Source organism: Equus caballus, chromosome 8 (assembly GCF_041296265.1).
Source record: "Equus caballus isolate H_3958 breed thoroughbred chromosome 8, TB-T2T, whole genome shotgun sequence".
In the NCBI taxonomy this organism is placed as follows: domain Eukaryota; kingdom Metazoa; phylum Chordata; class Mammalia; order Perissodactyla; family Equidae; genus Equus; species Equus caballus.
Window position 1 is genome coordinate 22,107,947 of NC_091691.1, and position 121,896 is coordinate 22,229,842.

General features: G+C 43.8%; 1 protein-coding gene across 2 annotated transcripts; it reads right to left on the reverse strand.

The window, feature by feature from the left end:
* Positions 1-34,551: 34,551 nt before the first annotated feature.
* Positions 34,552-121,174, reverse strand: PTPN11 (protein tyrosine phosphatase non-receptor type 11). Of its 2 annotated transcripts, none has more exons than XM_023647128.2 (16): positions 120,919-121,174; positions 97,254-97,376; positions 90,673-90,867; positions 88,268-88,460; positions 85,018-85,134; positions 84,230-84,343; positions 66,878-66,974; positions 64,437-64,516; positions 64,173-64,331; positions 59,506-59,637; positions 55,256-55,410; positions 54,296-54,363; positions 53,634-53,785; positions 41,700-41,812; positions 39,288-39,389; positions 34,552-38,558 (listed from the first exon to the last, which is right to left on the reverse strand). In XM_023647128.2, exons 1-15 carry the CDS (start codon positions 120,930-120,932, stop codon positions 39,320-39,322), a joined length of 1,782 nt encoding a protein of 593 aa, XP_023502896.1. In that variant the 5' UTR covers positions 120,933-121,174; the 3' UTR covers positions 34,552-38,558; positions 39,288-39,319. The 2 variants fall into 2 exon arrangements, with proteins under 2 accessions (XP_023502896.1, XP_070131565.1); XM_070275464.1 differs by having other exon boundaries at positions 55,256-55,421; positions 59,505-59,637.
* Positions 121,175-121,896: the final 722 nt, after the last annotated feature.

Below are 121,896 nucleotides of genomic sequence, written 5' to 3' on the forward strand. Positions count from 1 at the left end.
GGCACAGAGTAGGCGCTCAATTATTATTACTCTCTGCTTGCATTCAGCAAGACCCCCATCCCCAAAGCTGAAATGCAACAGAGCATCTTTCCGGTGCGGAAACCATCTCATTCTCTTCTTCTTTAAGGCAAGTGATGGAAACCAGAGGATTGGGGCCAGTTGTGGCCTGTAGAATATGTTCTGTTTGGTTTAATCCATGTTTTAGAAAAAATGTGAATTAATTGCCAACACTTAAAAGCTGAGGGATCACATAAATATGGGGATTTTTCATAACTGTGAAAAATAGAAAGTTTAGGCCACACTGAGCCCGCTTCCCTGGAGGCAGGAGCTCGCAGCTGTGGGGCCTTTAATCAGGTGTTTCCTCTGATTGCCCAGTTCCCACTAGGCTCGCTTTGCTCATTTGCAAGGTCGTCTCGGCCCCTGGAGACCTTTCCTGGGGCCTGATGCTGAGTTTTCTCCAGTGTCCCCAAGAAGTAGCTGTCATAATTCCCATTTTACAGATAAAGAAATTGAGGCTCAGAAAAGTCTAGTAAACTTTCCAAGGTCACACAGCTTATAAATAGCAAAACTGAAATTCGAACCCAGTGTTCATGCCCAAGGGCCTCCTCACCGTCAGAGAAAGCATAAAGAGGAAAAAGTGGTTTACAGCAAACCATCTTTTTGAAAGGAGCATTTTTATTAATAGCACACTTTGAATGCCAATTTGTTGGGATTATTTAACAAGAATTTAAATTTTCAGCTTCATGTAAATCGGCAGTGCCCTCTCCCACACTCACTCCACCTCCTGGTTTTTCTCATTTCAGCACTCTGAAAAATTCTAAAGGTTTAACGGAAACCAAAAATGTTCCTTATTTCATCCATCCCTGGTTACTGGCAACCATAGGTGTTCTTTCCTTTCCGCTTCTTCTTTTTTAGCTTCTTTATTTATATTTTACTCTCTGTAGTTTGTAAATTCCCTCTTACCAGCTGCTTGCAAAATCAAAATGTCTTCACTGTCAAGTTCCCAGTGAGGGCTGTGCAATGTTTTGGCTCAATAAACACACATATAACAAGAAATTTGTGCTGTGCCCCTACACACCTATATATACACACTCCCACTCCTGATAGGGTCTCCGTGTCTCTCCAGGTCTCATTGTCCCCAAATGTATTTATAGATCTTAAACTCGAACACCAAAATCACTAACGGTTTTTTAAATAAGCATAATTGTACCTTTCACATGAAAGTTTTAAAAGAGTTTGGTTGCAACCATGAACTGTAAAAATGATCCTACATTATTGTCAATTTATTAGTTGTCAATTAATTGACAACTAATTCAAAAGAATTTTATACACGGTGGAGACAACCCCTCACTCCAAAAACGAGACACATATCCAGCCAGATGCAGCCAGTTTATGACTTCTGTTGTCGACTGTTAGGGCGCCCCTGAAGGTGCGTCCACCCCTTTGAGGTCAGTGGGAAAGCTCTCCTCTGATGCTTTTCCCTCTTTCTTGGGCCCCTGGATCCCTTTGATCGTCTCCAGGTTGACGGTGTGGTTGTCAATCATTCTGCTCCATCCAATGGTTCTGCAGGGTGGGATGGGTGGGTGGGCAGGGGAAGACGGAGGGGAGTCAGAGACTACAGATTGGAGGGAGGAGAAGGGAGTAAGAGGTCTTCTCTGTGGTCTCACTTCAGGCTCGAGCATTTTAAAGTGTTACTCAAAGTGTGGTCCGGAGACCAGCAGCATCACGTTACCCGGGAGCTTGTTGGAAATCCGGAATCTCGGACCCCATCCGGCCCTACTGAATCCGACACTGGGCCGGGGCTTGCAGGAGTCTGTGCTTTAACAAGGCCTCCCGTGATTCTCATGGGCACTCAAGTCTGAGGTTTTGTGCTGAAGTAACCTCTGTCTCTTTCTCCACCTTAAGTTACGTTACCAAAGGCCCCCCTCTGTTACCCAGCCAGACCCCAGAGAGCAAGGGAGGCTCAGAACCCATCCGCCACACTGAGAATCTCCAATGACTTTGTCCCTTGTCTATGGAATATATAATCCTACAATTCAATAATGAGCAAATAACCCAATTAAAATGTGGGCAGAAAATTTGAACAGACAGTTCACAAAGAAAGGTATGTAAATGGACGATAAGCACATGAGAAGGTGTTCAACAGCATTAGTCATTAGGGAAATGCAAATTAAAACCTCAGTGACATTCCCCGACACACCCACCAGAATGGGCAAGACTCCTGAGACTGACGATATGGGATGTTTGTGTGGGTGTGAAGCAATAGGAGCTTCCACGCATTGCTGGTGGGGATGCAAAACGGTACAACAACTTGGGGAAAGAATCTGGCAATTTCTTATAAAGCTCAACATACACTTATATGACCCAGCAGTTCCACCGCTAGGCATTTACCCAAGAGAAATGAAAATGTGTCCACGCAAAGACTTACACACAGCGGCTTTACTCATGGCAGCCGAGCACTGGAAGCACTCCAAACAGTTCTCAACATGTGCGTAAATAAATTGTGGTATATCCATATAACGGAATACTATTTAGCAACAAAAAGGGAACTGCTGATACATGCACCCACACGCATGAGTATCAAAAGCATGATGTTGAGCAAACAAAGCCAGAGAGAAAATATTACATATTGTATGATTCCATTTACAAGGAATTCTGGGGATCCGTGGAGATAGAAAGCAGGCAGTCAGTGGGCATCTGAGTGAGGGGCTGGTGATCAATGGCAAAGGGATTTGGGGAAGGTTCCCGGGGTGATGGATAACCTTCACTGGAGTCGTGGCTACACAGCTGTATACACCTGTCAAAACTCATCACACTGTCCACTTAGTATGGGTGGATGTGGCAGGAAACCACACCTCCATAAGTTGATTATTTTTGGCATTATTGCACGTAAATGACACTTCGATAAGGATGACTGTTTTTAAGTGCTCATCCTGCTCCAGCGGTGCTGAGGAGGCCATCACTCACACCAAATGGACAGAGGCCTCCCTGGGCCTCTGTGCTCTCTTAGCGCTGAGCCTGCCGTCTCCGCTCTCGCTGCCGTTGGGAATGGACAGTCCAGCGGTGCAGAGGTTTTTCCCACATCGAATAACTTCAAATGCCAGGAATTGGGAAGCGAGCGTCTTCAGCTTAGCGGAATCAGCGAGCACTGCTCACTCTGCCCCTGAAACAGCCCGACAGCCCTGGGGTGGGGACGCTGTAGGGAACACAGGAGCCACCCTCGGTGCTGTCTGGAGACTCCCACCAGGCACCTGCAGGCGCCGGGCTCCAGCCTCTAACGCTGCTTTTCTCACTGGAGTCGGGATCATCAGGGCCACATTCCGTGGTTCCTGAGCGTTTTGGAGAGGGAAGAAAGGCACAGGCTTGAGGGGGTGCTGACATGCCAGCAAGTCACATCCGTTTCTGACCGCGAAGCAGAGCTGCCACGCCTCGCAACTCTAGGAGGTGACATTCATGTAGAATGAATAAGTAAATTCAGCATGCAGACGGCACCCCCGGACCCGGGCACCGTGCAGCCTCAGTTCCACTGAGCCGGAACTAGGCACCGGCTGCAAAGGTCTCTGACCTCAGCTAGAATAAAACCCCATGACGGATCATTTTTCTGTTTACAGGAACTTTTTTTTAGCTAAAATTCACATAGCGTAAAATTAACCATTTGAAAGTGTTCAATTCAGTGCCATTTAGCACATTCATCACCACCATCTAGTTCCCAAACGCTGTCACCACCCCAAAGGGAGACCTGTGCCCATTAAGCATGCACTCCCCATCCCCTCCCCCCAGCCCCTGGCCCCCACTGACCTACTTCCTGTTTTTGTGAATTTGCTGTTCTGGACATTTCATATAAGTGGGATCACACAGTAGTGGTCTTTTGAGTCTGGCTTCTTTCGCTTCGTATAATGTTTTCAAGATTCATCCTTGTTGTAGCACAAACCAGTATTTCATTCCTTTTTGTGGCTGAATAATATTCCATCGCATGGACACATATCACACTTTCTTGACCCGTCCATAAGCTGACGGGCGATGGGCTGTTACAGGCCCTGGGACAGCCGTATTTCGGTCCTGGGAGGTGAGGGGACTGTGAGGTCCTCGGAGGACAAGTCCACGCCTCCTGCATTCTTCACGCTTCCCTGCTGCCTGAGTCAGTGGGCTGTTCCAACAGAACATCGTAAACCAGCAGCTTCAACAACAAACACTTGTTTCTCACGGTTCTGGAGGCTGGGTGGCTGCCGTCAGGGTGCAGCGCGGTCAAGTTCTCGTGAGGAGTCTCCTCCTGGTTACGTCTTCACACGGCCTTTCCTTGGTGCGTACACACACACGCACACACACAGATATCTTTTGCCTCTTCCTCTTTTTACAAGGCCACCAATCCCATCATGAGGGCCCCCCCGCAGGACCTAATCTAACCCACTCACCTCCCAAAGCCCCACCTCCCAATACCGTCACATTAGGGATTAGGGTTTGAACATATGAACTGGGGGGGACACACATTCAACCCACAGCATCTGCCTCTGACCCGCTCTGCCACACTACTCCTGCCTCCAGCCAGTTCCGAGGGACGCGGGATACACTCTCTAATACCGAAGGAAAGAAGGGTGGAGAGAAGGAAAGGAGGGCATTCATTGGACAAATAATAAAGATATTGTAAGGCTGCTGTTGTTTATTCAACAAATATTTAGTGGGTACTTATCACGTGGCAGGTCAGGTGAATGCTGGAGTAGTGGGCAAAGCTTCCTTCTATAATATTTCTTACTTTTTTCCCTCCTTCAACTTTTTTTTTTTTTTAAAGATTTTATTTTTTCCTTTTTCTCCCCAAAGCCACCCGGTACATAGTTGTATATTCTTCGTTGTGGGTCCTTCTAGTTGTGGCATGTGGGACGCTGCCTCAGCGTGGTTTGATGAGCAGTGCCATGTCCGCACCCAGGATTCGAACGAACGAAACACTGGGCCGCCTGCAGCGGAGCGCGCGAACTTAACCACTCCGCCACGGGGCCAGCCCCCTCCCTCCTTCAACTTTTAATTGTTTATTTTCACAGTTCCCCTCTCTCCCTCCACCCCCCAAGTGACGTGGCTTCTTCTCTCCCATCTCACACTTTCCTTCCATCCTTTTCCCTGATTGAGCCATTTACCTTCCCAGCCAATAAGGTTTGTGTGTTTTTTTTTTAAAGACACTTCACAAAAGAAGATATATAAGTGGCCAATAAGCCTATGAAAAGATGCTCAACATCGTTAATCATCAGTGAAATGCAAATTCAGACCACAATGAGATACCACGACACTCCCACTGGCAAGGCTAAAATTAATAAGGCTGACAACATCAAGCGTTGACAAGGATATGGAGCAATTGGAACTTTCCTGTGTTGCTGGTGGGAATGCAAAATGGTACAATAACTTTGGAAGACAGTTTGTAGCCCCTTTTAAGGATAAAGATACACTTACCATATGACTCAGCAATTCCACTCCTAGACATTTACCCAAAAGCCCGAAAGTGCTGGGTTTGGATCCAGACCCTTTCACTTTCCAAATGTGTGACCTTGAGCACATGATTCAGCCACTCTGAATGTCAGCTTGCTCATCTGTGAAGTGGGGATAATAATAACACTTCATTCATTCATTTAATGAACGTGTGTTGAGCGCCTCTGGGAACCGGGCTCTGAGCAAACGGCAGTGAGTGAGACAGACGTGCTTATCCTCAAGGAGACGCGAACCTGGAAGGAATGCAGGCATTAAACAAATAAGCAGACATAAACAGATCATCACAAATGGTGATCCACGCGGGGAAGGCAAAGGACAGGGAGCTGGCAGAGGGGATGACAAGGGGTGCTGAACTCAGATTGCAGGGTGAGAGAAGTCTCTTCTGGGGAAATGGCCCATAGATGCAACCAGGAGGACAGAAGAGCCCGTGGGGAGGCCCCGCGGCCACAGCGTCTCAGTGTGAGGAGGAGGCAGGAGACCAGAGCACTGGAGGACCGCAGGACGCTCGACGTCCCTGATGGGGCCCCACTACACCTGCGCTGTAGGCCAGATGAGGGGCGGGGATGTTATCTTAAACGCAGTGGCGCGTGTCCTAATTTGGGTTCCCCTGAGCAGATGTTGGTTTGTAAACTGAGCCCCGGATGGAAAGCCAGGAGAGACTGAAGAAAGAGGCAGACCACTCCAGACTGTACGTGGCAGGTTTAATAAGCAAGGGAACTTACATCCGAGGCTTGTCTTGGGGGGCCGCAAGCCGAGGAGACCGCCACCCCGCCCGCCAGAGTCTTAACACTTTATCTAGAAGCCTTTACAGGGCCCCTCGAGGATGCCGTCCAGATGGTCTCAGCCACACATCGCTCTCTCCAGGCTGCGTCCTTGGAAATGGCTCCCACCGTGGGAACAGTGGGCAGAATGTGCATCCCGAGGGCAGGGACCGGGACGAGGAGCCTCCGATTGCTCAGCTCCAGCTCACTGGTCCACCAGAGGTCACGTCCTCTCAATTACCTCCTCCAACGCTCCACCCCTCGTGACACGCCCCCGTGTCTGCGATGTGCCCTGAGCGGTCAGCAAGGGGTTTTATTCATTTGGAGGTGGCTCATTTGGTGCCTGTCTGGCTGCCGTGGAGGCAGATACCACAGCAGCAAGAGAGGCACATGAGAGAGAAAACAGATGAAGATATTTCCAAAATAAGTTACAATTTTTTTCACCAAAAGCCCCCTGATTTGAACCACTGATTTACTGAGTCCTCTAAGCTCAGGACGGATACTCTGGCTGTTTACTGGTGTCCTCATGTGATTTAACAAAGATGCTACATTAGCAAACTCACCAGGTCTGAATACACAACACAGTGTGGATAACGACACAGGCGCCTCCTTGCAAGGCGGTAATAGTGTTCAAGGTCATCTTATGGCGGAAGACAGCTTTTCTCATTAGAGACATCGTGGTGTTCAGGAAGCACAGGCTTTGTTGGCTGTCATTTAAGCCTCGCCGGGTGAATTTTAAGGGGTTCCGTGTGTGCTATAATGTACTCCAGGCCCACGGAGAGGACAAAGAGGGTTCAGTCACGTACACCGTCCAGATGCTCTCAACAGCACCTTGCTCTCTCAAGCTGTGTCCTTGAAAACGGTTCCCACTGTGGGAATGAGATGAGGCGCTTCTGATTGCCCAGGTCCAGTTCGGGGGTCAACCAGTGGTCACATCCTCGTGATGACCTCGTCCAACAGCAGACCCTGAGACAAAGATGTGAGAGCAAATCATCTATTTGGGGAGTGACCTCAGGAAGCACTGTAGAGGAGACGGGAAGGCCAAGGAAGAAAGCAAATAGAGATTGCATCGTTAAATAGATTACCATTGGGGCAAGAGGGCCCAAGTCCCCACTCAACCTAATTCTAAAGAAGGGGTGAGGGATCCGGGGTATTTATCCACCAGCTGTCACAGTCATTGGTTGAGGGAGCCTCCAGCAGGAGGGAGGGGCGCCGACGCCTGGCACTTCTAGCCTCCCTGTAAATGGCCAGAGCAGGCCCTCAGGCTAAGTGTCTTAGGTGCTGCTGTTGGAAGCCATCAGGTCCACGTGCCCAGAAATGGTGGGTGCCGAGGGGATATGAGCAGGGCACCCACCACATCTGCTCCGGGAGTCCCTGAAGGATTTTAAGCAGAGTGGTTTTCAAAGCCACTCTTGTCTTCGGGTGGAGAACAGACTGCAGGGAACAGAAGCGGAAGCTCAGAGCCTGCTGGCAGTGGTTCAGGCCCCAGACGGTCACAGTTGGGACCAGGAGGGTGGCAGTCGGGGTGGAGAGAAGTGGGAGGGCTTGAGATATATCTGGAAGTAGGAAGTGCAGGGCTTGGCAATGGATGGGATGTGGGGATCGAGGAGAGAAGGCTGTCAGGGATAGCACCAAAGTTTCTGGCTTTATGAATGAAGATGGTGTTCCCGGAGAGGGAATTGGAGAAGAGGGTGTTTATTTATGATTGTGGAATTCGATGAAATTCAATAAGCTCTTGTAGGAGGCTGCTCCTAACGACGTCAAAGCCTGCTGGGGCCCGTGACTAATGACAAGTTTGAAACATTTAATCTCTGGCAAATAATCCACAATAGAAACAAACCTCATCACTCACCTTGGCAGGTTACTGGAACTCCATGTGGCAGCCAAACCCAATTCTGGAGGCAAGTTCCAGAAATTACCTTTGGTCGTGCTACTCCAGGGGGCAAACCCTTTCCCTGACTTGCAGCAATGGCGGCAGAAGCTGAGCACCAGAGCGAGGTGGTCATTTTCAGCTGGCAAAGTGCTTTTAACTCAGTATTTTTAAGTGGCTCAGAGTTTTCCGCTTAACACATGGCCCAAAACTAAAAATAGAAGAGCGAATGTTTGGGATTTGTTCCAGAAGATTTGAATCAGTCACTCATGTTTCAACAAACATTATCATCTAATGTTTTCGAGGCAAGTGGTCCAAAGAGAGGAGCTTTCTCAAGGAGCTAAATCACATGAGCAGAATGAAATGGGTCACGACCAAGAAAGGAACTGTACTGAGGGGGCAGGACAGGGGTGGTTATGTCCCCAAGCGGCTCTCCGGGGAATACTGGCCATGGGATGACGTGGTTGACTCAGAGATGGAGAATTACCTGGACAGGAGTGCAAACTGGTACAACCATTTCAGAAAACCGTTTAGCGCTATCTATTAGAACTACGCATACAGATACCCTCTAATCCAGCAATTCCATGGGGAGGCACTTTCCAAAGAGAAATGCATCCATTTCTTCACTAAAAGACGTGTGCTGGAATGCTCAGGGTGGTCCCACTCATAGCAGCAAAAAGTCACAACAAAACAGCCAAACTGGAAACAACCCCGATGCCCACCAGCAGTAGAAAGGGTGAATAAATTGTGATGTATTTACACAAGAGAGTATTGCGCGCTGTACAGCAATGTGAGTAAATCATGGACGCTTCCCGCACAGTCACGATTCTAATAATAATCCTCTGCATTTGGACATACTGTTAAATAATTCCTTCCTTCGGGTAATGCTGAGTAGTCACTCCTGGAACCCACGCTGCTCTGGGTCCTGGAGATACAGACAGTAAACAAGCCCATCCAAACTCTTGCTTTCATGACGCTTGCATTCTAGTGGGGGAACAGACAGCAAACGTGCAGTACACCAGAAATCGCTGAACAGGTTTTAGTTTGGGTTTTAGCTTTTTAATGGAATTAAATAACTTAACGACCAAGATTGAACTAAATGAACATTATGCTTTCAACCTGGAGTTGATGGACCTTGAACAGACATCCAGGGACTAACAAATCTCCTAGAAGTGTATGCAAAATGTTGTATGTCTGGGATTTTCCTGGGGAGATGGTCCAAGGCATTCTCAGATTCTAAAAAATGTCATAGACGCAAAAGGAGTCCAGAATCTCAGAGTCTCTCCAGTCTTGCTTAAGGTGCGTACAACCAGAGTGCCCATGACCACGGGGACCGTCTGTGCTTGGCTCGACTTGCTTAGCGTTATTCCTCTGAACCGGTAGACGTACAGCCTTGCCCTACGTGTCATTTGTAAGGACTACGAAAGACTACGGCGTGTCACACTCTGATGGCTTCGCATAACCACTCCCTTCACGTCAGGCACGGGTTGTTTCTCGGCTCTTTCCATTCCTTGCAGCCTGCTGCGAATACCTCTGCACAGACCGACGTTCCTTCTAAAGGGTTTTCTCGGAGTGTTTTTGAAAACTGCAAGAAGTGGGTCAAATGGTAGCAATGGTTTAAGACTTCTGGATTGCTCCTGACCACATTTTCAATGCAGCAACACTGGCTGTTAAAAATCAGCTACAGGATGTGACAAAAGGGATCGTTTTAGCTTTACTTCAGCATCGATCTTCCTCTCACCCCCACCCGTAACAACAGTCACCTATCCTCGATAAAACAGGAGAGTAAAACACACTTATCCCAGTAATGGAAAAATACCTATTTTCTGGGGAGATGTTTCACGCTTCTCTGCCCTTGGAAGTCCCTCGCAAATTTTTTCCTATCCTTCACCATAACCAGTGTCAGTTTCCGGGTAAACAGGCAAGATGGGGGGAGGGGGCTGGGGGGGAGGGAAGGGTGGAATGTTGCCATGGTAACAAAGGATTCCAGTGATGAGGATTCGTGGAGATTGTTGCTAAATTCTGAGAGGTTTTAAATGCTTTCTTGAAAATACATAACCACTGTGCAGCTGCTGAGGCTGTTATGAGGGGAAGAGAGGAGCGGGCAGTTTGTGCCTTCCTGCATCCGTGCTCGGCGTGGTTCAGCAGGAAGAAGATAAGGTGGTTTAAGGACAGACAGGCTCCCTGTGTGATGCTCTTTAGCAGCCAGTAAGGACTGCTGTCCCTCTAACGCAGCTCTCGCTCCTCTGGGCCCCATTTGTACGTCGATCACCTACTCTGCGGGGTAACACTTGAGATAAACTCAGGCAGAAACCAGGCCCCACCTGTTCCTTCTCTGGGCCCCCTGCCCCCACCACTGCCTGGGAATAGAAACACACAGAGCTCTGAGCAGAACTGAGAGTTCCCAAGGGGCGAACCTCGTTGGAAGCTTAAAATAGGTGCTGGGGATTGCAAAGCAGAGACTGTTTCTTTTTTCACCCCCAAATCTGCGTGGAATATGAGTTGGAGAAATGGAACTAGAACCCAGGTCTTTTAATTCCTAATCCAGAATTCACTTGTCCTCCTTTTGTATCAGGATGAACTTTGACTACAAACAGCAAAGACCCCACATAACAGGAACTTTTCACGAGATGGAAGCTTATGTCTCTTTTACAAAAAAAATCCAGAGGTTCCTTCCATCTTGTTGCTCTATGATATATAGACTCCATTTGCATGATTACCTCATTATCCACTGTGGCTGCCTAATTCTAGCCATCACATCCAAATTCCAACCAACAGGAAAGAGGAAGAGATGAAGAAATAAAAGCAAAGAGGCCAAACAGCTGTCTTTTAAGGAAGTTTCCTGGAAGCTGCTATCGGATGCTTCCCCTTAGACATCTACAGGGGCCTCACCTAGGTGCAAAGGTGAGTTGCTGTCTTATCCATCACAATGGCATAGTAACATTGTTTTGTTGGCCTCGTATTAATTTTCATTTACTCTTTATTTTGGTAAGTAATAAGATTTCGATTTACACTTGTGATGTGTTTTCCTTTTAAATAAATGTCTTTACACTTTTCAAAGTGAATTGATTTCAGGCAAAAAACAGTAACTAAACAATAGTCCAGGTGGTACGTGGATGCGTTAAAAGCGCCACTGAAGCAGGGGACACACAGGTCTAGTGGGAAATACAACCGCTGAAGCTGCAAGAGGCCTGCGTTCTAATCCCAGTTCTGCCACTGATTTGCTGTGTGGCCTCAGACAAGTCCCTTCACCTCTCTGGGCCTCTATTTCCTTACATGGAAAATCAAGAAAACTGGACTCCATGGTTGCTAAGATCCTTGCTCTGAATGACAGGAATTCTGGGGTCTACAGCGGACCCCAGATAGAACTCCCGAGGACCCCAGACATCACTCCTCTAGCAATAGCAGCTTTGCATTTGAGAGTGCATAAAGCAGCAAACTCTTAGTTTAGCAATAAAGATTAATCTGTATTCAGAGCATTGCAAATAAATAAAGACTTTAAGCCAGTGGAGAGCCATCTCCCAAACATGCAAAATTAGACTTCATTATTTCTAAAACAATACGTCTCTTAATTTGCAAATGAGCAGAACGGAATGCTAAGCAGGGTCTCATTTTGGATGCTAACTATTTCGCTTTTTCAATTGAAGATTTCCATACTCTCTCTTCACACTTCCCCCCCACCGTTTATTAATAACTCTGCCTTTTCCTGGGGTTTAAATTATCCCGAAATACTAAACTCGGTGTGCGGAGCAGATGCCGACTTTTGTTTTACAGGAGCCGTTTGTCCTATTAGAACCCAAAACAAAGATCTATTTCCCATTTTCTCGAGAAATGCCAGGGATGGTCTGCGTTGCACTCTGGACTTCCAGCCGGGGGGACACAGACATACTGCCCCTCGGACGCGTGAACACCTGAGTGCCCGGGCATATCAAGAAATGCACGCAAAAACCACCATGAGAGACTACTTTATACCCATACGCTGGAGAAAATGGAAACATCTGACTAGAGCAAGTGTTGTCAGGGATGTGGAATTCTTTTCTTTTCTTCTTTTTTTTTTCTTGAGGAAGATTAGCCCTGAGCTAACATCTGCTGCCAATCCTCCTCTTTTTGCTGAGGAAGACTGGCCCTGAGCTAACATCCGTGCCCATCTTCCTCTACTTTATACGTGGGATGCCTACCACAGCATGGCTTGCCACGTGGTGCCATGTCCACACCCAGGATCCGAACTGGCAAACCCAAGAATCCCAGGCCACCGAAGCAGGACTTGCGCACTCAACCACTGCGCCACTGGGCTGGCCCCACGGACATGGAATTCTTATAGACAAGGAGCCAGTCCGGGAAGGTAGTATGTGTGGTAGACAGAACAATAGCTTTGGAGTCATTCATTCAACAAATATTTACTGAGTACCTACTATGTGCCAGGCACTGTTCTCGATGCCGGGGATGCAGCAGAGAGCATGACAGACAAAAGGTCTTGCCTTCGTGTTGCTGACATCCTGGTGGGGAAGGGGGAAGAACACAAAATAACTAAGTAGCAGAGTATGTTAGATAATGAGAAGTGCCAGGAAGGAAAACAGAAAGCAGGAAGAATCAGGGGTGGTGGGGTAGTGGGAAAGGATTGCAATTTTTAGAAAGGTTGTCAGAAGAAGATCGATGAGGTGACTTCAAGCAAAGACTTGAAACAAAGCCGATGTGGATATTTGAGGAAGTGTATTCTAGGCAGAGGGAACAGCCAGTGCAAAGGCCCTGGGGTAGGAGCATGCTTGGTGTGATAAAGAAAGAGCAAGGAGGCGCATGTGACAGAAGTGCAGTGAGCAAGAGGACAAATAGCAGGAGACGAGGACAAAAAGGGACTACATGGGGCTTGTAAGCCAGGGTGCGGATTTTGGCTTTTGCTGTGATAAGGTGGGAGCCACAGAAGAGTCTGAAGCAGGGGAGGGACTTAGCATCCCTGGGGCTCCTGGGTTAACAGACTCTGGGGGGAGGACATAACCAGGGAGACCAGGGAGGAGGCCACGGCGACAGTCCAGGAGAGACCTCGTAGTGGTTGGAGCAAGGAATAGCAGTGGGGAGGGGAAAAGTGGGCAGGTTCTGGGTACATTTTTAAAGGAGAAGCAACAGATTCTGCAGAGTCCAGATAGAGCTGAGTTCAAATCCCGGCTCCTCCCCTTTCCTAGGCATATCACTTACCCTCTCCGAGCCTCAGTTTCCCCATCTGTAAAATGGGATAATCATTCCCAGTCGGGCTGGTGAGGAGTCAGCGGGCGGGGCGCGGTAAACCGAAGCTGTCATTGTTATCATCTGCTCCAGCCAGAGTCCACCTCCTCGTGACGCTGCTGACCTCCCCGGAGAGCCTAGGGGAGGCCCCCGGGGTGTCACAAAGCCGTGTTCTGATGTGAATAAGGGAAATGGGCCTGACCAGAGTGGACCCTGAGATGCTGCTGTCGCCAGCAGCATAGAACCGTGATGGGGCAAAGGCCCCGGAGGGCGCTGACCCGCGTGTGACCCGTCCTCAGCCAATGGCCGGGAGAGCCCCCTCCGTCCATCCTCCGCTCTCCCCCTGCCTCTGCCGGTCTCCTCTCCCTCCGTTAACGTTGACAGTAGCCTGTCATGCCGAAGGAGAAGGCTCGGGCTGCTCTGAGGGCCTCTCCGCTCACTGAGTGAGGATGTGGCAGAAACCAGATCATCACGCGCCGCCTTGCCCGCTGGCTTTCAGCGGGGGACCCAAAGCACTTTTCCGACATTGATGGGACCCCCGAGGCTCCCGGCAGCTGAGCAGCGTGGGGAGGTCACAGACAGAGCGGGGACACGGCTGCCGGTTCTCTCTTTCAGCTGCCCTGACAGCTCTCTGGGAGGAATAGGAGCTAATTCAGAGGAATGTCTAGCCCGGTTCTGAATGGACCATTGAATGTGCCCTTTGGGTCACTTCTTTAAAAAATGGTAAAATTCAACACAGAGAAACAAACCAGAAAACCTTAAAATGTTTGTGGAAGAAATCTTACATAATTCACACTGATTACCAACAATCAGCTTATCTACTTCTGCAGTAATGAAGCTGGAAATCAGCATAATGTCTTTAAGTCAATCAACAAACATTCTCTGTCATTTCACATCACTCAGACATGTGTTTTCTGACCTATTTAAAGGAACATCCCATTGCCCCCACCACCACCTCCATCATTCTTTGTTCCTTTACCCTATTTTGTCTATTACTATATGGAATTATGAATTATGATTATTTATCTATTTTTTTATCAACTATTTTCTCCCCCACCTGAAGATAAACCTCACGTCTGCCTATTTGTTGCTCTGCCTCAGCACCGAGCGAAGCCTGGCACACAGTAGGCCCTCAACAAATATTGAATGAGTGAATGAAGTCTCTCCCTCTGGGGATTTGGAATGCAAAGGCCTCAAATTAGCTTCTGTTTAGAGCAGCCCCTGGCCAAATCTGGTTTGCAAATGGGATTTATTGGGCCCGCACTGTGCTTTAAAAGCTTTTTTCAATTAGTTGCCCATATCTTTAAGTCTTGAAATTTCATATTTTCAAAACCTGGATCACCCGCTGCTCTTCAAAGTTCAGAGCCCCTGGCAGGACGAGCCCCTGGCAGGACCAGCCCCCGCCCCCCCCCCCGCCCCCCGCTGCGCAGCCACAATGACGGGCCGGGTCGCAGCTCCCGCCTTTGACAGGGGTCTGCTCGCTCTTCTCTGCCCCACGTGCCACCACCCCCATTTGCTTCCCAACACTGAGAGCATCTCTGCCATCACGCCTAGGTTATGGTCTGTACCCATGCGTGTCGCTTGCCCCTCCACACTCTGCTTGACACCCTGGGGGCTGAGCCTGTGGACGGCACAGGCTCCGCGTCCCCTGGATTTGGGCTGGGTCTGACCAAGGGGAGGTGCCAGCAGGAGGTCAGAGGGCAGAGAGTGTGCTGTTGGGTTTGATTTACTGGCTCCCTCCCTGTGGGGTCGCTAAGGGCTGACCGTAGCCCTCCCCTGAAGACCACGACTCCTGCCCACGGCGCTCGCCGCACCGCCCGCTGCTGCCGGGTCCCAGGACCGCGCCCTGCCCACTCCTCCGGCCTCGCAGTGGTTGAGCTCTGCTATTACTAAGTCCGTTTCCTGACGGGCCCCTGACCGATGCGCCCTGAGGATATGCGAGGCGGACCGAGAAGGCCATTGCTCCCGCTGACATCACCCGCCTCACCCCTGAAGATTCTGAGTTTGAGATCCCCATGCAGTATCTCCCTTGGGTCCTTGAACTAGAAAAGGATATAAAGCCATTGTGGTGTTAGGCGCGTGGGAAAGCAGAGACAGACGGAGACAGAGAGGAGAGCAGGCTGCCCGGGTCCTCCGCAGCTTCCCGGTCCCGCTCCTGACCCTGGAGAGCACTGGCCGTACTTCCGCCCTTGGGCCTGGGAGCCAGCACTACAGATGCCACCACCTGTGCCTGAGCTGGAGGGAGCGGGTTTCTCTTTCTTTCTACCCAAAGATGCGTCACCGCAGAGGAGCCTGTGAAGACCCAGGTGGGCTGGACATTGGTCATCTTCTCACTACCCGGCATCCACTCCCCTTCTGATTTGGGGAGTTACCTCGCCCCTTAACATCCAATCGAGGGAGCTGCCAATTTAGATGTCGTCCCACCCGCCCTGGGGACCGCTCTGTAGAGGCCCTGCCACTCCCTCTGGCCATCCGCCTCCCCAGGTGAAGAGTTTGTGAGGCCAGGGGGACGTGCCCACCCAGAGTCCGTGCCCCTCCCTCTGGACCTCATCCCAGGAACCCTGGCCTCCTGCTTCCAGGGCTGCCTGGGCCTCTCTCTCAGTCGTCCCTCCAAGCGTGAACCATGCCACCGCTGTGGCCATCCTGAGGCCTGAGGGGTGGCCAAGGGGCAGCCGTTTGTTGGGGGATAGAAAAGAGCTTGGACACATGGGCTGGGGATCTGCCCGAGGCCCCTGCGGGGTGTGACAGAGCCGACGGTTAGAAGCGAAGGATGGGTGGGCCCAGGGCCAAGGGCCCTCCCCGACTTCCCACATTCTGGCCCAGAACTCTGAGGAACCCAAGATTCTCAACTCAAACCTGGTCTTCCAGATCCTTCTTCAGGTTGATGTGCCAAGGTAGGAAGATAGCTCATATTTTATTTATTTGCTTGATTGATTATTTTCAAATATGTAAACAAATGGTATACAGGCTTTCCTTGGCACTCTAGTCTTGGGGGCTACAATTGTCCAGGGTGGGCCTGCAAGGTGCGCCCATCACCCCAAGCCAATAAGTGGGCATGGAACCCAAGCTGGGCCCATTGGACGCCCCTCCCCACAGCCTGCCTGCTGAGCCTTCCGGTACACGCCTTTGACTAAACTGAGCCTGAGTTGTTTCTGTTGCTTACAAACAAAGAACCCTGGCGGACACACCAGGTCTGCCCAACCCAGGTCCACTGTTGCTTCCGTTAGAAAAGGAGCTAAATACACGCCAGGCCCGCATCCACGGAAGACACAGAAGGCACAGAGAGGGAGAAGACGAGGATAGGAGGCATCCTCAGGTACATCTCACAAGAGGTACGCAGATTCTGAGCTGGACCCAAAGATTCCTGACGCACCCGCCTCCATCCCCTGAGACCCAACTCTTAGCCCCCATTGTCCATCCCCAATTCCCCCCGCCCCAGCTGACTCAGGGCAGATCGTGCGTTGAGATCCACTGAGTCGCATAAAGCTTGTGCCTTCGGTTCCAGCCTCTACCCTCAAATGTATCAAACAAAACAAAACAAAATTTTTTTTATTTTCGCTAGAGATCGTCAAAACCTCCGCACTTGATTCTCGGTCTTTTGTAAATATTTCTGTCTCATCCCCTAAAAGTGATCTCACTGAATGGATGAAGAATAATCTGGAGAGGGGACTGAGAAAAATCTACACCATTTAATTCAAATTATGCGACCATCATCCTCTCAGCTGGATGAACTAGCTCCAGCTGGGGCTGACCCCTCTTCGTGGGCGAGGGGCAGGAGGGAGGGAGGTGATGAGGACGCTCAGAAGAGCAGCCGGAGGGGAGGTCCTTGGGCCTGGGGGAGGGGGGTCCTTGCACACTGCACACAGTTTGCTTGTGCACCACCCGCTCGCTTAAAATATGCAAAAATCTGAGTCATTCCCCTGGCAAATCACAGGAAACGAACTCCTCAGATGTTGGGGCTGTAGATGAAGGATACTTGGAGAGACAGCTCCAAATATTCTGAGATTCTGGGGAGGATGCAATTCTCTCCCAGCCGGTGTCTTGAAAAGATGAGACAACCTGGAAAAAGTTCGCTTTCACGGTAAACAGGGAAAGGACAGAAGGTTTAATGCCACGGAAACCAGCTCTTCTCCCTGCTCTCTGACTGGCTGCTTCCTTCTCATGCTCCAGGTTTCGTCCTAAATGTCCCCTCCTCAGAGGACACCGCCCCTCCGACCTCCTAAAACAGATGCCTCCCATGCCTTCAGTATTCTCTATCATTGCTAGACACACACGCCTCCTCTCCCCCACCCCTGCCATTTTTTCCTTCACAAGATGCAATTATATGCTTATTTGTGTCTTTACTCGTTTTTTCATCCGTCTCCCCCACCAGGTCATAAACTCCAACAAGTCTGGGACCATGTCTTTTTTTGTTCACATCCAAATTTCCAGCACGTAGCATGTGCCCGAGTCATCGTAAACAGGCAATAAATAATGAATTAACCAGCTCGTTAATGATCAATGAATTGGTGGGGCACTCTGCAGTTTCCAAAACACTTTTAAAATTCTCTTGAAACTCTCAACAAAGCTATGAGATAAGCCACGCAGATATTAATTATTCCCATTTTGCAGATTGACACCTGAGGCCCAGATTTGCCTACGTGAACTTGAGCAGAGGGAGGACTCAGATCTTCTGGCCGACTCAGAATCCGGGGCCCCTTCTGCCTCGGTCCCTGACCTTCACCTCATTAATTCAAGTTCCACTGAAATCTAGTAAATCTTTTTTCAGATGAGTATTTATAAATAAGATTGGAAATGTTTTATGGAATGAAGTGTTTTCAAAGGCCTTCAAGCACTTAGAAGCATGCATTCATTCATTCATTCATTCATTCAGGATTTGATGGGGCCGACCCAGTGGCGCAGCAGTTAAGTGAGCACTTTCCGCTTCTCAGCGGCCCGGGGTTCGCTGGTTCGGATCCCAGGTGTGGACATGGCACCGCTTGACAAGCCATGCTGTGGTTGGTGTCCCACATATAAAGTAGAGGAAGATGGGCATGGATGTTAGCTCAGGGCCAGTCCTCCTCAGCAAAAAGAGGAGGATTGGCAGTAGTTAGCTCAGGGCTAATGTTCCTCAAAAAAAAAAAAAAAAAGAGAGAGATTTGACTGATGCTCCCCTCTGTGCCAGGCACCCTTCCCAGGGATCTGAACCTGAACAAACTGCCTCAGTGATCCTGATGTGCAGCTGCCATGGGAACCAGTGATCTGATCCCACCCCTTTGTTTTGCAGATCAGGAACCTGAGGCCCAAACAGGTACAGTCACTTGTCCAAGGAGGAGAAGGAGCCTCTGTGCCCAGACCATATTGACAATCATGCTGTGTGTCCTTGAGCAAGCCACTTGCCCTCTCTGAGCCTTGATGAGAGTGAGTTACAGTGAGTCCTACCTTACAGAGGCCAGACATAATACAGAGCAAAATCAGATAGCTTTGTTTCCTGACAATGTCTCAGATTGTATTGTCTTGTCGCTGTCACACTTCGTTTGCTCATTAAACCTTCAGGAAGAGCATTATTTCCACAAAGAAAAATCTTCATTCTTCATCTGCTTCTAAGACAAGCCCTCTCAATGTTCCTTTTGTCTTCCTCTTTGGAAGGGCATTAGGAAAAAGAAATATTGCACTTTCCTCTTAACTCTGCTGGAACAGCAGGTGTGCGCTGACGCATGGCGGCTGTGGCCTCCATCTCCGTGTTTCAGAGGCAGTAGGGAGCCGTCTAGAAGGAGTCAGGGGTCAGGGTGTTTCCTTCCCGCCCCCTCCTGCTCTGACCACCACTGGGGACCTCCTGGCCTCTCAGAGCTCCCACCCGCAGCAGCCCCTCGTCCACAGCGCCGCCTGTCACGGGTCCCCCCACGCCATGCCCTCCCTTCGCCCCCGGCTGGTAGCGGCCTCTCACAGTGCTAGCCCCTCGGTGCCTCCAGAGACCCTTTATTGCCGCACCCGCATCATTAGAAACAGCCCTTTTGTCAAACCCTCCTCAACTACCCGAAGCGTGCCTTCTCTTTCCTGCTGGAGCCCCAGCTGCTACACTCAGCGCTCCATAAATACGGGTGAAAGGAATAAATGAATGAGGAAAATGAGTAGATGAGTGGATGAAGCTGGTAATATGCGAGGTGACGGGTGGGTTCACGAACTGAATTGCGGCATCATTTCACAATGGACATCTGTGTCCAATCAGCACGGTGGACCCCTTAAATACACACCATTTTTATTTGTCAGTTATCCCTCAATAAAGCTGGGGGGACCAAGTGGACGGCTGAGCGGATAGGGAAGAGAAAGAGAGCATTCGGGCCGGGATTCGGGTTAAGGTGAGGGTGAGGCCGAGAGTTAGGGCGGTTTGCGAGCGGAGGGAGGTGGGCTGACAGAGCGAGGAGAGTCCCCATGGCTGTCTCTGGCGCTGCGGGAAGACGCCTCCCTCGGGCTCCGCCACCCCAGGGGACCAGAGGGGACAGGACTGTGCAGGAGGCCCATTAATCACTTTGGCAGAAGGTCCACCAGCATGCCCCGCGCTGATCCCGCAGACAGTACATTAAACACCTGCCAGAGGATGGCCCTTCTCCAGGCGGCCGGTCCCTCGACCAAAGGGTGTCAGACCTCAACCTCCGTCAAGGTCAGGTTGACGGGGTCCAGCACACCCTGCGCCCTTTGAAGAAGTTACTGGACTCTGGGGCTGTGAAAGAAAGGCACTTGCCGTTTTAGACAGGCAGTTTTGTAAGCTGCCAGTGCTGTGGCTCAGAATATACTCAGGAGCCCCACCCGGCTTCTTCCCGTGCCTAACGCAGGCGTTTTTGCATTGACAGAACTCTAGATTTCTAGAATGGCCAGTGTTTCCCAAGTTTCAGTTAGCCAAAACCATGGTCACTGTTTGCCCATATCCCTGTCATGCATCCTTTATTATTTGTTTAATGTTTTTCTTTAAAGTGACTCTCACCCCGGCCCCCCCCTCCTTTTTTTCTGAAACACATTTGAAAAGGAAACATTGTCTCATGCATCAGCAAAGTAGACTGATGAAGGGCACCGGCTCTGGAAGCAGACTTCCTGGGTTCAAATCCCACCTCTGGTATCTACTAGCTGTGTGACCTTGGACAAGTGCTTTAACCTCTCTGTGATTTGATTTTCTCATCTATAAAGCAGAAATAATAATAACATCTTATCTCTTAGAGACGAATGTAAAACCTTTAGAAAAGTGCCTGAGGGGCCCGCCCAGTGGCGTAGTGGTTAAGTTTACGTGCTCCTCTTCCGAAGCCCAGGGTTCGCAGGTTTGGATCCTGGGCGCAGACCTAGCACCGCTTGTCAAGCCATGCCGTGGTGGTGTCACACATGAAACAAAGGAAGATTGACATAGGTGTTAGCTCAGGGCCAATCTTCCTCACCAAAAAAAAAAAAGAAAGAAAGTGCCTGGAATTAGTCAGCACTATGGTGGTGGTGGCTGTTGTTATAAATGGAAAACTAGTCATTACTGGCTACCTAGAGAGAAGGTCAAGAGAAAACATAAAGACAAAATAAAAAACAATGTTATGGAATTTTCTTGGTTAGAAAGAGAGATTAGCAGATGCGATGTATTAAAGGCATCAAAGATGAATTACTCTTCACAGGGTAATCAGAGAGGCTGACAGAGCACTGACCAGGGAAGAATGTTCCAGCCAGCTGATTCAAGGGATCTAAGGGTCCACCCTGGTGTCATCTAACACCGACGTTTGTGCCATACGCTGTACTGCACTCCCTCCAGTTACAGGGGCAACTGGAAGCCCAGAAGATGGAAGAGGCTGCCCAAGGACACAGCGAATTATCACAGGGCCATTCTCAGCCCAGCAGGAGAGTCTTGGACATAGGGACCCCGGAACCTCTCCTAGACCGAGCAGCCCAGACCCCCAGTCCAGCTCTCTTCAACGGGCTCATCTCTTTAGGGACCCGACATGAAAAGCCCTGAAAGGCAAAGGAACGCTTTTACAGAATTCCATAAAAGCGCGAGCAGCAGTCAATGGCCATTCCACAAAATGATTTGCAGAAGCCTCGAATATGTTCGTCTTCTCCCAACTGCCTTTGTAAAAACGACGGCCATAAAAGTAAAGGCTCCGCCGGCCCTCCCCGGGTCATGAACACGGGCACATTGCAATCAGTGCTGTCGTTAGCCTCAGGGAACTTGATTTTTTTTTTTTGCCACTAAAAATGCCTGCGATGTTTTCCTTTGGTTTTCAAAATTAATTCAAATATGCAGTTCTCAAGACAAAGGAAAAGTAACAAATGAGAAGTAAAAATGCCAGGCTGGGGGGAGCAAAACCGGGCGATAGGGTTTGTCGCTGTGGGAGGGTGGCCAATTATTTTTCCTCTTTTCAGGGGCTGGATTCCTCATCTGAAAAAATAGGGAATTGAAACTAGTGGTCTCTAAGCACCTGCCACCTGCGCCTTCTACACACACATACACACACGCACACACACACGCACACTCACACACACGCACAAGCTCCAACGGGTCAGACCACCGGCTCCTCCCTCCCACCGAGCTCCCCTACGGAATTCTCAGTTGCAGGGAGACCATCCTCCCAGTAACCCAGGCTCCAGACTTGAGGCCTCCGAGCTCCCATCTCCTCCATCCTGCACATCCAAGTGTCGTGCCAAATCCTGCTGGCTCTCATTGTGTGATTTCTTTTATTTATACAACGCTTGTTGTAGTCCAGAAAAATGGGCTGGGACGCCCCGAGCATTAACTCCTTACAACAGTCAGTAATGCGCATCTTTTATTTTGCTGCCCAGCACCCACTCCCCTTCTTCTGATGACAGCATCCTGTTTGGTTTTGGGGAACCCCCCTCTCCCCACTCTCAGTCCATGAGGCTTGGGAAAGGTCAACACACACCTCCTTTCAAGGGGTAGTCGCACGACCCAGACTTGACCCATGTGTGTATTCCATCCTCCTGGCCGTGAGGATTCACACATGTGACCTGTGGTGATCCAGTTAAAACCAATCTCATAATTTTCATGAGAACTTTCAGGAAAGAGGTACTCTCTTTTCATAGGAGTTGCTGAGGGAGTAGCAACTCCTGGAGATATTGGCAGCCATCTTGCCACCATGAGGAAAGAAACAGACTAAATAAAGCCAACATTGAGCCAAAAGATAAATTCCTAGTAACTTTATTGGAACTTCTGGATCCAGCCATACCTGAAATTGGACCAGTCTCTAGTGAGCATACAGCACAAGTACTTACCTTAGAGGAGAAGGAGAGAAGAATGTCTCAGGTAGGAGAACAGCGAAGCATATGCAAAAGCCTAAGGCAGAAGCATTTTTGTGAAACAGAAAGAAAGCCATCTGTGGCTGGGGTTCAGAGGCCAGTGACAGGCAAGAGTGGAAGAAAATGAGGTCTGAGAGAAAGGTGAGGGCCGGACCATCCAGGGTGGGCCAGAATAAGTATTTAGATATTAATTCTCGGGACAATAGGCAAAGTTTCAAGAAGGAGAGGGTTATTAATCTGACTTGAATTTTGAAAAGTTCCCGGGGGCTGCTTTAAGGAGAGCGGCCTGGGGTAAGGAAGCAAGAAGGGCACATGCTGGAGGCACCATGAGGGGACTATCGGAATCATCAGGTGAGAGAAACGGTGGCCCAGAACACAGTGCACGTGTCCAAACTGCAGCCCTTGGAGGACCGTATAGAGTGGGGGAGGCTGGCCACGTCCTCTATCTTTGTAGCCACACGACGTGGAAACTAATGCAGCTGGCAAGGCAACATGTGCCGCGCCCCAGCAGCCCAGCCGAATCACTGAATCATGGAGAGTTAACACAACCCATGAATCTACAGTTGCTGAGCGCGAACACTGCTTTGCATACATGCAGCCACAAAGCAAGGGGCCATGAGCTCTTTCCCTGGTTGACTTCAGTCACCCTTAAGCCTCTAAGAACCCGGAAGCTGGCCAAACTGTCTGCCAGACAGGACGCCATGTATCAGTCTGTCTTCTTCTGTTAATACTTGTCAATGATTTCTTCTCCTGAATATTTCCTTTGAGTTAAAAAATGGCAGATATTGGGCCAGCCCAGTGGCGTAGTGGTTAAGTTCACACATTCCACTTTGGCAGCCCAGGGTTCATGGGTTTGGATCCCCAGCACAGACCTACGCACCGCTCATCCAGCCATGCTGTGGTGGCGTCCCACATACAAAATAGTGGAGGACTGGCACAGATATTAGCTCAGTGACAACCTTCCTCACCAAAAAAAAAAAAGCAGATGTTAATCATGAAGGGAAAAGATTCCTTTACAGGAGAGAGAAATCAGACAATATCACCTTAACCATGCGATCAAGGTTAACATCATCAATAATGGGACAAACGACACCTCGTGCCCCCTGATGGGATTTACTGAGAAGGACACAACATCACCCACATAGTGTTTTTGCCCAAAATGTTTCACCTGAATCTGAGCACAAGAAGCAATCAAATCCAAATCAATGGACTTTGTGCAAAACAAGCAGCCTGTGCTTTTCAAATGATGCCATGAAAGACGAAAAGAGGCAAAGGAACTGTTCTAGATTCCAGGAGACTGAACAAAAAGGACTGCTACACGCCATGCATGATCGCTGATTGGATCCTGGTTCAAAAAAAAAGCAGCTGTAAGAGAAAGACATTTTGGGGACAGTTGAGGAAATTAAAATATCAACCGTATGTTAGACAACAGTGTTACATCAATGTTAAATTTCCTAAGTCGGAACATTGTCTTGTGGTTATTAAAAGGATGACCATGTTTTTAGGATTTGTGCACTGCCGTATTGAAGGGTAAATGTCATGGTGTCTGCACCTGGATCTTAGGAAAAATAATGACAGATAGATAGATGATAGATGGATAATAGATAATTAGATAGATAGATAGATGGTCTAAACGTGGCAGCATGTCAAAAATGGCTCCATCAGGGTGACCATTATGAGAGTGTTCATTCTACTAATCCACTATTCTTGCAATTTTTTTGCAGGCTTGAAATCTTTCAAATTAAAAGTTGTGGGAAAAAATCAGCAATTGCTCAATACTCACACACACAGTGGTCGATGTCCTGCTGTTGCTGTGGCGAAGAATCATCTCCCTGGTGGGAAACATCGGGACACACATGCATCCTGGTTTGCCTGGGACAGACGTCATTATTGATAGTGCCCCCTAAAAAATGCTCACCCTAATTACGTCTAGGGCAGTTGTCTAAAGTGGAGAGAAAGCATCGCCATTACCTGACATCTGAGAAGTCAGGTTACATTCAGTCATTCATTCATCAAACATGCACTGAGCACTGGATGCTGTGCCAGAAGCTGAGTATATGACGCTGAGCAAAGTCAACAAGGTCCCTGCCCTCGTAGAAGTGACAGTCTAAAACGACGCTTGGCCAACTATAGCCTGCGGGCCAGATCCAGCCCAATGCCTCTTTTTTTAATAACTCATGAACTAGGACAAATTTTATATTTTTTAATGGTTGAAAAAAACCAAAAGGAAAATGAAATTTTATGAAGTGTGAAACTTCAGTGAAATTCAAACATTAGTGTCCATCAATAAAGTTTTATTGGCACACTGGCCCACTTATTCATTGACGCTGTTGCACTCCAACAGCAGAGCTGAGCAGTCACGGAAGAGATGGTGTGGCCCACAAAGCATAAAATATTTACCATCTGGCCCCTCAGAAAAGGTTTGCCGACTGGAGGTCAAAAGCTGTGTTTTCAGTGTAGTTCCCAGGGTGACTAAGAGATGAAATAAGATAATGCAAGTTTAACAGTACAGTACCTGGCACTTAGAAGTGCTCAGTCAATGTGTGTTGGATAACTGCCTCAATTTACCCTTCTGTAAAATGAAGAGAAGAACAGCACCTACCTGGCACAGTGGTTGAGTGGCTGTAGTAAGAGAATGCTCGTCCAGCACTTGGTGCTGCATATAGTAATTGCTCAATAAACTAACTACTAGCTGTTATCCAAGCTGACTTCAGCAGCACGCTTTCTCTTTATGTGACAAGGTCATTGTCACATTCAGTATCTTAATCTTTTTAATGTTTCATCCTGAAATATTGCAAATGTTCAGAAGAATATATGGAACATATAATCTTATAATTATATAACAATCTCGTAATAATAAACATGTTATAAAATGTTATAAAATCCAAAAACTATATGGAATGTATAATCTTATAATGCAAACACGTCATCTCATATAATAAGATATAAAAATTAATAACATGAAAAGACAGAGCTAAAAGAGGCACTTTTGAAGCCGTTGGAACCCCACTTGCCCCCTCTGGCCTCATTCATCCTCCTCCCTTCTTTTTGCTAAACCAACAACGATCCAGAAAGCGGAGCTGGTCATTTCCACATTTTCCCTTATAGTTTTACTACAAATGATTTTCTCTCCAAACATTGTATTATTTGTTTTTTGTATGTTGTGCAACATGCGAAATAAGCGGTCTGGTTCTGTTCATCTTCCACAATTTGCTTGTCCCTTTGTTCGAACGATTCATCCACCGTCTCCCTTCCTCTGCTGTATCGCCCATCAGTGTACACGAAACACCACGATTCGTTCCATCCACTCTTCTGCGCAGGGGCATTTGGCGTCGGGAGGGGGGTTTCCGTTATTCTGCCCCTACAAACAAGTGGACGTTCTTGTGTCTGTCTATTAGCTCATTTAATCCTCACGGCCACATGCGCAGTATATCATGATTGTCAGCCTCATTCTTCAGTGAGTAAACTGAGGCTCCGAGAGCTTAAGTTATTCACCAAAGTCACACAGGGAGAGTCACGACCGGGTCTTTAAGCTCAGCTTCCCTCGTTCTCAGATCTTTCAAATCACCCCTTCTCAGTTGAATCAATTTCCCACTTAACCAAAGCAGAGGAAATGACCAACCTATTCTGTTCCCCAGACTCTAAGCCATTAGCAGATACAAACCTGTTTGCACTCCCCAAGTGCGTTTGAACTAAGTTTTGCGTCCCATGCCAAGGAGGGAGGCTAGCTGAGGATTTCCAATACTCATTGATGCTTATGAAAGTAAAAGGTTTTTCAAACACATGGACAAGAAGAACAGGTTACCAGGAGGAAGGGGGCTGGGGGATGGGCACAGGGGATGAAGGGGGGCACTTCTATGATGACGGACAAGAAATAATGTACAACTGAAATTTCACAATGTTGTAAACATTTATGACCTCGATTAAAAAAAAAATCTAAAAGGTTTTTGCTCAACAATTACCTTTGGAAGAGCTGTGTAAACTCTTATGCAATCCATGGATTTTGTTCACTGATCCTCCGTGCTATGCCATCAATGGTGCAGTCACGTACACAGGAGCAGGCCGTGTCAAGGGCCTGCAAGACACATTCTCAAGCCCCATAGGAAGATCATAGATGTTTACAGAGCACCTACTATGTGCCAGGGCATCCACCGCCATTAAACTTCTCAACATCCTTTCACATCAATAGGTACCGTTACCTCCATTTTCCTAAAGAGGGATCTGAGGATCGAAGGCCTTAACTGACTTGTCCAAGGCCACACAGCCAGGAAGTGCAGAACCAGGAAACAAGTCCAAGCCGGTAGGGTTCCAAGACCCTGGTTTTCCCACTAAATCAACATGCCTAGAACAGAAATGCTCCATCTCTGCCTGGAGCCTAAAACTCAAATGTAATTAACACCTTAAACCAAAACATTTATTCTAATCCACCCTTAGCAGAAACCTGATGGTTTATCCCTAAATCTAAAGATAGGAACTATATGGTTCCAAGCGAAGATTTCAGTCCATTTTCAAATGTGGGCAAGGTATCAAGCACAGTACATCAGTTCACAATCGGGCTCTGCTAGGGGAGCCTTTGTGTGGCCGGAAGCCCAGGCATTCTCTCTGGCCACAACTCAGACTTTCCTTAGACATGTTTCTGAAGCCTTTGTATAAAGTAACACTTGGAGGAGTCAGCCCTTTAGAAAGAAGGAAATTGATTTTAGTATGGGAAAAAAAATAATGGTAATATGCAACCAACATGTATGAATGAAGACCAAAAACACCACTTCTTACACGTCTAGAAATCTATCAAGACCCAGACATCTGTCACCTCCTGAACAGACTTTAAATTTAGAGTTTGCTTCCTTTACATTTTTTTCCCCTTCTCCTCTCATAGTTGGATGGATTTAACATATGCTTGGGATTTCAGGCTGGGCTTTGGTGGGTGTTATGTCGAATAGCTGAAGCTGTTTTCAAGAACTCGTGTGATGACACTCGCCTTGTTCTGTGAGATCCGGTCTTTGGATTTGTCTTACTCTTCATGGCTCCTCTTGTGATGTCAAGCGGTCCTCAAATCTGTGTCTGCAGACATAAACTGACCCAAGCATGGGTATAATTTCCAACGACCTTTACCTCCACGTGGAAATCTACCAGTGCAGCCCAGCTCAAATGACAGATGTGCCTACGCTTGCCCCAGTGATCTGGTAAAAAATGCAGATTCTGATTCAGTGAGGCTGACGTGGGACCTGAGACGCCGTATTTTCAATAGTCCCAGGTGATGCTGATGGTGCTGGTTGGCTCTGGTGGGCTTGTTCTTCTCCATTTACCCCCGTCCCCACCCCAGCTCCAGTCTCTGCCCTAGAGTCTGCAGCACCTGGACACCCTGGCCCTCTGGCTTGCAGATGGGTTAGGCCAATGGGAGGTCGGGTCAATGGATGGGCCAATGGGAGGTCAGGTCAATGGATGGTCCAATGGCAGGTTGGGTCAATGGATGGGCCAATGGGAGGTTGGGTCAATGGATGGGCCAACGGGAGGTTGGGTCAATGGATGGGCCAACGGGAGGTTGGGTCAATGGATGGGCCAACGGGAAGTTGGGTCAATGGATGGGCCAATGGGAGGCAGCAGCAGGAGATGACAGGGCGAGAGAAGAGAGTGGTCAGGGTACTTCTTCCTTCCCTGCTGAGCCCTTCTGTGCCTGCAGCTTCCTATTGGGAGCTTCTCCTCCACAGCTCCAGGCCTCACCAGGTCCCAGGGATATTGTCCCCAATCCCTGCATCTTTGAGACCTAAGGGTGCTGTGGCAGGCAGAATAATGGGCACCCAAATATATCCAGATCCTAAGCCCTGCACCCTATGAACACGGTTCTTTACACGGCAAAGGGGACTTAGGAGATGCGATTAAGTTGAGGATCTTGAGAGGCAGAGATTGTCCTGGATTGTCTGGGTGGACCCAATATAACCATCAGGGTCCTTATCAGTGAAACAGGGAGTCAGGAATGTCAGAGTTAGAGTGACTTGACCAGCCACTGTTGGCTTTGAAGATAGAGGAAGGGGCCCCAAGGCAAAGAATGTGGGAAGCCTCTAGAAAGTAGAAAAGGCAAGGGAATGGATTCTGCTCTAGAGCCTGCAGAAGAAATGCAGGCTTGCTGACACCTTGACGTTAGCCGGGTGACCCCTTTTCGGATTTCTCCCTCTAGAGCTGTAAGAGGATGATGCTGTGTTCTTCTAAGCCCCTATGTTTGTGTTAATTTGTTACGGCAGCCACAGGAGACTGGGACAGATGCTAACGTGCCTCCTACGGATGCAGGTGGCTGGTGCGTCACCATCTCCCACTGCCTCCCTTCACCCTGTTGACACTTTCCCGAATGTTCCCGTCTCTAAATTCTATCAGTTCAATCCTCGTGACCTCTCTGCAATGGTACCAGTCACTTCCCTATTCACTCACCCATTCATCCACTCCACAAGCGTTCACGGAGCACCTACTCTGCGCCAGCCACCATTCTAGGCCCGGGGACACAGCAAAAAACCAAGACGACGTCCCTGTCCTCTTGGAGCTGACAGTTGAGTGAAGACAGACAATCGACTGACAAATAAAAAGAACTAGATAATTTCAGATGGCGACGTGTGCCATGAAGAACACAAGACAGGGTGACGGAACGGACAGTGACTTGAGAGGTGTCCATTCTGCTTAGGGTGGTCCAGAAGGGTATCTTTGGGAAGGTGACGTTTGAGCTGAAACACGAATGACAAGAAGTCAGCCATGTGCGGATCTAGAGGCAGAGCATGTCAAGAAAGAGGATCAGCGTGTGCAAATGTCCGGCTGCAGGACTCAGCTTGGCACGTTTGAGGACTAGAAAGGGGCCAGCGTGGCTGAGGCCCAGATCTTAAATGGGCTGGTACGCCCTTCCCCTAGCACTGGGAGTGACTGCTCACAGCTCACAGCTGCCCCCAGGGGATCAGGGTGAAGCTGCCTCCACCCGAGACCATGTCCGTCTGTCTACCCATCCGTTTGTCCGTCCATCCATGCTTAGCTTCCCCCCTGCCCTCTCCTGCTTCCCTCACTCCCCTTCTCCCCAGGGCTTTCCTTCTGCAAATCCCTTGCACAGCAGTCCCTGTGGCCGGCTCCACTTCTGGAGAACCTGACCTAAGATAGACGGGGAAGGTCTCCCTGTAATCTTATCATTTAAACAAAACATTTTTATTGAAAAGATTTTCTTTTTTTTGGCTCAGGAACAGGAGGGCTAGGGGGCTGAGGAGTGATAGCTAAAGGGTTTAAAGAAACAAAGTTTCTTTTGGAGATGATGAAAATGTTCTAAAATTGACTGTGGGCATGGCTGTACACACCTGTGAATATGCTAGAAGCCACTGAACGGCATACTTTAACTTAATGAATAGAATACAGTGTGAGTTATAGCTCAATAAAGCTGTTTTTAAAAAATAGCTATCCATCTTTCTTCCAAAACAAAACACACAAAAGGCCAACCTCTTTGGTCATGGCCCCAGTTTGCCTTTCTAGTCTCATCCCCCATTCCTGGCTTCAGGCACCCTCTGCTCCAGCCAAGTTGAACTCCCCACCCTCTCAATCCCCCAAGCCATGTGCTTTTCTGCCTGTGGTTTTGCCTGCCTGCCCACGTCTCCAGGAACGCTCCCCTGCACCCCCCTGCTCCCCGCTCCCCACTCCCAGCCAGTGTGAAGTTCCCCCTCAGGGGTCCGTCTCCCAGGATTCCTCAGGGGTCAGTGTGGTGAAAAGGAGCAGGCGTGGACTTTGGAGTCAGACAGACCCAGCTGGGCTCAAATCCTAGCTCCCTGACTTCCTAGGTGAGTGGGACCTCAGATAAGTCAGTTAATGTCCTGGAGCCTCAGTTTACTCATGTGTAAAATGGAGATCAGCTGTTCACTCGATGACAGATCAACAGCTGCCCAGGCACCACGCTAGGCACTGGGCACACGGCGGGGAGCAAAACAGACAGGGAGAGTCCCTGCCTTGCAGGTTGAGAAATAATCTGTATAAACCCTCAGACAGCGTTTGACACGTGAACTGTCATTTAGTAAAGGAGGGGCATTGTCATCATTTCCTTCTACTCTTAGTGTTGTCCAGGCCTCATCCATAGCTGTTTCATCTTCCCTCTTATATTCAGCCTGTGTGTGTCTCCTTTTCCTAAATGGGCCATCAAGTCCTTTAGGAAGAGATTAAGACAGATATCTGCTTCGTACTCCCCACAGCACCTAGCCCAATGCCGGTTTATCGTACTCATTAAAGAGTGGTTGAATGGATGCACGCACACATGCACAGTTTGGCACTTGTGAATCTGAAAGAAAACATGCAGTAATTCTCAGCTCACTAGCCAGGATAATTAGACTGGTATCACGTGGTGGCTGGAACAGGGCTTCAGCATCCTGGGAGTGCTGAGAATATGGTTCCCAGGCCATTCTCCTCGTCCCCACTGAGAATTACAATCACAGCAAGACCAAAGCCACCACTCACGGACAGGCGTATCTACAGGCACCTAAAGAGAAACATTTTATAGCACTCGATCCCGGGGACAATAATTCCAGTCAGGTCAGTCAGTCATAGAGAATTAAATATCTTTATTCCTAAACTCAAAAGAAGACGGTTCCAAAACTCAATAGAAAAAAATCTCAAGCGACATAAAGAGTTCACAGAGGAGCCAGCCCCGTGGCCGAGTGGTTAAGTTCGCACGCTCCGCTTCGGCAGCCCAGGGTTTTGCCGGTTCAGATCCTGGGCGTGGACATGTCACCACTCGTCAGGCCATGCTGAGGCGGAATCCCACATGCCACAACTAGAGGGACCCACAGCTAAGATATACAACTATGTACTGGGGGGATTTGGGGAGAAAAAGCAGAAAAAATAAAAGATTGGCAACAGTTGTTAGCTCACGTGTCAATCTGACCAAAAAAAAAAAAAAAGAGTTCACAGAAAGGCACATACAAAGCATTCGAAAAGATGCCTGGCCTCACTTTTAAGAGAAATGCAATGTAGTTACCTTGAGCTATCATTTTTCACCTATCAGGCTGACAGGGGTGCAGGTTGGACAACATAATCTGATAAAGGTATGGGGACACGGGCTGGTAGGGATATAACCAGAGTCAGTCTCACTGGGGGACAATTCGGCATCACCTATCCAAGTCACCAAAGCAACCACTTGGAAGCAGCACTTTTCCCATGGGACATGTGTTCACAGATGCCTGTCGTCCTTGAGGTGGAATGGGAAACACTGCTCACGGGAGAGACACTTTCCACTGCATGCTGCCTAGAATCTTTTACATTTTCTTCTAGGTGAATGTGTCACCTATTCAAAAAATACACAAAATTTTAAAATTCATTAGAGCTTTAAGCCTAACGGGGAAAAACTGTGAGAAAAAGACAAATGGGTTAATGAGTACAGAGTCCCAGCTGCGGCGATGAAACAGTTCTGGAGAGGGAGGGTGGGGAGGTTGCACCATAACATGCATGTGCTCAGGCCACTCACTGTACACTTACAAGTGGTTAAAATGGTCACTTTTGTGTTGTGTGTATTTCACCACAATAAAAAAAATTAAAAACAAAACAAAGACAAGCACGCAAGACTGACTCATGAGGCCACATTCAAATACTATCTCTCGGTAGCTACACTCAGCTGAGCTGCTCTAACTCAGGAGCCCACCCAGCCTGAACTCTCTAGGGTATTCATTCATCCTGAATGAGGATCATTTATCTTTCTTAATAAAGGAAATCTATTAATTGTAAAACTAAATTGCAATTTAACTTTACAAGTTTATATGAAAACACTTACAACGGAGGGAAAAAAATCCTTTGCCCTACTACATGAACTGGATTTTTCCCTTGAAAAATGTGGGGTTGGCAATGATTACATTCAGAATGAAATGGCTCATTCCAAACCATAATGTACACTTAAATTATACTAGGAAGTCCTAGCAACACTGGCCTACATTATCCAAAACAGTGAATTTAGTCAACGTATTTCATCAAAAAGAAACTCTAGCCTTGACTGAACCCACAAGAAAATGAAAGGAAAGTTCCTTTCTGTCTCTCTAGACACACACGCACACAGACACAAGTTCCTGACTGGTCAAGAAAAAGCTCAAGTGACCCCCACTGCTGAATTCTAACCCCGCTATAATTCACTCTTCTATGTAACCATCAATTTCAGTTGACATGCTTATTACTGTCTGCTCCAATCAAATTCTAACTTTCTCTATGCACAGCTGCCTCCCCGCCTCCACTGGGCTCCTTGATGGCAGGACCTGTCTTATTCATCCATTCCCCAGGGCCTGGACCCTAGGGGGGATTTAGTCTTTGCTGAAGGGAAGAGAATTCGAACCCCAACCAGTGCTTTCCAGTCCAGGATAAGGACAGCCTCACCAGGTGGACATGATTTCAAGTCCAAGCAGCAGACGCAATTCCTCTGTCCAGAAACTGCCCACAGGTTTGCCATATGGTATTGCTTTCTTATAACACATATGTTCGTAGCTATATTTTATATCATGATGGTTTTGGGGATTTAAATCGTCTGACCTCAAAGGGCATATTTATCAGTTGCTATTGATATTGCCAATCTCTATTTCTGGCTCGTTATCATTCTGCAAATTCAGTGTTTGGAAGCTTAGCTAGATCCCAGAGGGGAGAAACAGCACATGCAATAAACCCACTCACTTGAGGTCACAGTTCCTTTTCTACTGCTCCTCAGAGCCCAAGCGGACGGGGGATGCGCAGCACACGTGCTCTGTGATCCAGTAAGGAGTAGGCGCTTTCCTCCGTGGCTTCTCATTTACAAGATGACCAAACTGAACAAACCCTTAGCTCTCTGTCCACAATCAATTTGTTATGGGGATTCTTTCTTTGTCTTTAATCTATGTGCTTTCCTGTTTTTCTAATGAGTGGGAAATACAGAACCAGGAGGTTCTTTCATGGCATGTCAAAGACAGCATGTCACCACTGTCCTCACACACACAACCCAGGGTCTCCGGGAGGATTACGGGGAAGGAGGCATCTTCAGGCCAACTGTGCACACAGCACCCCTTCCAAAACCCCACAGGGTCCCCCCACCGCACCGTGACATGAAGGCCCCGTGGAGTCCTCCAGCCGCAGGAGGTTCTGCTTCCTTCCGGCAGACACCCTCAGCCCCTCTTCCCAGCTCCCAGCCCATTCGGAAGTGGCAGTCTCCTCTCGGCATGCTGCCTCTCCAGTAGTGCTCATCCCGAGCGTAATTAACTGCCTTCCGACTTGTACAAGGCCTAGCCCCCCGTTAGAACGTCACTCCCGTGACGATGCCACCATGTCTGTTTCAGTCACTGCTTAGCCCCAGTGTCCAGCACAGGCGCTGTGCCTGGCATTTCGGAGGTGCGCGATTGTTTCTGAATGGATGCACGAGTGGGATGACCAACTAGACCAGCTGAATCTGATCACAGGCATTAAGTAACTCGGTTGAGCCTGAGAGGAGGACAACAGCACTTTACCGGGTAAATAAGTAATACAAATCATTCCTTACATTTACAGCAGAGAATAACTCCCTGTTTGGTTATTTCTGCCAAGGTTAATGCAGTGTGGTCAGAAGCAAATGGCCTTGTCTGTATGTGGCCTAAAGCTCTCCAAAGGGAGGAGCTGACGCCCCACAGCACATAATTTACTTCTCCCACAAGCCTTCTTTATCATATCTTTACTTCATACCCTCACCCAATACTACTTACATTCAGCTCTCCATTTCCTAACCATTTCCTGTAGATTTTACAAGATACACTTTTTATTCGTTACGTACTCCTAAGTTCTTCCAAACAGGATTCCCTTTCTGTCTTTCAAAGCAATTCAGAATAGGCACTCAATAAATGCCTGAGGAACTGACTCATTTCTCCTGGATCCCACGTAACCTTCTAGATGAGAGCTGCTAAATGTCAGTATTTTCCAGTCTAAGAGGTTGAGTGACATATGCTCCCAGTGTTTCCTGGACATTTCTGATGAAGCAAACGACCAATACCGTAATATAAGAAAATGGTTTTATTCCTAATTTTTAGTTCCCATACAGTTTACAAATACACTTTTACTCTGATAATATGGCTTTGCAACTAGCAAAGCAGTTGAACTAACACCCATAAATACAGGTGGGGAGACAATTAACATCCACTAATGTTTCTCTACATAAACTATCCTTTTAATGTCATTTTTTTAAAACAATTGCAAATAGACTACATAATATACGTGGGCAAAAAGGCAATTAAGTGAATCTCTTGAAACACTAAATGTATAATAAACAGTGTATATTATCAACATTTACATGATTCACATCAAAATGATGACATCCTAAAACGTATTCCTTTTAAAGGATAGATTTATCAATAAAATATTACATATCTTTTAATACTCTGGTACAATACTTCATATACTGCAGGAAAATTAAATGTAGGTCTAGTCGTCAGCTTAATAAAGGATCCTTTTCCATTAGCTTTTATTAATAAAAGAATCACAATTAGGTCATAAATAAACAGGCAAATTATTAATTACATGATTTGAGGTTTAGGATGAAAACTTGTAAAAATTAGTTTGATATACAGCAAAGTTATACAACACATGAAAACCAACTGTTTACTATTTTTGCCTTGTGTGAACTGCCCATAGTGAAAAAGAACAAACTTTTTAATGATGGAAGAAGATACAATAAACTATATTTTGGAACTTATTTTTCAATAGGAAGAGGGAAAAAGATTTCAACAAAATTCAGGGCTAGTACAGATCCTAATAAAGGCATCTTGAAACCAGGGAGGCAATGTGCTTGTTACATAAAACTTTATTCCCCCGACAACACACAGAAAACAAAAAGCGGGCTGGGCTCGTACTTCTGTCTACAGCCCAAGTTTCCCTTACGGATTAATGAGCTACAAACACTTCACAGCTGCAGACCTTTCCACATTCCCCCGAACTAGAGATAACCCAGGACATTATATTAGTTCTTAAAAACCCCAGGAAGATAACCCCTAAAGATAATCTTGACGATCTTCTTGGCTCTTCCAAAGCAACCGGGCTCCGTGAAGAATGCACAGACACCAAGAAAGTCGTAAACACATCTTCTCACCCTCATTTAGCCACGTGTGAAAAGTCACTGATTTCAGTGGGGGAGATTACCATGACTTGCAGGAGGGCCACACACTGGAGAGGAGGTGTCTTTTTGTTTTTTTTTTTAAAAAAGCTATTAAGACTCTGAAATTTGGCTTTTTTAAAAAACCCCAATACCATGTGCCAGATAATTTCTTCATCCCAAATATAAAATCCTATGCCTATAATTTTAAAATACTCAGCCAGCTATGGGATATTGTGCAAATTTAATGTCTACCAGCAACCAGAAGCAGACTGCAGACGTGCCTCTACACATCCCATCTTCCAGGTAACCTGATCCAACCATCACCGACTGCTCCGGCCCTGGGCCCCCGACTTCCTCAGAAACCAGCTCTTGGGAACTTCCATTTCCACTGCTTTCTTAAACTCGCACCTCGAGCTCCCCGCATCTTCACAGCCCCACTGCCTGACTCCATCCCGTGTTGACTCATCTCATCTGAGAACCTGCGATCACCTTTTACCAAACACACCACAAACCTCAGCAACCTAGGGACTACTGCGATCCTGTCTTGCATCAGCCAACCTGACTGCTGACTTCGTGGAGGGAAACCTAAATGAAATCATTGTCCTGGAACAAAGCTGGCCAAGAGCAGGTGTTCCCACTCCAAGGGCAAAACCACTGCTCCTAAGCTGCAGGCGGAGCCGCCAATGCAGCAGACACCTCTACACAATCAGACCCGAGTGTGCTGGTGAAAGACCCCGCCCCCGAAGGCCAGGGTCAAGACATTACCATGAAATCAAGGCAAAACGGAGGACCATTCAATGTGACGATGCGATAAAATAAAAAGCAGGATTCCACGTCCTTGTCGCAAATACTGAACTGGGGCCTCCTTCTTTACAGGCGTGACAAGAAGACAGTGGTCACTTACATTCCTCTTGGGAGGCGACTGCCTGCAGGCCGCTCCCGTGTTCTGAAGCAACTAAGTTCAATGGACACGGGGGCGGGGGATCGCTGCAGTTGCCTGTGAAGTCACCTCGGGGGTTCAAGGGAGGTAAGGACCTCAGGGAGAAACTTCCCCCAGGGCTGACGCAGGCCTTCCGTTCAGGAGCAGAAGCAAGAAGAATCCAAGTCAGGAGACCAGGACTTAAGGGCAAAGCTGCCGCAGCGTTCTCCCATCTTCACGAAGTCAGGCAATGATCCCTCAGGTCAGACGCTCTCGCTGAACGACGACTCACACTCAGGCCAGAGAGGGACGTCTGTGGAAAAGGCACTTCAGGCATGACGCTAGCAAATCTTACTGCTTGGTTAAAACCGAAATGAGCTCCTGTTAACTCCCTCTGACGAGCGGCCTCATGAGCACTGCGCCTTCCCCTGCCGCCTGACTGACTGTGGGTGAGGCCAGACTGACAGCAGGGGCACGAAGAAGGCACCGCACCCACCTCCCTCTGCGGGTGCTGTGGTGATGGGGTGGTCCTGCTTCCGGATGCTCTGCCCCCTAAACACAGCCGGCCTCATGAGACCAGGTGTCCCACGTGATGGTTCAGAAAATACACTCAGAGCACGCAGAACTGGTGCAGGAAGCTTCCTGAAGGCCCTGTTTCTCGGTCTGACTTTCAGCTTACAGAGCTATCACAAGCAGCTTCCAAGGTCACTAGCAGCTTCTACTTTTGCTAACTGCAGCTGTTTTCCATGGCACTGGTTCTGACAGTCTGTTATGCTGGGGGCCCCGATGAACCACATGTCTACCTCACACCCTCATGTAGTGCCCTCTTCCTGAATCGGGCCTGGGTCTGTGACTCGCTTTAATCAAGAGAGGCCAGGAGGAGCAATGCTGTGAGAGCTCTGGGTTTAACTCTTAAGAAGGCCTGGCCACTACTGCTTTACACCCTTGGGAGCTCTGAGCTGCCATGTAAGCAGTCCAGCTACCCTGCTGGCGAGGCCACGTGGAAAGATAACACAGAGAAGGAGACACCTGGGGACTGCATGCAGACAGACAGGCCCAGCTATCCCACATCTTCAGCCAACCTGCCGCCCACATGAATGACACCAGCAGGATGAGCAGAGGAACAGCTCAGCCGAGCCCAGGCCAGATTGAAGAACAGTGAGAGAAAAAGTTGTTGTTCTAAGCCACTAAGTTTTGGTGTGGTTTGTCCACAACAACTGATAACCAAAACACTGGTTATCCATGGATGCGTTTTTTTCCTAAATACAAGACAATTACTCAAATGAAAAGAAAACATGGCAAACGTTTTCCCACCACAACCTTCTCAGTCAACAGGCGGAACAGGAATTGGTCATCTGCTAAGAAGAAAACACACCTTTTATCCTAAGTTCCCATGACTTTTTTCCCATGGTTTTTCAACCGCAAAGCACAGGTAGACAGTCAACTTCTGACGGTCTGGGGCACTGGCTTAATTATTATTTAGCCAAAAAAAGAGGCCATCAAAATGCATTACCCACTACTGGATAGACGATGATAAATGAAACCGTCCTCACTTCTACAGGATGTTGTCACTGAATTTCCCCTCAATCATTTTTCTTCTTACAAGTGCCCTATCATCCTCCACAAAGAGGAAAAAAAGTAAATCTGTTAAGGTTATAGAAAGAAAAAAAAAATGCCAATAACTGGAATTTGTATCACCACCATCTGCAAAATATAGAGCACAATTTAACTGCTTCCTCACTTTAAAATAAACTTCTATAAAATCTAACATTGTCTACATTGTAGAGATGATTTCTTCTTATCTGAGGAAATGAACAACTGGCAATCAGGTATCACTGAGTTAGAACACAGTGGTCTTTAAATGGTTTCAAATTTTGTTTATCAAAAGGTAGTCTGACCACAACGCAAGCCTTCCAAGTTCAGATTCATTCTTCACATAAACTTTCTTGCATCTGTTCTTGATCTTTTTAGGGAGAGGGTGAAAGTCCACATCTGGGGGAGAAATAAGTTAGAATTCTTTAGAAGCATACATCTAAAAGTTTGGCAAGGCATTCACCCATTTTAAAGTAGATTTAGAGCTTTTAAATATACTACCCATTGAAATGGGAATTTCAACATGAAACGTTGAAACTGTGAGTTTCTGACATCTTTTAAACACACATCACACACTTGGGTCACCTCTAAAAAGGTGGGTGACGGGGAGGAGACGCACAAGGGAGATAAACCGCCAAGAAGAGAGCTGGAGGGGTGTAGAGCTGAGCCAGGCGGAGGCTGGGGGGGGCCAGCGCCCTGACCCACAGCCAGTCAGAGGCCAGCCGGGGTGAGAACTCGGGCATCCTGACTCCAGCCATCCAGTGCTGGGTCCCCATGCTCCCAAGACCCCTAGAGATCTTCTCCCCGCACAGCCTGGTTAACCAACTCCAACAAAACTTGCAAGAACAGAGAAATCTGCTCTCCATCACCAACACCAACCATGTCTCTACAGTGAGTGCTAGCCTTGGCCCTCACAGAACTAATTCTGCACGTAGCTGTAATGCTTAATGAACTCCACAATAAATCCAGCTTGGAAAAAGAAATACAAAGACAGCAAAAGGGAGGCTGGTCTGTAAAACCCAATTACGGTACACTTCGCTAAAACTCTCACAAATTATTTGCTCAAAAATGCCACAAGTGACACAGACATGCAGACAGTGAACTGCTACAGCGCTTCCCCTTAGATACCTATTTCTGTGCTCAAGTCTTGCTGGTTCTTCTCATCTGAAACTTTTTTGCTGCTGCATCAGCCCCACATTTTCATAGACTCTAGCACTATCTTCTCTCATTCTGAAAAGAAAAGAAAAAAGAAGGCATTAGCAAAAATGCAGACCCTGCTGTTTAAGCTTCTGTGATATTTACGAGGCACATACTACATCCTTTGGGGACCAGATATGGTGCAGACACAGTTCCTGTCTCCAGGAGCTGGCATTCTAGAAAGGGATATAAGACATAAACGTACAGCAATAGAATTGTGAAGTTAAAAGTGCAATGAGAGGGCTGGCCCCATGGCCAAGTGATTAAGTTCGCGCTCCACTTCAGTGGCCCAGGGTTTCCCCAGTTCAGATCTTGGGCGCGGACATGGCACCGCTCATCAGGCCATGCTGAGGCGGCGTCCCACATAGCACAACCAGAAGGACCTACAACTAGAATACACAACTGTGTACTGGGGGGCTTTGGGGAGAAGAAGAAAAAGAAAAAGATTGGGAACAGATGTTAGCTCAGGTGCCAATCTTTAAAAAAAAAAAAAAAAAAGTGAAATGAGAGCCTCGAGTCCCTGTGCTCTCTGGGTTTGAAGGGAAGAGGGTTGTTTTCCAGGCAGGCAGAGCAAGGGAGGCCTGTACGATGAGGCATTTGAGTTAGACCTGGAAGGAGGTGGGACACGTGCGTGTAGAAAGGAACAGTATCCATTTCAAGCAGAGAGATGCGAATGGGCACGAGCTCCAAGAAGGGTGAGTGGAGGAGCAGCCAGGCAGGGACGATGGTGCATTTAGCCCGATGAGGCCACATGAAGGGGAACAGAGAACATGTAGGGAGTTCTGGGCCCCAGGGTGGAGGGCCCATGCGTTGGAGCCCAGGCGCTGTTCTACTGAGCAGGGAGTGGAGATGAGAGCAGTCCAAGAGGACAAGGAGTCCAGCAGCTGTGGGCGCCAGCCTGAGAGGGCCAGCTGAAGCAAAGAGAAGGAGCTCGGGATCCGGGGAGTCCTGGGTCTGCACTCTACAAAGTGGACAACAGGAACGGAGAGGCCGAGAACCTGTCAGTCACAGGCAGGCCACTGGGAATAAGGGAGTCGTCAGAGCCGATCCTGCTGTGCCAACATGTGGGGAAAGCTTTCTGGCAAGGACTCAGAGCCCTGATGTGCTGGTTCCACTGCAAATCACTGCAGATAGCAATTTAAAATAGCAACTTTCCCCATCAGTTCGCTGGGAGAGGAAAAAAGCAGGCAGAAGGAAGAGGCAACTTGGTGGGGGAACACTTCACTACATAATTTCATTTCCACGTTCAATAGAAAGCAAATGAAAACAGAAGACAAATATACCACCTAAAACGTTTATAGGCAGGACAACGGTGAGCAGGGGTTTAAAAGTCATCAGAAGCAAACAAAGATAAGACTCTTAGGGGAAAATAAAAAGTAAATGTTATACTATAGACTGAGTTTAGAATATATAGGAAAATAGAACTGCCATTCACGTGATCAATTTATCAAATGTTTTCCTATCACATTTTAGTTTAAACAAGAAGTTGGCAAAGTTTTCCTGTAAAGGACCAGAGGGTAAATAATTTAGTCTCTGCAGGCTATACACAGCTTCTGTTGTATCTATCATTCTTTGTGGGTTTTTTAATAACCCTTTGAAAACTATTTATGAGCTGTATAAAAACAGGCCATTCCAGGATGTGGCCTGGGGGTTATAGTTTCCTGACTCCTGCTTTAAACACCCAAAGTAGCTTTTTGTTGACTGTGGAAAATCAGCACATCATGATTATGTTGACACACTAACGGTCAATGTATTTACTTTTACTTAGCAAGAGTCTTTTTTTTTTGCTGAGGAAGATTGGCCCTGAACTAATAACACTTGTTGCCCATCTTCCTCTTTTTGCTTGAGAAAGATTGCCACTGGGCTAATATTCCTGCCAATCTTCCTCTATTTCGTATGTGGGAAGCCGCCACAGCACAGCTCGATGAGTGGTGTGTAGGTCTGTGCCCAGGATCCAAACCTGTGAACCACAGGCCAGCAAAGCCGAGCATACAAACTTAACCACTATGCCACCGGGCCAGCCCCAACAGAGTCTTAACACATCAAAGGGGTGTTACCTACCTCTGCAACAACTCCCATCCCATCAAAAGAACAATTCGATTCTTCTTAGAGAACCACCACTTGACATACTTATAATCCCACATAATCCCAGCTGGTGGAGCACTCAGCCTTCAGTTTAGGTAAATTAAAATTGAGTTTAGAGAGCCACTGAGACACTTACTAACCGGTTGGGCAACAATAATGTACATCAATGAAAGGTGTGCACTGCAAAAACTTGTTGTTTTTTAAGCTTTTCTATAGGACTATATTCAGGTAAAAGGAATTTCGTTCATTACTACTTACTCTGCACAGGACGGTGTTGGGGTACAAGGCGGGAGGGGACTTTGATCTCCACTTGTCTGGTCCGTTAGGGAATACTTAATATTTGTATATTCATGCCCTTTCCGCTTGCTTTTCTGAAAGGTGAAGATTGCATATATGAGGAACTGTGACTTTTTAAAGGACTAAAGCAGCAAAAAAAAAGCATTTCATGAAAAAAAAAAAAGAAACAAAGAGACAGACGGACTGGACCTGAATAATGACATGTTGACCAAATGTTAGCGAATTCAGCTCCTCAACGTAAATACCCCACACGGATGAAAGGTGCTTCTGAACCACACACTTCGACAGCACAGAGAGGCATGCCTTCAAGACCACCGGATTAAACCAAGCGAACCCACTTCTGAGCTAAGAGAGAATTCACACTTTCTTTGTCACATTAGCATCTAATCATCTCATGGTTCACTTGCAACACATTTAATGATTTTCAGGTGAACAGCTGGGAAAGGAGGTCCAGAAATAAACTCACTCCAAGTAAAAACGGCACACGGGTACAAAAGACGGCAGCAGTCTTCTCAGAAAGAATAACACACTTGATCATATCTTCCCTGCCGCCACCCGCACCCCAGAAAAGACCCCAGCACCTTTAAAACTTTATGTTTGGCTCTAAGGATACTCTGAAAAAAAAGTGGTAAAGAAAACCAGTAGAATACAATCACATCTCAGACGCAGAGTGAACTCCATTTGGTAGGACTCCTAGTTACATGATTCATCGCTTTTTACTCCTAAATTCACAACTAATTCTGAAAATCTAATCCATCAGGTTATCAACATTATACAATGTTGGCTTCATTATAGGATTATTCAAGAAACAGCACATATTAGAAAGGGTATCCATATCAAGTACTGATGCAGACGTGGGGAAATTTCTCTCACTGCTGCTCAGAAAGCGGTGCCATCACTTTCGTGCACAATTAGTCAGGACTGGCAGAACTAACTACTTAGTATCTAGTAATAATGAAAAAGCATACACCCTACCACCTTGAACATTTACTTCTTGAGAAATGCATGCACATAAGCCTAAAAGAGCCATATAAGGATGTCCAGTGACATGCTCTTCTTAATAGTGTCCACCAAGAGAACACATGCATGTGACATATTCATATCATGAAATAATGCCACAGAGAAGAGAAATGATAAAAAGTGTGTGTGTGTGTGTGTGTGAAAACAGATTTCATAAACAATGTTAAGTGGAAAAACACAAACTGCAGAACAATAAAATAGTATGATACCATCTGGCTTAACATTCTAAACATATCATAATGTTATATATTGTGTATAGATACCTGCATTTGTATTTTAAACTATAAAGAGACTGCAAGGCTAGCGATTGTCTTGGGGTTCCAAGGGTGGAGAAGGAGGGGGGCACCTGGGGGTGAGGATCAAAGGGAACCACAGCTGGACCTGTTACATTTGATTACTTTTCTAAGAGAAAAAAGACTTGAAAGAAATGTGACAAAATGAAACAGTCAATTACAGGTGTGGTACTGTATCTTTTAAATTTTTAAAAAATACAATGTAAAGCATAAAAGAAATTTAAATCCACCAATGAAGGTTTTTTTTCCTTTCCTTATTCAAAGCGCACCAAAAACAACAGCTAATAAAAAGTGGAAAATCTTGGGGCTTGGGGGGTACACAAAAGGGACAAAGAGGCACATATGTATGGTGAGGGATAAAAATTAGACTACTGGGGGTGAGCACGATGAAGTGTATTCAGGAACTGATAAACAATAATGTACACCCAAAATTAAACTTTTTTTATTTAAAAAAAAAATGTGAGAGATCAAGACTATTCAGACTAAGATGGCTTAGGATTCAAATTCAAATTAGAAAAATCCTGCAAGCCCAAGCATCAGTCTCTGGTCTCTGAGCATCACCCTCCTGATGCGCCTTGGGGAGCCCTAGAGGAGCTGGGCTCAGGGCTCCTCAGGCCAGGCCCACGCACTGGCCAGTACACAACCAAGATGAGTCGTCTTACGTGTGGAACATTTACTGTCTTATCCAATATAATTTCTAACAAGATGAGCCTGACACATACTCAGTGATATGTGTATGTTGATGGGCTGCCTGGTAACTGGACACAAATGATACATGCTCCTAATAAATGACTGTAATGATCATTATTATTTAACATAATAAAAAAAAAGTGGAAAATCTTATTATACATAAAACAAGGGAACGCTACCACTCCCATCTACTGTGAGAGCTGGACCAAAATAAGAAGGAAGCTAAGACTGACACATATCCACTCAGACTGCAGTGGGAAAAAGTAACCCCTGAACGTCCCTGTCACAGAAGAGAAAGGCCTGGCAGCATGGGTGAGCCACAGCAGACCCAGGAGAAGAGGGAAAGCCTGGAGAGGGCAGTTCAGCCCAGCGGAGAGGCCCACCTTCTGCAGGACCCTTTCTGCCGTCCACTGGCCCCCTCTCAGCCGTGGCAGACTGGAGGTGAGGCAGGAGTAGCAGGGAGCATTATTAACGCTCTGACCACACAGGGTCTGCCAGGAGTCATAAGGACCCCTTGAACACCAAAACAGGAATGTGCTCCTGGGGCACAGGTGATAAGGCATCTGAGACGACAAACCCAAATCAAAGCTGTGGACCACCTCAGCCACCTCACCTCCCCTCACTATCGACCCATTCAATAATGGAAGGGCCAGCACAGGGCCTCTATGAAGACGCGGGACACGGGAAGGTACCAAAAGGAGAGAGAGCGCAACAAGCAAAAGGCAGACGGAAAACACACATCACAAAAGAAACTAAACAAAGAAAGAGGAGGAGATAAGGACAAATAGTCCACATGAATATCCTAGACATGAGTTTTCTCAAGAAAGAGCTCAAGTAAGATATTACGAGACAAGAGAGAAGATGAAAAACAAGCTGGCAAAGCCCGGGAAAGAAATAGAAGAAAGAGCAATATTAGAAATTCAAATCAATTAAAGACAGCAAAAATAAAATAAGTGAAAACACAGAAAGGGACATTGCAGACAGGTTAGAGGAAAACATACTACAAAAATCCATTAATAAAATACATAAATGGAGAAAGCAAATAGGAGATTTGATAAACATAGTGGAATTCCTAAAGACAGGAACAAATAGAACGGAAAAAATATTCCAAGACCTAGTACAAGAAAACATCCCTGAAATTTAAAATGAAAAAAATTGAAATCTGCGTTTTAAAAGGGCACATAACATAGGAAAAAACTCACAATCAATCTCCCAGACATTAACAATAAAAAAAGATCTCCAGGCAGAAAACATCAGTCACATATAAGGGGAGATAACTGAACTGACTTCAGACTTCAACACAGCCACGTAATTCTGAAAAATCCTGTGGGGAAAAAAGACGACCCAAGAATCTTATACCCTGCTAAGTTATCCTTTAGACACAAAAGCAATGTTCAGACGTTTTCAAGCATGCAGAAACTTAGAATACAATATCTGTTTTTTAAACCACTAGATAATGAAATCTAGCCAACAGAGACAAATCAAAATCGAAATAAAGAATTCAGAGAAATAGAAACCATGATAAAAGGACCAAGACAATGATTTAAATGCAGCACTAACACTAAATTACTGTAGCAATTGTAGATATAAATGCTATAAATCATGTCAAAAATCAGGAGGTAAAAGAAAAATGTGCTAATTCTGTTTCACAGATGAAGTTAGATATCAATTATTATAACAATAAAAACAGTTAACATTTTCTAAGCAATCAGTTTGTGCCAGGCACTACTGAACCTAGCATCTCATTTTAATCCTCATAACCTTTTGAAATAGATACTATTATTAACCTTATTTTAGAGATGAGGAAGTGTGCAATTTCTGCATCATGTCATTAAAACAGAGGTTGACAAACTAATGACCTGTGTAACAAATCCTATCCAAGGCCTTTGTTTGGTTTGGGGTTTTTTGTTTTGTTTTGTTTTGTTTTGTTTTTTTGGTGAGAAAGATTGGCCCTGAGCTAATATCCGTTGCCAATTTTCCTCTTTTTGCTTGAAGAAGATTGTCCCTGAGCTAACCACTGTGGCAATCTTCCTCTATTTTGTATGTAGAATGCTGCCACACCATGGCTTGATGAGCAGTGTGTAGGTCCATACCCGGGATCTGAACCTGCAAATCCCGGGCCACCAAAGTGGAGCACACACACTTAACCACTACGTGCCACCAGGCCAGCCCCCGCCCAAGGCCTTTTTATAAGGCTTGTGAGACAAGAATAGTTATCTATCTTACAAATTTAACAGTTTTTAAAGGGTTGTTAAAAAAAAAGGGAAAAAAGGAATATGCAACAGATACCTTATGTGACCTGCAAAGCCTAAAAGACTCACTATCTGACCCTTTCCGGAAAAAGTGTGACTCCCACATTAACAGGCAGCTGTCCGCCCTCCACTTCCCCATGCTGTCTGCACCCATGCGCAAAAGGAAACATCCTAAGGGACGGGAGAACGACTGGAAAGAGTGCACCTGGACGCCCGGACGACCCCACGGGGCTGAGCTGTCCTGCACCCCCAGGTCCCCAAACCGCCTGCCAACGCCGACTTCTCTGCAAAGAGGAACAAGCTTCTATATCTTGGTTAGGCCACTATTATTTATTTAGCCTCTGTTAAGGCAGCCACATCAATTTATTAACCCATAAAGCAGTTGTTACAGAACCTATCGTCTAGGGAAGAAGTTGCAAACATAAATCCAAGGAGAGAATGTTTTGTTTAGTCTCTATAGTATTTTCATTTTTTGAACAACGACTTTTAAAAATCTAAAGGCTTTGTGAATAATGACCTCTGAATAGCAGCCACAGATTTTTAGTACTGAAATACTGACTTATTTAAGAAACAACTTTTAAAAAGATACAATATAACAAAAATACTAAATGGAAGAATTGGCAGAGAACATTACTTACTTTAAAACTCATTCTAAAGTTTTTAAAACCTAACTCCTTTTTTAAAATAAATATTAAAAATAAATAAAAGCTGAAGTATAAACTTGCTTTCTACTCAACATTTTTTTTTAAATTGTGGTAAAACAACATACAGCATGAGGTACAGCCTGTTAAAATTTGAAGTATACAGGACAATACTGTTAACTACATGCTATTGTTGAATAGATCTCTAGAACTTTTCATCTTGTATGACTGAAACTATACCCACTGAACACCAACTCTCCATTTCTCCCTCCCTAATAAATACTTTCTTGAAAAGGAAAATCAGTATTTCTACATAAAATGATTACAAAAGAATTTTCTAATGAGGAATAATTAATACAAACGGAACAGGAATTATTTCAATGAGTCAAAGTAGCTCAAGGATAAGCATGCAAATGCTGCAGCTTATTAGCTTATTCGGGAAGAACAAGAAATAAAACTGATTCACAAATCAGCTAAGTTTGTTTCTCAGCACTGCGACAGCCCGGGCTGTCTTACAGATCAAAAGACTTCTCAAGGGATGGGGACCATTTTGTTTTGTTCTGTTGTCAGGGTGTAGAGGAAAATTTGTTTCAGAGGCCTGAAAAGCGATCTGAAATTGATCTATCCTCCACCCGAATTCAATGACATAACATAGTTACTAAGCCTTTTGCAATGTTTATAATAAATCTTACGGCCTTTCCAACTGACACACAGCCAAGGTTGAGAGGAGGGACCAACCACGAGGCTCTCAAGTCATCTAGTATTAAATAGCTTTCCAAGTGAAGTAACTCCAGTTACATTCTTAAGCCTTAAATTACGAAAGAGCCCAAAATCCAACAGCAGAAGAGAGGGTAAAATGAAAACGCTCTCGTCTAGGTTATGGAGCAACAAGATTAGTTGTCCAGTGTGCTCTGGGTTCAAATGTCAGGATTACAAACACCTTGACTCCTTGCACATGTAATCACGAAATCTCACTGGCACTCCTTCTCTCCGTGCTCACTATCAGCCTTGCTCACCCTGTCTGAACCATCATCACTGTCACCTACACTGGTCCCCCTGCAGCTGCTCAAGCCAGGAGCTCACCCATTCTTCCCCCTCAAGCCCGGACCCTCTTTTTATGTTCCTCTCCTGCTGCAAAATCCTCAGTGCTTTCCCCTGTCCCTTAATATGTCCTGCAAGCCCCGTCCCCTCAAAATCTGGTCTCTGCTTACTTTCCCAATCCCATCCATCACCCCCCACGCTCCCCGCCTCCAATACTGACTTATTTCCATTTCAGGAACATGACTACTTGCATTCCCAGTGTCCAGCACAGTTCCTGGCACATAGCACAACCTACTTTAATTAATGCAGGAATGAATAAACAAATGAAAACATGTGAAAAAGCCTTTTTATTGAACCAAGGAGATTAAGAAAGATACATGAAGAATCACAAGTCTAGAGAAGGAAACAAAATAGGGGCTTGGCTTCAGGTTAACTCAAACTTTCCATCCAGTGAAACTTAAATTCCATGAGGCAACAGCCACGTCTATCTTGTTCTTATCTCCTCAGCATTTAATCAGTGTCTGGAACACAAAAGGCACCCCGATAGTTCTTAAAGGAATACTACTAAACAAAGTGATTAATAAAATGAATGGTAAGTGCCACAGCAGGCCCGTTTAAGTCTTGCTGGCTACAACTTAAATTCAGCCTGCAGAAACACAGCCTCTTACGCTTCCATTATGGCTCAGCTGTGATTACAGCATTTTTAAAGGTAACTTCTGTCCTACAGCAGGATTCACTCAGAGAGAACAGTGCCCAAGTCCCTACACTGCAGCTTAAAGGACGCTTCTCATGGGATGTGGAATTACTTCCTTCAACGAAGAGTTGTCTACTCAGTAAATTCGATTCTAACAGGGGTACTGCTTAGCAGTTCTGGAACTACTTTACACACATGCCAGGGCTGCGCAAATGAGTACACACACTGCAGCTCCTGGGAGCCAGGCTTCCCCCAGGGAGAGAAGCTGCAAATAAGCAAAGGGAAGGTTGGGATGAACGTGCAGTCCTGAATGAGAACTGGAGCCATCAATATGAACGCAGGGTTAGCTTAATCTACATACAAACAGACACAGAAGCAGTTATAGTAGTATGTGTATCCATGGAGTCATGTACAGACGTATATTTCCTAGCTCTGTCTGCTGAGACCACCTAGAAGCAGTGACACCCAGCAGCAAGGAGCACACCCAACACCCAGAACTTGGTTTCTAAATACCAGTCTTTAGGGGCCAGCCCCATGGCCTGGCCGAGTGGTTAAGTCTGCGTGCTCTGCTTTGGCGGCCCAGGGTTTCGTCAGTTTGGATCCTGGGTGCAGACTTAGCACCGCTCATCAGGCCATGCTGAGGTGGCGTCCACACAGCACAACCAGAGGGCCCTACAGCTAGAATATACAACTATGTACTGGGGGTCTTTGGGGAGAAGAAAAAAATGAATAAATAAATAAATACCAGTCTTTAATAAACAGAACCAAGGCTCCATAGAAAAATGGCTGATTCTAGGGCTGCCACAGGGAAAATATAAGATGAACCTCGAGCACCTTATAGTGCCAGAAAGTCAGGAAGTGCACAGAAACGAAAGCACGGGGACAAGTCAAAGGGACACAGGAGCCAACCAGAAAAAGCTCCCAATGGCCAAGGCTGCAACAATTTAAGCAACAAAATAAATAGCATAGTCTGGACTATAACTCAAAGCACAAAATAAATATACATGAGTCCACACTGATATAAAGAAATAATTGGATAAAGAAATAAACAGAGAGAAGGGACAAGTCCTCCTTACAAAAGAATTCTAAATGAGTTACGTAAATACCACCCAATCCAGGAGACGGAGCTTAACGCCCCTTCCCTTGGGTACGGTCTGCACTAAATGACCTGCTTCCAAAGAACAGAGTAAGAAAAGGGAAAAAGAATCATTACACAGTGAGGGACAGCTGGCCGACACCACCTAAACCAAGTGATGAAGGCTAACATCACCAGGCCATGTTGTCATCAGGGACCCTCAAGCGATGAGAAGGACACTTCACGATTCACCTCTGGGTATTCTTCCCAAAACCCGTTACCCCAGTCTAATCGTGAGAAATCATCAGACAAACCCAAATCGAGGAGCATTCTACAAGCTGTCAGGCTAGTACTGTTCAAAAGCGTCAAGGTCAGGAAAAACAAGAATACAAAACCAGCACAGATCAGAGGAGACACGGGATAAACTCAACGTGGGATCCTGGTCTGGATCCTAGGAGAGAAAAAGGCTGTTAGTGGAAAAACTGGGGAAATCCAAACTCCAGAACTTAGCTAATAGCAATGCATTGGTGTTAACTTTTTAGTTTTGATAATTTAAGCAACAAAATAAATACCAGTGATGGATTATAACCCATTCTGACATAAATAACTTTTCAGTTAAACAAACAAGGGACAAGGGAAAGCTCCTCCTTAGAGTGGGCTTCCAACTAATAAGTGGAAAGAAAGGATGGAAACAGAAAATCACCATTGGGCAAATTATCACTAATAATTTTTCCAGGCAAGAATCGTGAACGAAAGTATAACTAGTCGGCAAAAAGTATGATGAAAAACTGGTTATTTATAGAGTCTCAAGTCTCTACCTACAAGATATTAATTAAAAAGGGAAAAACAGTAACTTTAAAGTGGAGAAATCTGACAGACAACACCTTAAATCAAGTGACCAAAGTTAACACCGCCAGTAATGAAATCAACCAACAGAGGACGCTCCTGATGTGATGTAAGGAGGACACAAGGCCACTTCCGTGACAGTCCTGTCCAAAATACACGACCTCACCTAACCAAGAGAAAACCCCAGACAAATCCAAATTGAGGGGCATTCTACCAAATAACTGGCCAGGACTCTTAAAAAATGTCAAGGTCGTGAGAAACTGTTCTAGATTAAAGGAGCCTAAAGATACATGACAACTAAATGCACCACGGGACCCCGGACCGCTCAAAGGCTATCAGAGGAGGATGAACTGGCAAACTCGAATATGATCTGTAGATTGGAAAATAGTATTACACCAATGTTAATTTCTTGATTTTGATAATTTTACTATAGTTATGTAAGAGAACGTCCCTATTTCTAGGAAATAGACATCAGAGTATTTAGACACAAAGGGACATAAATGTTTGCAACTCACAGACATTTCATTAAAAAAAAATTATACATATATATGTGAGGAGAGAGAGAGAGAATATGAATAAATGATAAAGTAAGTGTGTTAAAATGTTAACAGGCAGGGGCCGGCCCGGTGGCACAGCGGTTAAGTTCACACGTTCTGCTTCGGTGGCTGGGGTTTGCCAGTTTGGATCCCAGGTGCAGACATGGCCACTGCTTGTCAAACCATGCTGGAGAAGGCGTCCCACATATAAAGTAGAGGAAGATGGGCACGGATGTTAGCTCAGAGCCAGTCTTCCTCAGCAAAAAGAGGAGGACTGGCAGCAGATGTTAGCTCAGGGCTAATCTTCCTCAAAATAAAATAAAATAAAATAAATAAAAGTCTTTCACTTATTTAAAAAAAAATGTTAACAGTCAGGAAAGCTGGGTAAAGTGAATACTATATACCGTTTTTTGCAAAAAAAAAAAAAAATTTTAATACTGTAAATGGAAGTTAACAAAGAAATCTACTTCCAAGTAAATGGCAGAATGTGAGAGGAACCATTTATAAAAAACTTCAGATTTTCTCTGTCTTGCTTCCTTTGCATTTTCCCCTAGATGTCCACGTCTGTTTTTGCCTCTCCTCTGTCCCAGCACTGTCTGGATTTCTCCACGCCCTTCCCCACTGTTCTCCACCCATGACTATCATTTTCTTTTTTTCATTTATCCCTCCAGCAAATTCTTTCACCCCCGAAAGTCCTTAACTCTTCATAATTTTGGCAATAACTACATTTCAAAATAACCAATTATCCCGAATGAGTTTTGTTCTTTTACTTAATTTAAAAATCAGGTGGGTTTAATGTTCTGTTTTGTTTTGTTTCCCTCCCCAAAGCCCCAGCACACAGCTGTACATCCTAGTTGTAAACCCTTCTGATTCTTCTGCGTGAGCCACCCCGGCAGCGTGGCTACTGACAGAGGAGTGGTGTGGTTCTGCACCCGGGAACCGAACCCAGGCCGCCAAAGCAGAGTGTGCCGAACTTTAACCACTAGGCCATCAGGGCTAGCTCGGGTTTAACGTTTTTAAGTCTGCCACTTAGAACTTCTACTAAACAAAAGTACTTTTAACTTTACCACGAAATCAGGTAGCAAGTTCCTATACTGAATCAAACAGTACAATGCAGAAAACTACTTATTACAGGATCCCATTTTTAAAAATGAATAATCTAAGCCTAGACATTTTTTTTAAATACAAAGGCTGATATACTAAATAGTAGTTAATGTGCTTAGGACAGTGTTGGTACATATTGGCACCCAAAAAGTATTGACTGACTGAGTGAATGAATGAATGCATGCATGCAAGCACTCTTAGGGTGGGACTACCAGGGAAATTCAGTTTCTATGTTCTATATATTATAATACTTAAATTATTAAAGAACATGTTTCATTTCTGTCCACCACCCCTCACCGACCAAAAAAAAGGCAGCAATAAAGATTTTTTTTAAACTGTTCCTAAATCCAAATTGTAACTCCAGATTTAGGGTTAGAGAGACCTATATGGTAATGAGAAAATCTGAAGTGCTATAAAAACTGGTAAGAGAAGTCCATAAATTCTCTAAAACAAGAATAAAAATCAAAGCTTCTGAATGAAATAAAGAGAGCTTTTTCTCCAGCTTTTCTGAGCAGAACTATATTACGTGCTTCAAGATATTCCTGAATATTTTCCAATTTATACCAACTGTGCTGCATTCTCTTCGTAGTTATTAGAAGTCCCACTCTTTGGGCAAATTTATGCTTTAACTATTCCTGGCCCAAATCAAGTGTAACTGGAAGACAAGTACAAAATAGCCTATAGTGACCATCTAAATATTTCACAGCACTTACAGTAACCAAAGTCAGATTTAAGGCACTAAAGTTCACAGCCAGTAACTTGTTAGTTCTTTGACCTCACATTTCACAGACATGTGCACGTTTCACATACATATACAGGCACTGTTTCTGAAGATGTTTTTGCACAACGAAACAACCTAGTGAGTGTTTGTGTGCACTGAGAACCTACTAAACTAATTAACAAGTGTCTTACTTTGGCTCACCAAGCTTTGATAACACGGCTGCTGTTCCGCTAGGTAACAAATCTTTCAATCAGGGGGCAGGTCCCACTTTGAGAAGAGCTTAGCTCCCATTTTGAGAAGCTGAGTTCTCTGGAAGGCAGTCAACAGGGGAAAGCAGGCAAATATCTCTGATGTTTAGACGCCACCCTGTCTGCAGCACAGCAATGGGGCTAGGGTGGGGGTGGGGAGGGAGCTAAGCAGAGCTCCCCAAAAGAGCAGTCGCCTCCTTTCCCTGGTCTCAGCACACTCCTAATTAACTCCGCTTTGTGTCTGTTATGAATAGCTTCAAATGGAAAGGCTCCAACTCCACATTCTTCTTCATTATGCACGGCTTATTAAAATTGAAATTTCACTGTTTCCAACTCGACCAAATTGGTGGTTCAAAGCGCTGTGTGCTATGAGGAGTGAAGCATTCATTTAAGAGATGGAATCAAGATAAATATGGCCTGGATTAAAACTGGAACAGGCTGGAAACTTCAAGGCTTTGAGTTCTAAGCTTGCCACATGAGCCTGGGAAAATCCTAACCCTTCCAGGCGGCAGTTCCCCAATCTGTCAGGACAGACGACAGCATGGTGCCCCACTCTTCTGAAAAACCAGGGTTGTGAAGTAGGGAGAGTTTCCAGAGAAGCCCTTCCTGGTTGTTTCCATTCCCAAACAAGGACAGTCGCCTATGGGAGCCTGTCCTCCTGCTCACAAGGAGAGCGCATTCAAGCTGCTTAGAAAAACAACGAAAATCCGCACGCCAGCCCTGCAGACTGGTACCTGCTCTTCTTCAATCCTGCGCTGTAGTGTTTCGATATAATGCTGGACGGCCATGTAGATGAATCGGTACTGTGCTTCTGTCTGGACCATCCCTGACCTCTGAGACCGCACCATCTGAATGGTTTTGGGCACGTCAATGTCGCAGTCAACACCTACAAAGCAAGCATCACAAAGCATCAGGGGAAACTGGAGGGCCGGAGTGAAGTGGTTTAATGCACCACATTTAGCAGACTCAGACAAAGCAAATTTAGTCTTCAGGGTTCTAACCGAACATGTTTCAAGGGCTACAGCACAGGCCATCTGATCACTACCAATGGTCAGAGATGACATGAGAAAGTGCTGGAGATGAGGATTCCCTCCCTTTCCAGCAGCACCACCCCATACCGCCAGTAAGGATCAGGTGGCTGGCTAGAGACCACCACTGCATACTCAACAGAAGACCACAGCGGTGGGATCCACAGCGCCTAGGCTTCCTTCGATGCCAAAAGCTCCGATAGCATCACTTCTGTTCTCTGGCGAACATACCGAAGTTGAAGCCTTCGGCCCAGATTTTTGTGAACATTTTTTAACATTCAAATTCTTCCCCGGGCTATTTTCACTAGCACTTTCCTTCCATAAACTAAAAACAGGAACTGTAGCTTCTTGCCCTCCAGATGACCTACCTTTCTCTCTGATGATGTCAATAAGGATATCTATCACAATGAACGTCCCTGTCCGGCCAATTCCAGCACTGCGGGCAGGACAGAAAGCAAGCACAACGGGGTCATTCATGAGGATTTAAACTCAAAACCAAGCTATTGATATTAACAGAAACAACATCTGCTCTTGGGAATAGTTGTAGGATCGTCTATTTATATTTGAAAACAGATCAGCAAAGAGCACAGGGCTTTCGACTCAGCCCATCCTGTGATGGGAGCCCAGCTTCTCCAGGACAGCGTGCCTAAAGCAGCTGCCTTCGCCTCTGACCCCAGTTTCCTCATCTGTGAAATGGGGATAACAGTGCATACCTCACAGGATTGCTGTGAGGATCAAATGTGCATCCTGTATGAAAAACACTGAGCTCTGAGGCTGGCACAGAGCAAGTGCTCAGTAAACGGCAGCTTTTAAAAAACCGAACAAATGGTATACGAATGAGATTTAGGAAAGCAACTTTTCCCAAGTATAACCATGAAGCCCAAAGCTTGGGCACGAGCAGCCTGCAAACTGTGGTGTGGAGGCCACGGGCATGGCTTCCAGAGGGCTAGATGGGAAACAGTCTGAATCTTTCGAAGCAAACAAGTGTATTGTCAGGGAAAAAAAATGTATCTTATTTCCATGGTAGAAGAGAACAGAATCACAATCAAAGAGATAAATCCTAGATTACTAAACTAAAAAGAAAACCAAGCAAAAGTGACTAAGGACTCCTTGAGAATGAGGACCGTGGTCACCACCCATGGCCAGCCACCCCCAGTACCTGGCTGTCCTGGAAGGTCTAGGAGAAACATACTTTGGGGCTAAAGTGTCCCTTAATGCAGTTTATCAGGCCTCAAATAGAGATGCAATTTTTCCCACAGTTAAAGAGCTGGGGTGGGTAGTTAAAACAAGCCCCGAGTGCTCGTAGATGGGGACGGGGGGCTGGTCACCTGCAGTGAACCACCACAGGCCCAGCGTCCATGATGCTCTCCTGCTTATGGTGGACCTCCTCCAGGAAGTCCAGCACGCCCCCAGGGTCACTGGGCACTCCATGGTCTGGCCAGGTCCGAAAGTGGTATTGCCAGACCGTTCTCTCCGTATTCCCCTGGAGTAGAGCCAAGAAAAACCAGAAAAGAATTAAATAAATCAAGGGGTTGAGGAACTGCCTGGTTCCCATCTTTCCCAGACCCCACGTGAGCCGATGGGGCTGGCCGGCACAGAACCTCCTCCCGCCCCATTTACAGGTCCTCTTCTGAGTCTCTCAGCTCTCTTCTGCTTTTGCGTCTGGCTGAGCAAGCCGGGAGGCAGCTCTTGCCTCTGTTAGAAGAATGAAGATGTCTGGCTTCTTCAGGAAACAGCAGCCTGAATCACCTCTCTGAAGCAGCAGCAGCAGGCAATGTCCCTGCTCCTCCTCATCCGTGAGTAGCTCAACTCAGGAGGCGACTGGGGCCTCTGGGACTCGGGGCGCTCCTCCCACCAGATGGGAGAACAGGGAATCCCTCAAGACACTTGCTCCTTTGTTTTTTTACACCCAGCCCTCCTCCCCGCCCCTAACACACACACTTTTATTATCATATCATGATATTTTTAACTCCTCTTTACTGCAAAGTAGATACGAAGACAGGCTTTGCAATTAGATGACTGGATTTAGGCCCAAATTCCAGCATTCACACTCACTGTGGCCCCTGGACATCTCTAAGTCTCAATTTTTTCCTTTGCAAATGGGAAAAATCTTCACTCTCTCACAATACCACTGTGAGGATTAAACAAGACCAATCAGACACACGGCTACTGCTCAGCAGAGTGATAGACTCGGCACACCAACGCTCTTCTGAGGAGAGCCGTCACTCACAAAGGTCAACGATGGTACCAAGACCACACAAGGCCAAAAAGTATGGCGTTCTGGGTCTACGCAGATTAGGTCTTTGTAGCAATGCTGCATCTTCTTCCTATACACAGTATCCAGAGACAATCCAAGTTAAGTGACATTTTTAAAGCGGATTTAAAAATAAGAGAGAGAGAAACTAGACCAGTGTCTACCATCAGTGACTTTCAGGACATCCAAGGAATGTGAAGCACGATTAAGATCTTTTCTTGAGTTACGTGCATTTAATTTTCTGACATCATAAAAAAGAGCTTTCTTGGTGTTACTGGCGAGCTACATATCAGGGCCTACAGAGGCCACAGCAAGGACAGCAGGGAGTGAGAGAAACTCAGCTTCCCCGCGCATCCACGCTCCTCCTCCTCAGGAAAGGTCACTGAGGTCTCTGCCTGAGCCCTCCTTCCTGGGCAGTTAAGAGGCTTCAGTGAGGCCATGCGACAGCACTTCAGAGAAAATGTAACAGGTTACGCAAAAAGTAGATAATACATGACCAGCAATTCTGGAGAAATGATCAGTCCCGTGTGAGCATCTGCATCCAGGGGTGCAAAACACAAAGCAAACACACCAACGGTCCCTGTACCTGCCACTCAAAGGCCTCTGATAACAAGAAGATGGATGGCTTGCCACTAGAACTGAAGAAAACCCACCCGCTTCTCAGAAAGCCCCGATAGCGAGAAGATGGCTAGTTTACCACTAAAACTAAAGAAAAACTTCTCTGAAATCTTTGTCCAACGTCCTCTAAATCTCTCTCCCACTTCCGCTTGACGGCTACATTTTTCCAGCTCCTCTCACAGTCTCTGCCATTGATTGGACCTCCACTCTCTCCCCATCAGGAGACCTGCATCCCCACTGACATCAGAAGTTCCAACACCTCACCCTGGACCACGACCGCCCAGGTTTCCACTCGCGTTAGTCCCCGACCTCCTCACGGAGCTCACCAGACCACGGAGCCTCCCTCCACTCTCCACCCGCCTCCTCCTGCTCTTGCTGCCCCCTTAACCAGCTCGGATTCCACGTACCATCCTGACAACTGCCCTCCATTCACCACCCACCAGGCAAAGCTGCAAGCCTGGACAAACCCAACCACCCACTTTCTGTTTTTAACCTGAGGAACAGCGTCCTCAAGAAAAATCACACAACCACGTGATCGATGTTACTAAATGTTTATGTTCACCACCTCAACAGAGGACTCAGCACTGCCTAGATATTTACTGCATTTCTTGCTTTCTCTACAAAATTATTGCATGCTATTCCCACTTTCCTCAAATATTTCATCTCTTCTTTTTTTTTTGAAAGGTTTAATTTTTTTCCTTTTTCTCCCCAAAGCCCCCGGTACGTAGTTGTATATTCTTCGTTGTGGGTCCTTCTAGTTGTGGCAATGTGGGATGCTGCCTCAGTGTGGTTTGATGAGCGGTGCCATGTCCGCGCCCAGGATTCGAACCAACAAAACAGTGGGTCGCCTGTAGCGGAGCGCGCTAACTTAACCACCTGGCCACGGGGCTGGCCCCTATTTCATCTCTACTTATTTTCTTCCAAAATCAGCTGATGCCTGTCTCAGGCATCACGGAGAATATACAGAAAATCCATTTCAGCTCCTCCACCTGCATCTGCAGCCACCTTCTCCTCTTTCCCTCCATCACCACAGAAGAACAATCCCACCATCGATCAAAACCAATCCATCCCCGATGCTCTAGATCCCATCTCCCCTTTTCACGCAACCTCCATTCCTGCCTCCGTGGCATCTTCGCTTCTCAAAGGCATCTCAAACTTTACAAGTCTAGGAGGTTGGTTCTTCATCCTCCCTTCCTCCTCAAATCCATTGCAATCCACCCCACTGTTCAAGCTAGAAAACTGGCGGTCGTTCTTAATGCTGCCCTCGCCTCTCGTTCTTGCCATCATCAAATCCCTTCATGTCTACCTCCACAGTTATCTCCAGTTGGTCCCTTTCTGTCCATCACCCCTGTCACTACCCTGGCATCTTGTACCTAGACAGTCCAAGCCCTACCATCTTGTATATCTTCTCCTAGCTTTCCTGACCTCTGCCACAGGAGTGCTGTCCACTCAGACTCAAATCCTAAGATGTTTTTGAATCCTCCTCCTCCTCTAACAGCCAAACTATCCCCACAGCCTGCCGACTTCACCCTAACTGCTGGAGTCTCTGGGATCCGTGGAGAGGAGGCCATCAGACCTCGACCACTGCGGAGGCCTTCCAGCCACTAGGATCACCCCATCCCCAGTCCTCCCTGCCAGGGCTATCAGACACTTCCAGGCACACAGCTCTGCGCACATGTTCACTTGGCACAAGAACCATCACAGGGTCCATGACAACTAACGAATAAAGTTCGCATTTCTTAACATGATGGTCAAAACCTCTCTCAACCCAAGTTTGTTCCCTTGATTCCCCACTTGCCTTTATCCCCCATAAATCCCACTCGCCTACACTTTGCAATTTAGCACTGTGACCACAATGACACCTCCATCTGCAAGGCCCTTCCTCCACCATGTTCTCCCACGGAATCCTCAACCTTAAAGACTCTGTCTCTTCTGGGACCATCTCCCCGATGCCCGAGCTGGAAGGAAGCGTAGCCTCTGCAGTACCACGGCACCTCAGCCGGGTGTTACAGCCCAGGCCTGCTCTGGAGCACCGCCATTGTATAAATGGCTTCTCACTGCTACATGACTGTAATTCCTCGAGGGTTAAGGCTGTTTCATTCATCTTTGTTTCCCCAAAAGACCTTGAATAAGTAAGCCCCTCTAACCATGAAATTAAAACGAATCCAAATCTAATCCTGCTTTGTAAAGTTAGTCACTCCAGGGAGAAACCTGAACCACACGCAATTAAGATCTGATGCCATGGACTTTGACCAGGACCTCAGGGCCTTTGCACTTGCTGTTCCCTTTGCTTGAGATACTCGTCTTTGGATGTCTGGCTCCTCCATCTTCAGGTGTCAGATCAAGTGATGCTCCCTCCAAGAGGCTCTCTCAGTTTACTCCATCTCAAGTACTCAGTTTCTCTCTAATACACCATCCTATAGCCTGCACAGACTGAGCACAATCGGAAAGCTTGGTTGGTTCTTTACTTTTTAACCTTTCCATCTCCTGAGGCTCTGTGAGGGCAGGGCCCGTGCCTGTCTTGTTTTCAATGTACCAGTAGTGCCTCAACTGTACCTGGCTCACAGAAGGCACCCAATAAACAGACATTGAATCAGAGAGTGAATAAACGCATGAATGGATGCAAGCATGAGTAACTGCACGACTCTGGATCACTGCATACGACAGACAATTACCAAAGTCTCTAAAATACGACAATATACTTACTTGTCCAACCTTTGAGAGTTTAAGTTCTCTTAACGTGTAGTCATGAGCGGCACTCTCTTTGACGTTCCTAACACGCATGACCCCATATTCTTTTAGAGCATACTCGTCAGGCCAGTATTTGACACATTTACTCTGGAAGGGATCAGAGAAAAGACAGTTAATCTCTGAGAACTCTGAATTAAAGCCTAAACCAGCAGAAAATAAACATTCAAGCCTTGCTTAATGACTACTAACATGGAAAATGGCGTGTCTACCATCTACCTGTTTCCCTTTCAAAGAAAAGGACACACGAGTTCAAGTAAGAAAAGGAGGCGCTTGGCAAGCCAGGGAGAAGGGGGCAGACAAAGCCTTTGCAGGGTTGTCTGACCTAAGACACATGTCAAAGGAGAGTCAGTGTTTGTTTATCTCTAAAGAACCAAAGATGCAAAGACAGAAGGACTAACCAGTTTGAGGGTGCTGTCTAGCAACCAGAGTTTTGGATTCTAGAGATCTGCCAGTCACTCTGCGGAAGGCAAGCAAGGACTCTGGAGGTGGATGGGCTGCCCAACGAGCCAGACTGTCTGGTTCATTTCCGCACCAGCGTAGGAGGACTCTGTGCCTTATCTAACCCGAGTGTGAACAACTCCAGTAGAGAAAGGCAGCCGAGGGGGTTTTGAACCAGCTGCTTTTTCTATATCCAGATCCATTTGATACCTACTACACACGTCACCTTCGCTTAACTGGGTGTCTGGGAACGCCAAGCCTGCAAGAGCTGCTGGCTTCAGAGCAGGCAGATTAAAAATATGGCACCAGAACATCATTCTTGCTGCCAAAGAGGAAGATATTTCACTCAATGAGCGACGAGTCTGTATATCTTTGGTGATGTGTCCTGGGCAGAGAATGTGTTCTGTTTTTTTCTGGGAGCAGTCACCCACACCACTCACTTTCCACAACCACTAAGACACAAATACCAGCAAGAGAAATTTACCCTGTATATTAGAAAGACAGAGAAATTCAGTCTTAAAGCTAGAAATAGGAGAGCAGCCGCAGACATCCACATAGTCAATGACTAATTGATAGAAAAAAAAAAACACAACAAGAGGAAAGTTCAACAGAGGGATTAATGGATGGTGCAACTTTTTTGCCTGGCGTAGTTTATGTGGTTTTTTATTTATTATTACTGTGAATTCAGCTTTTCCCTCCAGCATTTTGTAGATCCAAATCTCTCTTAGACAGATTTGACACAATTTTTTTTTTTTTTTTTTAAAGATTTTATTTTTTTCCTTTCTCTCCCCAAAGCCCCCCGGTACATAGTTGTGTATTCTTCGTTGTGGGTTCTTCTAGTTGTGGCATGTGGGACGCTGCCTCAGCGTGGTCTGATGAGCAGTGCCATGTCCGCGCCCAGGATTCGAACTAACGAAGCACTGGGCCGCCTGCAGCGGAGCACGCGAACTTAACCACTCGGCCACGGGGCCAGCCCCTTGACACAATTTTTTTATCCCCAAATAAACACTTTCGATACTAATTGTACTCAATGCTGTTCTTGGCCAATCAGTTCTCAGGACTGCCAGTTGCTCAAAAGAACTCAACAGAGAACAAAAATCAAATCACCATTCTGAAAACATTCCAGCTGACTTCAAACATCTGCAAAGCACTGCGGCCCTCCTCCCAGTTTTCCAAACTCTGATGTAAACCTTGGAAACAAATTCTAAAATGTGAGAGCTAATACTCGAGCATTTAAAGCAAAGCCAGGAATCAAAGAGAATCCAGAGTCTGGTTTTTCTATTTTGTGCACTGGAGGGATCCCGAGAGAGCAGGTTATCAGAAAGGCCTGCGAAGGGAACGGAAGCCCGTCATGTCACCCTGCCCCCGCAGAGTGCAGAGGAAGAACGAGAAGCAGGCACAGACTGGGAGGAGGACGTGAGGAGCGGGACACAGTGATTTGGCCCAATGTCTGCCTGTTCTAGGAGCTTCCAGCAGCTCTTCTGAAAGGGACCAACACTGATTCTCTGAAGTGACAGAAGCACTCTCTCTTCACAGCCCCCAAGTCCTTTGAGAACAGGTGGCCTCCTACAACTACAATCAGGAAACAGGCAGGACAGAGGGCTCAGTTTTCCTTTCCGTACTTAGGGCAAGTGACACTCACTTGACGCAGAAACTACGAAGACGTTTAAACTTGTATATTAATTCAAAAACATCTAACGTTCCTGCAGGCAGCTGCAGGAGGAAGCCTTTGTTTTCACAATGACCAGATCTGGCCTCAAAGGTGTTCAGAGGACAACAACTAGTAGTGCAATAAGAAAAATCTTATAAAATCACACTGCCCCCACAACTGATATGAAAATTATATTAGGAGGGCTAAAATCCAAAATCACCCATCTGTCTTAGGTTTAACTTATAGGTGCAACTGCTACATTCTATGCAAATTTTATATAAACCAATTAAAGTGTATCTAAAAGAGAACTTATCTAGAACACAAACAAAAACACAGAACTTTTCCATATTAAAAAACCCACATGGATGAGCTCACATGGGATAACACACAGAGTTGTCACTCAATGAGATGTGCCTGCTTCTCTGTAGGTATCAGACATTACACTTCCAAAAACCTGTAGTGTCTGTCGTGAAGGGTATGGGGAGATGGGTGCCAGGCACATGCTGCTGGGGGGAATGGAGACTGGGACAGCCACTCTGGAGGGCAGTTTGGCAGAAGTTATTAAAACAACAACATGCACACCTTGTGACCTAGCAGCCCTTCTGATACCTAACCTAGAGGAACATCTGCCACATGCACATAAAAGCAAGAATAAGATTACTCACTTCAGCTCGGTTTGCAAGAAAAAAACTGAAACACTTGAATGTCCATCAAGGGCATAATGGTTAAACAAATTATAGAACATCCAATACCATGCAATTATTAAAAAGAAAGGGATGGGGGCTGGCCCCATGGCCGAGTGGTTAAGTTCGCATGGTCCGCTGCAGGCGGCACAGTGTTTCGTTGGTTCGAATCCTGGGCGCGGACACGGCACTGCTCGTCAAACCACGCTGAGGCAGCGTCCCACATGCCACAACTGGAAGGACCCACAACGAAAAATATACAACTATGTACTGGGGGGCTTTGGAGAGAAAAAGGAAAAAATAAAATCTTTAAAAAAAAAAAAACAAAAATGGATGGGATAGCCAATATGTACTAATAGAAGAAGTTAGAACATATATTGGTGGAGGGGATGGCCCAAGATGCACAATGAAGTTATTGTATGAAAGCACTTTTCATAGAGTATTTTTCAGAAAATAGTACTATATACTTCTATAAGTACATACACATGTGTCAATACATGTACATATGTAAATGTAGGCATGTAAAGCCTGTAACGCCTCTAATGAACATATGTAAATGCCAAGAAGACAGTGTAGAAAAAGACACATCAAACTGATAACAGGGTTTTTACACTGGAGGAGGGGACTAAAATGGGTGGGATGCAGGTGGCAAAGGCAACGTTAACCTTAACTATAATGTGTTTGAATATTTATATGAACATATGGTTTGGATAATTCAAATTAATTTAATTTTTGAAAGTCATGATAAGTATAGTTTATATGACAACTAAAATCACCGTTTATTAGTACTCTAAGCACCGAGAGTACTAGACAGGCCTCCTGACACAATCTTTTTGACCTCTGCTTCTGGATACAGTGGAGTAACAGGACTGGATTTCCCCTCCCACTTTAAACAACTCAAAAACCAGAAAAAATGAAACAACGTATACAATAGAATTAGTAACAAGGACATTAAAATAGTTATTAAGACTATATTCCATATGTTCACAAAAGGTATAGGAAATGATGCACATGTTAAAAGGAAAGGCATCAGGGGCTGGCCCCGTAGCCAAGTGGTTAAGTTCGCGCACTCCGCTGCAGGCGGCCCAGTGTTTCGTTGGTTCGAATCCTGGGCGCGGACATGGCACTGCTCATCAAACCACGCTGAGGCAGCATCCCACATGCCACAACTAGAAGGACCCACAACGAAGAATATACAACTATGTACTGGGGGGCTTCGGGGAGAAAAAGGAAAAATAAAATCTTTAAAAAAAAAAAAAAAGGAAAGGCATCAAAGATATTTAAAAGATCCAAATGTTATAAATAAGAAGATCCAAAATCTTATGAAAGATTCAAATAAAATGCCTAGAGGTGAAAAAGACAACGTGTGCTGTGGAAAATACACTGGATAGGATGAACAGCAGATTACACACTGCAGAAGAAAACATTAACTTAGAGACACATAGCAGAAAAAAAAAAGCTATCCTAAATGAAACACAGGGTAAAAAAAGACTGAAACGATGAAGAAAGCCTCAGTGAACTGTACGACAACTTTAAGCAGCCTAACACACGTGTAATCGGCGTCCCAGGCCAGGGGGTGGTGGGGATACATATTTGAAGAAATAATAAACATTATCCAAATTTGAAGAAAACTATAAATCCACAAATCCAAGAAGCTCAATGAACCCCACACAGAAGAAACAGAGAGAAAACTACACCCAGGCACATCATAACTAAATTTCTTCTACTCCCTTTTTTCCAGAGGGTCTCTTAGTGTACACTTAATTTGTCTATTCAATTCTTAATTAATATGGTCAACCTGACGCGTCCAATACTTTAACAATATTGCATCAGAAACATATGTAATATACCTTTCCTCGCTCCACTTCTTTCGTTGTCATGACAATCACTCGGGAATTCTCTTGAAACACCATCCGCCAAAAGTCATTCACCGTATTTTGCAGACAGCCTTGTGTGGCAATATAACTCTTTTTGGGCTTTGAATTGTTGCACTTGGTTTCAAACTCAGGCTAGAAATTTAGGAAGAACATCCTTGAAACATTCAAGACACAAGGAAGGATTTAAAACAGGCTAGCAATGTACGATCAGACAACACTGTGAAAAGCAAAACTCACCATGATAATATTTGCATTGATGTAATCCGAAACAGGCTCGTTGGGATCACCATCATGCAGGACAACCCTGGTATGATCAACTGGAAGGAAAAAAAGACAGATCAGTCACAAAGTGCTCAGACCTCTTCAGGACAAATCAGTTCAAATCAGTTAATCCTCAACCTAGTCCAAGTTTTGTTCATCAGTGATAAGACCACATGAAAAATCAAATACTAAGCAAGCACAACAATAATCTGAACACCACGTGATGCCTCAGAATGCTTTTTAAGAAGAATAACATAGCAATGTCAATTTCCTGGTTTTAATAATGTACCATGGATATAAAGGATATTATCATGGGTGAAGCTGGGTAAAGGGGAGATGGGAACCCTATATATATTTTTGTGACTTCTTGTGAGTCTAAAATTATTTCAAAACAAAAAGTTTTTTAGAAAAAGGAAGAGTAAAGTACAGATAAATGACATGATGTCTGAGATTTGCTTTAAAACAATACAGGGAGAGGGGAGAAGTGGATCAAAATATAGATGAATCAAGATTGGGCATGAGGTGACAATCGTCAGAGCCGGGTGACGGGTATGCACAGGTTCTTTACACTACTCTGTCCACTTCTGAATATACTTGAAACTTCCCATAACAAAAAGGGTTTCTTCAAATGAAGCAGAATGAAATACAGTATCTAAAAGATTCTTATAGTATCAACTGACCAAATTCTATACAAAAGTATATTATTGGTGTAAAACTCTGAGTGCTCTACCTAAACAATATATTTTACAATGGGAATTAGTCATATAGTTGTATGCCTTAATAGAACAATGTTCTTTTTGCCTCAGACTTCTCATCTTTAAAGAAATAAGATGTTAATTGGAGAAAACATCTCATTGGGAGCTTTAAGGAAGGAAAAGGCAATAATATTCTATTTAGATACTGCGTACTATTGTTCCCTTCATCTTTTCCCACATCCCTACATCCTACTAACGAGTACCACTAGACCTCCTGAGCAGAAATGAAAACTTACACGTAGAAAGAATGAGGCTTTCCCAAGGTCATTAGGACCATGCTGTGGCTCAAACTCATTCTCTTCAAATTCCTCATTGCCTTTTCTCAGGATTATAAATGCCTCCACTTTCTCCCATCCTCATCTACACACATTACAAATACCCACAGAGATGTGGTACCCATATATTCCATGCATGTGTACATATGTATCCAGAAAGAGAAAGAGGATGCTTGACACTCACACACACACACAGATGGGTTCACGATATCTGACAGAACGGCTCTGACCTGATGAGACAGTAGAGCAATGCTCTCCAAATCTGACCATGTGTCCCAATAAACTTTAATAATCAGGTTTTTGAACACTGAAATACACGCACATATATATACAAACAAGCCTTGTTTTTAAGTTGGGTAAATTCATCATGGACGCACTGCCATTAACCTGTACATCAGGTTTAAATTTTTCTTTTCCCTTTTTTCTTTAGATACAGCACATAAATAAAGAGAAATTCTAACTGTTCTGTCCCTTCCCCCAGTGGATTGCCTTGCATAGCCCACGCTGAAGACCCCTGCATGAGAGCATGGTGCCAAGAGCAGTGACTCTGGGGACTCCAGTGCCAGCTGGCCCACGTACTCCCACTTGCGACACTGCTAATATGTCTATAAAATAGGGATAATAAGAACACTTGCTTCGTGTGCATGGGCTATGGATTAAGTGAGCTGTGGATGCGAAGAGACTGGCACAGAGTCAGCCCTCAGGAGAGATGAGCTACGACAACCGTTTAGCGCCATTTCAGGGGCCCTCGTGCAAGGCCTACAGCCTTCTGGGCCTCTTTTTCCTCCGGTTCAACTTGGGCTCTCCCTGGCAGCATCTGGATGTTAAAGAGGTGCAGCTTTATGAATAGCACAAGATCCACGTCTGAGCAAAGTGCAGGTATGTACCCACATCTCCAGTATCTCGAGCTCAGGGCATCAGGGGGCAGAACAGTTGGAAGAGCCCTCAGGAGGAGCTTGTCTGTTCCCCAGATGAGGAAACAGAGTCCCAGAAAGGAGGCAGGGCTTCCCAAGACCCTTGGGATGGGTACTGTAGCACAGGACACAAGCCTGGGACCCCTGAGGCTCATGGTATGGCCTGATCCTGGGAGACGGCAAGCTGTGAGATTATCACGCTTAGGCAGACAAAATAAATTAACAGAAGGAAACAACCAGACTCAAAACCTTCTAGTGGCAATTTTACTCACTAATCAGCATTATAGGAACTCGGTGAACGAGGCCATCCGTCCCCTCCACAGTTGATTATGTTGCAGACTCCTCAACATTAAAAGAGGCTAAGGCCTCGATCTGCTGAGAAGGCACACGGCCCCCAGGACAAGTTACAGGGACCCTGGCAATCAAAGTCTCCACAAGCGATCACTACTGAGCTTCCGAATATCAATACTTACAGGGCAGGATGTTTTTATATCTGTTTTTGTTTTTATTTTCTTGCCTCTGACCCTCTTTTCGGCTGTAGAGAAGTTTGCACTCCTGCTGTTGTAGTGTCTAGAGAGAAACAAAAGTAAATCTCATCATGCGTCAAAAGCTTTCAAAAAAAACCCTGGCTAAACATTTCTGCTTTAAGGAATTTATCCTAGCAAATGTTCAGAGTCGACAGCTACAAAAATGCTCATCTTAATATTGTATCAACAGTGGCAAAAACATTGGAAACAACATAAATTTCCAACAAGAAAGGGCTGCCTAAATAACACTATCGTTCATTCATACAAAAGAATGTTCTGCGGCCATTTGCAAAGATGTTCTTGGAGAAGACCTAACGCCTTGGAAAGAGGATCAGAGTAAGTGTGAGGTGAAAAGAAGGTCAAACTTCCCAAGGGCGTGTCGGCATTAAGTCACATGTCTGCATCTGCCTACGTACAAAGAAATGGTGGAAGGACAGACACCAAAAAGTCATGTGGAGTTTTTTTTCAGGGTAGTAGGATTATGAAGGCCCTTTCTTCGCTCGCTCTCTTTTTTTAACCTAAATTTTCTACAATGAACAAATATAAGAAGACAAATCTTTTAAAATAACAATTATTAAGAATGAAAGCCAGGGGGCTGGCCCCGTGGCCGAGTGGTTAAGTTCGCGCACTCTGCCCTCGGTGGCCCAGGGTTTCACCAGTTAGGATCCTGGGCGCGGACATGGCACCACTCATCAGGCCACGTTGAGGCAGTGTCCCACATGCCACAACTAAAAATACACAACTATGTACTGGGGGGAGTGGGGGAGAAAAAGCGGTGGTGGGGGGAAGATTGGCAATAGTTGTTAGCTCAGGTGCCAATCTTTAAAAAAAAAAAAAAAAAGAATGAAAGCCAATGAGCATTGGTGGAGTATACCAAATAATAGATGTGATCTGTGTTCTTGAGGAGTTCATGAGCTGCCTACTTATACCCCTGTTTAATCCAGAGCAAGCCACACGTCAGTTCTCAAATTTGGATGCTGGAGGATAGCAGAGTGGTTTGGGTATCACTGGATCGTGGGCATGCAAGCTTCGTTAGCATGGCGTTAGAGTCCTCCCATGCCAGGAACTCACGTTACTGCTCTAGGCAGCCAGTCTGCGTCTACGCAGACACCCACTGCCCTGTGCTCTCCGCAGCCAGAGTGAGGAAGACATGCTCGAGCTAATGTGAGCGGTCAGGAAGGACACGTCTGCAGGGAAAGGAGGGTGGGAACGTGATCAGGGCATGAGGAGACTAAGCCAGGGAGCCCCAGCGGGGCCAGCCCCAACAGAACAGGGGACATGGGGAAGTGGAGCAAATGACCAGCTACGGAACAGGCAGGAAGCTGGACAAGCCGGGCTGAAGTATTTCCAAGGGGTAAGATCCATTTTCAAAATTACAAACAGTGCCTCTTCAAGGGACCATTAGTTTCAAACAATCTAATTTGTAATGGGAAATCACACATGGGCAAATTAAGAAAGGCAGACTAGAAAGAACCCTTGAAGATTCCTACAAGGAGCGACGGGCGCTATTTCCTAACCCAGCAGCCCTGTTACAGTTCCATTTCACTTGTCTGAATTTCACAGACAGGCATGAAAGTCACGAGTTTAAACTGGATTTGACCCTCAGTTTCAAAATGCAATATTCGTCCTTGACACACAGCTCATAAGCAAAGTGTTTAGCTAGCCGAAACCTGGATAGAAATAAAGTACGATGTCCGTAGAACTCTGACAATGAAATGGGCATTCCGATTTTTTAAGTGAGCTCAGATTAAGTAATTGAAGCCATTAGCCTTCTCCGAGCCGGCATTTTCTTTGAACTCTGAGCCAGTCTCACCGAGCAATATTGCTGTCTTCGGAAGAAGGTTCAATCTTGATTTTCAGACAGTAAGATGAGGTTGAAAAAGAAGTTCAAACACTATGAACTGAACAACTACTTAGAAATCAACCAACTGAGGAGCAACAACATCAACAAAAGCTACTATGGGGCGGGGGGCGGCTAGGAAATAATTAGCTGCTTGATTCAAAACAAACCTGACAGCAAAGCACTCGAGTGTTCACTTACGAAACAAACTTCGTGGGTGCTTCACTCGTGGGGGGTGCACGGCCAGAGCAATCTCTATAAAATTTAGGCAAATTTCATCCAGCCTCTCCCTGTTGAACTACCTTCAATTTCTCCCTCTCCCTTCAAGATCAAGTCCAAGCTTTTCAGAACAACCCATGGGGCCTTCTCAGCTCTGAGCTAACGGAGGCCTGCCTCTAACCTCGGCTTCCACTTTGCCAAGTTACTAGCCTGTCTGCCTCAGTTTCCTCAAGTGTAAAGTGGGGATAATCCTAATTTATCTACCCACCCCATAGGGCTGGCATAGAGTTCAATGAGATACATGTAAAGTGCAAAAATGTACCTGGAATACAAGGAAGCATGGAAGAAGATGCTAGCTATTGCTATTAAATTACTATGGTTACATGAGCTACATACCCAGCTACACCATATGTGGTCTGCAGAAACACAGACCCTCAGGTCCTGCCCCAGATCTACTCAACCAAAATCTGCACTTCAACAATATTTCCCAGCGATCAAATACACATCCAAGGGGCCGGCCCCGTGGCCAAGTAGTTAAGTTGGCGCACTCCACTTCGGTGGCCCAGGGTTTCGCCAGTTTAGATCCTGGGCGCGGACATGGCACTGCTCATCAAGCCATGCTGAGGCAGCATCCCACATGCCATAACTAGAAAGGACTCACAACTAAAAATATACAACTATGTACCGGGGGCTTTGGGGAGAAAAAGGAAAAAACAAAATCCTTAAAAAAAAAAATGCACATCCAAGTTTGAGACACAATGTCTATACTCCAGCCATACTAAAATACACATAAGGGTCTTGAACTCACCATATTTCTTCAGGCTTTCATGCTCTTGTGCATGCTATCCCCTCTGCCTAGAATTCCCTTTTTCTCCCTCAAGAGCCTATGAATAGTTATGTTTTATTTATTCCTTGAGACCCACTTCAAATACTTCCTCCTCTGGGAAGCTTTCCTGACCCACTCAGCAATGCAGAGCACGACCTCCCCGTGCCACACAACACTTAGTGCACTGTCTGCAGTACCTCCCTCTACGAGCACGCTTGTGGCACTGAATCCCAGCTATGTCTTTCCAATCTGACTCCTCTACCAGACAGCAGGGACTGCCCTGCTATGCCTGCAACCAGCACAGCATGATGCACACAGAGGGCACTCAAAGTGTGTTTGCCGAACAGACAAATGAAGTGGGTGGGGTGGCACAGACAAACCACAGACTGTCACCGGTGATGGCCTGGGCACCACAGGCCCCACATTTAGCATCCCTTTCTGATACTGTTGATGCGAACTTCAACATAAAGGAAAATCACTGTAGGCAAAATACAAGAACAGCACGTCACAATCTTTAATCATTTGAAAGGCATCTTCAAGATGCTTTGCCAGCTCAGCACACCACCTGTTGTATGAGTTGCTTTCTATATTAACTTCCTCTTTTTCTCCTTCACAAAATGTATTTCAAAAGGAAACTTCATATTACGAGCACAGATGAAAACCAATATCACTTGCCATATATAGAACATAACCAGAAAAAGGAATATAATAAAAATGAAATACTATCAAATTCTACCAAGATACTGTAGCATGCCTGAGGCTTTGTAAGAGAGGGGACACAGGCAGGTGTTGCAGGCAGATGTTAAAGACATACTGGAACTATACTGAGACTTCCTCCTAAGCCTCGTCAAAGAATTGGCTAAGGGTTACAAAGAGAAACCTTGTTAACCAACCCTACTGTGTAATAATTTTGTAATATACACATGTATAAAATTAACACGCTGTACACCTTAATTATGCTATATGCCAATTATATCTCAATAAAGCTAAAAAAAGGTTAAAAAAATACTGTAATAGGGTACCATCAAAAAATCATCTCACACCTGAACAAACACTTAGCCAGACTAAATTCAGAGTTCCAGGCCAGGGAAATCCTCCTCAATACCCATGGCATGTTGGCTGAACCAGATATCTACTCAGGTCAGCCAGAGGCTTCTCTCATCCTGCATTAGATTTCCAATCACCTCTTCTACGTGCATTTGGGGTTTGAACAGCACAGAAGTCAAGACAGGCCTTTGGGCCCTCACGTCTTCCACAAAGGACAGGCCCAGAGCCCCTGCATCTCCCAGGCACAGTTGAGTGCTAACTGCCAGTGGCTGGCAGCTGTCACGGATTAATAATGACTAACAGTGTGTCTCTCCCGCAGCTCCTTCCTCAGTGCCCATTAGCCCACTCTCCTCTGTGCCTGCGGCCCAAGCTGTCTAAACACATTTCTTTTCCCACGGTGGAAGGCTGCCACACATCTAGAGGGAGACTGAAAATGAAAAGAACTCAGAAGTTATGACTTGCCACGCTCTGCCCGAAAGGCTCCCCACTGCACCTGAGATAACCAGCTACCACCCGCTAGGGGAACTTCCTCCCCAGAACCAGACTGAGGCCTGCAAGAGGCAGGAGGATATCCAACCAGCCCTGCCCCCAGGAGGCATCTCTCCTCTCTGCAGAGAAGCACCACAATTTCTCATTCCGTCCTCTTTCCTGCAAACTCTGCGGTGTTAACAGGCGCCAGAGGCAGGTGAAAGCCCCACTTCCTGACGCCACACTGCACAGCCGGCGTCACCACTTCTCTGCGCAGGTTCTGGGCAGCTCGTTCTGAGCGAGGCCACAGCACCACCCAGGCGGGAAGGGGCAGCTGGAGACTCTCATCACCAGAGAAAGTCCCAGCTGATCGAGAGCACTTACAAAGCACGTTATAAGGGACAGAACCAACCCAAGCCCTGGTTCCCTTCCAGGGGCTTGCTGTAAGCCAACTCACCTCCTTCCTCCAAAAGATGGAGTATAAGTAGACAAATGAATTTACAAGGCCTGGTCCCTCGAGGAGAGCAGGCTCTAACACATGAAACAGCAGCAAATGTACAAGATAAATCTATAATTAAGTGTGTAATTAATTACTTGGTGTGGAATTTAGGGAGTGAGATCTATGAAAACTAACTGAAGCAGGTTTCTGGGAGGAGCTGACGCTTGAAGCAGGTGAAGGGTTTACAAGGTCCGAGTAAGAAAGGAAGGCATCCCGGCAAGTTAGGGAACGTAAGCAAAGGTGGCTCAGAGGCCAGAGTTAGTGGGAGGGTGAAGGAGTCTGGCCGCCAAGTCTGGAAGCTGCGTGCTGGAAAGTGGTGGGAATGAGGTTAGATGGGGAGAGTTAGAAAAACGATGGAGGTCCTTAAGAACTGGACAGAAGAATCTTCAAGAGCTGGATGAAAAGATGCACAGCATGGTAGGCTTGGAGTCAGAAGTCCCCAGAAGTTCAAATCACAGCCAACTATTTGCCAGTCATATCCCTGGGGACAACTTTCTCACTTCTTCTGGGCTTTAGTTTCCATGTCTCCAAAATGAAAATGTTATGTCTCTAGTAGGAAATAGGGAGCCACTGAAGGTTTCTGAGCAGAGGAGTGACAGGAGAAATGTTGAGAGCAAATTAGCAAGAAGGGTGAACGGATGGTCAGAGGCAGAGAGTTAAATGAGCAGCTCATGTCTTCTGGGGTGACGAGAGACTGCACCCCCAGCACTGGTGACACTCCAGTCTCTGCCGCTGCCCAGAGAGTGGTCACGGGCAGGTGCTTTGATCTCTCAGAACATCCAGGGGTAACTACCTACCTCTCAAGATCTGGGGACACAACAAGATGACTTTCCTCACCCAACATGCAGCACCGAGTCGACAATAAATGTTAGTTTCCTTCCTTCCTCTAAGACCAGAAAGACATTAGGAAAGAAAAATCAACAGGGCTTGGTGAATGACAAGGTATGGGACAAAGAGGAGAACGATGAGGGAAGGGCTGCTCTGAGGACTCCAGCCTACAGGGCCAAAGAATAAACAGGACGACCACCAGAGACAGAGAAGTGCAGCGGATATCCGGTCTGAAGAGGAAAGTAAGAGGTCCTGTGGTGGTTGCTCCAGTGTAAAGAGATACGACAGCCGAGGAGAAACGTGGAAGGACAATTCAAAAGGCAAAACCAGAGCTCAGGGCAACACACACTTAGGGGTAATCCGACTAGGATGAGAACAGATGTGCTCCCCAAGGAAGAGGAAATTTAAAGCAAGAGGAGCGGAGGGCCCAGACCACATCTTGGAGAACCACCAGAGCTGGGTGGTCAGGAGAAGAAAAGGCAACGAACAGCAAGAGAGGCCCAAGGAAGGGGAGAAGCAATAACCCAGGCGCATGCGGCCGCAGGTCAGAGAAACCAAGGAAACGGTGGGGTGAGGAGCTGGGCAGCTGTCTCAAGAGCAGCACAGGGAAGAAAGAGACTGGAGAAAAGACTATTTGTGTTACAATAAGAAAGCCACTGGTGCCTCCTGAAAGCGTTATTTCAGAGTATGGGGGGAGGTCACATGCCAAGGTTAAAGAAGGAAGGAGCTAAGTAGACATGCAGGCCGCAGCACAGGCCCGCTCAATAAAGCAGACAGAACAAGGGCAGACGCAGAAAGCAGCAAGGTCGTTTAAAGGCAGAGGAGAAAGGTGAAGCAGAGATGTTAAAACACTTCAGTTCTTAAATTCTCTGTAAAGATGTCAAGCAGCTCCAGCAAATGAAAACAACTCTGAAGGAGGGGAGGGGAAAAGAATGAGAAAGACAGACAGCGATGCTGAAAGAGAAATAGTGCAAAGGAGACAAAGGCATTTCTAAGAATGGAGCCTGTGGAACAAAAGCTGTGAGCACTGCAATGCTCTGCCCACGGGAAGGCAGCAGCCCTTCCAGTAAGCTCCTGGGAGCCCGGCCTAGATGCAAAGTCCTGCTTACAGCTCACGCCCGCCATCCTCGAACATTTTTTAGCACAAGGCTGGAGCCCTGGTTGGGGGCTGTTGTCAACGTGGCAGGACTTAGTCACCAAGGGGAAGATTTCCAACAGAGATCACCAGCAAAAATTATTATTCAAGACACAGCTTTGGGGCGCAGTTAAAGTCTTGTTTCCGTAAAACCTAACCATCTCAAAGTAGAATTTATAGCTCCCCTGAGCAGGATATAATCACTCCAAAGAAATCAAACTGGACTGTGGGTTTGAAGACAGGCACTAGCTTCTCCTGGAGACACAGTGGTTGGCAGAGCTGCTGGCGGAATTCAGGAGAGCTGTGTAGCTGTCAGTGAGGTGACTGCAATGCCCATGCAAGCTGAAAACAGCTTCAGACCACAACAGAGAGGAGAGGCTTGCGTAATGGAAGGAGGCTGGGTTTAAAAAGAAAATCAAATTATTAAGGAAAGCAAGCTTTCAGGCACTGGAAAAAATAACCCCAGTTAATAAGGTGGCATGTGGGGTTGGTGTGTGTGTGTAATGTGTGTGTGTGTTGTGGTTTGTTTGTTTTTTAATCAGAAACAGAAAGTTCAAAACTAAAATCCTTCTGAAATTCATCACTGCAAGCCTGAATTAGATCCTCTTGGGCAAGTGTGTACAGGGATCTCAAAGACTAAAATACACATTCACCAAGCCTCAAACAGGGGCTCCAAATGAAAAGTGTATGAGAATAAAGAGGAATAGCTCAAAGCAAACATTCCTCCATAATTTTTAAGCATCAGAAAGCTGTTCTCTGTTGAATATATGCAAAGGGTCTGAATTCAATGCAACCCTCTCTTGTTACTGAAAACAGCTCAGATTCAACACTTAACACAAATGCCTATTTTGTGCCTAGTGTGTGCCAGGCTCTCTGCCAGATACTGGGGATACAGTGAACAAAACGGACACCTGTCCTTGCGGGGTTCATGGACCAGTGTGAGTTATTTTCTCAGGTGATGCACACACAGCAGACGTATTTAAAACAGCAGGATCAAAATGTCTCTCTCTATCTGTTCACATCAGTTTCATTTGAGCAAAACCTCTCTTTATTCCAACAGACCTAGTAAGGTTATTTGCTTCTATGGATTCAGAGTATAAGAGACAAACATTAAACCAATAACCACACAAATTATTCATGAATTCCAAGGACCTAAAAGGAAAGGATTCACTGCTATGTGCACACACAACAGGAAGAACCAGTCTCGGCATGGGGACGGGAGGGAAGGAAGGTTGCCCTGAGAAAGCAACCCTGAGGCTGGGAACTGAAGAGTGAGGAGAGGTGAGTAAAGGGAAGCGAGGAAGGAAGAGCATTCTAGTACGTTCCCACCCGTGGCATCACAGAATTAGCTGAAGAAGCAGATTCCCATTAGATGTCTAACAGGCAGTCCAAACTTTAAAATGTTCAACATGAAAGCTGATCACCTGCCCCAAACCCATTCCTGCCAGTCTTCCCCATCTAAACAAACAGTAACGCCATCCTACCGATTGCTCAAGCCAAAAACTTTCACCTTCTCCTTCCCTCAGCTCTATGTTATCACACAATCTGTCAACTCTACCTTCAAAGACTGACAATTCTACCCACAAAATATTTTGAAAACCCAACCACCTCCACTGCTGCGGCCCTGGTCCAAGACGTGAGCATTTCTTTGCTCAGATTACTGCAACTTGCCTCCTTGCTGGCGTCCCTTCTTCTGTCTTCCCCCTTACAGACTGTCCTCCAGGCAGAGGTCAGAGCAATCATGTCACTCCTGTGCTTAAAACTCTCTACAGATTTTCCATCTTCCTCCAAGTAAGAGCCAACGGCCGTACACTGACCCACAACGCCCTGCCTGATCTGACTCCTCCACCATCGCTCCACCTCCATTTCCCTCTGGCCCACTCTCCACCAGTACTGTTGGCTGACCATGAAACGCACCAAGTGTGTTCCCACTTCAGGGCCTTTGCACTTGCTCTTCCCTTTGCCTGGAATGTTCCTCCTGAGATTATCTGCATGGCTTGCTCCCTTATTTCCTTCAGGTTTCCATTCAAAAGCCACCTTGTCCAAGAGACCTATGTAAAATGGTAATGCCCCCATCAGCACACGCTTTTTACCTTAACCTACTTTATTTTCTCCACAGCACGTGTCCGCATCTCACGTAGTGAATATTCACCTGTTTCTCTGCATACTGTCTGTCTCTCCCAATTGACTATAGGCTCCATGAGGATAAAGACTTTGATTTGTTTCTGCTACATCCCCAGAACCTAGAACAGAGCCCAGCGTAGAGTCTGTGCTTAATAAGTATCTGCTGAATGAATGAATCACTGCTGCCACCAGCATCTACTGCTCATGGCAGATATTTTGGGGGTATACCAACTCCCTACAATCCTCATCTGTGAGAACTATTTATCCGCAATCAGAGTAGTTCGTGCAGACATATTTGTTCTATGTGATCGTGTCCTTGGGCCAGAGATAGATGGCATCTGAGCCAATGGGAATCTCTGAGATTTCGGTACAAAGACTGAAAGTTGCTGGTTTCACTATCCAAGAGAGGCTAGAAGTAAGGCTTGTAAGTCAAGAAGTAGAGAAATCTGCTGAAGGAAAAGAAGGATAAAGCAGGTGTGTGGGGAGCCAGGGATACAGGATACAGAGAGGGCAGCAAGATGGAGGAGGAGGATGAAGGAAAAGAGTGGGGGCCGAAGGACTGTCAGAAACAAGATTTTCATCCTCCACTCGGGTCCTGCCGTCAGAGGCAGTGCCCAGGCTCAGCCCACAGTGCCCCTGGCAGCTCAGGCCTAGAGGACTCAAAGGGAGGAACAGGCATGGAGAGAAGGCGAATCCCTGTCAACGCAGCCATGCAACATGCATCTCGCTGCAATGCACAGGGCTGGCTCAGGTTTCAGGTAACCTGTGCATCGATCGCAGGCACCAAATAACAGGATCATAACCGGCCTTTCATTTGTTTAGCGTCGGTCTCATTCAAGAAGAACTTTACATTGTTTCAACAAATCTAGAAATATTATTCTCCTCTTTATATTCAAGAACAGAAAAATGCAGGAGACACAAGATGCTTACACAGATCAGTAATGGGCAATCTCTAGCAAAGATCAAAGACTTGGGTTTGCAATGTCTTCATCATACAATATATCCTAGAAGAAAATCATCAACCTGAATTTATTTCAGGAGCAAAAAACCAAAGAGCTTCACAAGAGACTTCGTATTTTAAGATGTGTCAAAAGCAAAAGTAATTTATAAGTGTCTTCTGGGGAAACATGCCTGCAAAGACACGTAGAGTTTTACAGACAACCAGAAGTTGGGCACACAGACCAACAAAACATAGTTGTCAGAGTTACATTACCAATGGCACTGCAATTTAGAGCTCCAGTTCATTTTAAAGACCATCAGAGCACACTGTAAGAGGAAACTGATCCCAAATTTATCACCTTCCAGGAAGCAACTAAGGTACAGTCAAGACGATAATAATGCCCTGCTGCTGCGGATCAAACTTCAGTTTCAGAGGATTTAGATTATAATGAGTATCTGCATCCATGTACCTAATTTATTCCTTTAATGGTCTGTTCTGTTCTCAGCCCTATTCCCCCGGCCCCAACCTTAAAGGGCAAGTTTTTAAAATGACTGGATTTGAGAAGCAGGCACATAAGAGACCTAGAAAGCAGGCAGCAGCCATTCAGCTCTAGCTTCAGTTTAAATGGAAGGTCAATGCCCTGACTTAGGGCATGACAATTTCTCAGCCTGACCTCTACAAAGAACTCGTAGGGCGCAGATGTGATCTTGTTTTCTCCATTTCCCCTGAAAGCCAACTCAAATTTTCCCCCCTTTAAGTTGTTAATAATGCATAAAAGATGACCTGAATTTGAGACGGCTCAGAGTAAAACCACCAGGCCAGCGTTTAGACTCGACCCTCTTTTTCCACGGCCAGAAAGTCGGGCTAGGAGCACCTTCTAAGCTCACTTCTTGACCTCACCGATGGGATACTGAAAACATCCCTCCCGCAACAGGCTCTTTGGAAGGTCTGACTGTGTTTCCCTCAGCACTGCCCTAAGTGAACCGAGTTAAAGAGGCCACCACAGCACCAGAGTCCCACTTCACTGCTATCATTTTTTTTAAAGTTCACAGTCACTTTAAAGGAAAAGTGGTCTATACAAATGATTCCCTCAGCTACCATTTTAAAAGGAAGTGTGACATTAAAATGGGGCCAGATTACAAAATAGCTCACTATCTATCTTTACCAAAATGGTTTGACATCTTTCAATTTTAATTAAAAGCAGTATTTTGCAAACTTTAAATACACTAACCAGAATCATGTGCAATATATAATAAAAATTAAAGATGAATACCAACCATCATTTTTTTAACATGGAACATGAGAAAAATGTTAATATTAACAACAGTAAAAATAGAAAAAGATGCGTGCACAAGGCCATTCATTGTATCCTCTGTAATAGATTTGGAAACTACCCAAATGCCCATCAATAGGTTGAATAAACTATGGTACTTCCACACAATGGAGTACTATGCAGTAAAAAGCAATGAAGACTGGCTCTAGATACTGCTATGGAATGATCTCCAGGATAATGAAAAAAGCGAAGCTGGAAAAAAGTGTGTAAAGTTATGCTACTATTTATCCATGAAAGAATGGAATATGAAAATACAGACATATATTTGCTTACACTTTTTAAAATGTAACGATAAACTACAACTTTTTAAAAAATGGCTACAAATATAGGGAGGAAAAGAACAGAAATAGAAAGTAGACTTCTTTGAATATACTTTTTAGATTTGACTTTGGACTCAAAGGCAATAGTTTACGTAATTATAAATAAAATTTTATAGAAATTTCTAAAATCCAAACATAAAATGAAACAAATAACCTAATTGTATACCCACTTAGTGTATAACCACAGAGAGAAGAACTATTACAAATGAGTACAGTAGCAGAATTATTATTAATCTGAGACTGTTTTGTGTGCAATGTGGGATAAGGCAAACAAGTAATCACATTATGGCTTCAAGAAGTGGGATTTCTGGCACAGGAGAAAGGAGATACAGGGATAAGATGGATGATGCTAGTAAAAACCCTGAAGTCCTGAATTTTAATTGGAAGTATCATTTGAACTCATAATTTATTTTATTTCAAAACAATTTTTTCTAGCTGCAACTAGTGAGAAGGCAATAAGCAACCTAGCAGCAATGAGCACTTCTGGCTCCCAGACTAGAGTCTCTAAGTACCACTTCCCACAAAAGGAAGGAAGAGAAGGAAGGAAGAAAGGAAGGAAAACGAGACAGAGAGAGGGAAGCTAATTCACTCCTGGGGTAAATGACTGATTCCAGTTCTGACATGGGAAATGTATTATCCTGTAACAACTTATCACACCAGAAAGTAGGAAATTGGCAAAAACTACTAGAGTTGTATAAGACGGATTAGAAGTCAACTTGCAGAGGCTCCCAACGACCAAAGCTAAAATATCTGAGGAATAAAAATGATAACAAATGCCATAGATAGAAGCACATCAAATGTGCTAAAAATCCATGAGTATATATTGATACAAAAAAAAAAAAAAAAAACTGGGGAAAATGCTATTTTGAAATCTGCTTAGTAAAAAGGAAAGAATCAAGCATTTATCCTGCCTTGGTGATAAAAAGCTTATTTTCATAGAAATATTCCATCTAATAAAGGAAGAAGGAATGATAAATTAGAATATCACGATCTTAATACCTCTTATGAATTAATGGATTAAGACAATAATTATCAGTGGCACCTAAGAAAATAAAAAGAGAAACAACAACACATAAGTACCTCCTGACACACACAGCAAACTCCAGATCATAAGTAACTTTCAAGACAAAGCAGCTGCTTTCTCCAATACCAAAAACAAAAACAGAGAGGGTGCTGCGGTCTCAATGTTTGCATCCCTTCAAAATTCCTATGTTGAAATCCTAAGGCCCAATGTGATGGTATTAGAAGATGGGGCCTTTGGGAGGTGATCCGGTCATAAGGGTGGAGCACTCATAAATGGGATTAGTACCCTAGAAGAGACCTCAGAGAGCTCCCTCACCCCTTCTACCAAGCAAGGACACAAGGAGAAGTCTGGGACCCTCATCTGACCATGCTGGCACCCCAATCTCAGAATTCCAGCCTCCAGAACCATAAGAAATAAATTTCTATTGTTTATAAGCTACCCAGTCTGGTATTTCCAGCAGCTAGAATGAACTAAGACAGACGGAGAGGGAGAAGGAAAGAGAGAGGATAGAAGAGGAGGCAAAATATTAAGAGAAATTTAAGATTTCTTTTTTTTTAAAGACTGGCACCTGAGCTAACAACTGTTGCCAATCTTTTTTTTTTTTTGCTTCTCCCCAAAGGCCCCCAGGACATAGTTGTATATTTTAGTTGTGGGTCCTTCTAGTTGTGGCGTGTGGGACACCGCCTCAGCACCGTCTGACGAGAGGTGCCATATCAGCACCCAGGATCCGAACCGGCGAAACCCTGGGCCACCGAAGCAGAGCGCAGGAACTTAACCACTAAGCCACAGGGCTGGCACCAGAAATTTAAGATTTTTAAAAGAGGAATACATATGGCTACAGTGATCAAAACAGCATGGTACTGGTACAAAAACAGGTCCACAGATCAATGGAACAGAATTGAAAGCCCAGAGATAAAACCACACATCTATGGACAGCTAATCTTCGACAAAGGAGCAGAGGGCCTACAATGGAGAAAAGAAAGTCTCTTCAACAAATGGTGCTGGGAAAACTGGACAGCCACATGCAAAAGATTGAAAATTGACCAGTCTTTTTCACCACTCACCAAAATAAACTCAAAATGGATCAAAGACCTAAAGATTAGGCCTGAGACAATAAGTCTTTTGGAACAGAATATAGGCAGTACACTCTTTGACATCAGTTTCAAAAGAATCTTTTCGGACACTGTAACTCCTCAGTTGAGGGAAACAATAGAAAGAATAAACAAATGGGACTTCATCAGACTAAAGAGCTTCTTCAAGGCAAGGGAAAACAGGATTGAAACAAAAAAACAGCTCACTAATTGGGAAAAAATATTCACAAGCCACTTATCCGACAAAGGGTTAATCTCCATAATATACAAAGAACTCACACGGCTTAACAGCAAAAAAACAAACAACCCGATCAAAAAATGGGCAGAGGACATGAACAGACATTTCTCAAAAGAAGATATGAATATGGCCAATAGACACATGAAAAGATGTTCATCATCGCTAATCATCAGGGAAATGCAAATCAAAACTACACTAAGATATCACCTTACACCCGTTAGATTGGCAAAAACATCCAAAACCAAGAGTGACAAATGTTGGAGAGGTTGTGGAGAAAAAGGAACCCTCATACACTGTTGGTGGGAATGCAAACTGGTACAACCACTATGGAAAACAGTATGGAGATTTCTCAAAAAGTTAAAAATAGAAATACCCTATGACCCAGCCATCCCATTACTGGGTATCTATCCTAAGATACCTGATATCAGAAATCTCAAGAGTCCGTTGCACCCCTATGTTCATCGCAGCATTATTTACAATAGCCAAGACGTGGAACCAGCCTACATGCCCAGAAACTGATGATTGGATAAAGAAGATGTGGTATATATACACAATGGAATACTACTCAGCCATAAAAAAAGACAAAATTGGCCCATTCACAACAACGTGGATGGACCTCGAGGGTATTATGTTAAGCGAAATAAGCCAGTCAGACAAAGACGAACTCTATATGACTCCACTCATAGGTGGAATTTAGTATATTGATATGGAGATCTGATCGGTGGTTACCAGGGAAAAGGGGGGGTGGGGGGAGGGCACAGAGGGGGAAGTGGTGTACCCACAACATGACTAACAAAAATGTACAACTGAAATCTCACAAGGTTGTAATCTATCATAACATTAATAAAAAAAAAAAAAAAAAAGAGGAATACATATGGAGCTTATCTGAATAACGATACAACAAACGATTTTTTTAAATTATAAGACAACTGCTAGGGGCTGGCCCCGTGGCCGAGCAATTAAGTTCACGCGCTCCACTTTGGCAGCCCGGGGTTTCACCGGTTCGGATCCTGGACGCAGACATGGCACCGCTCATCAAACAAGGCTGAGGCAGTGTCCCACATGCCACAACTAGAGGGACCCACAACTAAAAATACACAACTATGTACCGGGGGCTTTGGGGAGAAAAAGGAAAAATAAAATCTTTAAGAAAAACAAAAAGAAAACTGCCATAATCTGAACAATGACTGGATATTTAATGAATTTTTATCTTTTTTTTAGATGTGGTAGTAGTATTTTGGTTAATTTTTTAAGGATTCTATAAATATTTAAATATTTATGAATAAAATAATATGATGTCTGGGGCAACTGATGAAACTGATACTAGTACATGGGAGTTCTTTATACAAATCTATTTCATATACATTCAAAATTTTTTCATAATCAAATAAAAAAAGCACTTCTCAATTCAAACAAACTGCAAATATGTGTGTGTGTGGATTTGGCAATTAGGAAAATGTGAACAGTGACTGATAGGCGTTAATATTAAAGAATTATTGTTAATTTTAGGTGTGATAATGATATTTTGGTTATAATTTTTTAAAATGAAATAGTTACAAATGAAATGACATCTGGATTTGCTTCAAGATAAGCCAGGCCTGGGGGAGTGAGTGAGACGTAGTTAAAGAAGACTGGCCAGGGTCAGCCCCAGTAGCCTAGTGGTTAAGTTCAACGCACTCCGCTTTGGCAGCCCAGGTTTGGTTCCCAGGTGTGGACCCACCCACTCCTCTGTCAGTGGCCATGCTGTGGCGGTGGCTCACATTTAAAAAAAAAACAAAAAACAGAAAGATTGGCAGGAGATGTTAGCTCAGGGCAAATCTTTCTCAGCAAAAAAAAAAAAAAAAAAAAAGACTGACAGTGTATCAACAATTGTTAATGCTGGGTGATAGGCATACTGCTATGATTATATTATTATCTCAGCCTTTGTACACATCTGAAATTTTGCATAATAAAAAGCTTTCAAAACAGTTTTTCATACAAATTTTGATGTAAGCTTTCTAAAACTTCTGTACTTATCCATCTCACCTCAGGAGGCTTTCTGAAGATTAAATGAAATTAAGTGAATGTAATTAAATGAACGTTGAAATGCTGCCTCATACTATCTAGGCCAGCAGGACAGAATGAAGAGAACAGTGAGCTTGAAATTTAAAAATTCTGACTCATTATGTTTATCACCACTTTTTTGTTGATGCTTTTCATCACTGTCTTCCCCCCCTCTACTAGAAGCTCCTTAAAGAGAGAAACCCTGTCTATCTTGCTCACCGTGCTTAGGGACTAAATGCCTGGTGTGAAAGAATAAACCTGAGTTCAAGTTCCTGCTCAGCAGTGCTGAGCTAGGACTGTGACTGCTCCATCTGTACCCAATGCCACATTCATTCATTCATTCATTCACTCCACAAAAATCTGTAAATTCTAAAGTCCTATAAAAAGTATGGGATAATCACTCCCATAAACAGAGTAATAATAATAAAATGACACGGGGGGAGGAGGGAGGGCAAAAGGGGTGATTAGGCTCACATGTGAGGGGACGGACTATAATTAGTTTTCGGGTGGTGAACATGATGTAATTACACAGAATTCAAAATATATTATGATGTATATCCAAAAATAAACAAATAAATGAAAAAATAAATAAATTTTTAAAAATAATAAAAAAATTAAAAATAAAAATAAAATGACACAAACATTAGCTAAATGTAAATACTAATTCAACCAATATTTATGGAGTTTCTGCAGTGTACCAGGCACTGTGCCACATCCTAGGGATACCTACAAAGGTAAATATGGCACAATCTTTGTTTTTGAGGAAGTTTTCCCTCAAACGGATGAAAAGAGAGAGAACGAATCACCCTATGAATTGGTAAGTGACATACCAGAGTGCAGCAGGAACACAGCACATTGTCACTGGAGACATTCTCCTACCCAGTTGGTTTCAGGAAAGAAATCAGTTCACTTAACTTCCCAAAGTTATAAATTTCATGCCCTAAATTAAAACCACAATGAGATATTTCTCTTTCACTTACTCACTGCAATGGGGTTATAGATTCTTTCTAAAGACCCCAGCCAATACTGGAAATCTTCCAAAGGAATTAGATGCTTTTGTTTTTCTGGGCTTTTGCCAGCAGTCCAAACCAAGAGTCAAATGGAACTATTGGCTCACCCATTTACTGTTAACTGCCAACTCCCTGCTCCCAGAACACAACGCCCTTCTATTTCAAAGAAGCCCCTCAGCTACTTGTTCCACGTCAATCAACGGCCGGATTGAGAAAGGACGTGGATTCAAGTCTTTCAGTCCAATTCCGAGCACAAGGCCAGCTTCTCTTCCATTAAAAATAGGATTTAGTAAAAATTATTTTAGTAACTCACCTCAAATTCTTCCCAAAAGCCTTGTTTGACTTTATCTGTGGTCTCAGCCAATTTGCTCAGTTCTCGAACCCGGCTTTCTATTTCCGCAGCATTGATACGAGTTGTGTTGAGGGGCTAATCAAGTCCAGCAGTTGGTGTGAAACAAAGAAAGTATTACAGAAAAAAGTGTCAATGCAAAAAAAAAACTAAAAGACTTCTACGCTGGTATTCATAAAGGCAAGGACAGGAAGGCCACAGGACACGGCAATGCATAATAAAGTTTGCAAACACAGTTTCACTTTCTTTTCTATTCTGTCAGAAAATATATCTTTCTTCAATCTCCACACATACTTTACTCTGCTGATATGAATTCGAAGCTGTTTTTCTTTATAAATAGACCACAACATTATTTGGAGAGGTGACATAATTTGCCACCAAGTAATAATAAGAGCAAACTTCGAAATAGCAGTAACTCCAAAGTGAGTAAGAGTGATCACCTAAACGTAACCCCAGGTGGATCGACAGTGAAAACTTGCTTTAAAAACCCAATAAGGCCTTTCAGAGATACATATGGAGATAATCATGGAAATGATGTGATTTCTGGAATTGTTCCCAAACAGCACAGCAGGAGGGCAGTGAGTGGAGTAATAAATTAAACAAGATTTGATGAGCTGATCATACCTGAAGCTGGGTGATGGGTACATGGAGGTTCATGATACTCTTCTACTTCCGTATATTTGGAATATTCTATATTAGGATTTTTATTAACTCTGTAAGGAGACGGAGCTTTAGCTTTCCAATATGCTCACCTGCTTGAGTTGTAATACTGTGCCCAATGTTTCTACCATGGGATTCTTCTTGTAATGCTCCACGAGATCTGTCAAAGAGTCAAACCGTTCTCCTCCACCAACATCATATTTCAGTTCCTTTCAAAACAAAAAAAAATATGTTCATGATCTTTATGTTAAATTACTGTTTTTCCCAACTGAAGTACAATGACTAACTCTCCCTCAGTGATGGAAAGATCAAACAGCCGTAGGAGCGCAAAGGAAGGAAGCAACAAGGATGATGAAAATGGAGAGGCTGCCACAATGTGAAAGAGTTCACTGTGAGGTGTGAGCAGCTCTAAATAAGTATCCAACATTAACTGGGCCACAAAAAAGTTTCTCCTTCATAAGTTAAATAAATAGTTAAAAAAATTAAAAACAGTATTCTTGACTTGTTACTTATACACCAAGCTAAGTGACTATACATAAAGCTGCTGAATAGAAGGTAAATGACTATTTCTTTCTGAAAGACAACAAACCCCAAGGCTGGTGAGGCAGCACTGAAGCCCAACATACACGCCTTTACTTTCACCTTCTAATGAGAATTTAAAAGAGAAATCATAGACAGAGACCAGGAAATTTTCCCTGACAGGAGATCAGAATAGGCTATTTAAGGAAAACAACAGGAAAATAGTTAAACTTAGAAAATAGAAAACCTTAGAAATTATATATGAAGATATTTGGGTAATATCTTTTATTTAAAAATAAAACTGAAATAAGCCATTTCAGAATGGCAGAGTAAGGACCTCTCTGAAAATCTGCTCTTCCATAAAAGTAACAAGAAAACTGGCAAAAACTGTCATTAACTTTTTCAGACTTCTGAAAATTAACCAAGAACTTCCAACAGTCCAAGGAGCATTTATTCAAGAAAAATGATTGAATCTTGATAAGAAGAACAAACTGGCCTTTTAACTTGCCTTATTCCCACCCACCCCTCCCTAGCTTCTAGGTAGCCTTGAAAACCAACAGCCTCGTAACCACAGTAGCTGTGAAAACAAGCAAGCTAGCACAACTAGAGGGCACAGAATGGATCTGGAGCCCTCTCAAGAGACCTATCCTGAGAGAAGTATCACTATCTCGCCTGTTTAGCAGCTCCTTGGAAAAGCCCTGTTCTCAGAGCTTGTCCTTATTTGACTGACCCAGAGCTCACTTGGCCCTGTCTTCAGGGGATCTGCTAGAAACAGTCAGAAGCAACTGTTTAATATCATGGCTGCCGAAGGCAGCAACGACAGTTAGGGCAAATAAGAGACTGACCAAAAGCTTAAAAGGAAAATATAAGCAATATCCATAGGGGGCTCTGAAAACCTCCAACTATTCTTTTTTTTTTTAAGGAAGATTAGCCCTGAGCTTACTACTGCAAATCCTCCTCTTTTTGCTGAGGAAGACTGGCCCTGAGCTAACATACATGCCCATCTTCCTCTACTTTATACATGGGACACCTACCACAGCATGGCTTTTGCCAAGCAGCACCATGTCCACACCCAGGATTCGAACCAGTGAACCCCAGGCCACCGAGAAGCGGAACATGTGAACTTAACCGCTGCACCACTGTGCCAGCCCCCCAACTATTCTTGAGACTCTAGAAGACCATTTGTATGTGCAGGGCTGTGTGAAGTCCAGGAAAGATCCAAGAAGGCCCTAATCTTCACCTCTAGCTGACCCTGAGGTTCTGTGCAAGCAGGAAGTGAAGGCTAAGGCAGAGTTTTAAGCTGCCAGAGTGCTGAAGGCTTGCACCAACACACACACACACAGAGTTCCCCAGGCAAAGGCTGGGAGACCTAACGGTTCAAGGCATTTAAGGAAACCTCTATCCAATCATTAACTGACCACTAAGCTAACCAAGAAAACTTCAATAGGCATATATGACAAAGAATATAGGAAAGTCACAAAACACACAAAGCAACTATAAAAAGTAGCAACAACAACCCCAGGGAAAGGAAGGTATCTGATTTCCAGAGTCACAACATTATATTATTTAAAAGGTCTGGTTTCCAACAAAAATTATGAGACATGCAAAGAAACAGGAAAGTAAGGCCCATACATGAGAGGGGGCAGGGAGCACTCAACAGAAACTTTCCTGGAGAAAGCCCAGACACAGACTTTAAATCAGCTAGTATAAATATATTCAAAAAATTAAAGGAAACTATACTTTACAAATGAAAACATGAGCATGATATCTCATCAAACGGAGAATCTCACAAAACTTGTACACAAATGTTCATAGCAGCATTATCCACAGTAGCCAAAATGCCCATCAAATTTTTAATGGATAAACAAAATGTGGTATACCCAGATCATGGAATATTTGGTGATAAAAAGAGTTTACTGATCACTTGCTATAATATAGATAAACTTTGCAAACAGAATGCTAAGTAACAGAAGCGAGACACAAAAGGCCACATATTACATGATTCCATCTACATGAAACATCCAAAATAGGCAAACCCATAGAAACAAAAAGCAGATTAGTGGTTACTAAGAGCTGAGGAGAGGGGGAAAAACAGGGAGTGACTGGTAATGGACATAGGGTTTCTTTTTGGGGTGATGAAAATGTTCTGGAATTAGATAGTGTTGGTGGTTGCATAATTTGTGAATATACTAAAAACCACTAAATTGTCCACTGTTAGGGTGGACTGTATGGCGTGTGAATTATATTTCAATAAAGCTTTTTTTTTTTTAATTTTATTTTTTTATTTTAATTAAAAAACAGAAGCAATAAGTGAATAGACAGTTACTATTCAGGAAATTATGTCAAAACAAAGTCTGATATAGTTGACCAAGGATCAACCACCTTGGTCCAGTCCACATTAAAACAAGAAACAGTGAGACCAATCCTCCCAGCCCTAATGCAGGAACTCTGTGACATGAAGGCAAATGCAGTCACAGGCTAGACTGTGATAACCCGAAGGAGGAGCTGAGGCTGTCCCTCCAGAAACTGAGACCGAGGCTGACTCCAGCCGCAATCAAGCACAAACAGATTAGATCCTGCAGGGCAGAAGGTGGTGCACCAAGGCACGACTTGATCTGCCAGATACAGACTGGAAACAAATAATTCAATGAAGTTCTGAAATGATGAAACAATTATCATAAACAATGTACTCAACGCGCAGAAGCCCTTGACTAAATGAGCAAAGAAAATCTGACTTTGGAAGTAATGGGGTGTATCTTCTCCTGGCGGAAAAATCACCAAAGACAACATTCTGCCAGACCCGTTGTTCACCTGGGGCTTTACCTGACAGCGGATCATGACGTGGGTCACTTTAGACTTGCCGTCATTGCTCTCTCCTTTGTCATCACCAGTTCGGACAGAGAGAACAAAATCTCCAGGGTGGCTCTGGCTCTCTCGCACAAGAAAGCTGCCGTGTTTTCCTTTCTCCGTTAATAATTTCTCTGCTTCTTTCCCAGACAGGTGTCCATGAAACCACCTAAATTTTTTAAAATGAAAATGAATTGAGTTCTGCCATGGGTTCACAACATTCTTTCACCAAACTACTATATTTAGTCAGCTCTCCTGAACACAACTAAAAACAGACACGTTCCTCCAAGAGACTGATCAACCCCATGGAAGATAGAATCTGCAACCCAAAGAGGCAAGAAAAATGATAAAGATGTCAAGAATGACCATTAAACTGGGGCCAGCCTGGTGGCACAGTGGTTACATTCACACCTTCCACTTCAGCGGCCCAAGGTTCACCAGTTCAGATCCCAGGTGCAGACCTGTGCATCACTTATCAAGCCATGCTGTGGCAGGCATCCCACATATAAAGTAGAGGAAGATGGGCATGGATGTTAGCTCAGGGCCAGTCTTCCTCAGCAAAAAAGAGGAGGATTGGTGGCAGACGTTAGCTCAGGGCTAACCTTCCTCAAAAAAAACAATGACCATTAAACTTCTTAAATGAGCCCAGTCATTTGGAGACAAATGTCCTCAATCTTTCCTATTTTCTTTTACATTTTCCATCTTTTAAAAATGAAATTTGTCATTTCTCCATTGCTCAAGCCTAATAGGACCAACTATTTAAGTGCAACCTAATGAAGTTACACTAGAAAGTCATGGTAGAAACAGAGAATCATTTGAATGTTTGCCTTTGCTTTGGCATGTGAACACTGCATAGAAAAGGATCTTCATTATAAATAAATTCAAGCATTCCAAATTTTTCCATATTTCCAACCTATACTTCAATAGTCTACAGGTTTGCTGTCAACATCTTTGGACTGTATACTGGGTTATCATTTCAAACTTTAATGCACAAAACCTTGGAGTATGGATGAGGGATTTTGCTAAAACTGAATTCCCATGCCTTACAACCAGAGATACCAAGAAACTGTCTGAACAGGACCCAGCAATCTGCATTTTTAACCAGCATGCCAGAGTCCTGACAAAGGCCATCCAAGGACAGACTTTGAGACAACACTGCTCTAAGTTATCATAGAAAACATCCTAACATAGTCATATTAATAATGTGGCTTCTTCCCTCAGGATTGTGGGAAGAAAGCCAGTACTACCATGGCAGATAACACTAATGCCTCATCACTAAAAGAATATACCTTGAGTTATTTTTCATCCACCCTCAAACAAACAGAGTAAAATTTAGAAATAAACTGGACAGGGGCCAGGCCCATGGCCCTGTGCTTAAGTTTGCGCGGTCGGCATCGGTGGCGCAGGGTTTCGCCAGTTCAAATCCCAGACACAGACATGGCACCACTCATCAGGTGATGCTGAGGCAGCGTCCCACATAGCACAACCAGAAGGACCTACAATTAAAATATACAACTATGCACTGGGGGGCTTTGGGGAGAAGAAGAAGAATAGAAAGAAAAAGAAAAAAGATTGGCAACAGATGTTAGCTCAGGTGCCAATCTTCAAAAAATAAAGAAAGAAACTGCACAGAGTTGGCTGACAGCCTTTTGCTTGAAGCTACAGTGGTGGCTGGAGAAACAAATTATTAGCATATAATAGCATTGACATAAAGGTGCAAGGTGAAGAAAGCTACCTGAAGATACAAAATATACCACCCTAATTAAGAGACCCTGAGTTTACACTGAGTCAGAGAGGAGACCAGGAATGCAGAAAACCAATAAAATCAATATAAATAAATCAAGCCCCAGCTTTCATCAGCTTAGTGCCAACACGGGCGAAGGATCGCTGAAATAATGCAATTCCCCCTAAGCATGGGCATTCTCACACCTTTGTGGATAGAACACAGTAGAACTGATAAAAATCTGACCCTCTGAGTGCTCTGCTTTTCCACTTCTGAGCTTAAACTGACATCTGTTGGTGACATTGCTGAATAACTGGTCAGGAGCTACTACAGAGAACTGCTGCTGCGTTAGTGTCTCCTCTGTCATTTGTTTCCCTCTCACAACTCTCAGACTGTCAGCTGAAGTGCAATCATCCTAAAATCACTGCATGTACCCAGCATATACAGGAATAGTCTGCGACTCCCGTAGCATGAGTGTGAGCAACACTGAAGCTCTGCAAGAAAAGAGCACTCCGAGAAGAATCTGGTTCTATTATTCTTACTTTAGCAAAACTTTAAAGATTACAGCTGGAGAAACAGATACAAGCGAAACTCCCATAATGCATGCACACAGCACCTAGGGCACGGGAGACTCTGCAGTTACTGAAACATCACTGACCTTTCAGAGGTAGGATCTGCGCAGTTCAGAGGATATTTGAGCTCAATAACGTCTCCATTCTTCTCCTTTAATTGCCCATGATGTTCCATGTAATACTGGACCAACTCAGCCAAAGTGGCAAACTTCTCCCCTCCATACAAGTCATAGTAATCCCCAGTGTTCTGAATCTTGATGTGCGTGACCGCTCCATTTCTTCTAAAATAGTCCATTAGAAAGGGGGGAAACAAATAAAGAGCTGTACCAGTAAAAATGGACTTCATATTCAATATCACATTTCACCTAAACATTGAAACCAACCTGAAGAACGAGTTTACACTTGTCCTATAACAAACGCAACGAGCGAAGTAAGCACACTCAACAATTTCAATACAAAGGGCTCTGTTTATTAGTTTCTTGTCCTTGTACAACTTTTGCTTTGAAAGTGTGACCTGTCAAATTGCAAATGTTAACAATATTTCTCTCATCATTAAGTAATCAAAACACAAAGTTAAACATACATCTACCTTATACTCCAATAAATCCACTTCTAAGTATTTTGCCCAAAAGAAATGAAACTATGGCTACCAAAAAGACTCGTACAACAATATTTATTGCAGCCTTATTTGTAATAGAAAAAAATTGAAAACTCAAATATTTATCACCAACATAGACGAACAAATAGCTGCATACTCATACAATAGAAGAGCACACAGCAATAAAAAAAAGAACTGCTGATACATACAAGAACATGGATGAATCTCGAAAACATTATGTCGAGAAAGAAGCCAGACACAAAAGAATATATACTGTATACCTCGTTTATATGAAACTGTACAACAAGCAACACTAGTCTACTGGGACAGAAATGAGAACAGGAGTTGCCTCATAGAGGGAGGGAGATTAGAAAGGGGCACAAAAGAACTTTCTAGGGTGATAGAAACACTATATTTTGACTGGGGGGTTGGTTACAGGAATAAATACATTTGTCAAAACTCATCTCACTGTACACTTAAGACATCGCATATAATTCTTTCTTAAAAATCATTTTAAAGACACATATCATTGACAGATTTTCCAGCATGAGATGGCTAATATGTTATCCAACTGAGTTGACATAACACAGGCCAAAACTTGGTATTTTCGTTAGCCTAGGCAGTCTATGATTTCCGTTTGGTTTTCTGAACTACTAAATATATCTCAGGGATACTCTTTATCACCTTTGGGGACATAAGGACTCTGGCAACCCCAAAATGGTAACCACTGGCCTATATTTATTTTCAGTCTGACCCTGTAGCATTATTGATGAAGTCTCTGGAAAATGTAAACACATTTCTGCTGAAGAAAAAGGAAAATAGTAGCAAAGGAAAATACAAAAAACCGTCCCATAATGTTACTGACGGTATCTTCTTCTAATTTTTGGTGACAAGCTTTTTCAGTAGGTAAAAAAGGCACTTCCAGTCACTCTCCCCCAGCTACACCTGACTCTATTTTAACAGCAGAACTTTCTATTTCTAGCCTTTACTTAATGACATAACACAAAGATAGATATTTTAGGTATGGACTAGATTAACATACAGCAACATGGATGAATCTCAAAAACGTGATATTGCATAAGAAAAGCACAATGCAGAATGATATGCCTAGCATGTACCATTTATGAAAAGTTAAGAACACACATGTAATACTATATATGTTATTCATGACACAGACATATATACACATATATAGATATTACATTTTATTACAGTATTATTTACATATTATATTCTTTATTGCATTATAAATATATATACTTTTTTTAATGAACTAGAGAGAAATATAGCAAACTCATGACAGTAGCTGCCTCTGGGGCAAAGGGAAGAGCAGGATCGAGGGTGGTGAATAAAGGGAAATTTTGCTTTAGTTTATATCATATTTTGAAGAAAAAAATGACTGGCAGTAAATACAACATGGGTGACTGCACATAATTTTTTTGTATTTTTCTGTATTCTCAAAATTAAAAAGGAGGCTCTTCCTTGACTAACTAAATATAAGGCAACATCATCATCAATTTGTCAGCATGGGCATAGAACAAAAAGGTTAGATTGCCTGCAGAGAACCAGGACAATAAACTCATCATGCGTGCATCATGCACATGCACACACATACGCACACACAGAGGCACACACGCACATACATAACAGTGTCTATAACATATATATAAGTACATATAAGGAAACATACAAAGTGATACTTGGCAGTGTTGCAGAGTTGATAAAAACATTGGTTCTAAGACAGATCACAAAAAAGAGATATGAATGGCCTTTAAACTTACTAAAAGATGCTCAGCTTCACTCATAAGAGAAATGAAAATTAAAATTCACTGAGATACCATTTCTCAACTATCAGGTTGGCGAGAACGGAAAGCTTGACAGCACTCAAGTGGCGAAGCTGTGGAAAGAGAGGCACCCTCACACACTGGTGGTGGGATTGCCAAATGATACAATCCTTGCAGAGGAGACCTGGGAAAAACTCTACTGTCTATGCATTTATCTCTGCCCCAGTTATCTCACTCCCAGGAATTCACCCTGCAGACAGACCTCCAAAAGCACAAAACATATGCAAAATGTTATCATATTCTCTACAGCATTATACAGCATTGTAAAATACTGACAACAACTAAATTCCATCTGTAAGGAACTGTAGAAAGTTACATGCTATACAGCTGACTAAAAAGATGAGAAAGATCACTAAAAGATTTCTGTACGTGAAAAAAGTAAATTACAAAGAAATATATTTAGTATTCTACTTCATGTGCAAAAAGAAACACAGAGGGATAAACTAGAAATGAATGGAAATGGTTACCCACAGGGATGGATGGAAATAGGGTACAAGGAGGGATAAGAATGAGATTTCTCAGAATAAAGCTTTTTATATAGTGTGATTTTAAAATCTTAATGTTTTACGTATTCAAAAAATAAAATTAAATCAACAAGGATCAAACAAGATGAATACATTAAAAAATGAATACAAATAGAAAAAAAAGAACCTAACTTTGCAGTCAGTTCATAACTACACAGAAAATTAATTCCAGTACCGATTATACACCCTTAGTGGGATATATTGTAAGAACAAAAAGACACCAAAGAAATCATGAACTTCACTTAACGGGTTTGTAATTAGAAATGACAGTGGTATAGTAATTCTGGAACTATTTTGTATTACAGGATTGGCCAAATGAGGTCATATACTGATGTTGCTGGGAACCAAGCTTCTCCCTACAGACTGGAAATACAAACACGGAATGGGAAAAGGCAAGAAAGGTGGGTTGAACTGGAACTATCAGTAAGAACATTGGTTTTAAACACACAAATATTTATTCCCAGCTCTGTCTACCATAAGGGCCTAGAAGCAATAAATACACCTAGCATCTAAGTCATGGTTTCTAAATACCATTCCCCACAAAAGAATCAAGGCTCCTGAGAGAAATGAGTGATTCCAGGCGTGGAGAAAAATCTATAAAAGTGGCCTGAAACATCTCATAGGGCCAGAAAGCAAGGATGTATTCAAAGATTGCTGGAGAAATGTCAACAAGATAGAGGAGCCATACTGGCCAAATCTGGGGCAACTTGAACATCAAAAAGAATAACGACACCAATAAATTACAATGCATTAGATTGAAAAAAAGGACCCACGAATCCACAGCGATACTCAAAAATAAAAAGGGAAGGGGGGGTTGGAGCATCCTTTATAGAAGAATGCCAACGAATAAATGTAGAAGAAATAACAGAATTAGAAAAAAAGTAATTTTTCAATTGCCAATATAATAATTTCTTCAGACAAAATTCATCAACGTATGCTAAAATATTAAATGAAAATGCGCTGGAGAAAAAGATATTCACCGATTCACAAACTATCATCTCACTGATCACTTATTAACTATAAAAGGAAAAAGGCACTTTTATGACAGAAAAATCTGGTAAGCACCTTAACCGAGTGATTAAACTGAATATCACCAAAAGATGGGCAAACAGATATTATGTCCTTCCTAACAGGAAATAATGGGCTGGATCTAACAACATCTCTGTGGTATCCTTGCCAAAAATGTTTACTCTGAATCTAAAAATGAGGAAAACACAGAGCCGGCCCAGTGGCATAGGGGTTAAGTTCATGCGATCCACTTCGGTGGTCCAGGGCATGTGGGTTCCAATCCCAGGCACAGACCTATGCACCACTCATCAAGCCATCCTGTGGCTGCATCCCACACACAAAACAGAGGAAGAATGGCACATACGTTAGCTCAGGGACAATCTTCCTCAAGCAAAAAGAGGAAGATTGGCAAGAGACGTTAGCTCAGGGCCAATCTTCCTGACCAAAAAAAAAAAAAAGAGGAAACCATCAGCAAATCCAGATTGGAGGACAACCTATGAAATAACTGGCCTAAATATCAATACTAAAAAGCCCAAACAGGAAAAAAAGGCAGGAGAGGAAGCTGTTCCAGAATAAAGGAGTCTAGAAACATAAAAATTAAATGCAATGAATGACCCTTGAGTAGGTCCTGAATCTAGTCCGGGGGTTTGGGGTTTTCAACTACTTCAAAGCTATTATTAAAATAATGAGGGAGAGCCTGGCCCCGTGACCGAGTGGTTAAGTTTGTACGCTGTACCTCGGTGGCCCAGGGTTCCGCCGGTTCAGATCCTGGGCATGGACGTGGCACCACTCATCAGGCCACGCTGAGGTGGCATCCCACATGCTACAACTAGAAGGACCACAACTAAAAAAATATGCAACTACATACTGGGGGGATTTGGGGAGAAAAAGCAGAAAAAATAAAATAAAATAATGAGGGACTTGAATATGGATGGTATATTAGATAATATTATTGAATCAATGTTAAAATTTATTGTATGTAATGATATTGCAGTTATACAGGAGAATGTCCTCGTTTATGGGACACACACACTGAAGTATTTAGACATAAAAAATAAATGTCCTCATATCTGCAACTTATTTTCAAAAGGTTCAGAGGAAAAAAAGTATATACATACACAAACACACACTCAGAAAGAGCAAATACGGCAAAATGTTCACAGGTGAAGGGAATGTAAATGCTCACCATATTCATCTTTCAACTTTTCTATGGGTCTGAAAGGTCTCAAAATAAAAAGCGGAGGAAAAAGAAAAAGAAACCCACGAGTTCTGTAGTCCTGGCTCTGCCAATTACTAGCTCTGAGACCGGCTTACTAACTTAACCTCTGTGCCTCAGCCTACTCACCCGTAAAATGAAGATCACAGCGGTGTTTATTCACAGCTGTTGGGAAAATTAAATAAAATGATACGTGTCGAGTGCTTAGCACAATGGCCTGGTGTGCACGTCAAGTCCTCAGTGACGTCTGCTATCATCATCATCACCATCATCGTACCGTTGTTGTTATATAACCTCCAGCCAAACTCTCGCAGCGCAAATGTCACACACCTTTAGGTCAGAAGTCTGTGCGGAGATGAGCCCTGACGACCCATACGGGCTTCCACCCACCGCTTGTGCTAAAACGGAAATAAAAGCCAACGACAGTGGCTCCTCGAGAAACTAACGCCAAAAAGGGATTTCCCAAGTCCCAAAGGAATGCTAAATAAACCCTCAAGAACACATTTTATTTACTTCTTTATTTAAAAGTAATAATAATAAAAGCAAATTCATAAAGCAGTTCAGTTCTAGCTCCTGGAATGATCTAGAGGATGGAGAACAGGAATGGAAGAGAAAGTCAGTTACTAGAAAAACTCTCTCCCATCTGCCCGAAGAGACACGTAACAGGCTGTTGGGACATACTGTTCAAAAAAATTTAGAACAAACTAAAAATGTCCAACAACAGGAGACTAGATCAAAGGCAGTATGCTCACACCGTTCAAACATTACATAGCCATGAAAATTAACAATTAGATCTACATGTGCCAGCATAGAAGTCAAAAATTTTAAAGGTAGCTGCAGAAATAATATCTATATTATAAAGCCATTTATGCAAATTTTAAAAACACATAAAACAACTTTATCTTGCCCATGCATAGTACAAATGCAGTACAAGTATAAAAATATGTTCAGGAAGGATACATGCCAACCTCTTGATGGTGGTTTCCTCTGGGGAAAGAGGGAGGGGAATGGGACTGCCAGGGGAACAAACGGGACCACAACTGCCTTAGTGACATTTTATTTCTTGAAAAAGAAAAGTGATCTGAAGAAACTCTTCAAGTATTTTTCTCATTAAGAAATCAACAGAAGGGAGAGGAGAAACGCAGGGAACCAGGTCAGGACGAGTGGAGCCAGGAGCAAGCAGCAGATGGCTTAGGCACTTGTTAAGCCCTCATAATCTGCTCCAACTCACCCCTGGGGGGCTCTCAGAAGAGGAGAAGCGCCCACCGCCACGCCCCTCAGCTGAATTCCCAGGCTCCCGCTCTCACGCCCTGAACCCCGAAAGCAGGCTTGAATCCTTTCTGATCTGTGGGCCAGGCCTCACCACAGGGCAGAAGGCCAGCCTTCAAACTCTCGACGAGAAGAGCAAGCCGTCCAATGTGGTTTCACCCTTTCCTACCTGCAAAACACTTGCAGGATTCTCTCACTTCCAACTTACCTAACGGAAAGTGTGAAGTCTCCAGGGTTACTCTTACTGGGCCTTGCCAAAAAACTGCCATCAACTCCTCTTGTCAACAGTAGGTTTTCTGCCTCCACGCCAGTAATGTTCGGGTGAAACCATCTTGAGAGAGAGGGAGCAATGAAAAACAAATGATTGTTAGCACCACTTTCCATACCATCATAGCTAAAATGCCCATGAGTGACTAGTAAAAATACAAATCCAGACCTCCCCTGCCCTTCCCCCTCTTCTCCTTGGTCACCTCCCGCTCCGTGCCTTCCTCTTGGGGAGGGTCTGGGATCCTGCTAGCACAATAGGTGGGGCTCGCGGCACAGGTGGTGGGACTGGGGCTGGCGGTATGGATATTAAACCAGTGCACTTGGTGGGGTCAGGCCCAAAAAGAGAGCCCACATGGTTAGGAGATCGAGCACGCGGAGTGGGACTGAGCAAATAAGTAGGTAAGTAAATAAATAAGTAGGCCACTTAATAAATAAGTGATCACCCTGAGGACAATGGGAGCCAGGTTTCCCACTGGTGGAGAGGGAGGTACAAACATGGAGAGGGAAAAGCCAGAATCAATCCTGGGGTGTCAGACTGAAATTGGAGGTATCCATGCAAACTCTAGATTTTAATATGCACACGGACATAGACATATAGAGAAATAAATGCGGATGTATGTTTCTGTGTATGTGTGTGTAAGTATACATGCACACACACATTCACATTTGCTCACTCTCTCTTCTGAAACAGCCTGGAAGCAATGACACCCCAGGAGCAGTCAGCATACCCATCACCCATCTTGGTTTCTAAATACTGTTCTCCAAAAAAAGGAACTGAGCTCCTTGGACAAACAGTCGATTCCAGGGCGGGGGCAGTAAGAGCAAGATGAGCTTGGAACATCTTACTGTGCCACAGTACGAAAGAGCGCTAATGAGGGCATGTCACAAGGATCCAGGAGCCAGCTTGAAGGCCTCTTACTGGCCAAATTAGGGACAATTTGTACCTCAAAATAAACAGTGATAGTAATGGATTATAACCCATTGAATAAAATAGGAAATCAAGAGTCCATACAGATACTAATTTTTAAAAACTAAGGTTCCTCAAGGGGCCAGCCCCAGGGGCCAAGTGGTTTAAGCTCCACATGCTCCACCTCGGTGGTCCAGGTTTGTGGGTTCAGATCCCGGGTGCAGAACTACTCCACTCATCAGCCATGCTGTGGAGGTATCCCTAATAAAAAAAATAGAGGAAGACTGGCATAGATGTTAGCTTAGGGCTAATCTTCCTCAAGTGAAAAAAGAGGAGGACTGGGAACAGATGTCAGCTCAGGACAAATCTTCCTCACACACATACAAAAAAAATTAAAGTTCCTCAAAACATTAAAGACGGAATTGTCATATGATCCAGAAATTCCACTTCTGAGTACATACCCAAAAAAACTGAAAGTAGGGACTCAAATAGATATGAGCACACCCATGTTCATAGCAGCATTTTCACAATAGCCAAAAAAGGTGGAAGCAACCCAAGTGTCCATCAAAGATAAATGGATAAGCAAAATATGATTATATAAATCAATGGAATATTATTCATCCTTAAAAAGGAAGTGAATTCTGACATATGCTACACTGTGGATGAATTTTGAAGACATTATGCTAAGTGAAACAAGCCAGTCACAAAAGGTCAAATACTGTATGGTTCTACTTACGTGAGGTACCTAGGGTAGTCAAATTTATAGAGACAGAAAACAGAACAGTGGGTGCCAGGGCCTGGGGGAGGGGCAATGGGGCGTTACTGATTAATGAGGACAGAGTTTCAGTTGGGAAGGTGAAGATGTTCTGGAGATGGATCGCGGTGACAGTTGCACAAAAACGTGAATGTACTTAATGCCACAGAATTATACACTTAAAAACTGTTAAAATGATAAGTTTTATATTATATATATTTAGCCACAATAAATAAAATACATGGGGAGAAAGGGAAAGCTCTTTGTAGTAGAATCACAAAGAATCACATATAATAAATACAGAAGGAATAACAGAACTCAAAAATGCCCATTTGGCAACCACCATATTAATAGTTCAGGCAAGAATCATCAACGGATGGTGACAGAGGAAAACTGGACTGTTGGTGATGAACACGACGCAGTCTATACAGAAACTGAAATACAGACACGTATACCTGAAATTTACATGTTATAAGCCAACATCATGACCTCAATAAAATAATTTAAAAAAAGACTCACCAATGGATGCTAAAACTAGTGGGTGAACATTTCAGGAGCGACAGGATGTTTACAGCAACTCAGAGTACCTCCCCACAAGATGCTCATTAATTACTTGTTAACTAACAAGTAAAAAATACCGACGAACTTCACAGTGAAGAATCTGAAGATACTATCTTAACCAGCTGATAAAAGTCAACATGACCAGTTATGGGTTAAACTGACATCATGTGCCTTCTGACATCGTGCACTGAGAAGAAGAATGTCATTTCTGTGACATTCCTGCCAAAAATGCATTACCTAATCTAATTACGAGGAACATCAGACAAACTCAAAATGAGTGACATTCAACAAACTAACTGACATGTACTCTTCAAAAATGTCAAAACCATGAAGGGGGGGGGGGGATCAAAGAACTTTCCAGATTATAGGCCAGTAACAGTAACAAGACACAAGTAATACAATACACGATTCTTTCTGGACCGTATCAGGAACCAGAGGGAAAGGAGGCAAAGGGGAAAAGAAGGGTTTTTCTTGTTGTTTGTTCTGTCTTTTGCTATAAAGGACATTACAGAAACAATTTGAAAGAGGGCTAGGAATTTGATGATAGTACTGTTATAGTGTAAATTTCCTGATTTCGATGAGCGTACTGTGATAATGTGTGTGGTTGTCCTTGTTTTTAGTAAATACAGACTGAAGTATTTTGGAATAATAAGACATCATTGCCTGCAACTTACTCTCACATGGTTTAGAATAAAATTATATATACAGTGTGTGTATGTGTATACATATAGAGAGAGAGAGAAAGAGAAGGCAAATGTGGTACAATGTTAATGGGTACATCTGGATGAAAAGTAAACAGATGCTCTTTGTACTATTCTTGCAACATTTGTGTAAATTTGAAATTATTTCAAAATAAAAAGTTTTGGAAAACATACAAAGTCCACTGTGGATGGCATTTGCTTCATCCTCTCTAGTTTCCAGCAACATTTCCCTCATGGATTCCAAAAGTCACCAAGATTTGTGGTAAGAATAATAATTTCCAAAGTCAAATTATCCTGGACCTTACTAGGCTAATTCAACGCTCCAGGGAACAGAAGTAAATGTTAAATGTAGAGCTCTGGTACTGACAATCAAATGAACTTTTAAAAGACTTCTCGACAAATATTGGCCCAATTAAAGAGCTTTACCACAGTGAAGGAGAGAGAGATGCCAGGATGAAGAGCTGTCACAAACTGCATTAAGGACCTGGTGAGCCGTACAAAGTTATGGTCAGGGCTCTGATCACACAGACCTAGTTGCACATCCGGGCTCTACCACTTACTAGCTCTGTGACCTGGGCAAGTTCTTTCCATCTCAGATTCCTCAAGATGGAAATGATAATTCTTAGGTTCATTTTAAGAATAAACTGAGGGCCGGCCCGGTGGTGCAGCGGTTAAGTGCACATGTTCCACTTTGGCAGCCCGGGGTTCGCTGGTTCGGATCCCGGGTGTAGACATGGCACCGCTTGACAAGCCATGCTGTGGTAGGCAAAAATGGGCATGGATGTTAGCTCAGGGCCAGTCTTCCTCAGCAAAAAGAGGAGGATTGGCAGATGTTAGCTCAGGGCTAATCTTCCTCAAAAAAAAAAAAGAAAGAAAGAAAGTAGACTAGTGTTTGCTCAGAAAGGGGGGATAGCTAATGGGTAAGAGGTTTCCTTTTCGAGGTGATAAAAATGTCTGAAAATTGTAGTGATTGTTGCAGTATGTGAATATACTAAAAACCATTGAACTGTATACTTTAAATGGGTGAATTATATCTCATTAAAGGTATTTTAAAAAATGAAGAAACTGAGACAATAGAAGAGAAGGCTTACTAAATTCAGTCATTCAACAAACACCTGCGGAGCAACTATGACAGACAAGGTATCTAGGCACTGAGGACATAGCAGCTAAGAGAAGGTCCCTGCCCTCAAGAAGCTTTCTTTATAATAGAGGAGATAGAAAATAACAAAAGAAAATAAATAAAATGTCAGATGGTAATAAATGCTACAAAGAGGACTAAGGCAGGGTGAGGGGAATACAAGCGTGGGGAGAGAGAGGCGGATGCTATTCACACAGGGAGGCTGGGGAGGGCCTTCCTGGTAAGGCAGCATTGGATCAGACCCGGGTGAAGCGAGGCAGCAACATGCAGATATACAGCCATGCCTCACTTAACCACGGGGATACTTTCTGAGAAATGTGTCATTAGGCGATTTCGTCGTTGTGTAAACATCGCAGAGTGCACTTACACAAACCTAGATGGTACAGCCTACTACACACCTAGGCTACGTGGTACTGATCTTATGGGACCGCCGTCAAATATGCAGTCTGTCTTTGACTGAGGCATCATTATGCAGTACATGCCCTATATAGGAGAGGAACACAGCAGGCACAAGGAGGAATAAGATCAAGGGCACAGGTGTGGACCATATTTGACATGCTCAAAAACACAAGAAGCCAGTGTGGTTAGAGCTGAACTGGTAGAGGACGGAGGAGTAGGAGATGAGACCAGCGAGGCAACGACAAGTCAGATGATGGAGGGCCTCAGAGGACACTGGAAAAACTTAGCCTTTATTTTTTGTAAAATGGGAAAGCACTGGAGGGTTTTAGATAGAGGAACAACACAATCTGATTTATATTTAAAAATCATCTTTCAAGCTACTGTGCAAGGATAGAAGCACACAGGTCAGTTAAGAAAGGTACTGTGCTAACCCAGGCAAAACATGATGGTGCCAAGGACCGAGGTGGCAGCAGAAGGAGTCATGACAAATAGTCCAACTAGGAGTGTTTTAACGGTAGCCAAGAGGATTTCCTAACAGATTACATATGGGATGAGAAAGAAAGAAAGGAGTAAGAACACTCCTAGGTTTGGGGCCTAGCCAACTGGAAAGTTGGAGGTACCATGGACAGAGATGCAAAAAGGGTGGAGACAGGAAAAACAAGTGTTAGATTTAGCACGTGTTAAATTTGAGATGCTTTATCATCCGAGTTCCTGGTACATATTAACCACTAAATGTTAGATATTATTATTGAAAATGATAATAATAAATGTAGGATTGTTCTGACAGGAAATAAGCAGAAAAAAACAAGAATCTAGATGCAGTATTAACATTCCTGTTGTGTACATTAACTGAAATTTATTTTATTTTTAACTTTTCCTACAGCATCTTACTAGAATTTTACAGGAAATCTCAACAGCATTCTGATTGTCCTAGAGAAAAATCACAAGGCTCAGATCAAAAGGAAAAAATATTAGTCTGCTTTTTATTCCCTCTGAGAGCCTGTCAGAAGATCCAAAGACAACTTTGCCCAGGGAAAACTCAACCTCACTTTATTTGGTACCTATCAATCCAGCATCCAATACTTTTGCATTCAGTATGATTATTTAAACTACTCATTTCCTTTTAAATCTTGTCCACAGCTTGTTTGATCTATGGTTCCCATCTGAGTCCCGAGAGCCCTAGGGAATCAAAAAGCAGTAATAGAGGGTTTCCCATTATTTATAACTTGTCAAAAAGTATAATGAAATACTACATTAACCCTCAATTTGTCTATCTACATAAGCTAATTAAAATGTTAAATTTTTTTGCTTTTGGCTTCAAGACAATTATGTTACTTGGTGTGGTGGTCTGAAGCTGAGTGGCATATATTCCTTATATGAAGAAACAAAAATGGGAAAACTAATTATTATATAATAAATACAGGCTTAGAACAAATTTTTTCAGAATATATGTTTATGGTTTAAAAAAAAAAAGGAGAGAGGGGCCAGCCCCACGGCCTAGTGGTTGAGTTCAGGCGCTCTGCCTCAGCAGCCTGGGTTTTGGTTCCTGGACGCTGACCTACACCACTCATTGGCAGCCATGCTGTGGTGGTGACCCACATACAAAACAGAGGAAGACTGGCACGAATGTTAACTCAGGGCAAATCTTCCTTAGCAAACAAAAAAAGAGAGAAAGACTCTCCAGGGGTGAAAAGGCTGGGAATCACTGGCATGTGGTGGCAAAGCCTTATGGGTAGGAGCATGGACTCTGGAGCAGATTGCTTTGGGTTACATCTGAGCTCTGTGGGACCGTGAGTTAGTTATTTAACCACTCTGTCAACTCATCTATAAAAGAAGAATAGTAAGAACAGTATGTCATAGGGTTGTTGAGCAGATAAAATGAGTTAATATTTACAAAGTGTCTAGAACAGTGCCTGGACTTCACAGTAGCCAAGAACAAGGGTGACTGCCTAAATCCACGTCTCCCCACATATCCTTCAAAAACAATACAGAATAACACAAAACAAATAACAAACAAAACTACATGAAAACCACACCCTCAACATATGTAGAAGATGGAAAATGTCCAAACTTCCAAATTACCTGTAAGTTAAAAAAGAAAACACACCAAATCTCAATGAGGGGTCTGTCATCCTCCTACTGCAAGCCTTTGTGCCAAGTTTTTCTGAGAAAAACTACACGCAGAGAGATCTAGTGGCAAAGGAGCTGGTGGAAGGCCTAAAATTGCTCGACAACCACCGGCAGAAAAAGAAAATCGACCCTAAGTGTGAAAATACTGAAAACATTCCCTGGTAGGTCAGAGCCCTGTTTATAGGGAAGGAGCATGACCCAGGGGCAGCGTTAAAATGCATGGTCTCTGGGAAAGAAAAAGGCCAAAAAACACAGAGGCTCCATCTGGCAATCAGGTGACAAAAAGGAAGGGAAGAAGGGAGCAATTTAGGGTACTCCCAAAAAAAAAAAGAAATGAGAGGACAAATAAACTCCCCCCACCATAAACATACATACACAAATCCACTAAAAATCCTGGACTTTTCTATACTGAAAGAAGAAGACGCCGTTGAATTAGGAATCTGTAAAACATTTAAGATCCACAAAATGAATAGGAAAAAAAGTAAATTTATATATGGATACTACAAAAAAAAAAACAACAAGAGTCACACATCTCAGCTGGTGAAAATTACCCCCAGATAAACAACCACGGAGCCAAAGAAAGCTATTAGACAACACTCCAATCTGAATGAAATATACTTGAACAAGCATTTTGGGATACAAAAAAAACCACTCTGAATAAGAAATTTAAAAGTTAACAGAAATGGACAAAAAAGCAGGAAGAAATGAAAAAGGAGTTGATTGAACTCAGGAGAAGAAAGAAAAAAACCAAAATCATATGAGAAATGAAGACTGAACTACAAGGTGCCCAAGGAAGACAGGCTCAAAAGAAAATGTAATAAATGGCATTGAAGAAAGGCAGGAAAACTGCCAAGAAAATAAAAATATTATGAAGAAAGAAGTAAAAAGGATCTGAGAGAAAGTGGTTAACATCAAAGACAGGCAAAAAAGAAAAAACATACATATAACTCACAAATCAGAAAAACAAAACAATGGAACAGAACTAATATTTAAAACTAAATTGAAAAAACAAATAAAATAAGATGCGAATCTATATACTGAACAGGCCAACCAGGTACTTGGGAAAATGAAGACAGGACAACCACCCAGACACATGTTCTAACGAAACTATTAGACTTCAAAGACAAAGGGAAAAAAAAATTCTCAAGGCCTCCAGGAAAAACAATTAAATAACTTACTAGAGGAAAAAAACTTAGATTAGCATCAGACTTTTCAAAGGCAACATACTAAGCAAGTTGACAAATGGACTAGTATTTTTAAAAACTCAATCAAAGAAAGTATAAACCAAGAATTTTATACGCAGCCAAGTTATCCTTCAACTACCAAAGCCATAAAAAGCAGGTTTCGACACAAGAACTAAGGGGAGGCTGCACTTCCCAGTCTTCCCTACGGATCCACTAGACGGTAAGCTTCATCTAACTGAACGATAAGAAATATCCACCAAATAACTGACAGTGAGTATTTAGGGATATATAAACGTACGTGTAAGACTAAAACAAAGATGGCAATGAGGGTAGAAAACTAATGTACAACAGTTATATATGGTGACAAAGTAGAAATATTGCAACTAGAAAGTGGGAAAAGGGCAAGGAAAATAGAAAAAACTCACTGCTGTATAGGAAATAGGCAAAAGATGGTGTTAAAGGATAATGAAAAAATCTGATGAGCCAGATAATACAAGTTAAATAAGAAAACAGAGGACTAAGGACAACCCAAAAGGTGTACAACAAAAATACAAACCTTCCTAAATACCCCCCAAAAACTGTTCTCAACAAAAAAGTACAGAATATACATCTTGTGAGGAACAATGCAAAGAAAACACAATACATGTAATTATAAAACAGTGCGATAGAGTTGATACCAAACTCACCAGTCATAACAATAAATATGAATGTTTGTTATCTACTAAAAGAAATCGGTCACCCATAGTGAAGATAGAACACTTATAAACATTTATGTACCAAACAGCACAGCAACCCTTTTATGAAGGAAAAACTACAGGAGGTTCAAGGAAACATAGATAGAAACACTAATAATAAAAGACTTCAATACACCACATTCAATAGCAGAGAGATCAAATGGACAAAAAAACAGGTGAGGAGATAGAAAATCTAAACAACGGAATAGGGGAAATCTTAGGAGCATATATTGAACTCCACACTTTGATAAGAGAAAATATACATTTTTCTCAAGTGTCCAGAGCATCTACATAAAAACTGATGATATATATTAGGTCACAAAGAAGACAATAACTTCCATAAAGTAGAAATATTACATAATACAATACTATAACGCAATAAAACTGAACATCACTAACAAGATCAAAAAACAGAAAGGCCCTTCCACCTGGAAATTTTAAAAACTTCCATTAAACAACTCTTGGGTAAAAGGGGAAACACACACTTAAATTACACAATTTGTAAGAAATAATGGCCATGAAAACACTACACATCAGTATCTCTGGGATATGTCTAATGGAGTCATCAGAGGAAAATTCACTACACCAAACACTAACGTTAATTAAAAATATGGAAGATTAAAAACAAAGTCCCAGCTCAAAAACGAACTAGAAAAAGGACAAAGGAGCACAAGAAAGGAAATATACTTTATAAAGATAAAAGCAAAAATCAAAGAAAAAATAGTAGACCCAATTAATAAATAAAAATCCTTCTTTCTCTAATTAACAGAATAGACAAACTATTAGTTAATATTGGGGGAAAAAACTAGAGAAATCACAAATACACAAAATAAGATATGACCGGGGGAAATAACCACTGAAACAGAAGAAATTTCAAAAGAATAAGAGACCATTTTGCAGACTGCTGTGCAAATAAGAAAATCTAGGTGAAACGGATAATTTTCCAGGGAAATACAGACTACCAAAATTGACTCATGAGAAAGAAAACTTAGGCAAATCAGTTTCAATAGAAAAATAGAGAAAGAAGTTTAAAAACTATTCCACGGAAAAGCACAGGGCCCAGATGGTTTTAAAATGGAATTCTACCAAACTTTCAAAGACTAGATAATCCTAATGCTCTATAAATTATTCCAGAGAATCAAAAAGAAAGGAAACCTTACTACTTCCTTTCATGAAGCAAATAGAACACTTCTACCAGACAAACACAGCGACTTCCATGATATGGAAGGGAGACACACTGTTCCTAATTCTAATAAGATTCTAATTATTTTAAACTCAGAAGGATGGTTATATTGTATTTCAAAAATATCCTTAAACCCACAATTACTGGGTTAACGAAGTGAACGAAAACAATTTTTGTCTCCCGTCCGTGGAAGGTGAAGTGTTGCTCTCTCTCAACGTCTGACTTCACCCATCGTTAGTCTTCATTAAATGAAACACTGCAGGCTCACAACTGCTTCATTTTTAAACACCAGTCATGCAGCCTGGGCCCCACGATCTGTCTGCAGACCTGTTCCCTTACTGTCACCACTGTCATCTCTTCTTTCTGTTTTAAAAGTAGGTTCTAAAAGAATTTCTCAGGTTTGTCCTCCTCCTCACCACTGTGATGGCAGCCTCAAGTGCACTACGTGCTGCTTCTATCAAGATCTTTTTATCGGTTACCCTGTTTTTTGTTCCCGTTTCATCTTGCCTTATCTCAGCCAGCTACTTCAGGCTGCTCTAATTTTTTATAGAGTCAATGTCCTTTTGGATCTTTTGAGAAGACAAATATAAACTTTCTAAAATCTTTTTAATTCATTTATTTTAATAGCACAGATGGGTACAAGAGTCAAAGAAAAAGCCCAAGCTTCCCTAGACTTCCAGTTGCACTCGTCAGAATCAACTACAGTTAGTTTCTTAACCTTTAAGAAATGTCTCATGCCATCAGTATTAAAAGGATCTTTTCGGACACCATGTCTTCTCAGACAAGAGAAACAGAAAGAATAAACAAATGAGACTTCATCAGACTAAAGAGCTTCTTCAAGGCAAGGGAAAACAGGATTGAAACAAAAAAACAACCCACTAACTGGGAAAAAATATTTGCAAGTAATACATCCGACAAAGGTTTAATATCCATAATATATAAAGAACTCACACAACTCAACAACAAAAAATTAAACAACCCGATCAAAACATGGGCAGGAGACATGAACAGACATTTCTCCAAAGGAGATATACAGATGGCCAATAGGCACATGAAAAGATGCTCATCATCGCTGATCATCAGGGAAATGCAAATCAAAACTACACTAAGATATCACCTTACACCCATTAGAATGACAAAAATAACTAAAACAAATAGTAACAAATGTTGGAGAGCTTGTGGAGAAAAAGGAACCCTCATACACTGCTGGTGGGAATGCAAACTGGTGCAGCCACTATGGAAAACAGTATGGAGATTCCTCAAAAAATTAAAAATAGAACTACCATATGATCCAGCTATCCCACTACTGGGTATCTATCCAAAGAGCTTGAAGTCAGCAATTCCAAAAGTCCCATGCACCCCAATGTTCACTGCAGCATAATTTACAATAGCCAAGATGTGGAAGCAACCTAAGTGCTCATCAACAGATGAGTGGATAAAAAAGATGTGGTGTACATATACAGTGGAATACTACTCAGCCGTAAAAAAGAACAAAATCGTCCCATTTGCAACAACATGGATGGACCTCGAGGGAATTATGTTAAGTGAAATAAGCCAGATAGAGAAGGACAATCTCTGTATGACTCCACTCATATGAGGAATTTAAACATGTGGACAAAGAGAACAGATTAGTGGCTACCAGGGGAAAGGGGGGGTGGGGAGTGGGCACAAAGGGTGAAGGGGTGCACCTACAACACGACTGACAGACAACAATGTACAAGTGAAATTTCACAAGATTGTAACCTATCATTAACTCAATAAAAAATTTTTAAAAAAAAGAAATGTCTCATGCATATACAGACATCTACTTACCTACATGTGCATGTGTGCAAACACACTACTCCTTCCCTGCCTGCCTGTGTGAAATACACACACAGAATTCTCCTGATCTACACCCCAATTTTTTCAATTACTACGGTGTGAAGATCTTTCTATATCAGTACATTCTTTTTAGTGGTTATACAATATTCCACTGTAAGAATGTACAATCCATAATTTGATCCCTATTATAGGACATTTATATTATTCCTAGGTTTTATTTACAAATATTGCAGCAGAATACATCCTTTACAATCATCTTTACACATTTTTCCAAGTATATCTATACACTAAATTTTCAAAAATACAATTGCTGGGGCCAGCCCCCATTGCACAGTGGTTAAGTTCAGCGCCTTCTGCTTTGGCAGCCCAGGTTTGCAGGTTCAGGTCCCAGATGTGGACCTACACCACTCATCAGTTGTGCTGTGGCAGCATCCTACATACAAAATAGAGGAAGACTGGCACAGATGTTAGCTCAGAGCTAATCTTCCTCAAGCAAAAAACAAGGAAGATTGGCAACAGATGTTAGCTTAGAGCTAATCTTCCTCAGCAAAAAAAGAAAGAAAGAAAGAAAATTGCTTCGTCAAGAGATTTTTAACTCCGACGACTTTCCCAAACTGTACTCAAAAGAAGGCATCAGTTTTAACTCCCATAAATTGAGTGTGAAAAGCCCTTGTTTCCTTTCACTTTTGCCAACACTACATATGTTACCAAACTTTTTCATCCTGGTCTATCTGATTTACGGAAAATGGTACCTAGTTTGCATTTCTATGTGAGACTGAGCATTTTTTCATGTTTTCAGACCACTTTTTTTCCTTCTCTGTGAGTTAACAGTTTGCCATTGTTCATTTTCTATTGGAATTTTTTTTATTGATTTATAGGGAGCTCCTGTATAACCAGAAAATGATTCTTTATTATATATGTGGCAAATATTTGTCTTGGCTTTTTTCCCTTTTTACTCTGCGGTATTTTTTTCCCCACAGAAGTTCAGCTTGGCACGGTTACATTTATCAGATTTTTCCTTTATGGCTTCTGGATTTCTTGCTATGCTTGGAAAAACTTAATTCATAGAACTCTTGCGAGATGGAAATAAATTAATATCTATAAAACGCTTAGCAAAGAATCAGCCCTTAGAGTTTCACCTCTGGAACTAGGAATTTCATTTTTAGTCAAAATTAAATACTTACAATAAAGTCACAGACTTTAACAGGACCCTGCAAGGTGTGGTCCCTACTTGATTCCCCTGTTCTGGTGACCTCTCCGTCTGCCTTGTGTCCCCCTGTGGCCTTTGCATGTGCTTCTCGCCAGTCAGATCCCCCCATCCTACCTTCTGGATACACCATGTGCTCCGCCGGGTGATACCGACATAGAGTCTCCTCCCACATTTCTACAACGGCCAGCTGAGAGGCTAGACTGGCAGCTTCCTGAGGGTAGAGAAGCTGTCCGTTTCTTCACCAATGTGCACCGCCAGCCCCCAGCAAAGGGGCTAACACGTTATTCCTTAATAATTATCTGCGGCTAAAAGGGAAGGAGAAGAGGGGCGCGGTGAGCCCCCGTCACTGCTCTCTCCCACAGCCACAGTCCCCATTTGAACTAGGCGGTGTCACAGGAGGCTGTAAAGATGACTCCTACATGGTCAGGAGGAGGCACAGGCTCTCTTTAAACTGGCCCCGCCAGCTCTTTATTTGGGGGGAGAGTTGATTATTTCTAGTACTCAGTCGATTCCTACCCGATTTGTGGTGCTGAGGATGGTTCCCCTATCTGTATGCTACTGCCTTTCCAAAGCGAAGGTCCAGGGCACTCGAGCATAATCCAGAAACTTGCCCCAGAGCCCCCATGGCTTTGGAAACGCCCAATTTTGACACTGTAACTAAGCTAACAGCAGTGGGGAGACTTTGGGGTCTATTTCTCTTCCTCTCTGTTACCACACTGGTCCCCCTACAGCATCCAGCGCTGTTCTGTGCCCTTCACTTGTAAACATGCAGGTGTCGGTAATCACAGTAACAAACGCAGATTTAAAAACACAGCTGCTCAGAGTTCTTTCTCCACTACAACCAGCAGAAGTAGACCACGCTGCATAGCTCTTTAAACAGTCCCCATTTAAAGCAACGAAATTTTATATGTAAACTGATATAACTGGAAAGTTCTATCATACTAGATGGGAAGTAAAGAACCAAAGTCATAAACACGTCTACAAAGTTCAGCAACCATTCAACCAGGGTTACGGTAGGATATAGACTGTTTAGCTTTAAGCTTGGTTCAATTGATGAGTCAGAAGGAAATCTAATTTCTTTTCTATTAGGTGCATTTAAAAAAAATCACACCTATATTCTGAATTTGTTTCTCCCTTCAATAAAGCCAATAAGCATACATATTTTAAAGGAATATATATTTTTTATTTACTAATGTGAGTTGCATTTTTCTAAACATCAAATAAGCCCAGCTATCCTAGCACAAAAAAAAACATAAAATACTAGATTCTCCTTCCCTTCCTAATTACTCGGATTGAAAAAAGTTGAGGATAAGGCACAGTTTTGTTTTCACAATTTGAAATTTAATTTGGAAAAAAATATCTCAAAGTGTGTAAAAAACATTTCAATATCTGTTTAAAAAAAAACTACTGCTGTACACAGCTGAAGGACAGCTCTAAACACTTCCGATCGGCAGTTAGCAAGCATCGTAGCAAAGATCGGATAAGGCAAGAATCATCAACGGAGGCTAAATCTAGACAGAAACTGTCATAGGACAAGGAGGATATCTGCATGGTCTTAGACTATCTCCCCATCAACTGCTTATTAGCTACAAAGGGAGAAAATAGTAATTACACAATGGAGAAACTGGACACACTCTTGACCAGGTGCTCACTGAGGATGATGAACGTGATGAATGGACATCATGTACCTCCAAACGTGACACCCAAGAATACACAATGTCACCTATGGAGCCCCGTGACTGGGAATGCTAAATCTTATAATGACGAAACATCAGACAAATCCAAAATGAGAAATCTTCTATTTTAAAAGGGGAGGGGAGGAGGTGTATTCTCCAAAAAAATCACTATTATAACAAAGAAACGCTGTAGAAATATTCCAGACTAAGGAGACCTAACAACTAAACACAACTGGATCCTATAGTGAAGGGGAAAAAATTCTATAAAGGACATCATTGTGTCAACTGGCTCTGCTGGAATACAACAGATTACACAAAAGTATTGCTATCAATGGTAAAATTACTAAAGTTAAGAATTAATGAGGATAACCTTATTCTTACAAAATACATACTGAAGTATTTAGGGGTAGAGGGCTATGATATACATAACTTACCCTCAAAATGTTTAGGGGAAAAATTATAACATATTATATGTGTATGTACACTCACACAGAATGTTAAAGCAAATGGGATAAAATGCTGACATTGGTGAATCTGGGTAAACGGTACTCTATTTATATTGGTATTTTCTTATTCTTGTAACTTTTCTCTAAGTTTGAAACTAATTCCAAATAAAAAGGCAAAATTTGTTTATATTAAATAAAAGTTCTGATAAATCCATTTGCTTAAGCCACTAGCATGACTTCCACCATCAGTAAGTTACCCATCCTCATCCATGAAGCTGGCAGAGTAAGTACTAAAAAGGGATGCTAGGGAGAAGAAAGTAAATAAGACAGAGACAAGAATGTACATCGAGAGAGAGTACAAAGAGGACAGAGATTTACATTTGTACTACTACTAATATTTTATACTTAAATAAAAACATAAATTATAAAAAAGATTTCTCCATGTTTATATTACTACAAACACTTTTTTTTCAGCAATTATGAACTAGCTCTAATAGCAAGGAAAAAATAATTTATTGGCTATTATATATTATGGCTGGCTAAAATTACAGCTACATTTACTGATTGTTTGACAAGTACCAGTGTGCAAAGTGGACTCCAGAAATCTAACTTTTAACCATTACATTCTATTTCTTTCTTTTTTTTTTTTTTGTGAGGAAGATTAGCCCTGGGCTAACTGCTGCCAGTCCTCCTCTTTTTGCTGAGGAAGACTGGCCCTGAGCTAACATCTGTGCCCATCTTCCTCTACTTTCTATGTGGGACACCGACCACAGCATGGCTTGCCAAGCAGTGCCATGTCCGCACCCGGGATCCACATCAGCAAACCCCCGGCTGCCAAAGCAGAACATGCGCACTTAACCGCTGTGCCACGGGGCCGGCCCTACTTATTTCTAAAAATTTCTAAAGTGGGACTGAATCCAGATGGTCTTCTATCATAACCATGTGTTCTCACCTTTGCATATTTTACAGAAACAGCACTTATATAGAGTACCCTGCTGAAGCCAAGGGACATTATAAAAGTGATCACCACTGCTCAAGGTGAGGCTAGGCCACCCATACCCTTAGGTAGACTGACAACAGAAGATAAGGCAGGCGGTGGTCTCTTTACCCCTTTATTAAATAAACTATATTATTTCACTCACAACTTATAATTATACCTATCATATTATTAAGAGTGAACAGAGGAGAGTGATGTTTACAGGAGAACCTTAGTAACCAGCATTTAGCACAAGGGCTGGACAGAGTAAGGGCTTAATAAGCATTAGTTATCACTGTCGTCATTATTATTACTGCTGGAAGATACGCAAAAGAGATTCTTCTCCTGCATAATCATGTTAGTTTCACATAGGCCATTTTGACATATGTATCATTTATGTTATGCTACCTTTTCATAAACTTATCACGGCTCAGGGGCTGTGCCTACATTATTTCAAATAGCACATAATTAGAAACTGAAAGTTCGGTAACCCATCTACTTGAGCTTTGATATACTGTAAACTCTCCTTCCTTAGCTATTTTTTTCAAAAAGCATTTGTAATTACCAAAAACTCTTTCCCAATTACATGTGTTCAATCACTGACAACTTTGAGATTTGCAGCATGCTTATCACTAAGAGTTCATTCAACCCTGAGATCTTAGTGAGGGAGGGGAAAGAAGAACATGGAGTTAACAGAATTAATATTATATTCTGGAGCTGGCCTCAAGGATTATAAACACTTGTAATACTAGGTACTGAGGCCACGTCTCTAAGCCCTGCCCCCGTCTCCCACCTAGTGATTTCAAACAGTAAAAGTTAGTCTACCAAAAAAAAAAAGTAATGTAAGTGCATCTGTGTTACCTAAAAGGAGGGGAAAAAGGCAAATTAGTATGACTCCATTTGGGTTTATCAACAAGGTCATTAATACAGTGGGTCCAGACAGGATGAGAGGAAACAGATAAATTTCCAGTCCTCCTCATATATACACAGTAGGCACTTGATGAATGACTGTTGACTGAATGAATTTCCGGGGTGAAGAAAAACCAGGTAGGATAAAAGACACTGAGAGGAGGGACGTGGAGAAAAGGTCACATGTGGAGAGAAGGGGAGAAAAAGTGTCCTCGTCTCGCTTATTCTAACACCTGCAAACCTCCCAGCCCCTGACAATCCCTTCTAACCGGTCATCCTCTAGCACTGTCTATTATTTATTAAGCATCTCAGGTCTCAACATGGCCCAGGTGACTACCACCCCTCTCACAGAAAGAACCGAAAACACACACACACACACCACCAACACTTGTGAAAAAGAGCTTCAAATCAGTGTCTGAGGGGCCGGCCCGGTGGCGCAACGGTTAAGTGTGCATGTTCCGCTTCGGCAGCCAGGGTTCGCCGGTTCGGATCCCGGGTGCAGACATGGCACTGCTTGGCAAGCCATGCTGTGGTAGGCATCTCACATAGAAAGCAGAGGAAGATGGGCATGGATGTTCGCTCAGGGCCAGTCTTCCTCAGCAAAAAGAGGAGGACTGGCAGCAGTTAGCCCAGGGCTAATCTTCCTCAAAAAAAAAAAAAAAAATCAATTTGCGAAACACATGAGCCCTGTGCTGAGAGGGCCTGCAAAAATGAAAGTGAATCCGAGCCTGCAAGAGGGTTTACAAACCCAACTATTTGCTGGGAAATCGCACGAGAAATCTACATCTCTCATAAGCGAATGCAGATTCTGCAAAAGCTTAGCTCTCTGACGCTAGGAACTTATTTATGTCAAGTGAGTTTAAAAAAAAAATGCTGATGAACCAAAAAAAAATACAGTGATGCTGAATATTTTGCTTTATCTGTGCATCCCCCTCCCCCAGTGATGTGGGGAAACAGTCAAGCAGGCCAATAATTTCAGGAACTTATTCTCAAGGCTGCTACGCTAAGACAGGAGGTTAAACTAGGCATCCGAAGTCTAATTTCAATTTTTTACCTAAATATGAAGTGATACTGGATATATTGTTCTTACGTGCTGCCCCAGAAAAATCATTATCTTTGTCCTCAAGGAGAAAGTTTATAGTTTGGTACTTTCTGCAGATTACAAGAACATTCCTCTTTTCTAACTAAATTTTAATATCCTATAGGAAAAGGATAACTCATGAAGAAGGGGCAGTCAATAGGAACAAGTATTCTAAGTAACAGAGACTAGGAAAAAGTTGTTAAGGCAGCTTCTTAACTGAAGTGGATAGCTATGTCTTTATAAATCACTATCTTCTTATGGAGTTTCATTGGTCAGCATCTCTGCTTTGATGACAAGGCAACAAAAAGAAACTGCCTCCAAAAGTCTTTCCACAAATGGCTTCTACCCTAATTCAAAGCCTCTCTCGCACTTGTCAGCTCTCCCTGAGTCTACTCGTGCCTCCTTCACAGCAGCCAGAGGGATATTTTTAAATAGATCAGCTCATGCTGCTCTCCTGATCACGTCCTTCTATGGTTCTGCATTGCTCTTAAAATATAATCCAAACTCCTCTCTGTGGTCCACAGAACACTGAGGACCTTAAAAATCCCTCGTGGTCTAGTCCCCACCTACATCCCCAATCTCAAAGCTCCTCCACGTGCTCCCTTCTGTTCTTTCAGCAGGCCAAGAACTTCCCCGCCTCAGCACTCTCACACTTGCTGTTTTCTAAAACTGGAACGCCCAATGCCTAGCACAGTGCCTGGCACTTAGTAATCCCACAATAAACAGTTCTTGAATGAATGGATCAACGTTTCATGAGAGTAGGTCCATGGAACGATAGACACTTGGATCTAGAGTCCATTCTCTTTGAAACAAACATATTACATGCATGTATATATGTATGTGTGTACAGACAGACAGATATAGACAGCATGTATGTGTGTGTATATCAATATACAAGCATATATGTATTCTAAACAGTATGTTCTATGCTGATAAATTTCCATTTCAGTTTGGTACTACTTTCATCAAATTCATTTGATGCTGACGTACAAGTCTGTCTCCCTCTCTAAATTCAATGCTCCTTGCAAACATGAATTATACCTTTCATATTTCAGTGTTGCCAAGGACCAGAGCACAGACAAATTTGTTAAATGTACACAACCCTCCAAAACTCAGTAAGGAACTGGGCTGCATTTTAGGGTGTCTGATTCTATTTCAGGGGTCCCAAACCCATGGGTGCAGTCCACAACTCCCACAGAACCTACCAAACATCAGAATTTGCCTTGCCTTTCCTGAAATAGGTCAGCATTGGATGGTAAGTGCTGTCTGTGTTTCCCAAAGGGAAAGAGGAATAAGCACAGTGTTCCCTATTGTTGTGGAGCTGCCTCACGAAGTACACCAAGGCCCACCAGTAACAATGACAAACAAGCATTGGCACTGCTTTTCCAGGATCTTGTGCGATTCTGTAGCAGTCTCCACACTGACCATGCAAGAAGGGGAAGTAATCGTAGCAGCAGCCCCTGCATTTGAGCAGCTCTGGCCAAAACTCTCAGCTTACGCTGGGACATAACACTAATAAAGACATCCCAGTTTCAACTGGAAAGACCTAGAACTGTTATTTTTCAGCAAGGCAAGTTTATTTACTCCCACAGGAGATAAACAAACATGGCCACCAGGGAGAGCCTGGGACAAAATGTACTCGACCTGCAATAGATAAACCAAAAGCCGAGAGGCACAGCAAGCTAAATTCTCTGCTCCTCCGAGCTCAAGTCATTGTACATTATCTTTCAGCGGAAGGAAAGCCAACGTAAAGGATGTACCATATGTTGAAGGAACTTGGAGATACAGCCAGTTTTTCCAGCTAAACAAGGCAGAGCAGGGCAGACAAGCAATCTCAAAGTCTAAATTCAGTACTACCACCGCTAAATTACCTGGGGGAAGGCATTTAACTGCTCAATGCATCCTTTTCCCACCTATGATGTTGACAGGTATCAGGACACTGCATATACTGCCATTTCAATTACTGAATGCATATAAATCTAAACCCTAAACACATGAATCAAAAGAATTATTTTGATAATTAAGCAAAACAAAATTCAGAAGAATACTTGTCATGCAGAAGTCAGCTCATATGATCACTTCCCCAGAGACTTTTCCTAAATCTCTTAGCAAAACTAACCATATTCTTCCCATTGCTGGTTTTTTTCCCTCCTAGCAGTTACTAATACCTGAACTGTCATATTTATGCATATGTTTGTCTATTCTCTCTCTCTCAGTCATAAGAATAGCAATCTTTGCCCATCTTACTGCTTTATCCTGCCAGGTTCAGTAACTACTTGTTGAATGAATGAATACCGAGGTTAAAAATAATTTGAAAAAGAAGAAAAAAGTTGGAAGACTAACACTATCTGATTTCAAGACTTTTATAAAGCTACAGTAATCAGAGCCAGCACTGATCATCTAGCGGTTAAAGTTTGGCACTCACTGCTTCGGCAGCCAGGGTTCACTTCCCAGTCGCAGAACCACACCACCCATCTGTCAGTTGCCATGCTGTGGCAGTGGCTCACAAAGATGAACTAGAACAACTTACAACTAGGATATACAACCATGCACTGGGGCTTTGGGGAGGAAAAGAAAAAAGCTACAATAATCCAGACCATGTGGTAATTGGCATAAAGATAGACAAATAGATCAAAGGAACAGAATGGAGTCCAGAAATAAGATTCATATATAAACGGACAACTGATTTTTAACAAAGGTGAAAGTTCAATAGAAATGGACAGTCTTTTCAACAAGTGGTGCTGGAATAACTGTATATCCATATGCAAAAAAGAGAACATGTATCCACACCTTATACCATATACGAAAGTTAACTCAAAATGGATCATAAACCTATAACTACAAAACCTGGAAAAAACACTTGAGACTTTGGGTTAAGCAAAAATTTCTCAGAAATGACACCAAAAGCATGATCCATTAAAAAAAAAATTGATAAACTGGACTTCATCAAAATTTAAAACCTCCATTCTTCAAAAGAGACTGTGAAAAAAAATGAAAAGACAAGCTATAGACCAAGGGAAAATATTTGCAATTCTGATAAAGGTCTTGTATCCAGAATAAAGAACCCTCAAATCTCAATAAGAAACAAACAACTAAACAAAAAAGGAGGAAAATATTTGATCAAATAGACATGTCACCAAAGAAGATATACAGATGGAACATAAGCATGTGAAAAAATAATCAACATTATTAGTTACTAGGCAAAACACAAATTAAAACTATAATGAGATACCATGTCATACCCACTAAAATGGCTAAAATTTAAAAACTGACCATACCAAGTGTCAGCAAGGATGTGGAGGAACTGTAACTCTCATATACTGCTGGTGGGAATGAACATGGTGTAACCACTTTGGAAAACAGCTTGGCAATTTCTGAAAAAGTTAAATATACATCTAACATATGATCCAGCCATACCACTGACAGGTGTTTACCAAAGAGAAATGAAAGTGTTATGTCCATACAAACACTTGTACATGAACATTCAGAACAGCTTTATCTGTGATAGCCAAACTCTGGAAACAACCCAAACGGCCATGAACAGGTAGATGGATAACGTGTGGTACATCCATACAATGGAATATTACTAAGCAATAAAAAGTAATGAGCTATTTGACACCCACTACAACATGAATGAATCTCAACATAATTATGCTGAGCATAAGAAGCCAGACATAAAATTCCATTTATATAAAATTCTAGCAAATACAAACTAATGCATAGTAACAAAAAGCAGAACAGCTGTTGCCTCACAACCAGGAAGAAATTATAAAGGACACAAGGAAACATCACAAGCAGTGATGGATATGTTCATTATCTTGATTGTGGCGACGGTATCACGAGTGTATACACGTGTCAAAACTTATCAAATTGTGCACTTAAATATATGCAACTTATGACATGTCATTTATGCCTCATAAAGCTGGTTAAAAAATAATACAAAAGACCTACGATCTGAAAAGTAATAATAAATAATCCCCAATTGTGTGTGTTACATTCATAATCTGAGGGTAGCACACATTTCTTTTCTATAATAGGTGAGTAAGAAACACCGAGGCTGGAGGGGAGGAGAAATTACTCCATTTCAAGCTGTCATCTTTACCACTTGCTGCTTTGGCTATATCCACACTTCCCGGCTGATGAACTCACAAGCTGGACAATGTAGGGTCTATTACCACCCGGTGCCTTCCCCAGCCAGCCCCGAGTCTTTCTGTCCCCTAAAGAGGCAGACCCTCACTTGTCTGGAAGAGCAGACACAAGGAACAAAAGGCTCAATGACTATTTGACAGACTAAAGAATAGACAACTGTTTTATTTAAAAGCTCCTTAAAGAATTAGAACATTTGAGGCTATATACTGTTCTGCTGAAATGCAGTTATACATTACTCAGATCCTTAAGCATTTGCCAACAGACCTGTCCCAGTCACTCACTTCCTAAGGATTTTCAGTTTTCTTTTTTCTCCCTCTTTTCAATCCAGACCCATGAATGAATAATGTGCAGGTGTATTTTGAGAAGACATTCCTAATATTTTGAAAAAGTCTCTCATTCAAATAACCCCAATAGCTTGAAATAGTTTTTCAAATGTCTAATATAGAGACCATAACAGGACAACTAAGGAAAAGATTAAACAGTGGGTCTTCTGTGTGAATGGTATATAAAGAGTAGGACACAAAACAGCAGGATCATTACCTGAAAACAATACATCACACTACTGTTTAACAAGAAAATTAAGGCCCACAAATGATAAGCAATAGTTATAAAATAATAATAGCAATATGGTGATGGACAGTGGGGATTCTGGCTCCACCACTTGTTGGCTGAGTGACCCTAGGCAAGTTGCCTAACTTCTGAAACTCAGTTTACGCATCTTTAGAACGAGGAAATTAGCACCGACCTCATATCGTTCTTGTGAGGATTAAATATGTTTGGCTTACAGTAAGAGCTAAAAAAGTGTCAGCTATTAGCGGTATCATTACCCTGAACATTCAAAGGAACTCATTAATTCACTAATCCTTCTGACTCTTAAGGTTCAAGTCCTGTCATTTACTAGCATGTTCCTTCGGAGCCTCAGTTTCCACATCCGTAGAACGGGGGTAATTAATGTCACCTGACTTTTACGGTTGTGGTGAAGAATTAAATAACTAGAGATAGAGTTCCCTTCTTTCTCATCTCTCAAAGCGAGCACTGCAGAGGAAGGAAATACTTCTAATAGCTGCAGATACAGTCAGTTTTTCCATTTCTGGCACGTGAGGGGTGGGGGGGAAGGAGATGCAAAGAGGCATAGAAAGAGGTCAGGGATCCTGAGCGGAGCCCCCAAAAGCGCGCGAGAAGAGAGCGACCCCCGAGCAGCAAAACCGTCGGGGACCGGGCCCCGCGCCACTCCCTCCCTTTCCCTCCCGCGTCCCGGGCCGAGGAGCCTCCCCAAGCGAGCGGGGTTATTTCGGAATCACCATGAGGCAATTCTCATGAGGCAATGGGTCAGGAATGCGGCGCCGAGCCGGGCCGCTGGCGTCCGCCGTTCCCGCGGCGGCTCTACCTGCCCCCGTCCCGACGGGCATCCCCCGGGCTGCGGGAGCCGGAACTCGGGGAGGCAGGAAATGAATGGGAACCCGAGGGGTGGGGGCGCCGTGGCGCCAGGCCCCCGGCCCGGGAGGGCGAGGATGTGGGGAGCGGGCCTGCCCCGCTGCCTCCAGGCGGGGTCCGAGGCCCGGCCGGGGCGCCCCCTCCCGGGCGGGGCTGACCGAAGGCGGCGGGGGTCGGGCCGAGGCCCGGGCCGGGCCCCTCGGGGCTCCTCACCTCCGCGATGTCATGTTCCTCCCGCCCTCCGGCTCCGCGACGGACCCGCTCCTTGCTCAGGCTCCGCTGGGCCCCGTCACATCGGGCTGGCCCGAGGGAGGCCCGCTCGGGACCGGACGAGGGGCAGAGCCAGCCGGCCGCGCGCAGACCCCCCTCCAGGCCTGGGGATCCCGGAGACTGTGCAGCCGCCCCCCGAGTCCGGTTCGCTCCTCCTCCTCCCCCGCCCTTCGCCGCCGGCGCCACCGTGACGTCACCCTGCGCGACGCCCGCCGCCACTTCCTGCTTCCAGTCCGCCGGGGACTGAGCGGCGGCTGGTACCGGCCGTTCGGTGGCTCGGAGGAGCCGCTGCCGCGCAGTTGCCGAAGCACCCTCGACGTCCTCCTTTAGACCTTGGCTGCAGGGCGTGCGCTGCGCGCTGGGTGTTGTATGCGACCCCGGGAACCCATACATCGGCTTCCACGGTGTCAGTTTCCATCCCTGGCTGCCAAACTGAATTTCATTCATTTCCTTCCACAGCTCGCCGCTCTGCTTACTAGCTGTGCAACCTTGGGAAAGTTGCTTAATTTCTCTGAGCCTCAGTTTCATCCATTCCTCCATTTGTGTAAAATGAATATAGTAGTTGTATTGTCTTCAAAGGATTATTCTGGGTATTAAATATATAAAATACTTAGAACTAGGCCTGGCCTATTTAGTAAGTGCTTTGTAATTGTTTCGCTGTATTTTCATTACAATTAAGCATCTGTTGATTGTTTTCTATCTGCCAGGCACTGTTTTAGATTAAGACAAAAATGCCTGTGTTCTAGAGGGAGGAGCTACAGTAATCAAGATAAGTAAAATACTCAAGACAATAGTCTTATCCTCCTTTCTTATGTTTTCTCTATAGCCCTTTATGTTATCACTTTCAATAGGGTAGTTAGAGGAGGCTTCACTGAGGATAACATTTGAGTAAAGATCTGATGCTGGAGCAATCAGTGGGAA

Bases quoted from the DNA above. Each gene is read 5' to 3' on its own strand.
- PTPN11 (XM_070275464.1), bottom strand. The intron at 55,422-59,504 runs TAAGTATATTGT...GGTTTTTCTTGG, and splicing joins ACTCTCAAAGGTTGGACAAG to CTCTACTCCAGGGGAATACG. The intron at 53,786-54,295 runs GTAGGTCATCTG...CTTGCTTTGTAG, and splicing joins TGACATCATCAGAGAGAAAG to GTGTTGACTGCGACATTGAC.